General features: G+C 43.2%; 3 protein-coding genes across 3 annotated transcripts; 1 reads left to right on the forward strand and 2 right to left on the reverse strand.

The window, feature by feature from the left end:
• The first annotated feature begins 39,120 nt into the window (after nt 1-39,120).
• On the forward strand, nt 39,121-54,500 carry LOC129710916 (protein Largen-like). The gene is made up of 2 exons (XM_055658222.1): nt 39,121-39,264; nt 52,082-54,500. The coding sequence occupies exons 1-2, from the start codon at nt 39,121-39,123 to the stop codon at nt 52,754-52,756; spliced, it is 819 nt and encodes a 272-aa protein (XP_055514197.1). The 3' UTR covers nt 52,757-54,500.
• A 1,259-nt stretch (nt 54,501-55,759) lies between these two features.
• mydgf (myeloid-derived growth factor) lies at nt 55,760-65,781 on the reverse strand. The gene is made up of 6 exons (XM_055658306.1): nt 65,560-65,781; nt 64,649-64,699; nt 63,392-63,453; nt 62,269-62,350; nt 57,342-57,414; nt 55,760-56,677 (listed from the first exon to the last, which is right to left on the reverse strand). The coding sequence occupies exons 1-6, from the start codon at nt 65,749-65,751 to the stop codon at nt 56,598-56,600; spliced, it is 540 nt and encodes a 179-aa protein (XP_055514281.1). The 5' UTR covers nt 65,752-65,781; the 3' UTR covers nt 55,760-56,597.
• Nucleotides 65,782-83,588: 17,807 nt separating this feature from the next.
• LOC129710978 (protein-lysine 6-oxidase-like) lies at nt 83,589-108,267 on the reverse strand. Its single transcript, XM_055658310.1, has 7 exons — nt 107,388-108,267; nt 101,712-101,820; nt 95,349-95,486; nt 93,156-93,312; nt 91,416-91,511; nt 85,746-85,861; nt 83,589-84,870 (listed from the first exon to the last, which is right to left on the reverse strand). The coding sequence occupies exons 1-7, from the start codon at nt 107,950-107,952 to the stop codon at nt 84,864-84,866; spliced, it is 1,188 nt and encodes a 395-aa protein (XP_055514285.1). The 5' UTR covers nt 107,953-108,267; the 3' UTR covers nt 83,589-84,863.
• Nucleotides 108,268-108,506: the final 239 nt, after the last annotated feature.

Genomic DNA, 108,506 nt, shown 5'->3' on the forward strand with positions numbered 1-108,506 from the left:
CCGGAGCCGATAGTCAGACCCTCCGCATCGGGGCGATCAAGCTCCTGCATCGGGGGGTATGTCAGCGATCGGACCCCGGGTCGGGACAGGTCGAAACCTCCTGCGGCTTGGAGCTTCCCGACATCGGTCTCTACCGGAGACTGCGCGCTCCTCGATGGTGAAATCCGCAGGCCGCGGTTGGAGCGTCGATCCCAGGCAAGGGATTGGCTCCGATGGTCAGTCCACGGCCCCGCGGTGGGGCTCAAAGTCAGTCCCGTACAAGGCCGCCAGCTCCACGATGTTAGGCTGCAGAGCTACCGGAGATACGACCCGGAAAACAATCGCATCACCGGCAAGGTAAGAGATTGAAAAATGTTTCCCCGACCCCCCCATTAAACAAACCAGAGAACATTAACATAAACTTTCAAAATACGCTAAAAATGACCAAAAAAAAGACGAAAAGACAGACTGTTGGCGAGGCTGCCACCGTGTGGAGCTCCCTGGTGGTCACACAAGGCTCCTGCAATGTCATCTCCAGCTTCCCCAAGCATCCTCAGATATACCGGCTCCATCTCAGGAGAAATATCTACGTTTAGAACCTCCAGCACCACCTTGACCATTATACAGACTGTCCTCAATACATTAAAAAATAGGTGCAGGAGTAGGCCATTCGGCCCTTCGAGCCAGCACCGCCATTCAATGTGATCATGGCTGATCATCCACAATCAGTACCCCGTTCCTGCCTTCTCCCCGTATCCCCTGATTCCGTTAGCCCAGGGAGATAAATCTAACTCTCTCTTGAAAACATCTCCATTAACTGTTGCGAGTTCCCCAGTCCCTGTTATCTTTCTCCTTTCACCACCTGTTTTATTTACACACAGCTTGCTTGTTTTCGTGTACAACATGATTTGACTGCACAACATGCAAATGAAACTTCACACTGTATTATTATTGTACTGTGGCCAGAGGAACAATGAGAATCCCTGTGTTGTTGGCTGGCCATGCAAATCTTGCCATGGGTGGGGACAACTGGTGACACAAAAGCACCAGGAAACAGAGATCATAAGGGCATAAGTGATAGGAGCAGAACTAGGCCTTTTGGCCCATCTAGTCCACCACGCCATTAAGTCATGGCTGATCTATCTCTCCCCCCCTCAACCACATTCTGCTGCCTCCTCCACATAAACCCTGACACCCGTACTGATCCAGAATCTACCTGTCTCTGGCCAGGCTGCAGAATATAATCACCCAGCTCCCTCTCGCTGCTCCCCACAACCAGTCTGAAGTCCCAACCCGTAACACCACCTACCCGGGTTCGCCAGAGATGCCGTCTGACCCGTTGAATTACTCCAGCACTTTGTGTCCTTTTTTTGTAAGCCAGCGTCTGCACTTCCTTGTTTTGTGCAGAGTATAGTCTTCTTATCGAGTCCACAACACAAGATTAGGAATTGTTCAGCCAGAGCTGAACCCACGTCTTGGCATCTGCGTACAATGGTGTCTGTGTGCTTCTCGTGCTTCTTGTGTGTAAACCAACATCCTACACATTCTCATACACACTGGCTGATGTTAGGATGGAACCATGTCTCGGCCAGTATAGGTGCAGGAGCCAGCGCTGTGCCCGCTGCCTGATTCCATACACTCAGGCTGCACCCTGGATGCATCAACACATATATACTCCACCATTATACCCTCTGCTGCCCTTCACAAGTTCATGCATCCATAAGTTTATAGGTTCATAAGATCCTAACTCTGGCTTTAATCGCACTTCACTCGAACTTTATTTTGCACTAAATGTTATTCCCTTTATCAATAGATAATAGACAATAGGTGCAGGAGTAGGCCATCCAGCCCTTCGAGCCAGCACCGCCATTCAATATGATCATAGCTGATCATCCACAATCAGTACCCCGTTCCTGCCTTCTCCCAATATCCCCTGACTCCGCTATTTTCAAGCCCTATCAAGTTCTTTCTTGAAAGTATCCAGAGAAATGGCCTCCACCGCCCTCCGATGCAGAGAATTCCACAGACTCACAATTGTCTGTGTGAAAAAGTGTTTCCTCATCTCCGTTCTAAATGGCTTACCCCTTATAATGGAGATGAGGAAATCCTGTATCTGTACACTGTGGACGGCTCGATTGTAATCATGTATAGTCTTTCCGCTGACTGGTTAGCACGCAACACAAGGTCTTTTCACTGTACCTTGGCACACTAAACTAAACTAACTAACTAACCAAACTACACCAACATCAGCCATGATTCCAGTTACAATATGCCCTTGACTTTTGTGTCCTCCTCCTAATCTGTGATGGATCTCCTCCCTATCTCTGTCATTGGCTCCAACTCCACGACCCGTTTTCTGTTGATCCTGCTCTGGTCACTTGCAAATTCCCAATTTAACTCGGCCAATGTCCCACATGTTCAAGTACATCAATGCAGGAAATCTCCCCCTGAGTAGCCAGCTCATTGACGAAGCTCTTGGTTATCTGACTTCACTGTCCCTGTGTGACTTGGTGTGAAGGTGAACTCATTAACACTCCTGGAAAACCTCTGGCGATATTTTGCTGTAAATACAAGTTGTTCTTGAACCTGTTGCGTTGGCTGATTCTGCTCTGCCAACTTCCTGGAACGTTTGACCATATGAAATGTTTCCTCATAACAAGCATGTGATGAATGATGACATGGCCTAGAAACATGGACACATAGACGTGGAGACACATAGAAACAGAGAAAATAGGTGCAGGAGTAGGCCATTGGGCCCTTCGAGCCAGCACCGCCATTCAATATGATCATGGCTGATCATCCACAATCAGTTCCCCGTTCCTGCTTTCTCCCCATATCCCTTGATTCCATTAGCCCTAAGAGCTAAATCTAACTCTCTCTTGAACACATCCAGTGAATTGGCCTCCACTGCCTTCTGTGGCAGAGAATTCCACAGATTTACAACTCTCTGGGTGAAGAGGCTTTTCCTCATCTCAGTCCTAAATGGCCGACACCTTAAAGCCCTGTCCTCACGGTACGAGTTCATTACAAGAGCTCTCCTGAGTTTAAAAAAAATCAAACTCGGTGTAAGAACGGAGAATGAACGTAGCGGGTACGTCGGAGCTCGGGGACGTCTCTTAGCGCTAACGGCAGGTACTCGGGAAGACTCGCTAATGGCAGGTAAGCACGGGAAGACTCGTGAAGATTTTTCAACATGATGAAAAATGTCCACGAGAGCCCCGAGTACCGACGAGTGGCCATTACCGTAAATCTCCGAGTTCGAATCAGGGCAAACTCGGGAGAACTCTTGGAATGAACTCGTATAGTGGGACAGGGGTCTAATTCTCACTCGGTGACAGTTGGTAGCGTGATATTCTCCACAATGCTGTCATTGGTCCCAATGTATTTTCCAGCGGTTTTGATGGACGTTTCCTCCTGGTCTCGGGGTTTGAAGAAATGCCTTGTGTTGCCGACATCAAACAGGGCGGGAGGTGAGGAGAATAACGCATCTGGTGCTTTGGAGAATGGATGGTGGGCTCCAGAATTGAACCAGGGGCGTGCAAGATGTGATCACAGGGAAAGAGGTGACTCAGGACTCCAGTGACAACAATGTGTGATTTGTGAGGACCTGTGTCACGGGGGATAAGTAACACTCACAGTCACCCAAAAATATCCATCTTCCAACCCAAACTATGGGGTTAGTACCAAAGAAGGGTCTGAAGAAGGGTCAGTTGTACAGGGTCTTGGTGAGACCACACCTGGAGTAATGCGTACAGTTTTGGTCTCCAAATCTGAGGAAGGACATTATTGCCATAGAGGGAGTGCAGAGAAGGTTCACCAGGCTGATTCCTGGGATGTCAGGACTGTCTTATGAAGAAAGACTGGATAGACTTGGTTTATACTCTCTAGAATTTAGGAGATTGAGGGGGGATCTTATAGAAACTTACAAAATTCTTAAGGGGTTGGACAGGCTAGATGCAGGAAGATTGTTCCCGATGTTGGGGAAATTCAGGACAAGGGGTCACAGCTTAAGGATAAGGGGGAAATCCTTTAAAACTGAGATGAGAAGAACTTTTTTCACACAGAGAGTGGTGAATCTCTGGAACTCTCTGCCACAGAGGGTAGTTGAGGCCACAGTTCATTGGCTATATTTAAGAAGGAGTTAGATGTGGCCCTTGTGGCTAAGGGGATCAGGGGCTATGGAGAAGGCAGGTACGGGATACTGAGTTGGATGATCAGCCATGATCATATTGAATGGCGGTGCAGGCTCGAAGGGCCGAATGGCCTACTCCTGCACCTAATTTCTATGTTTCTATGTTTCTAAGAAGGGTCTCGACCCGAAACGTCACCCATTCCTTCTCTCCAGAGATGCTCCCTGTCCCGCTGAGTTACACCAGATTTTTGTGTCTATCTTCGGTTTAAACCAGCATCTGCAGTTCCTTCTTGCACAGTGGTGAGTAATCTGGCAGCCTGCTCCTGTCGGCAGTCCTGCAGGAAAGCAGAGCTACCAGCAGGGAGTGCTATAGTCACACATCAGCCTCACACACTGGGTACAACATTAAACATTCCACAACATCATATTTGTTCCATCTGGATTCATTGTATTAAATACGGTTATAGCAAATAAAATCAATTCGGTGCTAATGGCTTTTACATTCGGCCACATGTTCCTAAAATTTAATTTGCAGAATTTTCCATAAAAGGTAATTTAAAGGATTCCGATCAAACTTCATCTCCATTCCACTGATCACAGAGATTGAGTGTGATTGTGAAAGGCACGTGTATTGTGGGCACACAGCAACTAATGGGCAGAGCAAGGTGCTGGAGTAACTCAGCGGGACAAGCAGCATCTCTGGAGAGAAGGCCCTTCTTCAGGCCCAGGGAGCGCTGGCAGAACATGTGCACACCAGAGGTAGTCGGGTTGGAGGTTCGATGACCAGTGACGGGGATCCATGTGATGGTGGTGTGGAAATGGGGACAAATGTTGGAGCTATCTGTGTAAGCAGTATCACGACTGCAGACTGCACTGAAGCCGAGCACCCATGGGACCTTATAGCACCCATGGGACTGTATAGCACCCATAGACTGTATAGCACCCATGGACTCTATAGCACCCATAGACTGAACAGCACCCATGGGACCTTATAGCACCCATGGACAGAACTAGGGTCCGTATAGCACCCATGGGACTGGGGATGGCACCCACAAGACTAAGGGTGGACACCCATGTATCTGTAGACTGGTAGCCATGGATGTGTGATGCAGGACATACACGGTCTAGCTGACACATGCCTGTACATGGGGTGGGAGATTGCAACCTTCCCTGTTTCGACGAATGCAATCAACCTGTCGTGCACAATCGAATAAGATCAAATAGAACACGTTGGCCTACAACTTTAGGCTGTGCACGCCGTACGCAAGATGAAGAAGATGCCTGGACATTGGCAGCCAAGAGCCCGGTACCAAGGCATCGATGGACTGGGGTCCAACATGGGCGGGTGCCACCTACAGACGAGGAGTGTGGGGGAGGGGGTGACACTGCGGACAATGTTGGGGCTACTTCTCCTGGCCACTGTGTATCAGGCTCTGGTGCGACTGCAGACAGTGTTTGAAGAGACATCTCAGACCATCAGCCTAATGTCTTGGGCAGTTGGTGTGACACCACTCACCCTGGAGTAACGTATCCATTTCCCAATGAGGAATCTGTTATCCATATAACCATATAACAATTACCGCCGGACAAAGGCCATCTCGGCCCTTCTAGTCTGTGCCAAACACTTACTCTCACCTAGTCCCATCTACCTGCACTCAGACCATAACCCTCCATTCCTTTCCCGTCCATATACCTATCCTACTTATTTTTAAATGATAAAATCGAACCTGCCTCCACCACTTCCACTGGAAGCTCATTCCACACCGTTACCACTCTCTGAGTAAAGAAGTTCCCCCTCATGTTACCCCTAAACTTCTGTCCCTTAATTCTCAAGTCATGTCCCCTTGTTTGAATCTTCCCTACTCTCAGTGGGAAAAAGCTTGTCCACATAAAGACTCATTTCCATGCATTCTCGTTGTCTCTGTACTGTCAATGACAATCTCATTGAAAAAACCTGAATAGACCCCTTGAACGTTTATCTCCCTGTGTGGTTTGCTTCAGTGAAGTTAAACCATTGTTACAATCTCTTGTATATCCATTGACAGGGAGACGATTAGTTTAGTTTAGTTTAGAGATACATCGTGGAAACAGGCCCTTCGGGCCCATCAAGTCCGCACCGACCAGCGATCCCCGCACACTAACACAATCCAACACAAACTAGGGACAATTTACATTTACACCAAGCCAATTAGCCTACAACCTATCCAGGACAAGGGGTCACAGCTTAAGGATAAGGGGGAAATCCTTTAAAACCGAGATGAGAAGAACTTTTTTCACACAGAGAGTGGTGAATCTCTGGAACTCTCTGCCGCAGAGGGTAGTTGAGGCCAGTTCATTGGCTCTATTTAAGAGGGAGTTAGATGTGGCCCTTGTGGCTAAGGGGATCAGGGGGTGTGGAGAGAAGGCAGGTACGGGATACTGAGTTGGATGATCAGCCATGATCATATTGAATGGCGGTGCAGGCTCGAAGGGCCGAATGTCCTACTCCTGCACCTAGTTTCTATAAACCTGTACGTATTTGGAGTGTGGGAGGAAACCGGAGCACCCAGAGAAAACCCACGCAGGTCATGGGGAGAACGTGCAAACTCTGTACAGACAGCACCCGTAGTCGGGATCGAACCCGGGTCTCTGGCGTCGTGAGGCAGCAACTCCACCACTGTGCCACCGTGCCACACCAAATTCAAAAATCGAAAGTCTAGATTCTAAAACCAGCCACAAAACTATCATCGGGTGAGGCAGCATCTATGGAACGAAGGAAATAGGCAGGGTTTCGGGCCGAAACCCGAAAGGGTTTCGGCCCGAAACGTTGCCTATTTCCTTCGCTCCATAGATTGTATTGTATTGTATTGTATTCAAATTTATTGTCATTGTCTCAATTTGAGATAACGAAATGAATTTCCCTTACAGGCAGCATCATAAAAAAATAATAAAAAATAAAAATCATTAACCAATTTTTAATAATAATAAATAAATAATAAAACATATTAAAAATAAAATTGAGATTGAATTTTAAAAAAAGCACAAACACAGAAAGTCCACGACACAACATAACATAAATGGCACCAAGGTGAGGATGGCACCATAGTCCAGCCAGCCTCCCCTCCGTGTTCATCCGTGGTCGGGGCCTTCCGAGCACCTGCAGTCGCCGCCCCGGGTGGCCCGATGTTCAGGCCCTCACGCCGGGCTGCTGCACCCGCTGAGTTTCTCCAGCATTTTTGTCTACCTTCGATTTACCAGCATCTGCAGTTCCTTCTTAACCATTTATCATTTCGCTACTTTTCCTCTCATTCATCTGTGGCCTTGCTGACGTTTGTCTGCAGTTGGTCAGATTTACTGATGCACGGGACATAGACAGATGAAGCAGTGGTGTCTCCCGAGTCTACTCCATCCTCTCCAGATCTCATTGAATGTGCAGGAGCATCTTGCAAACCTTCAGCTGTTGCTCTGACAAAGCCCGCAGAAAGACAATTCATCAAGGTGTGTCAGCAGCACTACAGATGCAGAAGGTGCCTCTAAACCTTCAACAAACAGATGGCTTTTTAGTGAGAGTCAGACCTGGTGAATCAAAGGGTCCTTTGGTATCAAAAGAGACAACTGGTGGTGTCAGCTCTTTTCTGAAGTTAGTTCATTCAAAACTGACAAGATCTCTTTAAGGTAGACAAAAAATGCTGGAGAAACTCAGCGGGTGCAGCAGCATCTATGGAGTGAAGGAAATAGGCAACGTTTTGGGCCGAAACCCTTTCAGACGTTTGAAGAAGGGTTTCGGCCCGATCCATGTTCTCCACAGATGTTGCCTGACCCGCTGAGTTACTCCAGCACTCTGTGAAACGTCACCTATCCATGTTCTCCACAGATGCTGCCTGACCCGCTGAGTTACTCCAGCACTGTGTGAAACGTCACCTATCCATGTTCTCCACAGATGCTGCCTGACCTGCTGAGTTACTCCAGCACTCTGTGAAACGTCACCTATCCATGTTCTCCACAGATGCTGCCTGACCCGCTCCAGCACTCTGTGAAACGTCACCTATCCATGTTCTCCACAGATGCTGCCTGACCCGCTGAGTTACTCCAGCACTCTGTGAAACGTCACCTATCCATGTTCTCCACAGATGCTGCCTGACCTGCTGAGTTACTCCAGCACTGTGTGGTTGGTAATTATCTGAAACTATATTACATCTTGAAGGTGATGATTACAAGTTTGCTGTAGGTGCACAAAAAAAAGCTGGAGAAACTCAGCGGGTGCAGCAGCATCTATGGAGCGAAGGAAATAGGCAACATTTCGGGCCGAAACTCTTGAAGGAAATAGGTAACGTTTCGGGCCGAAACCCGGAAGGGTTTCGGGCCGAAACGTTGCCTATTTCCTTCGCCCCATAGATGCTGCTGCACCCGCCGAGTTTCTCCAGCATGTTTGTCTACCTTCAATTTTCCAGTATCTACAGTTCCTTCTTAAACACAAGATCTATTTATGTTCAGGAGCAAGACTGCCGGGTCAGGGAGGTCCCAGGCTGTGTACTTTATTTGTTTTCTTTCTCCTTTAGTTCACTTCATTATTATTGTCACGTGTTTACTATGGTGAAACACTTTTTTATTGCAGAGATGGCCACCAAATGCTGGAGTAACTCAGAGAGTCGGGCAGCATCTGTAGAGAAAAGGAATACGTGATGTTTTGGGTCGAGGCCCTTCTTCAGACTGAGTGTCAGGGGAAAGTCTGCAGAAGGGTCTCGATCCGAAACGTCACCTATTCCTTCTCTCCTGAGATGATGTCTGACATGCTGAGTTACTCCAGCATTTTGTGTCTATCTTCAGTTTAAACCAGCATCTGCAGTTCCTTTCTACACAGAGAGTTTTACTCAACCGTTTAACTGACTGGAACCTCTTGAGTAATGAGGCAGCTTTATTCTGCATCTCGGACGTGACTGTTTGCAACAAGTAGAAGCAATATAATTCTACACCTCGGATGTTCAACATTTGTTGTTTTGGCAGAGCCTCGGATCAAAGTGCCGTCTCCAGAATGAGGCCTCAGTGTCCTGCATGACCCACACTTCAGCTGTGTGTGCCATCAGCCACTACCATGCAGATCCAGCGACTCTCTCCCCATCCCTGTGTGTCACCCACCCTGACCAAGCCATGCATCTTCCTCACCTGTGATTTCATGCTGACTGCACTGTGCATCTGCTGGACAGTGACTGAGAGATACACAGCGTATTTGTCTGCTTATGATTTATGAGCAATCACTGTATAACACAGAGGTCATAAATAATTGAATACTTATTCTAGGCAATAAATAACGTTTAACCCTTGGGAGGATGAATTTGAATCACACTTAACTGAGCATCTTATTTTCTGAAGGTAGACAAAAAATGCTGGAGAAACTCAGCGGGTGAGGCAGTATCTATGGAGAGAAGGAATAGGTGATGTTTCGGGTCGAAACGTCGCCTATTCCTTCTCTCCATAGATGCTGCCTCGCCCGCTGAGTTTCTCCAGCATTTTTTGTCCACCTTCGATTTTCCCAGCATTGGCAGTTCTTTCTTAAACATCTTACCTGAGGTAGACACAAAATGTTGGAGCAACTCAGCGGGACAGGCAGCATCTCTGGATAGAAGGAATGGGTGACGTTTCGGGTGGAGACCCTTCTTCAGACCCTGAACACCGAAGAAGGGTCTCGACCCGAAACGTCACCCATTCCTTCTCTCCAGAGATAGAAACATAGAAACATAGAAATTAGGTGCAGGAGTAGGCCATTCGGCCCTTCGAGCCTGCACCGCCATTTAATATGATCATGGCTGATCATCCAACTCATTATCCCGTACCTGCCTTCTCTCCATACCCCCTGATCCCCTTAGCCACAAGGGCACACATCTATCTCCCTCTTAAATATAGCCAATGAACTGGCCTCAACTACCCTCTGTGGCAGAGAGTTCCAGAGATTCACCACTCTCTGTGTGAAAAAAAGTTCTTCTCATCTCGGTTTTAAAGGATTTCCCCTTTATCCTTAAGCTGTGACCCCTTGTCCTGGACTTCCCCAACATCGGGAACAATGCTGCCTGTCCCGCTGAGTTACTCCAGCATTTTGTGTCTGCCTTCAATTTAAACCAGTTTTGTTGTTTAGGTCCCTGGCGGATTTTGTTTTTTAAGTTCAAAACTAAAAAAATCATGTTCCAGAAACCCAACTTCTGAATGTAGTCAAAACATAACTCATTGATAAACGCTTGGCTGGTATCATCAATGGAAACAGTCTTGCTGGACCAAGGGCCATGGTCTGAATGAATGAATGAAAGAAAAAGTTTATAGGCCAATTACTTAACCAGTATCATTCACTTAACGCCAACTACTGCGGACTACACTCCACTACTATCCTCACTCTTTTCTCCTTTCTCTTTTTCTATTATAGGTTAAAGTAAAAAAAAAAGTTGTACAAGAGATGTAATATGTTGCATATTATGATTAAGATGTATGTGCATTGCTTCTAATAAAAAATTTTAAAAAAAGATTAAAAAAAAGTTTATTGGCCAAGTATTCACATACAAGGAATTTGCCTTGGTGCTCCGCCCACAAGTAACAGTTAGGAATGACACGTGAAACATTAAACATTAATAATATGGTCTGAGTTCCTTGGGTGGTGAGTTCATGAGCTGGAAGACCAGGCAGAGATTGAGTTGTTATTCGGGTCTCATGGACCAAGGAGTGTAACACATGGAGATATCCCATTCCTGTTCTCTCGTTAACTCCTGCTGCTTGAAATATATCTTGAAACTATGTTTTGGGAGAGTTTGTAGAAACAAAGAACTGCAGATGCTGGTTCATCCCAAAACAAGACACAAAGTGCTGGAGTCAAAGAGCGAGGCTGGTCCAGCAGCCACACTGGAGGACAAGGATGGGTGATGTTTCAGACTAGGACACTTCTTCAGGCTGAGCCGTTGGATGGTCAATTGGATTAGAAAGGCAGAGGGATATGGACTAAAGCAGGAAAATGAGGTACGTGTAGATAAATATCACACTATGCATGGATGAGGTGGGCCCAATGCCACATTCAGTGCTGTAATTCAATGATTCTATAAACTAAACTCATCCAGAGGTATAAAGTCCAACCCTCCAATCACAGCTACATTCACTCTGTGCCTCCCCTTTGATCTAATCATTGTATGGAGTTTGACCTGATTGTATCTGTGTGTGGTCCACCTGATCTATGTGGACAGCAAAGCAAAGTTTTTCACTGTACCTCGGTACATGCGACAACAAAAAACCTAAACCAATGTGTACATTTTTTTTAATGCAATCATATCTTTGAACAATCGGAGATGTGATATCTGCTCCAATCAGCAAACATCACATCCTGACATTCGAATGTGTATGGAATTCTAATAGAGTCATAGAGTGATACAGTGTGGAAACAGGCCCTTCGGCCCAACTTGCCCACACCGGCCAACATGCCCCAGCTACACTAGTCCCACCTGCCCACGTTTGGCCCATTTCCCACCAAAACTTGTCCTATCCATGTACCTGTCTAAATGTTTCTTAAACATTGCGATTGTACTCGCCTCAACTCCCTCATCTGGCAACTCGTTCCGTACACCTGCCACCCTTTGCGTGAAAAAGTTACCCCTCGGGTTTCTATTAAATCTTTCCCCCCCCTCACCTTAAGCCTATGTCCTCTGGTTCTCAAAAGGCTCTGCGCATCTACCCGATCTATTCCTCTCATGATTTTATACACCTCTGTAAGATCACCCCTCATCCTCCTGCGCTCCAAGGAATAGAGACCCAGCCTACTCAACCTCTCCCTGTAGCTCACACCCGCTGTCAAACACATTTATTCAGGAGTCTATTGTAAACACTCTCTAGGCTTTGAATGATTAGACTGTGTTTCAGTGACTGCACAAATCAAACTGGATGGGTAGTATTTAGATAACTGTAAAATGTAACTGATGTAGTGTTTGTGTAAACAGTGAATTTGGAGTGTTTGTACAAGGGATGGAATGGGTGCATTTGACTACACAATGTGAACAAACAATGTTTGTGAGTGTGTGTGTGTGTGATGGGATTTAAGAGAGTTAGATAGAGCTCTAGGGGCTAGTGGAATCAAGGGATATGAGGAGAAGGCAGGCACGGGTTATTGATTGGGGACGATGAGCCATGATTACAATGAATGGCGGTGCTGGCTCAAAGGGCCGAATGACCTCCTCCTCCACCTATTTTCTGTTTCTAGGTGAATGGGAAAATGCACGTGGAATTGTACAATAGCATTGCTCATGAGTTTCCACAGGAAAAAAATAAACAATGGTGGAAAATGGAAGAGGGTGAGTTTGGAGTTTGTGTCAAATTCCATTTCCATCAGAATCATCTTTAATCTCCAATTAGCATAATTGATTCATTCCCTAACTGAGCTGATTAGCATTGCTTGTCCACTGGATCAGTATTCTCCTGGTGCTACCAGTGTGCTTGTCGAATGGCCCAGCAATATTTAACAATGCCAAACAAGGGTGGGCAACCTTTCAATGACATTGTGCGAATGGATTGGTGCCTTCGTTCATTCACCCTGATTAAAGTAATTGCCGGATCGATCTGCCTGATATTACAATCTGATCATACTCTGTCACCCTGAACATAATTAGCAGAATGTCATCAAAGTCTGTCAGATCAATTGTTGGACACATTTAGTATCGAGCTGCAGCTTGGGTAACACTAATTACAGCTCTTCAAATGTTTTTACTGGAAAACCAACACAGCTCACAAATTGATGAGAGTCCGTCACTATGCAAAAACAAATAGGTTATTTAAAGGCCGTTCCTACTGGCAGCGCCTGCTTTAGTTCAGGCATTGAAGCCCTCTGTTTTACAGTACAATTGCACACTGTATAAGTTGCAAACCCGCAATAATATCTCAGCTTCCCACTTCATTTTGTAAATATCTTCAACCTGCTTTTAATGAAGTAAATTTGGCAAAATAGACAACACGACTCTTCAAAGCTGTTCCCATGAAGATTTGTTTCCACATTTGCCATAGCAATAAATGACGTTCTTATGGATCAGCAATTAACACTGGGCATTTTCTTCACAACGCTCTTACTCCAGCATTTTGTGTCTATTTTCAGTCTAAACCAGCATCTGCAGTTCCTCCCACACAGTCCAGCACCAGATGGCAATGATGGCACGAGCCCCAACAAGCAACAAGGATCTAAATGAATAGTCCTTCATCCCAGGAACCTTGTACCCAGTAAAGCACACATTGATTGGAGAGCTACTTGTGAGCTTGACTTCTATTATTAAAGAAGGGGAGAATATGTCTCATGTGATATTAATGACATTCTTCTGTGAGAAGTCTACCATTTGTCTACCTGCTCGCTGTAGAGGGAATATCGAGTTGTTAATATTGAACAGGTTGGATTACGTTTGCTTGAATGGGAATAGTTGCACAGGAAAATAAATGTGCGTCTTCTCTCTTGGAAATACTTCAATAAAGTTTAAATAAGTTTGTTTAAGTTTCTGGCTATTCCCCAGTGTAAGAGGTACATTTTCTGCACATCATTGCACTCAGGGATGTTGCTAGTGGCTCAGACAGAACACAGTAAACAGCCCCCCCCCCTGTACTGCCCTAATTTGACAAAAGCAAGCAGCTGACAATGTTGTCAAAATGTAGTTATTGCTTGTTTCAGGGTATTTGAGACATGCTCTACACAATGGTGAACAAAAATAAGTCTTCTCCGAGTACAATTTGAAAATATCTATACCAGAGAAGTAACAAATTCCATCACATAGAGCTGAGATAAACCCCCCACGCTTTCCTCATTTACAGGAAAACTCCTTTCTGTCCGTTGCATCCTCTTGTCAAAGTACAGCAGCGTACTAATCAAGAATCTGTCTATCTGTCCAAACTAGATAACAAGATGGATTTTTCAAAAGGTGAACAGAGAAGGCAATGGAAATGGTTCCTTTGAGATACATGTACGTCATCTCTGCAATAAACTAAACTAATAAACGGAATCATCCGGATTTTGCAGATCACTATCGCGATTTACCATGTGTGTCATTTCTTAGATTGTTTAACTGATGGGCAGGCATGTAAAGAGTAAACTGTTCTGGTAGATATATTCCACGCATTAATCCTTACATTCACCCCTAGATCTGACTGGCCCTTTCTGCATCTGATTGACCAGAACAAGTTCAAATGTAAGTTAAAAATCTTCTCGTTATTCTCCAAGCTAAAGTGCATTTGACATCCAGTGGATCTAACTCCCTGCCCAAGGGGCTGATGCTGAATTATAATGCAAAGTCAGTCACTGCAATGACGTATTCAGTTGCTGTCATTTAGTTGCTGTTCTATTGATCGTGAATCAGGCTAACCCACCAAGTGCACCGTGTGCTGTATAACAATGATAATAATTCTCCCTCGCTGAGAGTAAACAGCAAGAACATGTAGTTGTTTCAGTTGCTTCTTTGGAAAATTGTCTTTACAGATGGTTCTGTCCATTTCTGGCCAGAATTCTGGCCGCGGGACTCTGCGAGCGCACGCCGGGGGCTCCAACATCAAGAACCCGGTGTGCGACCTTGCACCACCCGGCGTGGCTTTAATGGCCGCGGGACAATCGCCATCGCCAGCCAGGGGCTTTGACTTTGACTCTGACATCGGGGGGGGAGAGTGCAATGGAGAGATGTTTTTTTGGCCTTCCATCACAGCGATGTGATGGATGTTTATGTAAATTATGTTGTGTCTTGGGTCTATTTGTTTGTAATGTACGGCTGCAGAAACGGCATTTCGTTTGGACCTCAAGGGGTCCAAATGACAAATAAATTGAATCTTGAATCTTGAATCTTGAATCTTCATCCATTGCCGCTCCATGGTCCACGGCGATCCTATGATGAATATATTTGCTGATGATAATGCGCAGTCCACTGGCAAGCAGACAAATCTGTGCAGAGAAAGATAAGACCTTAAGACGTTGGAGCAGAATTTGACCATTCGGCCCATTTAGTCTACGCCGCCATTCGATCTATTTTTCCCTCTCAACCCCATTCTCCAACTACAATGGGCACAACCTGGAAGATATGGAATGGGCGGGTCAAACACGCAGCGGGTAGAGCTGCTGCCTCACAGCGGCAGAGACCCGGGTTTGACCCTGACCTCCTGTGCTGTCTGTGTGGAGTTTGCATGTTATCTCCCCCTGAGACCACATGGGTTTCCTCCAGGTGCTCCGGTTTCCTCCCACATCCCAAAGATGTGCGGGTTTGTAGGTTAATTGGCCTCTGTAAATTGCCCCTAGTGCATAGGGAGTGGATGTGAAAGTGGGACAACATAGAATTAGTGTGGGCGGATGGTCAGCATGGACTCGATGGGCTGAAGACCATAGACAATAGGTGCAGGAGTAGGCCATTCGGCCCTTCGAGCCAGCACCTGTTTCTGCGTTGTATATTTCAAATTCTAATTCCAATCTTGGGTGTTGTACCCAGGTTTGGCAATAAGGACTTTTTGGTCAGGCCTTTGAATCTTTATGAAAGAGCATCCTTAATAATGAAGGTGGACACAAAATGCTGGAGTAACTCAGCGGGACAGGCAGCATCTCTGGAGAGAAGGAATGGGTGACCTTTCGGGTCTAGACTCTTCTTCAGACTGATGTCAGGGGAGAGAGAGATACATAAACAAGGAAATGTCAGGTGTGAAAACAGGACAAAGGGAATAGAGATCAAGGGAAATGTAGAATATTGTTAGCCCTTTTTTTGCCGTTTTGCTAAAAGGTTGTGTGATTTTCTCTCGTTGTACCGTGATTACAAAGATGTTCTCTATATTAACACATTAATATTAATGTTATTATCAACGTGTTAACATAGTATAAATTACAAGAACATTTCCACCACCGGGGCGACACCGGGGGCACCACGATCGGTCATTCATTCATTCGTGCCGCTGCCCGCTGGTTCAGCCTTCTCCAAAATCTTGAAGAAATAACAAAGATCTTGAAGAAATACAAAACATAGCCAAGGTTCTCAAATGTAGTTGTAATGCACAAGATACCGGCATGAATATAGAGTCTGTAGCTTGTTTCGGGTATGCACCAGTGACCTCAGCTGAGGTAGAAAGATGTTTTTCACAACTGAAGCATATTCTGTCTGACAGACAGCAAGGTTTAACACCAGATAACTTGAATAAAATGCTAGTAATTATGTCCAACCAGGCAATTTTGGTAATTTAATGTAGTATACATTTATATTATCATTTTTAACAATATTTTGGTGGTGGAAAGACGCCTTTTTATGCCTTTCTTTGTCAATAAATGCCTTTTCTGTGCGTTTTTTGTGAATTTACTATGCATTTTTGCCAGCCTGTGTCAGAGTTTTTAAGTGCCTAAACACTCTGGCTCTAGTAATGAGCTACTATCCACCTGCACAATCAGGACAGCATGTGTGAGCAAACCAGGACACCTCGGATAAAATCCCAACTCAGTCACAGGGAGAACATGCAAACTCCACAAAGTCAATACCAGAGGTTCAGGATCGAAGCAGCTCCGGCTAAACCACGGTGACCTGTCCTGAGGTCACCAATCTTTGTACTTGTAGATGTTTGACCAACTTGTGGAACTACCCGAGGCAAATGAAAGAAACATTCAGTTTAGAGATGAGTTTCGCAACCTACTTATGCAACCAAGGCAGATCTGGTTCCAAAGAAATCAATGGAGCTCAGTACTGAATGGGTTCCTGGAAGCGGGTTATTGTCCAATTCTTCCTGTGACATTGATTCTCAAGGTTCTCAACCTTTTTTTATCATTGTTCAACAGGTTCAGTTCTCTTTCATTTTCACCTGCAGGGGATTAACACTAGGCCAGTGACTGGAGAATTTCTTGGATCCATGTTACACAGTACTGACCTTGGACAGCAATGTCACATTGATAGAACAGCAAAGCTGCTCCGACATTTTCTGATGAACTGCAACATCCAATCTATTCGGATAATGGGCGCTGTCACTGCATTGATTACATGAGCTCTAATTCATCGGCTAATTGATTGATCCTTGGTTGTCATTAACAACATAAATGACAATATTCCTTGTGCATCATTGCATCTCACTAACAATATCCTTGAAAAATTAAGTCAACAAACACAACATTGTAGCTGAAGATATTTTAGTGTTGGCTGTCAGTGTCACTTAGGTCCTCACAAATCACAATGTTCTTCTCACTGGACTCCTTAAGGGCCTGTCCCACTTAGGTGATTTTTTAGGTGACTAGGCTGTTGCCACATGGTCGCCAGGGTGTGGTCTGTACGGTCGTGAGTCGTCTCCTCAGTCGCCCAAAGAGTCGTAGCATCTTTCTGGTCCCCGCTGGATTTACAACGTGTTCAAACATTTTCGGCGACAGTTGGCTTGACACCAATGAGCGGAATTTGCAAGTAAGACAATGTTGTAGCGGGTCCAGTCACCGGTTTGCTATGACTACGCCGGCAGTCGCCTAAAAAATTACCTAGGTGTGACAGGCCCTTTAGTCACCTCTTTCCCTGTGATCACATCTTGCACGGCATGGTTCAACTCTGGAGCCCACCATCCATTCTCCAAAGCACCAGATGCATCATTCTCCTCACCACACGGCTGGTGCAATTGTTCCTCTGCTTGATGCCGGCAACACAAGGCATTTCTACGCCCTGTATCTCCAAACTAAACTAAACTAAAGTGAGATGATGAGCAACCTGTTCCCAGGTACATCGACGATCCTGTGATCTAATCCACCAATCCTGGGTCTCGTTATTGCAACACCTCAGCAGGTAAACAGGTGATGGATTAGCTCACTGTCTCTTCCCGAAAGTTAACATGGTCTCCTGTCTCTGGATACCTTCTTGCCATAGAGGGAGTGCAGAGATGGTTCACCGGACTGATTCCTGGGATGTCAGGACTGTCTTATGAAGAAAGACTGGATACACTTGGTTTATACTCTCTAGAATTTAGGAGACTGAGAGGGGATCTTATAGAAACTTACAAAATTCTTAAGGGGTTGGACAGGCTAGATGCAGGAAGATTGCTCCCGATGTTGGGGAAGTCCAGGACAAGGGGTCACAGCTTAAGGATAAGGGGGAAATCCTTTAAAACCGAGATGAGAAGAACTTTTTTCACACAGAGAGTGGTGAATCTCTGGAACTCTCTGCCACAGAGGGTAGTTGAGGCCAGTTCATTGGCTATATTTAAGAGGGAGTTAGATGTGGCCCTTGTGGCTAAGGGGATCAGTGGGTATGGAGAGAAGGCAGGTACGGGATACTGAGTTGGATGATCAGCCATGATCATATTGAATGGCGGTGCAGGCTCGAAGGGCCGAATGGCCTACTCCTGCACCTAATTTCTATGTTTCTATGTTAACCACAGTGGTAGCACATCCTGCAGTAAGTGCTGTGGGACTTCCTGAAGAGCTGCCAGTGACGTGCTGTAGAGATGGGAGTTCAATCAATAGCTGATCTTCCTTCCTATTGAAAGCCAGTCACAAAATAATAACTCTCCACGCAGTGACCCCTGGATTTAATACACCCTTGCTCAACCTTCTACACATCCCCCATCCACCAAACAATCACTTCTCCTCAAAGGATAGACAGAAAAGGCTGGAGTAACTCAGCGGGTCAGGCAGCATCTGTGGAGAACATGGATAGGTGACGTTTCACAGAGTGTTGGAGTAACTCAGCGGGTCAGGCAGCATCTGTGGAGAACATGGATAGGTGACGTTTCACAGAGTGCTGGAGTAACTCAGCGGGTCAGGCAGCATCTGTGGTGAAATTGAATAGGTGACGTTTCACAGAGTGCTGGAGTAACTCAGCGGGTCAGGCAGCATCTGTGGAGAACATGGATAGTTGACGATTCGGGTCGGGACCCTTTTTCAGACAAACCCAAAACTTAACCTATCAGTTTGAAGGGTCCCAACACAAAACGTCATCTGTCCATTTTCTCCAGAGATGCTGTCTGACCTCCGGGTGTTTGTGTCTATCTTTGGTGTAAGAGTCAAGATTCAAGAAAGTCGATAGTGGTTTGTTGTCATGTGTCCTGAAATGGAGCAATAACATTCTCATGCAGCAGCAACAGATATGTGAACATAATCTTCTGTAAACACCAGAATACATCACAAATAATATTGTGTGTGTGTGTGTATGTGTGTTACTGTGTATATCTATATACATAGAAACATAGAAAATAGGTGCAGGAGTAGGCCATTCGGCCCTTCCAGCCAGCACCGCCATTCAATGTGATCATGGCCGATCATCCACAATCAGTACCCCGTTCCTGCTTTCTCCCCATATCTCTTGATTCCATTACCCCTAAGAGCTAAATCTAACTCTCTCTGATATATATATATATATATATGTGTGTGTATATATATATATATGTGTGTGTGTATATATATATATATATATATGTGTGTGTGTATATGTATGTGTATATATATATGTATATATATATATATATGTATATGTGTGTATATATATATATACACATATATATATATATACATACATACACACACACACACACACACACACATATATATACACATACATATACATATATATACATATATATATATACACTTATATATATATATACACATATATATATATATAGACAGAGACACATACACATAGATATATATACAACAAACAGACAAATATATTTACAATAATTGCACACAGCCTAACGTAATGCCCTCACTATATAGTTCAGAGCCTATTTGGAGGCATTTGCTGTTCCTTTTTATTACACTTCTCGACAAATATGGGTTAAAATATTCGCCATCAGATGAATCAGTACATGTCAGAAGGCCAGTGTTTCTCGTGATCTTGCCGCTGCCGGCCAGTCTCCCTCAATTTCCCTCCTGGGATAAATTAAGTTATATCGTATTGTACCACATCGTACCACATCGTATCGTATGGCATTGTATCCTATTAAGCATCAGCAGCAGCCTGTCTTTAGCTGCCTGGGGCAGTGGCAGCCCCTGACTACACGGTGACACCGTATCACACGGCAGTCTCATTGTCCTGTGAACAATCCTGAGCAGAACGCTCACAATTGTCCAAACTCTGCTCTTCAGAAAGAACATGAGTCTTTGTCAGTAAACAATGGCATGTCTAAGCAACTGCTAGCTGTGCCTGACACTGGCTAGATTTAGTTTAGTCTACTATTAAACTCTATGTCTCCACTATGAACATCTAGAATGGTGTACCTCTTATTAGTTTAGTTTAGTTCTGTTTACTGAGGTATCGAGATACGGTGAAAAGCTTTGTTTATCCACTTTCTCACCTGCCCAGTCACCTTAGACCAGGGGTTCCCAACTCACCCCATTTACCCCCCGGCAACTTTAATAGCACATAACAATGTTATTTCACTTATATATGAACAGCCAATGATGAATAGTATACCAGAACCAAGCACACTCAGTCAATGAGAACAAATATGTACAAATCCACAATCAACAAATGTACCCCCTGTTCAAGAAGGAACTGCAGATGCTGGAGAAACTCAGCGGTGAGGCAGCATCTATGGAGCAAAGGAAATGGGCAACGTTTCGGACCAAAACCCTTCTTCAGACTCTGGTCCATCTGGGTAGGGGAAACTTACCCCCAGGTTGGGAACCGTTGCCTTAGATAGACGCAAAATGCTGGAGTAACTCTGCAGGACGGGCAGCATCTCTGCAGAGAAGGAATGGGTTACATTTTGGATCGAGACACTTCTTCAGACTGATGTCAGGGGAGAGGGAGATACATAGATAAGGAAGTGTTAGGTGTGAAAACAGGATAAGATGCAGGAAGATTGCTCCCGATGTTGGGGAAGTCCAGGACAAGGGGTCACATCTTAAGGATAAGGGGGAAATCTTTTAGGACCGAGATGAGGATCGAACCTGGATCTCTGGCGCTGTGAGGCAGCAACTCTACCGCTACACCACTGTTTGTCACACAAGAGCCGGCCCCTCAGTACCCAGTTAATGCTGAATAAAGGCCTTGCAACTAAATATATGGCAAATACCCAGAGAATGAGTGCGGGCAATTCCATACCTACTTTCAAATAATTCTTGATAAAACCCAAACCTTGTCAACTCATTCCATTGTCGAGCTGCCTTGTGCTATTGATACCAGCGAGATAAATGCTCCATTATCTTGTAGCGCAAAAGGAATCTTTAAATAGTTGATTCGTCACGTAAACTGATGTGCTTTCTATTTCTCTAATACAAGCTCCAGGAAGTGTTTCTTCCCAGCTAACATGACTGTGGCTGAAGCTCGGTCACTAGTTGGTCCATGTGCTGATGGGAGAGAGTGTACGCTGCAGTCAAATGGCACGTGTGGCATCCTTCTGATTCATGGTCTACCATCCATTGTGGACGATAGGTTGAAGGTTTTATTTGCTCTGGGTGCCTGCCGTCTGCTGCCCTCGGGTAGACTGTGACAACCCCCTCGGTGAGGAAGAGCTGGGAGAAATATCCATCCATGTCCCATGAAATTGTGCTGTCATTTCCCAGCCAACAATCTTTCACATTTGAAAAATCCACATTTGAAAGCTTGTGGTTCTCCAGACAGACTTAAATTACGGATCATAAAGTTAACAGTCGTGTTATGTGGGACATTATATACGTGACACTGAGGGAGATTACGATGTATTAGTATTCTGGCTCTACTGCAAGTTGCCGGCTTTGCAACAGAATCGTCTAGAATCATCGCAGAGAGGAGCTTGTTTATGTGTCAGCCCAAGCTGGCTAACGGCTAATGGCTAACGGCTAACGGCTAACGGCTAACGGCTAATGGCTAATGGCTAACGGCCAGCCCGGGCTCCAATGAGGCATTAGTGTAAGGTGCTGACATTTAACCTCTGGTTGACCATGACTTGGTCTTCCTGGGGACAGGGCCGGCCTTAGGAGGTGCGGGGCCCAATTGGGAACAATTTTGGTGAGCCCCAGGTTCCCAGCCAAGGTCTGTAGAATCATAGAAATACAAATAAAGTCTATTATGGACTTTATATCTCTACGGTAGAATGGAAAGTAATCTTAAAAAGTGCCTGCGACTTAATGGACCAAACAGATCGAAGCTACATTTTAATGTAAACCTACAAGTAACAAACAAAAGGTGTAGATCACCTCTGAAAAGTACATGGTTACAGTAATACTTGTTTTAGTGACTGAAATGAAAAAAAAGTAATTTAATTAATTAGATCCTGGAAAACCAATAACTATTGGTGAAAAACCAGTCCAGGCATTAAATTTTGGGCTTCAGCCCCATCCTTCTTCAGACTGAGTGGGTTATATATATATATCTTTCCTTTTCTTCTGGTGCCATTGCCTATATATATATATATATATATATAGGCAATGGCACCAGAAGAAAAGGAAAGATATGTATATACTATCGATCTCAATCTGATTACTTGCTGGATCATTAGTGTAGAGAAGACTGAAGATTACGCTGTGGGATATTTAACAGCGAAGCAACACTTGGCTGATGAAGAAGTCCACATCCCTTCTCCAGGGACAGTCAGAAATTGAAAACCAAACCATTCTGGTCACTGTATTAAATGCCTGATGTCTCAAAAGCTATTGCCCCCAATGGCCACACAGATACAAATGTAGACATTGATTAGAGCTGTATGTGGCACATCACTCCAGGCTCCAACATAAGTGAGAATGATTATACTTCATTCAACAGTGTTCACTTATTGCCTTTGATAAAGAGGAGCCATTAGGCAGAGAGCAGTGCAATGATTGCGTCTTCAGAGTTGGGTAATTTTGTAAATTCATCAGCATTTCCTGAACGGTTATATACTGGTTAACAAAGAGTTGGAGGTGAAATAGTCAGGCAAGATATAACTTGACATTATTGTGGAACCATGACAAGTCTCCTCCAGTCCAAACACAGTATGGATGGATGTACCTTTCGGAAGGAGACGAGGAGGAATTTCTTCAGCCAGAGGGTGGTGAATCTGTGGAATTCTTTGTCACAGACGCTGTGGAGGCCGAGTCAATTGGGTTTCTTTTAAAGTGGAGAAGAACGAAGGGAATTAATGAGATGTGGAGATCCGCAATATGGAATAAGACATGTGGGAGTGCCCAACAAGGCTAAAGAGTGTTGTGAGTGGAGAGAAGTCACTTGATGCAACTCTGGACAAACCTCAGCTCTGTCGCACACAATTCACAGCAGAAAATGTCCGGATTTCAAAAGCGTCAAGAAACCCAGGGTGAAAACGTCTGAAAGAATTATATTTTCAATGAAGTTGCACTGAAATAAACAGTGTGACATGACTGAGTTTATCGGCGATGGTGTACATAAACAAGGACGGCTTGTTGCAACCCCTGTAAAGCTCTCGTGCATCCAGTATCGCGGTCAGTTCTGGCGTCTGCACTTGGGACAGAGTGTGTGGACCTTGGAGAGTTTACAGTTAAGACTTTCTGGAAAGTACCCAGTGATGAGTATCCACACTAGGCTGGAGAGGCTGGGATTATTCTCCTTCAGATGAGAAAGCATTTACTGAAAGTGTTCAAAATCATTCGTAGACTCAAAATGCTGGAGTAACTCAGTGGGACAGGCAGCATCTCTGGAGAGAAGGAATGGGCGACGTTTCGGGTCGAGACCCTTCACAGATATAGAGCACTACAACACAGGAACAGGCCCTCAACGCACAATATACATGCTGAACATGATGGCAAGTTAAACTAATGCCCCTGCCTACATATGATCCATATCCTTCCATTCCTTGCAGATCCATGAGCCTATCTACAAGCTTCTGAAATGCCACTATCATGCTTGCCTCCCTGGCAACTTGTTGCAGGCACCCAGCCCTCTCTGTATAAAAGTAATGTCCCACACATCTCCTTTAAACTTTGCCCTTCTCACCTTAAAGCTTTGCCCTCTAATCGTTGACATTTCCACCCTGGGACATTCCCAGCCCAAGTCCTGCCTGTCTATTACTTTCATCATTTTATAGACTATTACTACTAGCTGGCACAGTTTGTCCTGGCATCCTGAAACTTTGCCTGCTCGAGTAACACCGGAACTCTGAGGGGGGGGGGTCACACTGTGACCATATTTAACACCGGAACTCTGGCAATGTAACACGCGTTGTGTGATTCAGCACCACCTGCCACTGTTTTCTTGATAAAGTAACACTGTGTTCCTCATAGGTCACAGTTTCTCCAACTGGAAACTGTTTTCATTCAACAATCATGAGGTCAGAATTGACTGGAGCAGAGTTAGGCCACTCGGCCCATCAAGTCTACTCCGTCATTCATTCATGGCTGATCTATCTCTCCCTCCTAACCCCATTCTCCTGCCTTCTCCCCATAACCCCTGACACCTCCACCCACTGTCTCCCCGGCCACATCTAGGCCACTCGGTCACCATCACCGCTGACCCACACCGGCCACCCGCAGCCTGCTACCGTCGACATCGCCGATCCTCGCCCCTCCCCCGGCCAACAGCGGGCCTGAGACGTCAACTCTGGGCGGTCACGGTGGCGCAGCGGTAGAGTTGCTGCCTCACAGCGCCAGAGACCCGGGTTCGATCCCGACTACGGGCGCTGTCCCTGCGGAGTTTGCACGTAACCTCGTGACCTGCGTGGGTTTTCTCTGAGATCAGTTTCCTCCCACATTCCAAAGACGTACAGGTTTGTAGGTTAATTGGCTTGGTGTAAATGTAAATTGTCCCTAGTGTGTGTCGGACACTGTTATGGCGGGGATCGCTGGTCGGCACGGACACGATGGGCCGAAGGGCCTGTTGCTGCGCTGTATCTCTAAACTAAATTCGCCCGGATTCCAGGCCCAGAGTCTGAAGAAGTTTCACCCTTTTCCAGCTCCTTCTCCATCCCCGCCCCTCGTCACCCCCCACCCCCTGTGAGGCAGCAACTCTTTCGCTGCGCCACCGTGCCCTTGCCCCTGTTAATCAGCCTTTTTTGGGCTGAATAATGCGATAAACGTTGTTCTGGTTAAAAAAACCTCATCTCCTCAGACTGAACAAGTCCCTAAAGCTCTCACCATTTCTCATCTTCGGTTTCCCCAGACCTCATCTCCTGTCCCCAGCACACTATTGTAAAAGTAATTCCATTGCCACAGACTTCTCTCACTGATACAGAGGCCCATCACAGTGTATATATTTGATCCTGCAACACAGTTTGATGAGTTTACAACATTCTGTGTATTGGCTGCTACTCCAGCAATCTTCTCATTTTAAATGATATTTCTTTCTCTGCTGATCCAAAGAATTTGCAGTAATTGGAGAAAATATGATTTGCCCCTGCAGACAGACCAAAGCAGCATAATGCACAACAAGCCCGGTGGTTGTGGGGCCTCATGGTCGATGGAGCCTCTTGGTCCCCGTTACATTGCTAGCCTCCGAGGGGGGCACTGGACGACCACAATGAGGCCTAACATCTAGGACAGGGGCCGGCATCCTACGGCCCTTAACCCAAAATCATCCGGCACGCAGGGGTATTTTTTTTCAATTCGTTTTCGCGAACCGGAAATTGCAGCCAGTCCCGGGGCACGCTGGTGACCTGGGCGTTACAGCCAACCCTGGGGCAGGCGAGCCCATCCGGGCACTACAGCCAGTCCTGGGGCATGTATAGTTTTTCTTTGACTGCATAGCGCACAGCAACATGAAGATAGACATTAAATGCTGGAGTAACTCTGAAGAAGGGTCTCGACCCGAAACATCATCCATTCCTTCTCTCCAGAGATGCTGCCAATCCCACTGAGTTACTCCAGCATTTAGTGTCTATCTTCAATGCAACACTGGCATCAGACACGCATGGCACAGTCTTTGATGTCACATTCTGTCTCCTTTGGATACTTACAACATAGTCATCGCACAAGCGCCAACATGTTCACAACGCTAGTGGCTGGCAGGGTTTATGAGCTTAGTAAGAGTTCAGTGCAGAAACAGGCCCTTCGGCCCACCGAGTCCATGCTGACCAGCCAAGTCTGGTCAACCCTGCACATTAACCCTATCTTACACACTAGGGACAAGTTACATTTACACCATCCCAATAAACGTACAAACCAGCGCGTCTTTGGAATGTGGGAGGAAACCGGAGCACCCAGAGAAAACCCACGCAGGTCACAACACAAACTCCGTACAAACAGCACCCATGGCCAGGATCGAACCCGGGTCTCTGGCGCTGTGAGGCAGCAGTTCTACCCGCCATCGTGCCGATCAGACCTGAAGCAGAAGGTGGTTTAACTGGTTCCTCACGGTAGCTCAGTATTGCCGTTCCAACATGAAGCATGTCGTATTGTCCTGATGGCATGCAGGGTGAAATATCAATCCCCGTCTCCCCTTCTCTTTACCTTTGCCCTGATTTATTCCCAGACCCTGACAACCATTAAATGAATTTAAGAAAAGGCAGAATGACATCGGTGAATCCAGCCCGAACAGGGTAAAATCTCAAACAGAGACAGAAGTCATTGGAAACACTCAGCAAGTCAGGCAGCATCAGTGGTAAGAGAACTGGAGTTAATGTTTCAGGTTGAAAACCCTTCATCAGAACACAATAAAATACCTTTGCCTGGAACATCGGGCCTCCGTAGAGGCAACTGTGGAGGCCTCAATAGGCCTGACTATGGGTGAACTGGGGTTGGGGACTGGACACTGTGCCTTCCCTCATGGTGGGAACCATTGTGGGGGATGTTCTTTGTGTTTAAAACTCTTATTAATGTTATGTCTGTATTCCTTCTTAATGTGCAGCAAAATGGCAAGAAGCATTTCACTACACTACACCTAGGTGTGTGTTAATGTGACCAATAAAATACCTTTGATACTTTGAAGGTAGACAAAAATGCTGGAGAAACTCAGCGGGTGCAGCAGCATCTGTGGAACAAAGGAAATAGGCGACGTTTCGGGCCGAAACCCTTCCGGGTTTCGGCCCGAAACGTCGCCTATTTCCTTCAGGGTTTCGGCCCGAAACGTTGCCTATTTCCTTCAGGGTTTCGGCCTGAAACGTTGCCTATTTCCTTCGCTCCATAGATGCTGCCTCACTCGCTGAGTTTCTCCAGCATTTGGGCCGAAACCCTTCTTCAGACTTGATACTTTGATACCTTGTTTCTACAGTAAAATCAATACCTCGATAAGGGGAGGGAGAATGCAGCAAACACTATACAAACATTTCAAATTCATTAAATATTAAACAGCAATAATAAGCCAAGTACATAGAAATTGTATTGGTTAGCACTTCATGTCTAAATCATAGATGCAAACCATTTAATCCACATTAGATCACACCCACCATTAATTCTGGGCATAATAGCAGCCATCAGGTAATGAGAGCAGTGCACATTAACCAACATTAGCGTGCCTGTTGATTTACCAGGAACAAAAGAGTATCTAATGGGGGCAATATTCGTGCAAGATGCATCTTTTATTTTAGTTTAGTTTATTGTCACGTGCACCGAGGCGCAGTGAAGATCTCTGTCCAAGGCATTTCTTGTCTCACCCCACATTTGGGCCGCAGAGTGGCGCAGCGGTAGAGTTGCTGCCTTGCAGCCCTTGCAGCACCAGAGACCCGGGTTCAATCCCGACTACGGGCGCTGTCTGTACGGAGTTTGTACGTTCTCCCTGTGACTGCATGGGTTTTCTCCGGGTGCTCTGGTTTCCTCCCACACCCCTAAGACGTGCAAGTTTGTAGGTTAATTGGCTTCTGTCACAGATATTCCCTTTGTTTTAATGCATTTCGTTGTCTCTGTACTGTACACTGACAATGACAATTAAAATTGAATCTGAATTTGAGGGTGCATTCTACAACTCCTGCCGAACAGCTTCACCTCAATTAGGAGCACGTCACACACTCTTGGTCTTCAGAAAGGCAGGTCCGGTGGCCTGATCATTCCAGGGTCACCTTCAGTACGTACCCAACAGATACGGACACGTCACCATTCCGTGTAGGAAGGAACTGCAGATGTTGGTTTAAACCAAAGATGGACACAAAATGCTGGAGTTACTCAGCGGGACAGGCAGCATCTCTGGGCAGAAGGAATGGGTGACGTTTTGGGTCGAGACCCTTCTTCAGACGGCATTGTCCGAGGAAGGATCCCAACCTTCTTCTGAAAAAGGGTCTCGACCCAAAACATCACCTACTGCTTCTATCCAGAGATGCTGCCAAGTCATTGTTTCCTATATTGCTCACAAACTGTTTTTACATCCCAGTGAGATAACCAGTGTTACAAAACCCTGACCTGAATCTGTTAGAACTCACTGGCTGTGTGTTTTTTTTGTAGCTGCATTAAATCAATGAACTACACCTGGAAGATGCCACATTGTGGAGTTGGTCTGATGCTGTGCTTGAACAGTGACTACCTGGCCTGGAGGAAGAAAACCTATCAGCTCCGGTTCCCACTATGCACCCACTCACCTGTGACTACCCCTGAGGGCATGTCGCTGCCTTATGTCCATCGGGGTTGGGCAGATGCTCTGGATTTCTCCAGTCTGCACTGTCTAACTATACGTATGAAAAATGCAACCTATCAAAAGGACAGGTGGCTTAGGAACAGCAACATCACTGGAAAGGAGGAGAGGAAATGGAGCAGATGTAATCTTGAATGAAGCATCTTCTTGCTGAACGTAAATGCCTTCCTCCCCTCAAGGCGATGAACGCACGTTGAAGCAAGGCCCATAAAAGGGTCACTGGACAATTAAACGCTTCCATTGACACTGAAGGACTCGCAGAGATTGTGATTCCAGTGGATGGACTGCTATTACAAATCAATAGCATTGTCGGACCTAATAGGTTTTTACGGCCTCTCTTCCAAAGGAGATTGAGACTGACAAAGAATGTACCAAGTCTGCAGCGAGAAACATTAGATTGTGTGTGGCACCGACGTCTCTCCGGACTCATCATTAGTGGTGGATTATTGCAGCTTCAGACAGCATGGGCCGAGCTTCATTGAAGTGTACGCTCTTTTTGGAGGGGGTTCTGGGTCACATAAATTGCTCGCAGGGGCATGTTTAGTCTAGTCTAGTTTAGAGATACAGCACAGAAAGTGTCCCTATGGCCCACTGAGTCCACGCCGACCCAGCGATCCCTGTACACTAACACTATCCTACACACACGAGGGACAAATGACACTTTTACCAAAGCTGATTAACCTACAAACCTGCACGTCTTTGGAGTGTGAGAGGAAACCCGCACAGGTCAAGGGGAGAACATGCAAACTCCGTACAGACAGCACCCGCAGTCAGGATGGATCTTTGGTCTCTTGCGCTGTGAGGCAGCAACTCTACCGCTGCGCCACCGTGCCGCCCAGAGGCATGTGTGGAAATTTAAACTAGATTGCTTTTACAGGAATGTTAAATACATATAAGCATACATACAGCCCAATATCCATAATGCGTTCAAAGATTATTTGGGTGGCCACACACGTATACAGCACAGAAATATGGTTTGAAGATTCACAAAAATGCTGGAGAAACTCAGCGGGTGCAGCAGCATCTATGGAGCAAAGGAAATAGGCAACGTTTCGGGCCGAAACCCTTCTTCAGATTGATAGGGGGTGGCGGGGAGAAGGAAGGAAAAAGGAGGAGGAGGAGCCCGAGGGCTGAGGGATGGGAGGAGACAGCAAGGGCTAACAACATTGGGAGAATTCAATCTTCATGCCCACAGTATGGTTTGGAGATATTTGTTTTACACCAGCTATTCAGTCTGCCCATGCTTCCTCCCCACCTAACCTAGTCAGCTGGCCATCTTCATAGAGAGGGGTTTGATGGACTAAATCGCCCACTTGTCTACAGCCATATGTTTGAAACCTGGTGGGTAGTCTTTACCTGTAGTGAAGTCATGCAACTTTTGATTGATTGATTGATTGATTGATTGATTGATTGATTGATTGATTGATTGATTGATGGATGGATGGATGGATGGATGGATGGATGGATGGATGAAGATCAACTCGTGTTTGTGATTAAATGAGTCCTAAACAAACATTGCATTTATATAATGCCGGCCATGATACCAGGCATTCCCAATTCTTTTTTTACTACCAGTCAAGTAATGTTGAAGTGTAACAAAAAGGAACTGCATATGCTGGTTTATACCAAAGATAGACACAAAGTGCTGGAGTAACTCAACAGTTCAGGCAACACTGCTGGAGAAAATGGGTCGGTGACGTTTTGGGTCGGGACCCTTCATCAAACATGTGGAAGTAATGTTGAAGCGTTGATATTGAGTTCTAGTACACAACTCAGCACCTGCCAACACCCAACCCCCACCCCATCACTGTGCTGGTCTGACTTTCTCCCCGCCACTCCTGAAGGAGCAGGTCCCGCGCTGATATCTGATCAATCAGGAGCTTGTCTTTCCTTTGAAAGGTGCTCCTACACTTGTCATTGGGCAAGCACTCGGAGATGGGACTCATTTTCATCCTAGATTTTTACTGAAGTGTCCATATTCTTCCAACGAATAGCTGCAGAAGCTCGGGTCATTCTCTGAACTGAATGGCCAGGACTCAGAATACACCGCAAGTCAGAGGAGCTAATGGGAACAGAAGTCCAGCTTACATAACGTCACACAGGTCTGCACTGAGGTTACAAAAAGGTGACACTGTGGAGAATCCTCTCTGACTGAGATGAAATATCAGGCTTACAATACGATACGATGGAACGTTATTTATCCCAGGAGGGAAATTAATCTGCCAACAGTCATAAAACACAACAAGATACATGAAACGTGAAATTAAAGTGACAAGTGGAAAGGATTGGGGATGTGCAAAGATTGGGGGTGGGGGAAGTCAGTCTCAGTCTACCCCACTACAGAAGGAGGAGGAGGAGGAGTTGTACAGTTTGATAGCCACAGGGAAGAAGGATCTCCTGTGGCGTTCTGTGCTGCATCTTGGTGGAACCAGCCTGTTGCTGTAGGTGCTCCTCAGGTTGACCAGTGTGTCATGGAGGGGGTGAGCTGTATTGTCCACGATGCTCCGCAGTTGGAGGAGCATCTCTCCCCTCCAAGACCAGCACCCATGAATCCAACTCCAGCCCCCAGGACAGAGCCGGCCTTCCTGATGAGTTTGTTGATCCAGCACACGGCAGTGAAGAAGATAGCACTGGCTACCACCGATTGGCAGAACATCTGCAGCATCTTACTGCAGTCGTTGGAGGAGCTTTGAAGGTTCACTAATCAGTGTGCAAGCAGAACACTGCCATTTCTTTGCATCTGTGACATCTTTAAGGACTGATACATAAAAGATAGGAAAGCCTTGAATTTATTGAACTCTTTTCACATCCACATCAAAGTGTTTTACTTACTGTTGAAGTGTAGTCAGGCATGCTGTGCAGGGAAACATAGCAGCCTGTTTGTGCACAGTCAGGTCCCAGAGATAACAAGGTGAGGATTGATCATGTACCCAGCCCTTGGTGATGCTGAGAGAGTGATGAAGGTTGGTCAAGGGCCAAGACATGACCATGAGGATTCTAGACGTCAGTGAATTCCTCTTCACACAGCTAGTGATCAAACACGGGGATGGGCTGCTAATAAAAAAATGGAGATAAAGGCATTTTCACCAGCGGCATCTCTGCCGGTCCATGGATAGCAGTGGCAATAGAAAATAACAGTGGCTCATCTTCAGAGTAATCTTAGATAGATAAATTATGATAGGTCATAAGAAATAGGACTAGAATTAGGCCATTCGGCCCATCAAGTCTACTCTGCCATTCAATCATGGCTGATCTATCTCTCCCTCCTAACCCCATTCTCCTGCCTTCTCCCCATAACCTCTGACCAGGGGCGGATTAACCATTAAACAGACTAAGCACGTGCTTAGGGCACCAGGGCCAAAGGGGGCACCACAAAGTTGGGAAAAGGGTGAAAAGAAAAAAAAACGAATGAAGATTTGTAAAAAAAAAATTTGATAAAACTAGTGCAAATTGATCATAATGTTCTGTTTCTTGATCATGGTGCACCCTAGAGTTATCTTCCCAGGTGTACCACAAGGGGCACTCCGACCTCTGTCGGTCAGTAAGATCGTTAACACTGTCACATGTTTCCTGTTGTGGAATATTCTCGACTGACCTCTGTGCCTCAGACATGATGTGTGCGATATCCTTGGAAATCTAAGACCACTGCACTGGTAAGATGTCATACAGCTTCAATTATCCTTTATTTATATTTAGAATACTATTATATAAATATGATATTAAATTTTGTGAGTCAGCTTCAATATTCATTGTTTCTTCCAATAAGTCAGGAGTTACTTTTTGATATCCTTGTATATATTTTTTCACGAAATCGCAAATCTGAAGATATTTAAAATATTGGTTGTTTTTCAATTTAAATTTTAATTGTAGTTGTTGGAATGATAGTAGGTTTCACCATTTTGTACATATCCCCGATCCTTCTAATTCCGAGACTTTCCCATTGGTTATATGTCTTATCAATAAGAGATGGTTTAAATAAAGGGTTGAAGTACTTATGTGATGATTGTAAATTGGATTTTGCTAAATGCAGAGGGCAGTCATACGACAATGCTGCCAACATGTCTGGACGTTACAATGGCATGCAGCAAAAACTTTTGGATGCAAATCAGTTTGCCATTTATGTACCCTGTGCAGCTCATTCACTAAGTTTAGTTGGACGAAGTGCTGTGGATTGCTGTCAAGTTGCAGTAGATTTCTTTTCCACTGTACAACTGTTCTACACATTCTTTTCAGCCTCAACTGCTCGGTGGAGAATTCTCAAAGATTTCATTGGAAATGAAAAAGTGTTGAAATCACTTTCAGACACCAGATGGGAAGCACATGCTGTGGCAACTGCAGCAATTATCAACTCTTTCTTCAAGATTCTGGAAGCTTTATCAGATGACCAGTTGCAAAAAGGTGACACTAGAAGGGAGGCAAAGAATATTGCAAACAAGATGCAAGAACTGGAATTTGTGCTCATGCTGAATTTTTGGAATGAAACTTTAGAAAAGTTTCTCTCCTATGAAACTTTAGAAAAGTTTCATAGAACAAGTCAACTTCTTCAAAGTGAAAATGTGATCTTGCAAACATGTGCTGATTTGAATTCATCATTGGCAGACCAGTTGCACACATCAAGAGATGAGTTTGAGAAATTTGAATCACTTGCAAAGGACATGCTCCCTGATGTAGAATACAAAGCAACTCAAACGCGTAAGCGTATAAGAAAGAGAATGCCCAACGATGGAAATGCACCAGAGGTCATTCTCAGTGCCAGAGACAAATTCCGTATCTCCACTTTTTATGTAATTGTAGAAACGGAAATGAGGAGGAGACGAAAGGTGTACACTGAAATAGCAGACAGATTCTCTTGTCTGACAGTTGTTCCTAATGCCACCCAACAAGGTGCTAATTCCCAATTATCAGAAAGTGAAAGGTACTCAAAGACTTGTCAGACACTCATTGATGTTTTTAAGAGGGAACTGCAGATGCTGGAGAATCGAAGGTTACACAAAAAAGCTGGAGAAACTCAGCGGGTGCAGCAGCATCTATGGAGCGAAGGAAATAGGCAACGTTTCGGGCCGAAACCCTTCTTCAGATGTTTGATGTTTGATGTTCATTGATGTTTATCCAGATGACATGAACAACACTTTGTCTACAGAGCTTCAGCAGTTCCATTCATATGTTCTTCATAAGTTTAAAACAACCAAGAAAACATCTTTCACTCACATGGAACTTTACAACACAATTACAGGACAAACTAGAGAGTGCCTTTCCAAATGTTGAAATTGCCTTAAGAATATTTTTAACATTAATGGTCACCAACTGCACAACAGAGAGGTCTTTCTCACAACTGAAACGTGTGAAAAACCCAAATAGATCAGTTATGCTTCAAGAAAGACTCGACTCACTGTGTGTGTATTAACAATTCAAGCAGACATTCTGAGAAGTATTAATTTCGAGGATGTTATCAGTGATTTTGCAAAAATGAAATGTAGAAAAATGCCTTTCAGGTCATGAATATTGGAACTTTGATACATTTAACTTGTGAAATATTAAAATAGATGTTGTATTGCATTTTTGTAGAACTTTATGTAGCCCAAGCTTGGCTTAGTTTGTACAGTATATTGTGTTATCATATGAATACATTTTTGTACTGCTGCAACCTGCATTGTATATCTGGTCAGACAGGTCAACAACTAAAATGGACTGGGTCAGTGTGGAAAGGAGGGGGGCACCAAGATTGGTCAGTGCTTAGGGCACCAGTGAGCCACCTGCCTCTGACACCCGCACTAATCAAGAACTAATGTCTCTCCTAGTCCGTAATTATATCCAACAGCTGATAGAAATTAACTAGATCACTTGAGCCATGAACAATATTGATCAGATATCTCTTGGTTATTGTCTAACATTGGCTTATTTTACATTACAATCAATAACCTCCTAAATCTGTGTGTGTGATTTTAAGGCTTCTGTTTCTATCAGGGTATTATTATGTGTTGTGGAAGGAAATCAAACATTTGTCCAAACCCAGCAATTTTCAGTCACTCGACCATTTCTACTTTGACATCATTGATGCTGCCTCGATTATTTACAGTAATAGTGTATATCAGTCTGTAATATACACAACATTGCATAGAGTGTAATGGGCTAACATTTCTATGCAATAAGACGGAGAGCCGACTGCTCAATCATGTGGTCTGTTGTTTAGACAATACACTAGAACCTACGCGCAGTTTGCTGCAACATGAAACACGGCTTGCCTCGTTCATCAACTAAATAGCAGTGTCTGCACTAGGATTAACTCAAAGTTTCTGCGGCATGTGGGTTGGTGTGTGTGTAAGCATTATTTTTCTTTACTACACATCAATCTGGGTTTTTTCTTGGTTTTTTTATTCTTTGTAATTTTGTTATGTTAGACTGTGTGTTTCGAGCTGCTCTCGTGGGTAAAACCCAACTCCCTGCTTGAGAACCTCTTCACCAGTCAGTAGATACTCTAGTTAGTGTTTGATAATGTACAGAGGATAAAGAACAGGAGATCTTTCAATATGTCAATGTCAGCTTCTGAAATCCCCTCTGCCATGAAATCTGCTTCATACAACATGTCTGAAGAAGGGTCTCGACCCGAAACGTCACTTATTTCTTCGCTCCATAGATGCTGCCTGTCCCGCTGAGTTTCTCCGGCATTTTTATCTATCTTCACAACATCAAATCTCTTTATTGGGTTAAAATTACGATGAATTCTCAAAGGGCTGCCAATCCACCAACTAACAGTCATAATAGATTGAAGTATCCCTGGTTAACTCTTCCCTTCCCACTTGGTTGAACATTTGGTTGAACATTTAGCCCCACTCAAAGAAAGTGTGAGTGTCTACCGACTGCCGTACCACCCCATGGAACAACCACAAGGGGTTGAATGGTCCACTTGTGTTTCAATGTCTTGTGGCCAACCCTGCCCTTCCCTGAGCATCCAGTGGGAGCCAGAGCAACAACTCTTCATGCCAGATGCTGATTTTAAAAATAATATATTATTTCCACGTCCCTGCCAAGAAATACAGATGGCAAATGCATCATTGCCATAAGAAACTAGACCTGATTGAGTGTTGTATCTTCCCGAGCAATAAATAATCTGCTGTGGGTCGAGCAGCGTTAATGCAGGGACATGCACAGTCGAGGTTTTGGGTTGGGTCCCTACATTGGGACTGAAAGAGAAGAGGGGTGAGTGTTTATACAATGAGGTAGGATGGGGGAGCAAGATACTGGCAAGTTATAGTTGGGTCCATGTATTAGAGTCATAGTGTCATGTAGTCTTACAGTGTGGAGACAGGCCCTTCGACCCAACTTCCCACACCGGCCAACATGTCCCATCTACACTAGTCCCACCTGCCTGCGTTTGACCCATATCCCTGATCTATCAATGTACCTGTCTAAATATTTCGAAACGTTACCTGCCTCAACTACCTCCTCCGGCAGCTTATTCCATATTCCCACCACCCTTTGCATGAAAAATTTACCACTCAGATTCCTATTAAATCTATCCTGCCCCCGCTTTCCTTAACTCTATGTCCTCTGGTTCTCGATTCCCCTACTCTGGGCAAGAGACTGTGCATCTACCCTATCTATTCCTCTCATGATTTTATACACTTCTATAAGATCACCCCTCATCCTCCTGCGCTCCAAGGAATAAAATCCCAGCTTGTTCAACCCCTCCCTGTAGCTCAGGCCCCTCGAGTCCTGGCAACATCCTCGTAAACCTTCTCTGCACCCTTTCCCGATGTAGTCAGGCAGGCAGATGGACAGGTGGAAGCAGCAACAAGTGTTGGCAGGTGACAGGCGGGACAGGTGGGACAGGTGGAAGCAGCAACAAGTGCTGGCAGGTGACAGGCGGGACAGGTGGGACAACAAAGGGCTGTCGCTCATGGAATCCGTGCGGAAAGAAGGAGATACATGGAACCAAATAAGGGAGGTAGCGTCAGCAGATGGGAACAGTGTGGGGGAAGGGATCCAGTGGGATGAGTGGATGAGGAATGTGGAGGGAGAGCGAGTGGGGAGTAGGCACTGTGTGGGTGGTGGATCGTAACTGGGTGGAGGGGTGGGTAGTAATTGGGTGGGGGGTGGATGAAAAGAAGGGAGTTGTGTGAGAGGACCTGGTTAGATCAGAAGAGAGAAAGGGACAGAGGGGAGAGTTTCCTTATCGGCTCCATGCTTCACCTTTCATTTCTATCAGGTACCACCACCTGTGGCCATTAGTTGCCTCAACTCATCACCTACGTAGGAAGGAACTACAGATGCTGGTTTATAGGGGGGTTGCACGCAAGGTCACTGGGTCATAGGGCGTGACTCACGGAGCTGCTCAATCCATCTGGAGGACATCCGTCACTTCCGGTATATGTTATTAATGCATGAAGCGCGTACTTTCCTACCTGTTAAAAAACGCCAAAATGTTGATTTTTGCGCTATAAACAATTGTGGGAGTCGGGGTAAGTGTGAGAGACATGTACCCAACTTCAGAATTCTAAACGTGAAGCGAAATGAAGGTAAAGAGAAGCGAGAGCTGAAGGGACAACAGCAGCTAAAGTGCTTGGCGAACATTGACCGTGCAGATATCGAAATTGAAAATATTGGGAATTATCGCGTTTGCTCACTGCATTTCATCAACAGTAAGGCATAATTTGTGCTTTTTCGTGATTTCTTTGGTATCTAAAACGTCTCAGAAGTGATAAACCTGGCTGTAAATTTTGCTTCAGAGGCGTTTTCTTTTTGTATGTAAAAACCCACTTGAGAACCATGGGCGATTTAAAAATTTTACAGCCAGATTTATCACTTCTGAAACTTTTTAGATGCCAAAGGAATCAAGAAAAAACACAAATAATGTTCGCCAAGCACTCTGGCTGTTGTTGTCCCTTCAGCTCTCGCTTCTATCTACCGTCATTTCTCCTCACTTTTGGAATTCTGAAGGAGGCTAAATATCTCACACGCTTATCCCGATTTCCATAATTATTTATAGCGCAAAAATTGACAATTTCGGCGGGTTTTAACGAGCCCGCTACGCTGGAAACAATGGCCAGTGCCTACCTGCAGTACATCGCGTGTACTCCACTTGGCGTAGCGTAGCAACAGTACGGGTCATGAGTCGTGACCCGACTGCCGTGAAACCTCCCTATACCAAGGATGGACACTAAATAACTCAGTGGGTCAGGCTGTATCTCTGAAGAAAATGAATAGGTGACGTTTCGAGTCGGGACCCTAAGGGTCTCCAGAGATGCACCTTGACCCGCTGAGTTACCCCAGCATTTTGTGTCAACCTATCACCTCCCAGTTTCTGTTGCCATCTCCCCCATTTTAGTCCGTGAACCAATCAGCCCTCTGCACTTGGACCCCCACCCACCCTATTCTTGCCGCCCCCTCCCCACTACTCATTAGATAGATGAAGAGGCCTGACCTGCTGAGTTCCTCCAGCAGATAAAAACATAGAAACATAGAAAATAGGTGCAGGAGTAGGCCATTCGGCCCTTCGAGCCTGCACCGCCATTCAATATGAACATGGCTGATCATCCCACTCAGTATCCCGTACCTGCCTTCTCTCCATACCCCCTGATCCCCTTAGCCACAAGGGCCACATCTAACTCCCTCTTAAATATATCCAATGAACTGGCCTCAACTACCCTCTGTGGCAGAGAGTTCCAGAGATTCGCCACTCTCTGTGTGAAAAAAGTTCTTCTCATCTCGGTTTTAAAGGATTTCCCCCTTATCCTTAAGCTGTGACCCCCTGTCCTGGACTTCCCCAACATCGGGAACAATCTTCCTGCATCTAGATAATATGTTATGTGGTCCCTTATGCCTCCTATATATTCTGCTCCAGATGTGACTTCACATTTAAGTGTGGATGGCATCTGTGAGCTGAGTTATTAGCACAGCCATGAATAACTTCCCTTCACTATTTTTCAATTCACTGCGAAGCTACAATCTTGGTTTCACCCCCTCTCCACTGCAGCAGAGAAATTGATTTATAAGAAGAAAAACAAAAAAACGGTTAATTTTACCCCCAAGACCCTCCAGCTGCTCAGACCCTCCCTCATTGGGAACAAATGCTGGAAGATTATTCCTATATTCCACGATTCTGAATTGACAATAGACAATAGACAATAGGTGCAGGAGTAGGCCATTCGGTCCTTCGAGCCGGCACCGCCATTCAATGTGATGATGGCTGATCATCACCAATCGGTACCCCGTTCCTGCCTTCTCCCCATATCCCCTGACTCCGCTATCTTTAAGAGCCCTATCTAGCTCTCTCTTCAAAGTTGTCACTGGCAATGTGAGTTTACAAAGTTTACATTGTGCAGTGTTAAATATCTTTTGTCATTTTTACAATTATAGCGGTATTTTTAAGATCCCCGAGTAACGCGAAACGGTCCTATTTATTTCACACACACACAGAGAGAGAAAGCTCATCGACTGGGACTGAGTGTGTGTTTGGCAGTGGGTTGGCCTTACGAGAGTTCAGCTCTGATTGAATATTAAAATATGCAGGATATAACTCTGCCACTGACAGAGAGAGGTCTATGCTGCAGACAGCGAGGCGGTCGGTCCCATGCACCAACAAGCAATGGGAATGTGAAAGCTGAGAAAGGAGAGGGGAGGGAGATCATGTCTGGGGAGCGGTGCTGGGGTGGAGAGGATTTAAAGATGCACAATGTCCAGCCCAAAGTGAAAGAGCAGATTATGTGTATTGTGAAAGACCTGGAACTGGTTCTAGGGGAACTGAAGACTGTTTCCACTGAGATGAAAGAGGTGGGTACGTGTCCACTTTGGTCATGAAATGAAAGCTTTCAGTGTTGGCAGAGTCTGATTTCAGTAAATTCTTGGGATGAGTTTTTTTTGGGGGGGCTTTTTTGAATCTGGGTGAACTGTGGAATAAGCTCACTTGTAAATGTGATCTTGCTGTAGTCGAGTGTTTGGGGCGGTGCGAGGAGACGCGGGGGTGATTTATTTACAACAGAGAACGTCCTGTTTGAGGTAAGATTTCTCCTAAGACGTCCAGTGATTAATGCTAGTTGTAAGAGAGCTGAAATAAGCCAATGTATATATATACACAAAAAATACAAGATTCCATTGTTCTAAACAGCCGATATTGTTGTTGTGGGGACAGCAACTAAAATGTTGGAGGAAATCAACTCGAGCTTGAAGCATTCTTGTTTCCTAAAACATTCTCCAGATGCTGACAGATGCACTGAACATCTACAGTATTTGATCTTTCAGTTCCAGATACATCTGTGCAATAGATGGGATTGCTTTGAGGAATTTTGAGTCGCTCATTGTTGCTCGGGGTGCAACATTGAAAAATGTCACACCCGTCAGATTAAAAGTGGCCTGGCCCATTTAAACATTTGCGACCATTATTGAGACGCGCTGACATGTGCAAACTGCAAGCAGAAGTAGACTACGGCTGATGTGGAGTGGATTTAAGAAGCCCCAGTTTATCCACAATCTACCTTCTCTCGTTGTATCTTCCTGTGCTGTCGGCCTCCGCAAATGTGGGCTTTCTTCGTATTGGTGTCTTGAATGTAACGTTAGTAAGTTATTTGTCCAGTGTGTGGGGCGCAGCGATGAACCAGAGCCAGCCTTCATCTGTCTCAGGTAGACAAAAATGCTGGAGAAACTCAGCGGGTACAGCAGCATCTATGGAGCGAAGGGAATAGGTAACGTTTCGGGGCTATCTCGCCTTGACTGACCGCTAGATGCACACTTCCTACCTGCCGCCAATGTAGAGTTTGCCATCCTTGTTTCCCCTCTCTGCAACAACAATAATATTTGTTGCTATTGTATCCATGAAAGCAACCAGTAGCAGTTAAAATAATAGACACAAAATGCTGGAGTAACTCAGCGGGACAGGCAGCATATCTGGAGAGAAGGAGTGGGTGGCGTTTCGTCTCTCCGGAGACGCTGCCTGTCCCGCTGAGTTACCCCAGCATTTTGTGGTTTAAATCTTCGATTTAAACCAGCAGCTGCAGCCCTTTCCCACGCAATGAACATGATGCCAGTTTAATACTTTGACTAAAGTCCTGACAGCTCGTGTACCTCCATGACCCCACATTTACAAAGCCATGTCTCTGGGGAATTACTTACTTTAGGTGTTTGAGAAATCCGAGAGCATTTGTGGCCGACACAGGCCATTCATTCATTAACTGCAGCACTTTGCAATGCAACGTCACTGACATAACATGAAATCCACTCCGCTCGATAGAAACTTTGCATGGAATAAAACTGCTTTGGGAATAAATATAAGTGTATGACAGTGCTGAGATTTAAAGTGCAATTATCTTCAGTTTCAACTGTAAAAAATTCAAAGGAAATGAAATAACGTGGGAGAGATGTAGCTGAGGTAGACAAACGTGCTGGAGAAACTCAGCGGGTGCAGCAGCGTCTATGGAGCGAAGGAAATAGGCAACGTTTCGGGCCGAAACCCTTCCGGGTTTCGGCCCGAAACGTTGCCTATTTCCTTCAAGGGTTTCGGCCTGAAACGTTGCCTATTTCCCTCGCTCCAGAGATGCTGCTGCACCCGCTGAGTTTCTCCAGCACTTTTGTCTACCTTCCATTTTCCAGCATCTGCAGTTCCTTCTTAAACAGAGTTGTGGCTGAGCTGTTTAGATTTAGTTAGCGCGTGACAGAGCTTTAAATCTATAATTGACTGGCCATTAGTTTCACGATACGGCCTCTGGTGAGTGTTGAGAGATGCCCTTCCTTCCCTCAGTATAGAGCAGCATCTGCCTCGGTTATGTGTAGCGGCCTTTGTAGACTGACAGCCACCAACAGCAAGTGTAAGTGAATGCTCTGCCTATCTGGCAGCAACCAAATGGCCTTCCCAACCTGCCCATGGAAGGCAGCATTTCAGAGTATGGATTAACTGGCATGTGGGAACTTCTCCTCAATGCAGGAAAGGTGTGTGTTGTTGTCACAAACGCAATGGGACCAGCACACACACAGGGACATCCAGATTCAGATTCTTCCCGGCTGTTTATCAGGCAACTGAACCATCCTCTCACAAACTATAGAGCGGTCCTGTCCTCCCATCTACCTCATTAGAGAACCTTGGACTATCTTAACCGAACTTTATAAGTTCATAAGTTATAGGAGCAGAATTAGGCCATTTTGCCCATCGAGTCTACTCCGCCATTCAATCATGGCTGATCTATCTCTCCCTCCTATCCCCATTCTCCTGCCTTCTCCCTATAACCCCAAACACCTGTTCTAATCAAGGACTTTACTGGACTTTATCTTGCAATAAACGTTATTCCCTTTATCCTGTATCTGTACACTGTGGACATGATCATATTGAATGGCAGTGCTGGCTCAAGGGGCCGAATGGCCTACTCCTGCATCTATTTTCTCTGTTTCTATTTTTCTATCTGGATCAGGCAGATGAGATTTGCTTCAATCTCATCACTATTCCAATCATACAAGTCTAGGTAGAGAATATTACTCACTTATTTATTCCATATAAGGTATCACAGTGGATTGCTATTCTATCTTTTGCACAGATCTGGTCACCAGCATTCAGATGTAGGGGCTCTGCCTGATGTTTCTGCTCCCAAGTACAAATTGGAGCACCCCCAAACCCCCAGCATCTTTTCTAAGATCAGCTAAGTCAGAGATCCAACTGGCCATGTCTGTATTGCTGTTCCACATTGGGAAAGGGAGCCACTAACCAAAGTGCAATGAAAAGCCTCCGTATTTATTTTCTTTCCAACCATATACATATGTTGTTGCAACTCTCTCGATTGCACCAAGGTAGTATTTGGGCAGTACTTACAAACTTCTTTCATGCCCATCTTCCATGTTACAAATGTTGACCTCGTTGTCATCGTCCGTCCTGAAAAGGATGCAAGCTTCCGGCAACAATCAGTGGGAGCCATCACTTGTCGCAGTAGATGATGGTGGTAGCAGAATTAGCTCAGGGTACTTCCAGTTTCCAGCCCCGCCATGTAGACGCTTCTGCTATGGGGCCGTACTTACAATCAATTGATCTTTGTCTACCTTCATAATGTTGAAAATATCAGAGGATTGACTTTGAATGCAACATAGAAACATGCAGGAGTAGGCTATTCAGCCCTTTGAGCCAGCACCGCCATTCAATATGATCATGGCTGATCATCCAGAATCAGTACCCCGTTCCTGCTTTCTTCCCATATCCCTTGATTCCGTTAGCCCTAAGAGATAAATCAAACTCAATCTTTTGGGGTCCATCTGTGGAACTGAAGTGTTAGTTCAACAGTGAAATCTGGTGGTGTAAGGAACCCTACTGGTCCTGTTAATGATGATCAGGCTAGACCAAGGCTGTCGACATATTTACTGGCAATCGCTGGTTGAAGCTTGCTAAACTCAGACTGCTCCTCTTTGAACATGTCAAACAACGACGACTTTTCCTTGCATGCCCCATGAAGGTGCCACAACCCCACTGTCACAGTCTGCCCTCCCCTCATTCTCATCCACTTCACCTCCCAGTACTTTTCCACCGGTCCCTCCTTCTCCTCACCTGCCTGCCACTCCCCTCTCATCAGCCCAACTCTCCTCACCTGTTGCACTCAGTTGCCTCTGATCACCAATTAACCCGGTATATAGACTCTCCTCACCATTCACACAGTGCCAGATTGTTCTCAGCATTCATGCAAGACTCTCCAGCGATTTCCCGACTGCCTACACGGATTCGAACCTGCCTGCCCCTGACCATTCTGTCCTGTCGTCTTCCCGTCTATCACCTCAGCCTTCTGTCCCCGACCTCCTGGTTTCTGTCTGCCTCTCTCCTGGGCTGTTTGGTGTATCCCTGCAACGGCTCCTCGACTTCCTGCCTGGCTTCGACTCTCCTTTCGTCTGTCCCTTGCTGGTTTGTTTGCATCGTGTGCTGGATCTCCTGGTTACCGGACCTTCCGCTACCCCGACTACGTCTCCTGCCTGTCCCTCTTCGGAACCCTCGCTCAATCCTGAGCCTCTGTGTGAGTACGGTGTACCCATTCCTGTGTTACTACTCTGTGTTACAGTATCGCAATAAAGTTCATGACCAATTATACCTGCCTGATTCTGTGCTGCTATTGGGTCCAAACTATACCCGTTACACCCACTGAGGAAGTCAATACTATGTGAAGCTAGAGAATATTTTAGCATCACAGTTTTGTTTCAGTTTGCAGAAATAGTTATAGTAGTTAGAATACATAAACTATATCAATCATTAATTTTGCAGATATACCAAAGGATATGCAATTGACAGTTAAAGTGTTGTCTATTAAATATTTAGGGCACCTTGCTCCTCTAATGACCAACTACTGTGAACCGTGAGATGCCAGTCTCAATCTTCAAACATTCATATTGCATTCTGCCTATTAAGCCCGTGTCAACTCTTTGAATGAGTAACATGAAGAAAGCAATTTATCGGGATATCTCACAGCATGGTTTGGCAATATGTTCACGTTATAGGAGTAGAGTTGGGCCATTCGGCCCATCGAGTCTACTTCGCCATTCAATCATGGCTGATCTCTGCCTCCTAATCCTATTTTCCTGCCATAAAAATATCCACTGACTTGGTCTCCACAGCCCTCTGGTTGGAACAGCTCCATCTAAAACCACAAGAAATCACAGAGAATTGTGGATGCACCCCAAACCAACCGCCCTTCCATCTACACCTCACGCTGCCTTGGCAAGGCCAGCAGCATCATCAAGGACTAATCTCACTGCGGACAGTCCCCCTTCTCCCCTCTCCCATCAGACAAGAGGTACAGAAGTGTGAAAATGCACACCTCCAGATTCAGGGAGTTTGTTCCCAGCTGTTATCAGGCAACTGAACCATCCTATCACCAACTAGAGTGGTCCTGAACTACCATCTGTCCCTCAGACTATCTTTAATTGGACTCTACTGAACTTTATCTTGCATTAAACATGTTTTCCTTTATCCTGTATCTGTACATAGTGGACAGCTTGATTGTAATCATGTATAGTCTTTACGCTGACTGGAGAGCACGTAACAAAAAACATTTCACTGTACCTCGATACATGTGACAATAAACTAAACTATCGGCTCTTAGAGAGATATGTATTGGAATGCTGAGGGGGGGGGGGGGGCAGTGGAGACAAATTCTCTGGAGGCTTTCAAGAGAGAATTAGAGATCTCTTAAATATGAAGGGCTATGGGGAGAAGGCAGGAACGGGGTACTGATTGGGGATGATCAGCCAAGTTCACAGAGAATGGCGGTGCTGGCTCGAAGGGCCGAATGGCCTACGCCTGCACCTCTCGTCTCTTATCATCATTGCATATACGTTCTCCTATTCACTCAACAGATTTTCTCATTCTGACCTCTGCTAAATCTTCCTTCAACCTTCTCTGTGAGAAGAAGAAAATACCCTTTTCTCATGTATCTCTCTTTCTCAAGGGAAAGGTTTAGGGAGATTTACCAGAGGTCAGAATTACAGGATGAAGCAATCAAAATTAATGGAGGAAGTTACCAATAGAAATAGTTGATTTAGATGAACAAGGTGAGATCTCAGATACTTATATCGATTACTTCCATTATTTCATCAAACGCTAGATCCCGTTTGTCGATAGATTAACTAATTCATGCCCATTGTCTTTAATTTACCTACATTTTACAAATTACTTTGTCATGGTTTGTCAAGGGCGCAGCGGTAGAGTTGCTGCCTTACAATGCTGGCAGTGCCAGAGACCCTGGTTCTATCCTGACTACGGGTGCTGTCTGTACGGAGTTCTTCCTGTGATCTGCGTTGGTTCTCTCCGGGAGCTGCGCTTGCCTCCCACACTTCAAAGAGATACAGGTTTGTAGGTTAATTGGATTGGTATAAGTGTAAATTGTCCCTAGTGTGTGTAGGATAGTGTTAGTGTGTGAGGATCGCTGGTCGGCGCGGACTTGGTGGGCCGAAGGGCCTGTTTCCGTGCTGTATCTCAAAGTAAACTAAAATTAAAAGGCTGACTGGTGCCTCCATTATTTTTTAACTTTTCCCTTGTGCTTGCTTACATTAATTACATTGAGCAGTCGACAGCTTTTCATGATTGGCCTCAAAAGTCAGGTTCCATGGGTCAAGTCATACAAGCCTCTGAATAAGATGCATGCTGGCAACTGCTCAGATCTTACCATTAAGAAAAAGTGAAATGAAAGTCAGCTGTGGTAAGCAAAGAACCTGTGCAAATGACTATTTGGGAATGGTACATAATAGGTCAGACCCAGCCTGACAGAAAAATAGAAGAGATACATTTTAAACTCTATAGCCTGCCAGCTAGTAAAGAATGTGAAGTAGATTTATGGAGATTCTAATGATTTTTTGTCTGAAGAAGGGTCTCGACCCAAAACGTTGCCTATTTCCTTTGCTCCATAGATGCTGCCTCACCCGCTGAGTTCCTCCAGCATTTTTGTCTACCTTCGATTTTCCAGCTTCTGCAGTTCCTTCTTAAACTAATGATTTTTCTGGTCAATTTGAGATAATTAGTTTTATTTTCAGACCATGCACTATGGCACTGAAACAAACATTGATGGCAGATTAATAAATCTACTGAAATGGCAGAAATATATTTATTACTTAGAATATAGCTACCAAACTAGTGAACATTCATGTTGCTCATTATTCGTTTCTCTGTTTTTTTCAGTTAATGTAATATTAATTTAATTTTTCTGCTAACTTAATCTCCAATAACAGAGTAAATGGAATTCTAATTTAATTGTTTCTTATGTCAGGATATTACAAGGATTCTATCATTATATTTGCAGTTAATGTGCTCCATAAAGTTTCCTTCGTATATGCATTTCCTTCTACATTCTTTCCTGGAAATGCATTGTGGCGGCAAATATCTGATTTATTCCTCCTCTATTGTCTTATTTTAACATGTTTGAACGAATAATGGCGGCACGGTGGCGCAGCGGTAGAATTGCTGCCTTACAGCGCCAGAGACCCGGGTCTCTGGTTCGATCCTGACGACGGGTGCTGTCTGTACAGAGTTTGTATGTTCTCCCCGTGACCTGCATCGGTTTTCCCCGAGATCTTCGGTTTCCTCCCACAATCCAAAGACATACAGATCTGTAGGTTAATTGGCTTGGTATAAATGTAGATTGTCCCAAGTGTGTGCAGGATAGTTTTAGTGTGCGGGGATCGCTGGACGGCGCGGATTTGGTGGGCCGAAAGGCCTGTTTCCACACTGTATCTCGAGACTATACTAATTCCATCACTTCAACCCTCTGTACAGTCCTCCTATTTTGTGAAACAACCATTTATTTGGTTCCTTACCAAATGCCCATTGAAAAATAGTTTTCACCTCATCTGCACAACATTAAACCTTCCAAAAAAAAAGTTGCTTTATTACAAGGATGTTGCCAAGAATAGAGGGTCTGAGATAAAGGGAGAGGTTGAGCAGATTCCCTGGGGCGCAGGAGAATGTGGGGTGATCTTATAGAGGTGTATAACATTATAAGAGGAATAGATTGGATAGAGGCACAGTCTCTTGCCCAGAGTAGGATAATCAAAAACCAGAGGACATACATTTAAGGTGAAGGGGGAAAAGATTTATAGGAATCTGAGGGGCAACTTTGTCACACAAAGGGTGGTGGGTGTGTGGAACAAGCTGCCAGAGGAGGTTGGTGAGGCAGGAACTATTGCAACATTTAAAAAGCAATTAAGACTGGTACATGGATGGATCAGGTTTAGTGGGGTATGGGCCAAACGCAGGCAGGTGGGACTAGTGCAGATGAGGCCTAATGGTCGATGTGGGCAAGTTGCGTCTGTTTCCACGTTGTATGACTATTAACCACAGGCTTCCTTTCGTAAAAGTGATTCTGCCTAATCATGTTATTATTTTCTGAGCCTACTGGTAGCACTATCTTATAGACATTTCCCATACATTATGCTGGGTTAAGTGGTTTGTGGTACTTCTTGCCTCTCTTTAGCCAGTGAGTGAGGTTGTCAGGGTTGTCAGGAACACTTTCAGCCAAGTTGATCTCCAATGCACTTTATCCTGTTCAAGAAGATGCTTGTGGGAAACTGGTTCACCTCGCTGTTCCAACAGTTCGAGCAACACCATTAATGACTTTTGTTGGCAGCTGAAGCCTGACACACTTTATGTTGACTAAATATTATCCATTTATCTGCAACCATGCAGAGATTTACACATTTTCGGCCCGAAACGTTGCCTATTTCCTTCGCTCCATAGATGCTGCTGCACCCGCTGAGTTTCTCCAGCTTTTTTGTGTACCAGAGATTTACACATGCTGGCACTGGATGTACTGATTTATATTTACACTGTATTGGTCTGCCACCTAGCGACTAAATAGTGGCAGACTAGAGGCCAGATTTGTCTGTCCAAGGGAGGAGCAATTTCACTATTTATACCACATTTCAAATTCTCTTATCATTCTGGCAAGTGCAGAATAATCTTATTTTGCTATGAATCTTAGTACAAATGCTCAATTAATTTTCTTCTAGGTCCACATTTTATATAGTAATAATTCTGAGAATTTAATGAATAATATCAAAAACATTAAGGGTCTTGACCAGAGAATAGAAGGTTCTAATACAGCTTGGGGTTTCAGTATTATCTGCTGTAAACAAAGGTTTTGCCCTTGAGATTTACAAAACCATTGAGATTTTAAAAAATACATTAAAGTGATCATTCCAGATCCATTGTTAAAAATCCCAACGATTTAAAAGATTAAAATTCTCCGTCCAATGTGAGGCTCAACTGGTCAAAGTGAATTGCTATAGATGTCCTTTCTCTCAATTCAATTGACCCGAGTTAGGCTCGGGGTGGGAGATTGCAACCTTCACGTGGTCTACCCTGTTTCGACGAATGCAATCAACCTGGCGTGCACAACAAAGATCAAACAGAACGTTGTCTTACAACTTTAGGCTGTGCGCGCCATACACAAGAGCCAGGATCCAAATATGCTTTACGTTGAACTGAGAAAGGAAATCTATCTAATTTTTAAACTGTGTCATTTCTATTTCTTAAATTTTATCACAATTAGAGTAGCAAATCTGCTCAGAATGGAATTGAGACGTTTGCTATCATTGATACTGCGCTGGATCTTCTAACTTGACAACTGGCTATTTCTGCTCCCACTTCTTTTCTCATCAGAAGTTGAACGAACCGATGAAATCTTTCGCCCGCCATCCTTCCAAGAACACTATAAAATAGCAGGTGGAATTCCTTCGCCCTTCACGCTTGCCTACCATTCAATGCGTTCAATGCAAATCTGTCTTGGGCCTCATCTTCTTTCCTGTGCCAGCTCCGATAGCCCACCATTCACTCATCTTACAAAATATATGGCTACTTCCTCTGTAAGTAACCCCAATGAGCTATAGTAACAATAACCTTCAGCCTCCCCCCATCTCAACATGACCCTGGCAGTGAAGTATCCCCCAGTCTTTGAGTAACGGAATCACCTCCACTGTCAATGATCCAGGCTCCGCCAATATATTTTGGTACACATTAAAATTAGATGAGAGGCAGTAAAATAGAGACACATGAGACCGCATATGTTGGAACCTTGAGCACAAAACCTTCGAAGAAACCCAACCAGCCAGGCACCATAGATAGACGTATAGTGCTGGAGTAACTCAATGTGTCAGTGGCAGCATCTATGGAGAAAAAGATGGGTAACATTTTGGTTGGAGGGCCTTCTTCAGAACTGACCCAAAACGTCACCCATCCTTTTTCTCCAGAGATGCTGCCAGACCCGCTACGTTACAGCACTTTGTGTCTATCTTTCGTATAAACCAGCACGTGCAGTTCTTTGTTTCTACATTTTGGCCAGGCAGCACCTTTGGCAAGTAACAGTCAATGTTTCAGGTCTGTCTGAAGTGTCCCAACCCGAAACCTCATCTGTCTATTTCTTCCACAGATGTTGCATGCCCTGCTGAGGTTCTCCAGCAGATGTTTTGCTAAACAAGAGGTATCTGATTAAATGTGGTCCCAGAAAGACATTGAGTCTCTGATTCAGTGTGTAAGCTGGTGGGACTGTGATAGGGCTGAAGGTAGGGAATTGGTGAGAGCAAGCCGTAATAGTGACTTTTAATGTTCCACACTCGGCTTTAAAGACTTTTGCGATGAAAGGATATCAACCTGAAATGTCTCCATTCCACAGATTGTGTGAGCATTTTCCATTTTAATTTTAAATCAGAAAAGTTAATACTTCAGGCTTTTTTTCTTTGTGTAGGAAGGACCTGCAAATGCTGGTTTAAACCGAAGATGGACACAAAATGCTGGAGTAACTCAGCAGGACAGGCAGCATGTCTGGAGAGAAGGAACGGGTGACGTTTCAGGTCGAGACCCTTCTTCAGACCAGAATCTGAAGGGTCTCAACCTGAAACATCACCCATTCCTTCTCTCCAGAGATGTTGTCTGTCCTACTGAGCTACTCCAGGTGTTTTTCTTTATCTAGTGTAAGTTCTTTGTGACCTTGTCATCAGCCTTCATGAATTCCTGGAGACCTTTGCAACAGTCTGGTCAGCCTCTAATCAGCTGATGCAGCATCATGAATGGCTGGAGATTTATTGAACTGACATGACAGCATGTCCTCGTATTGTACTTGTTCATGATTGTTGGTGGAATTCATCATCAATAGAATTCCTTCTCCACAACCATGCCGGCTTTTAAGTGTCTTTGCCATGTCTCTTGTGATTTCCTTTATTATATAGACATAGACATTACAGAAATCCAGCTTGACTCATAGAGTTTGATCAGTAAAGGAATGTTTACATTAGGTTGAAATTTGCAGACAAAATGGCACCACGTTAGAAGTCAATATGTCAACAGATACAAAAATCCCTCACCAAACTGCAGCTCATTTTGAAAAATAAATGATTCTGAGATTGTTATGGAAGGAGTATGTTTAAGGATGATGAAGAATGGGCTAGAATTTCCCAGGTTTTCTTTATTATTTTAAGCTTTAACTCATTTGATACTGGTTACATCGACTCTAAGATGTAACAGATGCAATGTTTCCTTTTTATCTTTTATTTATGGATGATTATGGTATAAATATGGTCAAATATTAGGATAGCACTATTTACTGCTGCAGCGTATCTGGTTTTGCATTATTATGTAGACTACGATACAAGGTCCAGGTGTATTTTTTAAAAGCACATTCCCATATATGAGAGAGATCGGAAAATGATGGTTGAGTAAACTTCTATGGTGTTTATATCAAGATATTTAATCTTTCTTTTCATTTCCAACATGTATTGAGTGAAATCTGTTGGTTTTCAGGCAGATGAAAAACTTGTTTTAGGGTGGGACAGAGGCTGTAGGGAATGCCATTCAGACAAGTCGATCACACAACATCCTAAGTGAGCCAGCGAGCCCAGCGTGGTGCGAGGGTTTCATGGAAGGAGTTCAGCAAGTCTCTGAAGATAATGAGTTTTCAATGATGGGATCTGGCGTGGGGCCACCGAGAACATAGTGGGGGCGATGGGGGTACTGTGGACCAAGGGAGAACTGGTGGGGTAGGAGGGGGCTACTGCCACGTGCAGCGGCAGGTAGATTAGACTTTGTCGGCACCAACATGTAGCGGCACTTGTGTACTGCCTGGGTTGTATGCAAAACTAAGCTCTTCAATGTACTGAGGAACTCCATGTACACGTGACAATATAGTATCAATTAATCATTCATTCATTCACTGGGAACAGCTGTCTCTGACCAAGATTGTTCAGGTGAGCTAGTGCTATCTAAGAGAGGAAGCTGATCTCGTTAGAGGTGGTTTAGGGTGAAGGGGGAAGGATTTAATAGGAATCTGAGGGGTAATTTTTTTCACACAAAGGGTGGTGGTGTTCTGTGCTGCATCTTTGTGGAACCAGCCTGTTGCTAAAGGTGCTCCTCAGGTTGACCAGTGTGTCATGGAGGGGGTGAGCTGTATTGTCCAAGATTGTCCACAGTTTGTGCAGCATTCTCCCCTCCAATACCACCTCCAGGAGGAAATAGGAAGTAATTTGCTTGATAAGAACTGATTTACTTGTTAAGATATAAATGAGAAGCTAAATAATGAACGGCTATTGACATAGCTGATGTAGCCCTCAGAAGAGGGGTGGAAAGAGAAGAGACCTTAAAATTGCCCGTATGGGTAGGGGACAGGAGGAAGTCAATGGACAAGTGTGAGAGACAAAGGGTTACAGGGAAAATAAGTGGGATAATGATATTGATGGGAATGCTCTTGAGAACTGTCATGAACTCAACAGGCCTGGATAGAGTCGATGTGGAGAGGACATTTCCATTATTGGGAGAGTCTAGGACCAGAGGCCATAGCCTCAGAATAAAAGGGCGTTTTTAGAAGGATGAGGAGGAATTCCTTTAGCCAGAGGGTGGTGAATCTGTGGAATTCAAGGCCGTCAATGGATATTTTTAAGGTGCAGGTTGATAGGTTCATGATTAGTATTGGTGTCGGGGTTATGGGGGGGGGAAAAGGCAGGAGAATGAAGTTGAGAGGGAAAGATAGATCAGCCATAATTGAATGGTGGAGTAGACCTAATGGCCTAATTCGGCTCCTATAACTTATAATAGAATACATCTTCAATGCTGTAAGCCAATATGAACAACTTGACAATATGTTCCGTTTATTTCCAACAGGTGGTGGGACAAATAGACCAACTGACCTCAAACCTGAACCTGTGCGAGGATATAAATGAAAGTTACAAAAGTGATACCCTAGACAGCAGTTCCAGCGGAGTGACAGTATCGACTCTAGAGAAGTCCAAAGACAAGGCCAAACTGGTTATTAAACCTATACCAACATCAAGCGCTGTCCTAACAGTGCTTCGCAAATCCAAACCTCCACCCCCACCCCCACGGAGGACACCAGTCAGGGCGGCAAGCCCGGCAAAGTCAACTTGTACAAATAACAATCACAAAACTAATGGCACCAACATGCACAATGGAACACATTCAACTACTGACGGGCTGGAGAGAAACTGTGAAGGATGCAGTGCAAGGTCTGACACTTCAACACGGGTGCCACAAAGTCAACTGGAAGCTGATGATAAAACCAAATCATTATCAAACACTTTTATCAGCCAGCAATCCTCAAAGTGCGTCCGTTATCCCAGCTCCACAACCAAACTTGAAGTTCCCATACAGAGGAAAGCTTGCACATGTGGTTGCAGTGCCAGATCACAACACAATACTTGTCTACACCAAAGAGCACCATCAATCTGTAACAGCAGCACTTCCACAACAAACGTAGCCACAGCATCACATTCAAAGCATCAATCCGCAGTCCGGAAGCCTACCTCTACAACAGTCTGAAATATACGTTTGCAAACAATGCTTCTCAATCATCAGTCAAATGGAATTACATTAACTGACATCTCAAGAGCATTCCATACAGTAAGGCAGATAACTGAAGCAGGTAAGTGACTCAAAATGATCACACTCGAATTTTTACGTTTTGGCCCTTAGAATTCATTTCCCAATAGACAAAATGGGTATTCTGCAACCACCAAACTTAAATATGTCATTTTAATTAATTTTGTAAATACAAACGATATTAATCCATCCACTCTTCATGATGTATCTTTTGTGCAATTGGTGTGAATGAACACTGTACTCCACCATGGCGGCACAGCGGTATAGTTGTTGCCTCACAGCGGCAAAAGGTTAGGTTCAATCCCGACCACGGGTGCTGTCTATACCGCATTTGTACATTCTCCCTGTGACCGCGTGGGTTTTCTCCGGGAGCTCGTTTCCTCCCACTTTCCAAAGACGTGCAGGTTTGTAGGTTCATTTGTTTGGTAAAATTAAAATTGTCCCTAGTGTGTGCAAGAACATGCATTAGTGTGTGGGGATCACTGGTCAGTACAGACTCAATGGTCGAAAGGCCTGTTTCCGCACTGTATCTCTAAACTAAACTAATTCTATTACGTCAACCCTCTGTTCAATTCTATTTTGTGAAACAACCATTTATTTGGTTCCTTATCAAATGGCCAAAAATATAGCATTCACCTCATCTACACAAGTTAAACCTTCCAAATAAAAGTTGCTTAATTACAAGGATGTTGCCAGTATTAGAGGGTTTGAGATGAAGGGAGTGGTTGAGCAGGCTGGGATTTTCAAGAGAGTTCGATAGGGCTCTTAAATATAGCGGAGTCAGAGGATATGGGCAGAAGGCAGGAACGGGGTACTGATTGGGGATGATCAGCCATGATCACATTGAATGGTGGTGCTGGCTCGAAGGGCCGAATGGCCTACTCCTGCGTTTATTGTCAATTGACTATTCTCTGGAGCACAGGAGGATGTGGGGTGATCTTATAGAGGTGTATAAAACTATGAGAGGAATTGTTCGGGTAGGCGTACAGATTCTCTTCCCCAGAGTAAGCGAATCAAGAACCAGAGGGCATGGGTTCAAGGTGAAGGGGGAAAGATTTTATAGTAACCCGAGAGGTAACTTTTACACGCAAAAGGTGGTGGGTGTATGGAACGAGCTGCCGGAGGAGGTAGTTGAGGCCTCCATATATTTTCCTGTTTCAGTGCCCAAATCAAACTTGAGATCAGACTAAATGTATGTCAATCAATGCATCACTTCCACTTTATGAACATACAAAATTTAGGAACCTCGGCAAGACCAACTCGCGTATCAGATCAAAAGCACGTTTGACATGAAATATATTTGAGTCTTTACATATTATTGGCTGCCATCCCTTAGCACAAACAGGGCAAAGCATCAATAGTGTGCCATTAATGTTTTTATCTATGACCACATGCAAAGTAATATCAAAGGCATTAGATTCCAGGATTAACACAAACATCAGTTGCTCTGGATGCTAAATAATCATCTCTGTCGGCCACTTCGAAGATATATACATGGGCCCTAGTCATGGTCTCAACCTCTTGTCTGGGGATAATACACTATAGACAATTCAGGAAAGATTTAGTTGTGACTTTTCAGTTCTGGTTTCCTAGTAAATTTATTTTACACATTCACTTACACTTATATCCTTTCTAATGACAGAGATCAGAGGTGTTAACAGTACAGTAAAGATGGTGTACGAGATTGAGCCATGAATTCTGTTTTTCTATACAATCTCTCTAGAAACTCATTTATTTTACATTTGTAAACATCTATACTTGGTATGCTCTGCTTGTCTGTCCCAGTTAGTTATCGAGGACTCCTTATCCTTCCTGCCACAGACATTTGTATTTATGTTTAGTGATCAATTGGATCCCTATTTACAAAATTAATAAAGGAATAAAGTTCTGGGGTAACTCGGTGGGTCAGGCAGCATCGCTGGAGAACATAGGTGATGTTTTGTGTGGGGACCTTTCTGACAAGGCAGACTTGACCAGCTGAGTTAGTTCAGCATTTGGCCTTTTTTTGTAAAGCAGCATCTGCAATTCATTGTTTCTACAAAATCATCCACATCTTCTATATGGCGGCTCAGTCCTCCTGCATACGAATTACATCCAGCAATTTAATACCATTCATCTGAAATTGCACTTCTCCCCAACCTCTTATATGACTTATGTAATGAGCAAGCAAGTACTCCCAGCAATGACGCTTGTGAACTATTTTCAGCTACAATTGTTTTCTGTTCCCTCCCACATTCCAAAGGCATGCAGGGTTGTAGGTTAAATGGCATCTGTAAATAACCCCCAGTGTGTAGGTTAGGAAAGTGGGAGGTCGAAAGAAGGCTGTGGAGACCGTCAATGGATATTTTTAGATTTTTAGATTTTGACAAATTGTCAGGTGTCATGCGGAGAAGGCAGGAGAATGGGGTTGAAAGTGAAAGACAGATCAGCCATGATTGAATGGCGGAGTAAACTTGATGGGCCGAATGGCCTAAAACTGCTCCCATAACTTATGGACTTTTGTGTCATCTATTCTGCTATTTATCCTTGCCTATTTATTCAATGGCTTGTTTTCCCTCTACTAATAAATTTGACAAGAGCTACTTGAAGAATCCTCAGGCTCCATTCCAAATAATTTTTGCAAGTGATAATGCTTTTGTAATTTTATCCCTAAGTTTATTACGAGCAGCTGCACTTTATCATGGCCATGTTTTTGTCCTATATTTTACATTTATTGTATTTCCTATTTTACTCCCACCTCTACCCATCATAAACACCCATCCATCTTAGATATATTTCTTATTCAATTCTCCTTGATCACCACTTTAAATATTTTCTCTGCTGCTCTGAATTTTTGCAAGAACCTCATAATTTTCCATTTCAATACTCTATGTACTATGTTGTAAACACCTTTGCCAAGACGTGTGACATAAATAAAATTCAAGTCGGCACGCAAAATACAAATGAGCTGAAATTAGTAATTTATTTCCCCATGTGGCAGAGATGTAAAACAAAAGCAAATTCACTGTAAACGATACATGAAGCTTGTATCACACTATTTGTAGTTGATGGCAAAGTATAAAAGCATCATATGGTCCCAAATTAATCAGTGCGTATTATAAAATGATATGGAGGAAATCCAGAAAAGGGTAAAAATCAATTTGTACTTCAACTATAGCTCTGTAGAGAGAAGCTCTATAAATTAACACCAAAGTTTACTAAACAATTATTTGAACACAATTTTTTTTTAAAAAAGGATTCCAAAGTTCATTCTGATAGTTGCAGACACGTTTCATATTTTTGGTTGAAAAGAGCACCCAGTGTACATGAACTACTCAAATGTACCTCTGTTAACACATACAAGTCAGTGTTGTAAAGAGGCACTTTAATGCTCAGTTTATAATTCTGACATGTAATCAGATTTATGGGATATAACGATGGTTCCTTTTTACATGCAGTTGGGCCACAACTGATCTTCCACGTGTGCTGTGTTACCTCTTTCCAGTCTCGTTGTTAAATGAAGCATCTTGTTCCAACCAGTATCTTGACCTTAAAATGTGTAGGAGACTAACTAGAAGAATATATGTCTTTCGTAAAGGCTCACGTGTGATTGCAAAGGGGTTTTGTTTAAGATGGTTAATTGAGCAGCAATTAGCAGTAGACACAATCTGCTCTGTCATCAAAATGAAACCCAAACGAAGGAGGGGGATGAAAATATTCCCAATAATTGAATGAAGATAATGAATCTATAATTAAAAAAACCCTTTTGTTTCAAACAGATACCAAAAAAAAGGTCTTCCAATCACAGTTCATCATGTCTTGAGCGGGCAACTATAATAAGTTTGGACAGCTCTGATTTGAACAATCCATCCTTGTGCGTCACTGCAACAAGAAAAGTAAACTTTACTGGTGGAGCAAGAATTAATGCCAAACTAATCACCACCACCCAGTTCAGAGTATTAGCGATCATGTTATCTAAATGTTAAATGCAAATCATTTGCACAGAAATGAGTCATGCAATAAGGTAACGTACAAATTATTTAACGAGGAAAAACATGAAGTTGCAATGGAAATCTGCAGCAATTGAGTCTGGAATTGTACTTTTAACAATGTCAAAATCAATTGATGAGATTTTCAAGTCAAAACAAAACTCCAAGTTGAGGAAAGACCAGGAACTAGGGTCAAAATGTTATGAATCACATTATGGTTGTTGTTTGTAGGCTGCAAACTCCACACAGTTTGATAGCAAAGCAGTAACATAACCAATTTGAACTTTATAAATCATGCAAGTGAACATTTAGTCAGATTTGAAAATATGAGGAAAGTCATTCTTTAGATTAATCAAGGTTTATTACTGAAATATAATTGAGCATGTTTCCAAGTATATTTGTTAGCCTTTAAAATATATATTTCAGTTTTTTCTCCATTGACTTCCAACTTGTGACTATTTGCAATTCTCAAATATAATCAAGACAATGACATTGATGTATAATCAAGTATTAAAGTAAAAAGAAAAAGCTTATCGTGTTTAGTGCATTATACTAACCAGTATTCTCATGAATTACATATTCGTTTTCTTTCAGGGGAACGTCACTGCCGCCGCCAACTGCTCCTTGAGACTGGAAAAGAGAGAGAAAAGTGGAACATTAGCAAATCGAAGTAGTTGTTCCACCCAACAGAAAAAGGCACCGCTCAAATCAAATAATTCCTCCATTAAACATCAAATACATTGTACATTTATCAATGATAAAAAAACACTATTTCATACAAAAATCTATCAATACATATTCATTTATAACATTTAGCAAATAGCTATCAATAATTGCATGTGTACATCCATAAATATGTTTTAAAAAAAACATTAAACATGAAAATCGTCCCAAACTTTTATGACATTATCCTTGTAAGGAAATGCAAGTAAATTCTATGGCATCCTAGTTTCTAGTCTGAAATTCAATGGCAATTGTCAACTATGTCAATTGTCAACTTTATTTTAACCTGAGAAGAAAACTCAAAGGATAAAAATGGGAAAGAATGGTTTGCTTCTTCTTCAGAAGTATTCTCCTTCTTCTAATTAAAAAAAGTAAGGACACGTTCTAGAAATACCAGCCTCATGATTCCCTGCCTCTCCTGCTATTAAATTCATGACATGGCTCCAACACCTTTCATCAAGCAGCTCTAGGAGACCAGTGAGAATGTCATATTTCTCTTCCCCATACTTTTCTCCCCCTCTGTAGGCAGCCAGAATGTCAGGGAGATTCTTTGATCATTCACCACCTTCAGACATTCTGTAAACATCATGAAACCGTTTTGTAAATTGAAATTTCAGATCCATAAGAAATGTACAAATACCTGACAAACTATTTTTTAAATAAAATGTTTGAAAGTATTAGTCCCATTCCACCTTTAATTCTGGTGCCTGTCAATTTTCCTTTGATTCCTTTTGCAATTAACCCAAACTAAGGAGTAATTTACTTAAAGCCTCAGATTGGCAAGGCTAAGGGTCCACCCGAATCCTCCTGTCAAAAGTTGCCTCGCATTTCCAAGGCAAGGCCTCGTCAGTACAGCACCCAAGGCTTCAGATAACCTGGGTGCCTAATTTTGGAATCAGGAGACCCAGGTTATCCAACCAATGCATCAGAGAAAGGGCAGCTGGGACAGGGGAAGGACTTGGTGAAGAGGTCCAGGCAGCATGCTGAGCTGTCCAATTCAGTTTTAGATAAAGGGCATATACAAGGTCAGAGAATATGCAAGACAATTATTTTGCCACTTGCAAGCTGAGCACACTTGGAAACCATGAGATGACATTAAGGCAATGCGTTAAAAAGGCTGAGAAGGAATTATCCAACTGCTATGGAATGCTCGCTGTTCAGATGTTGCAAGATGCCTTTGTTTTTCTGTATTTGGCACTGCCTAATAAGCCATATTAATGACATCTGATTTATCACACAAAGTTGTAAAAACAATTTCACCTCCTATAACATATTCTAACAGAATTAGTTTAAAAATATATATTTTGATAATTCTATAAATATCCCACAAGAACTGGTATGGCTGTATGGCTATTTAAGTAACAGGCTGGTATTTCTGGGGAAATTCCACTTTCATACTTGAACACCAATATTGCTTTACCACCCGGCTCACAAGAAAGTTCAGCAGCAAAAAATATAATTGCAATTACCATAATTTAGCCGGTTAAAACTCTGGTTATGAAAATCAATTTTGAGATTTTACTTAAGATATCTAAAATGCATTAACAAAACATGAATGCACACAACAGTGCTGATTTAGCACATCAGTAGCAATATTGAAGTGCTTAATGTATCATTTCAATATCACATGATACGCCTGTGGTGCCTTTAATCGATTAGGCAAATTATTCTTGCCACGCAAGAAGACATTGACAATAAATTCAATTCATTTAGTGCACTTAATGCAGCAAAACATTCCAGGGTGCTTCACAAATGCTTCTGTCAAAGAATCTGACCCAGCCAGTTAAGGAGATTTTAGTGCAGACGACCAAAAGCTTGGTCAGAAGTCTTAAGATGCATCTTAAAGGAAGGAGATGCTGACAAAGATGATTCTGAATCCCCACTTTAAAACAATGTTGAATTAAGAAATTAAATGACAGGGAAGAGATAAAGATTCTACGTCTTGCATCCCGATAACTACATTTTTTTAACCTAGGGCTCTGGTCCATTACTTGCATATTTGATTGTTATATTTAAATTAAGCAACAAAAATTAAAATTGAGAAAAAGGATAGGACCAAAAGTAAGGAAAAACAAATATTTGTAAGTCTGCAATAATTATTTCCAAAGAGAACATCATACCTGTATAAATAAACCCAAGGATTAAAGCAGCTAACTCTGCCATTAAAAACAAAATCCTGCCTACACCACAACAAACATTTACAGTCAGTCTGAAGAAGTGTCTCCACCCAAAAAGTCACCTATTTGTTTTCTCGAGATGCCGAGTTACTCAATCTTTTTGTTTTATCCTGTATAAACCTGCATCTGCAGTTCCCTCCTAAACAATTTCAGCTGGCTATCGTGTAGAACCAATGGGTAAAATTCCAATCCATAAAGTATTCTCTAACAGCAGCTTGAGGAATCCACATTTAACTGAGCATGGACAGACATTTACTCTTTCGTAAAAATAAGCTGGCACCAGCAAAGAGGGCTCTGCTGCCACACCCTTTATATTCGCCTAGATCAATCATGAACTATCCAGAAACTTGGGACAAAATTCTAACGAACAATATTTTCAGGAAAATAAAGAGAATTGATGAAAAAATAGTTCCTTTTACATTTTAATGTCATTTTCTTAAATTGTACCTCTAAGTAAACACCAGATGACACACGAATCTTGACAAAATGGTGATGTACTCTGTACTCTATTATACAATTGAATGATGATAGATTTATATGGCATTAAATTGGTGAATTGCAAGAATATTAACATAGACACTGTCAAAATACTGTCAGTCATCAACATAATTCCTTGCTAGGTCAAACTGTATATGTCTATTGCTATGAATCAAGGTGAATTACCGAGCATAATTTTAAAAAATGGATGATGACCTTGGGACATCTGCAGTTCCTTCCTACATATGATTTATAGACAATAGGTGCAGGAGTAGGCGATTCGGCTCTTCGAGCCAGCACCGCCATTCAATGTGATCATGGCTGATCATCCCCAATCAGTACCCCGTTCCTGCCTTCTTCCCATATCCCCTGACCGCTATCTTTAAGAGCCCTATCTACCTCTCTCTAGAGAACCGGCCTCCACCACCGAGGCAGAGAATTCCACAGACTCACAACTCTGTGAGAAAAAGTGATTCCTCGTCTCCGTTCTAACCCCTTATTCTTAAACTGGGGCCCTGGTTCTGGACTCCCCCAACATCGGGAACATGTTTCCTGCCTCTAGCGTGTCCAAACCGATAATAATCTTATATGTTTCAATAAGATCCCCAATAATCTTATCTTCAATAAGATTTAAGTGTTGACTTCCTTTAAGCAGTGCCAACCTAAACTCAATTTAAAATCTGCCCATAGGCAATATTGCCCTGGAACAATATTAGCTGATTTCAGCATTACAACCAGCTCCCAAAATATGTCTATTTAATACTTGAGCTACGAGTTATATTACAGGTATGGATGGAATCTCAACTTCTGCACTCATTAGTAAGGGAGTGGAAATTCATTCCGATCGGGGGATAACAAAATAAACTGATGCCTACCAGCTAACAGGTTAACTATGAAACAAACTGGAGAATTTTATGTCATAGTCACACAGCACGGAAACAGGTACTTTGACCCAATGCATCTATACGACGAAGAGACCCCACATAAAGCTGGTCCCATTTACCTGTGCCAGAACCATATCCTCTAAGCCTTTCCAATTCACATACATATCCAAATGTTTTTTTTAATTTTTGTTATTATACCTGTCTCACCACTTCATCTGGCAACTCATTCCATATACCCACCACCCTCCAGGTTGACCCTCAGGTTCCTATTAAATCATTCCCCAATTACTTTGAACCCATGCCCTATAGTGTTTTATTCCCATATCGTGGGGGGGGGGGGGAGAAATCTATATATTCACCCTATCTATTCCCTCGCGTGATTTTATATACCCCAAGGATCATCCCTCAGCCTCCTACTCTCCAAGGAATAATGTCCTGCAGGCTCACCCTATAGCCTGAGCCCTCGGGTCCTGACAACATCCTCATAAATCTTCTCTGCACTCATTCCAGGTTAATGGAACCTTTCGCATAGCAGGGTGACCAAAACGGAATAAAACACTCCAAGTGAGCACTCACCAATATCATATGTATCATTCACCGAGATATAAAAATGTAAATAACTATAAACCGATGCTCTACACGGACTGAACGATCACTCTAACAGCTTTGATAAAACCCACACTGAATTTTGGAGCCGATATATTTTTATTGCAAAAAAAATGCAATCTAACAATTTGTGAAAATTAGCCAGTTGCAACAGATGTGTTCTGAGATTATCAAAAATAACTGTTCTTTGGTTAGATATGAATCTGAGATTTCTGAATATTTGAATGAAATTCAAATTCCATATTATTAGCAAACAAAAGCAATATTACAAGTAAAGCTTATGAGCATCAAAACCTTTTGAATTTTTATATTTTATATACAGAAGCTTAATTTTAAAATAGATGGTTTCAATTTGATCTGTTCACAAGAGGAGCAAGTTTTTAAATAAAGAGTACAATATGATAACCAACAGACTGCCTCCTGGAGGTAATCTGATCTGAAACTTATTCTGACAATTTAGTACCCTCATTACCCTATCCAGCACTAATGTAAAGGTTAACATTACAGCAATTAAAACTAGGAACTTTTTAAAATCTGCTGCATCTTGGCTGTTTATTCAGATTATTTGGTTTATATTCTATTTTGCAAAAGAACTAAAGAAAAAAATATATACTTACAAACCCGTTTGCAAATTCAATTTTGGCATTAGTGATTTCTGCTTTAAACTGAGTAAAAAACAGGTAGGATTTCCCCTGAGGTCTGGAAAGAAAAAAAATGAAGCAAACTTATTTTGGAAAATACCTTTTACTTTTCTTCTTAGAAATCATTTTCTCCTCGAAAATAGTTTTTCCCATCCTATCTATCCAATGAAGAATGCCCCTGCATTTTCCCTTACCTAATAGAAGAGGCATTTAACCAAATACAAGATTGTTATACCATTGAAATGTACAAACCTACGGTTGGGTACTATATGCAGTCATTAACATTTTAATGAAATTGTATTGTGTGAAATAACCACTCGCATTGGTAAATAAATAAACATTATGAATTTATAACATGCCAAATGCAGATTGAATCATGGGAATGTTATGCCACATAAAAGCAACTAGTCACCAGTGTTCCAAATAACTACACAAGCAATTCGAGAGGATGTCAATTCTTAATTCAGAAAAGACAGGAAAATTTACTGCTGGATCATTCCTCTCCAGTCATTCAGTTTCAATATATCATCAAAATATACAGACTTCATCGTTTCCCCACCCAACATCAAAGTTGTTCATACTTTTGTGCAGGCTTATATGATGCACATTAAAAATATTTGGTACACATCAATGCTCCAGATCAGTTATTAAAAACATACACAATGCTATTTACCGGTTTTGATAAATCCATACAAGCATTATTACGTTCACCAGTAACCTTCTAAACAAATATACGGTAAAAAGGCAAATTAAGTTTTTTCACCTTCTGGGAAAGCTAAGTGATATAAAGCTCCTTCCTTAATTCATTATTTGATGCGACCGAAAAGTGACAAAAACTTAAATTTGCTGTTAGTTCTATTCTTAGAGACATACAGCACGGAAACAGTACCTTTGTCCCATCTACGGCCGACCAAGTTGCCTCATCTGCGCTTGTCCTGCATTTGGCCCAGATCCTTCTATATGTCTAACCTAGATGCTATACTATGTTGCTACGGTATATTTCTTGAATTATTTGTGTAAGGGTATGAGAAGTGATTAAACTCTAAATGGTCTTGTATTCAAAGTGGTATCATAAAATCCTTATTTCTTATTTACTCACCGCCAGATGGAGCAAGAGAATAGCTTGTTGTCCTCGCTGATACCTACACTCATGTGCCATCTCTGTAATGAGAAAATCATGTATAGCTGAATCTTCATTATTTCAATGCCACTATTAGTTAAATTACCGGAATCACTGCAAGGACAAGGCTAGAAAACCTAAAGCTGTTGTCTAACAGTTGTTTAAAAACAAATGAAAAGGCAAAAAAAAAAAATCAAACTGTTACAGGAATATTAATCCACATAATTCTTAAATTTCCCCCATGTAAAGCAAATACGTGAAGCTTCCAAATAGTGCACGCTTTTAATTTATTTACAAAGTGAAAGCAGCAGTCATGACTGATAAGCTGATTATAACAAATAAGTGAACTAACTGATTTATGTGGAAAAACTGATATATAATATTGCACATATACCTAGGAATTCCAACGAGAATAGCGTACAGTTAAAATACCATGACTTAAATAGAGTGCAACAGTGGAAGGCAATCAGAACACCAATAAAGTTGGAACTTATTGACCAAATATAAGCCTGATATGCTATTTTTAAAGCATGCAATATGATCACATTTATTAGCATATCTGGGCTTTCATTCCTGATGACAATCAAGTGACTAGACCACTATCATAACCACTGCGGCCCCCTCCGCCACCAACCATGAGCATGGTCAAGTGTTTTTTTTAGGGTATAAGTGGGCAAAGACATTTTGACATCACAATGACAGCAAAACAATGGCGATCAAGTGGTCCAGCATAAATATGACCCCATTCGCTACTGAAGAATACCAACAATTGAAGGCCAGTTGGCAGAGGTTCAAAAATGTATAGTACAGGTACAAAAATTAACTTCAGGGACAGTTTCTACCCAGTTGTTATAAGGCAACTGAAATATCCGCACCAGCTAGAGTGCCATGGTGCGAGTGAACTCCCATCTACTTTTAGTTGGACTTTATCTTGCACTGAATATTGTAACTTTATCAATAAACAGTACACATGGTACAGCTTGATTGCAATCATGTCTTAATAGTCTTTTCTTTAACGGGACTGTACGCAACAAAAGCTTTTCACAGTTCACGTGACAATAATAAACTAAATTAAAACTAAACTTTAGCCAATTATAAAACAGAACAATAACAAAAATACTTTGGGTTCAATACTTGCACTGCTTAATGATCTCATTGTGACAATGATTTCTAAATCGTTCAAAGGAGCCTGCCCCCAACATAAATTTAACTGTAAAATAGGCATAATTAACTAACCTCATTGGTTCCACCTTGAGATGCATATGTAAACATGCATGAGTGATCACCCTAAATGGAAATAGAGAGTCAATGTTTTAAAACAAAGTACGATGTAATCTGTGATTACAGGTTTACAATTTTCATTCAATTTACACACAATCTAGTCTTGTGTAAATTGAATGGCTGGATCTTCAACAAATCTACAATCTTCAATCTACAGTCCCTTATATCTCCATGCTTCAGATAAGAGTTTGCAGAAGTGTCGCGACCCGAAACGCTGCCTCGAGAAGGAGAATCGAGAACCAGAGGGCAGAGGTTTAAGGCGATTAATAGGAACCCGAGGGGTAACGTTTAGCATACAGGTGGGTGTATGGAACGAGTTCCCAGAGGAGGTAGTTGAGGCAATGACTTTCGCAACGTTTAAGAAACATTTGACCAGGTACATATGATGAATAGGACAGGTTTGGAGGGATAGGGACCAAACGCGGGTAGGGGTGACTAGTGCAGCTGGGACAGGTTGCTTAGTGTGGGCAAGTTGGGTTGAAGGACATGTTTCCACACTGTGTGACTACATGGTGTAGCGGCACCAGCGGCACTGATGCCTGAGCCTCCCCTCTGTAGGTTTGCCCACGCCGTGAGGGAGACGCCGCTTCTTTACCGACCGACACCGGCTGCCCCGCGGGCCGGGGCCGCGTCCCCTTCACGGTCGCTACACGGACACCGAGGCCCGAGCAGGCTGACGTGGCGGTGGCGGCGTCTCTCCGCCCCGGCCCGCCGAACCCACCCCGCTGTCGGTGGGCTCACAACGACAGGCCGAGGCCTAGACCGCGGCCGGGCCCGCTCCAGGCTGTCGGTCCGTTTCCAGCGACTGACCGCCACCGCTAGGCCACCTCATCCACCCCGCCCGGCCATCAACCACCCCCGCTCACCAGAGTCTCGCTGTGCGAGTGCACCAGGCCGCCGGGCCGGACGTCGAACTGCCCGGTGCGGGAGGACTCGGCCGCGGTGCTCGCGCCCACACAGCACAGGAGAAGGAGAAGAAGGAGAACGGCCACGGCCGCCCGAGCCCGCGCGCTCCCGCTCCCGCTCCCGTGCCTCACTCCCCCCGCCTCAACCGCCATAACGGCCACCGCCGCCCGCGCGCGCCCAGACCCCGCCCCCGCCTCAACCGCCGCCCGCGCGCGCCCAGACCCCGCCCCCTCCTCAACCGCCGCCCGCGCGCGCCCAGACCCCGCCCCCTCCTCAACCGCCGCCCCCGCGCGCCCAGACCCCGCCCCCCCTCCCAACCGCCCCCCCCGCGCGCCCAGACCCCGCCCCCCGCCCCAGACCCCGCCCGCCCCGCGCCCGCCCGCGCGCGCCCAGACCCCGCCCCCGCCGCCTCACCGCCGCGCGCGCGCGCCGACCCCGCCCCCGCCTCAACCGCCGCCCGCGCGCGCCTCACTCCCCCCGCCGCCGCCATCACAGGCGGATCCGTTCATCCGCCCCGCCCCGCCCCGGCACGGCCCCGCCGGCCACTCATGGCTGAGAACGTGTCCCATGGTAGGTTCATCCCACCCCCTGGTCACCCCACGCCTTGGACCAAAGATCTTTGCCTTGGACATTCCCCCCTGGTCATCCCATACCTTGGTCACCCCACCCCCTGGTCATCTTACACCTTGGTCACACCCAAAGATCCTATAGCTATAGGATCTTTGGTCACACCACCCCTTGGACATCCCACCCCATGGTCATCTCGCCCCATGGTCACCCCACCCCCTGGTCATCCCACACCTTGGACATTCCACTCCCTGGTCAACCCACACCTTGGTCATCCCACACCTTGGTCATTCCCCCCTGGACATCCCACCCCCAAGAGAAGGTGAGCATGCTAGGACATCCTACACTAGGACATCCTACTCCCAGGACATCCCACACCTTGGTCATCTCGCATAAGGACATCCCAACCCCAGGAAGAGGTGTTCCATGCTAGGTCTAAAGAAGGGTTTCTGCCCGAAACGTTGCCTATTTCCTTCGCTCCATGGATGCTGCTGCACCCGCTGAGTTTCTCCAGCTTTTTTGTGTACCTTCCATGCTAGGACATCCTGGTCAATGCGCATGTCCCCATACAATGTTACTCTATTGGCACATGTACCTCGGTACAGTGAAATTCTTTGTTTTTGCATGCAAATAGTCACCACCGGCAGTACGGGTGTCAGGGGTTATGGGGCGAAGACAGGAGAATGGGGTTGAGAGGGGAAGATAGATCAGTCACGATTGAATGGCGGAGTAGACTTGATAGACCGAATGGCCTAATTCTTTATGAAAATAGGTGCAGGAGTAGGCCATTCGGCCCTTCGAGCCTGCACCGCCATTCAATATGATCATGGCTGATCATCCAACTCAGTATCCTGTACCTGCCTTCACTCCATACCCCCGATCCCTTTAGCCACAAGGGCCACATCTAACTCCCTCTTAAATATAGCCAATGAACTGGCCCCAACTACCTTCTGTGGCAGAGAATTCCAGAGATTCACCACTGTGTGAAAAAATGTTTTTCTCATCTCGGTTCTAAAAGATTTCCCCCTTATCCTTAAACTGTGACCCCTTGTTCTGGACTTCTCCAACATCGGGAACAGCCTTCCTGCATCTAGCCTGTCCAACCCCTTCTTCTCCTGTCACTTATGAACTTATGCATCTGGAGGCGACAAAGTTACAAAAGTACTCGTTAGATTCACGATGGTTCCTCTTTGTCCTTTTGTTCTCCGCAACCACCCCCCTCCCCCTCCCCTCTCCTAGGAATGTGGTTTCCCAACCAGCCTCTGCTCTTGAGTCTGAAGAAGGGTCCCAACACGAAATGTAACTTTTTTTTACAGAGATGCTGCCTGAATCGCTGTGTTATTCCAGCACTTTGTGCCTACCCCCAGTTCGTGAGCTAGGAAACCCCCCAGGCAGGCTGGAGCCCAGGAGCCGAAATATGTAGATGTTGAAGTTTCGAAATAAATGCAGACCAGGCTGCATGCACGCAGGTCAGGCAGCATTCATAGAGAGAGAACTTGAAAAGTAAGATAGCATGCATATTTTAAACTGTACAATGCAAGCAGGTGGAGAAAGCAAGGGAATGTCTGGAAACACAAGGAGCTGGAGATGATGCCATACCAAAACACACACACACACACACACACACACACACACTGTGCAGGACTAGATCAGGCAGCATCTCTGGAGAATATGGACAGGCAATGTGGTCTACAGAAGGATCTTGACCCGAAACCTTGCTTATTCATTCCCCTCCAGGGATGCTGCCTGACCTGTTGAGTTACTCCAGCACTTTGTGTTTATAAGGGCAAGTCTGTGATAGGGTGCAGACCAAAGATCCTATGGTGCAGACCACACTTGGCGAGATGGCCACTATTTTAAATATCAACAATTGGAGATGGAAGGGAAAATTAAACTATTTGAAACTGAAATATATAGCAATATTTGTGAAGGGGAGAAAAGCTAGTTACCTGAAGTTTTTTCAAAGAAATACAATTCTAGAATCTAAACCACTAGGAGGCAGTAATAATCCACATAGCAAAATATCGCTCACACTAACATTATTATTCTCATTGATAGGTAGAATTAACGCTATAAAAATGACTTTCTTACCACAATTAATATATTTGTTTCAAGCGATCCCAATATATATTCCAAAATATTTTTTCAAAAAATTAGATTCCACTATCACTAATTTTATATGGGACTACAGAACACATAGAATTCAACGAAAGCATTTGTGCAAATCTAAAGAAGTTGGGGGTTTATCATTACCTAACTTTATATATTACTACTGGGAGATCTGGGAGAGACGTTTGGATAAAATTTATTCAACCTCGTTTTTGAATAATATAGTCTATGTAATAATTTGAATTGAATTAAATTATGTCTTGCATTAATAGAACAGTTATGTGTATTCATCAAATACTTTTCCCATCTATCCTTCGAGAACTTTATCATTAGCTCATGTTCCCAATCTTCCCTTAATGCTTCTGTTGAGGGTGATTCTCTATTTAATATATTATTATAAAAGTATGATATTAATTTTTGTGAATCAGCCTTAATATTCATTGCTTCTTCTAAAGGATCTAAAGACATAGTTTGAAATCTATGTGTATATTTCTTCATAAAGTCACATACCTGTATATATTTAAAATATTGATTATCCTTCAATTTAAATTTTAATTTTAATTGTTGAAATGATAACAGTTTGGCCACTTCATACATATCCCCTACTTTCCTAATCCCCAGTCTATCCCATTGTTGATATGTGTTGTCGATGAGAGAAGGTTTGAATGCGGGGTTGTTCAATAGTGGGGTTAGTACTGATAAATTATTTAATTTCAAGGATACTTTTATTTGTTTCCAAATTCTTATTATATTGTGAATAATTGGGTTCTTCTTATATATTATACTATTCAATTTTATCGGTGAGAGCAGGATCGTTCCTATATCGTGCGGATAGCACTCCTCTTTCTCCATTCTTATCCACTCCAACTGCTGAGTGGAACTATCCAGCCAGTACATTATGTTCTTAATATGCACTGCCCAGTAGTAATATATAAAGTTAGGTAATGATAAACCCCCAACTTCTTTAGATTTGCACAAATGCTTTCGTTGAATTCTATTATTCTAAACTGACTTTCAATGTTAAACTTTCAATCATTTCCTTTTTCATTATTACATGCAATACTGAGTTACTAAAAATAAATTACATTTTTGGAAATTTTCTCTGGGGGTGCAACCTACATAATCAAGAAGAAGGGTCTCGAGCCGAAACGTCACCCATTCCTTCTCACAAGAGAAGCTGCCTGTCCCGCTAAATTACTCCAGCATTTTGTGTCTACCTTTCTACATAATCAAGAACCATTTAAGACCTAGACTGAGATGCATCAAGATCTATATAACATTCCGACATAGGGAGATAAGTAGCAAATAACATTCATGCCACCAAAATGCCAGAGTGTGTGATTATCTATAATGACTATTGAGTCCCCTACCAACAACACCTTGGGATTGATTAGAAACTCATCTGTGCTGGTCAAAAGTTACATATCCTGTGACAAGTGTCTGATACAAAAACAGAAAATGCAGGAAAATCTCAACAGGTCAGGCAGCATCTATGGAAAGAGGAACAGTCAACAATTCAGATCTGCAATCCTTCATCAGAATTTCCATCATCTATAAGGCAAAGTTAGGAGTGTGCTGAAATATTCTCCTCTTGTCTGAATGAGAACAACTCAAATAACTTGCAAGAAGCTTATCATCATCCCAGACATAGCGTTCTGTTGGATTGGCACCCCATCAACCATCCTAAACACTCATTCCTTCCACAATCAATGTACTTTGGCTGCAGGGTGTACTAGCTGCAGAATACACTGCCAAAATGTCTCTAGTGGCAGCATTATATTGAATCTGTGGAAATTACGAAAGATGAATCATTGAATATGGAGACTGATAGGGTGTAAATTTGGAATAATTCCATGCTCTGAGTGGAACAGAGCAGAGAAGTTGGCAAAATAACAGATACAGTTGATTAGTACGGGTGTCAGGGGTTATGGGGAGAAGGCAAGAGAATGGGGTTAAGAGGGAGAGATAGATAAGCCATGATTGAACGGCGGAGTAGACTTGATGGGCCGAATGGCCTAATTCTGCTCCTATCATTTATGACTGATAGAGTAGGAAGCCATGGTTAAGGAGAATGGAAGATGTATCAGAGGTAGTGGTGTGGAAAGTGTCATCAAAAACAAATATGACTGAGCTAGAGAAATTGGGATACTGGCTTGCAGTCCTTGTAGGACACTGAGTGTTCGAAGGTGTGGTCAAGATATCTTTATGAGATTATGGACTAGTAATGGATATTAGTTGTGAACCTGTTTTCTGAGATAAAGATATGATTTCAGTCTTGCTAATATTAAATGAAAGAAAATTACTGACAATTTAGAAAGAAAGTAGAGATGAAGATGCTGTGAGCCAAAGCTGGTGTCGTCATCTTTCATGTAGATCCTGTCATTGTGTCCTCAAATGCAATGCTTCTGAAGGACAACGTGGAGATAGGAAATAGGAGTGACCAAAGACAATCCTTAGGGGAGCACCAAATGTATGTGAGGAGGGAAAAGTTAAGGTTATTCTGTGACCTTAAATAGGTAGTTAAAAATAGAACCACACAAGTGCATTCCCACCATGGTTAAACACATCAAAGAACGCAGACAGTTTAAACTGAAATATCCAGAAGGTTTATAGGGCCATATGCTATTTATAAAAGCTAAGATTTTTTTAACTGTATCGCTGACAGTATTGCACAACGTTAAATGAAAGATCATACAAGATCATTTGTTTGTGCTTGTTGTTCATTTAATGTACCCATAGTCCATTTCCTAACAGTTACAAATGTTAGAGTGATTGGCTCGGAAAAAACCCACCAATTAAAACTGATTTTTTAATTTGCTAAAAAGATGACCAAAGTAAGTTTCTAAAAAAGAGAAGATAAATTGAGAAATAGCATTACATTTAAAGCAATGAAAATAGACACGGGTAGATGGGAAAATGGAATTAAAATGTTTAACAGTGTTTCATTTGAGCTAAAATAATGTGTTAGTGTTTATTTGCATCATATAGAGTTATATAAGTACTAAATAAAAATATAGGATCAGGATTCAAGAGAGTTAGATTTAGCTTTTGGGGCTAACGGAATCAAGGAATATGGGGAGAAAGCTGGAACGGGGGACTGATTTTGAATGATCATCCATGATCATACTGAATTGCAGTGCTGGCAGAAGGGACCAAATAGCCTTATCCTGTACCTATTTTCCATGATTCTTATTCCATGTATTTTGGCACTTCAGTTACAATCTGTCCTCTTGTCCTGTAAACTCTCTGTGTTATTTGGCTAACAATCTTATGAGTTTTGGCCACTCTTGTGTATTTTGTTCATTTTTCATTTGTGGCATTACTATTGACAGGTTATTGGAGCTCAGTGGGGGGAAGGGGGGCGTGACGACGACGACAAGGGAAGGGGAACTGACTCCCCAAATCATTTTTTACCATTTCCTCCCATGCCCACAAAAACATGTTTCCAAAGAAGCTGAGTTCTTTGGATGATGAAAATGAGTTGGAAAGTTACCCATATTTGTCCCCCTCCCTCTACCAGGAACATTAGGGTTGAGTAAGATGCCCATTAGCCCAGTTAAGACATGATGGTCCAGACAAAGGCCTGAACCTCACACCTCTCTGTGTCTCAGTATCAGGTACACCCAGGTGATCAGGGCCATTATCCCAAGATTGTCTATAAAACCTTGGCCTCTACATATGGAAACTGTAATGAATGAATCCATTTTGTTTCAGGAATTTTGCAGAACACATGAATCAAGTTTGTTTGTTAGATTTCCAAGAGATGATGTCGTGCTCTTTAGGATATGTCTAGCCTTTAATAGATTCATTTTTACACACACAGCTGTGGCAAATAAGAGCTCCTCATTCAGAGTGAATGTATGTTCAACCAGCTGTCAGACAAACACTGAATGTTGTTTTAGTCTGGATCACTGACCCTCCACATGAGTGGGATATCGAGACTGCGATGAGTGCATTGTGATGATAGCTCATGAACGACATGAAACAAGCAGAACATTCTCATTAGATCACACTTGGGTCATCTTCTAGTGATTATCACAGTTTGCTTGGACAGGGGAGAAGGAATGGGAACAATGTCAAATCCAAGGGTGTGTCAATTTGGGAGCAAGTCGGAGAAATTTGTGGCAATTTAAACCCAGGTAAAATGACATCACATCAGAAAGCTGATTCCACACCATGGATTTATGAGTTTCATGGATTTTCAGCCAAAGGGCAGAAACTCAACTTGTTCCTAAAAGACAAGTTAACTTTTTAACTGTGTTAATAATGGTGCTGGCAAGCGCTGAGTTGATGTAATTTGTCAAATTGGCTAGGCTACATGTTTTCTAACAGAAGATTAAATGTGCAGAGAATATAAGTTAAGTGAAGCCAGTCTATAAAGAGAATCTATTTTTGAGCACATTCTTAACTTTCCTTCCGGGTGCACAGTTCCACAGACAGTCTCCATCCTATTTTTCATGTGTGAAATATTTAACTGAAATTATGCACATCTGGAGTTAATTATAATCATAACCTAGCCCGTCCTGATTATCCCACAGTTAAACATAAAGAGATATAAGTGAAGGATGCATTGGTGTTTCCAGTTCGTGAAAGTAGTTTGGAATCAACATACAAAAAGTATGTTTCATCCCTTCTCCACTAGACAGCCCCTCATCATCGAGGATGACTTGCTTCCATTCAGGTTCTGTGATATCTGAGGTTGCTGAAGAATCCTAAATTAGAATTGCCAATGTACCTGCATTCTCTTTTTCACATGGCCTCCACATGTTCCCGTTGTTGAGACAGAAGTTCACAGTACCATTCACTTTGAGCAATAATGGGCCAGATTCCCGTGAGTCTATGACAATTATATATTTATTAAAGGAGATGTTGAACGATTTCTTGAAGCATTTTCTGTACAAATACCTTTGCCTCTAACCTCACCATGCTCGTTTACGCCACAACTACCCTGTCGCTCTGCACTATAAAGGAAGCATAAGAGATGACAGAGCATAAATTCTATCATCTGTACTAATGCAGAAATACACTGGAAAATAATCCACGTTTTTAAGATTAAGATCACATTTTATAGGGTGATAATGGAACATTTATATATGACATTGTAATTAGAAAATGCCAATGAATGTGCTTAAAGGAAGTGTGATTCAACTTTCAGTACTATTACTATAGCATGAAAATCTTCTGTTGATATATCCAAGCAAAATAGAGGTTTGATAGAAAATCATTCTGACAGGTGTCTAGATTAAAGTTTCTATTCGACTGATTCTGGATTTAAGCTCCATAACTTCTCTTACACATCATTAAATTACAATGAATACTTTACTTTAATTTAGTTTAGAGATACAGCGCAGAAACAGGCCCTTCCGCCCACCGAGTCCGCACCGACCAGCGATCAACACACATTAACACTATCCAACACTAGCGACAATTTTTAACATTTATACCAAGCCACTTAACCTACTAACCTGTACGTCTTTGGAGTGTGGGAGGAAACCGAAGTTCTTTGAGAAAACCCAGGCAGGTCATGGGGAGAACGTACAAACTCCATACAGACAGCACCCGTAACCTGGGTCTCTGGCGCTGTAAGCACTGTAAGACTGCAACTCTACTGTTGCGCCACCGTGCCGCTCTTACAAATGAATTTCCTAATGTTTTTACATAAATGTTGGTGCATTTACAGCACAAGTCAGAAAAAATAATAATCATTGCCATTCCATTTCAATTAATCTCTTTATGCCGAATTTTATGATATTTTTGTGAATCTTCCCAAAATACACCTCTTCATCCTAATATTACTGTATTTGTATAAATCAAAATATGAGCAACTGATGCTGCTGCTCCAAGTATCTAAGATGTATGCTCCTCTCCGAACTTGAATTTGGAGTGCAATCCAGAGTGAATCCTGAGCAGCTTTCCAGATCAACTTGCAGGCAGAACCAGGTTTCCATATCAATCTATGATTAAAACTCGTGCCTCCTGCAGTGGGTATCAGCAGATTAGATTGTTCAAACCTCCTTTTCTGTTTCCCTTCAACACCAGTGACAATACCTAACAATACCTAACAACTCACTTGGCTCCAACTAAATGTTCTAAAATGAACATTGCGTTAATTAGGTGAACCCTTTCCATAAATTGCAAAAGATCACAATGGTGCCCATTGTGGATTTGTAAAGGACAATTCATATGCAGTTTATTTCATGCTTTCAATGAACTCTGAAATGCGTGAATGTTCAGGAAATTCTTAATAATGATCACTATGAACCCCTTTCAAAATACAACCACAGCAGTTTCATTGGGAGTCCACAAAAAATAGCGTAGAAATTAGGTCCGCATCTTGATATATCAGATGTAACCTACAGCCAAAGAATCCAGATGTTCTCATTAGGAGGAGAGCCTCCAATGTCCTTAGATACGTTCATATGGAGACCGGGCATTCCTATCACAGCAGTGTGGATCTTGGGCTATCCCGGTTTATGCTGGCACCTCAACCACACAATATCTGGACTCACATTTTTAAATCCTGGATTAAACATGTTTCAATTCTAGCAGTCTGAAACTTTAGAAAGAATTGTATTTTTGATAGATAAATCAGATTTCAGCACACCAAAATCTATACATTTGAACATTTTGGAAATGTATTCAAATTACTAAAAATTTATTTCAGAACTCATTAAATTATTCTACCTAGAATATATAATGATGCCTTAAAGAGTACCTCTGAATTAGAGATATCCAATTAAGCATGAAATGATTCGAATGGCCTAATTCTGCTCCCAAAACTTATGAACATAGTGTGGCTGGGCTCTAGTTGTTACCATGATTGAGACCTGCTAACTCAGCATAAGAAGAGAATGATCCAGAGGCTGCCCTGCTGTACACAACCCACTGCTGTATTGTTCATCAAGGTCTCTGTTTAAGAGGCAAATATATACAAATCTCAAACTGCAGAATCTGAATGTAAAATGTTGTCGACTTATGTTATAACCCCTCTAAATATATACCAAATGCTTACATGAGCCTGAAATTGAAGGAAAACAGCTGTGCTAGTATTTTCCAAATTAACTGAACAAAATGTAATTGTAAGTCTCTAAAAGCAAAGCTTGTTCTTTTTATGTTTTCAATGACCTCATTCAGAATGGGCTGCCAACACTTACAAATAGTGACACCTTGCTACTTTACTAATTTAATAGGTATTTAAATAATGCTCTTCCTGTTTGATCAAGAGATGTGCAAAGGTATGTTTAAGTTGGATTTTACACCAGACTGGAACATTTATTTTGATATATTCATTTCTTCGCAATGTTCGACCATTTGCAGTATACTTGTACATTCCAATTTTCTTTTAACCCACAATTTTCTTTCCTCTGCTGAAGATGTTTACTAGGGATTCTCTCAGGCCTACCAACCCATTCCAAGTTGAATATCAAACTTTAGATAACTCAATCAATCAGTTTTTATTCATCACATACACAATAAAGTGAAATGAATTTGCCAGCAGCGGTACAATCAAAAAAGAACACACAATACACAATAAAATTTCACACAATTTCACAACATTTCACAGCATTCTTCACTGTGGTGGAAGGCACAAATTACAGTCACTCCTCCTCCATTGTTCCCCCGTGGTCGGGGCCGAAACCTCCGCAGTCGCTGCTGCGGGCGGCCAGATGTACAGGCCCTCTCATCGGGACGGTAAGTCCCGAATCGGCGCTTCCCCACCGGAGACCACGGCTTCAGGATGTTGTAGGCCGGTGGTCGGAGCTCTTCTACGGGGATCCCCAGCGAGGAATCCCACTCCGGATGTTAAGTCCACGCCGCGCCAGCAGCTAGAAGCTCCACAGACCGCGGCTTCAGGATGTTTTCGGCCACGGCCGGCGGGCGGAGCTCTTCTCCGGCGATCCGGCAAGGGGTCCCAGGTTCCGGATGCTGCGCCCGCGGCTAGAAGCACCGCAGACCACGGCTTCAGGCTGTAACAGTCCGCGGGCCAGCGATCAGAGCACTCCATTACTGGCGACCCCGGCAAGGGCTCGCCCGCTCCGCGATGAAAAGTCCACGCTGCGCCCGCTGCTGAAACTCTGGGCCCAACTGCGGGAAAGACCGCACTAATCAATGGTGTTAGGCCGCGAGGGAGGCGACATGGAAAAAGCTGCCTCTCCGTGCAGGAGGCGACTGGAAGCGGTTCCCCCCTTAACCCTCCCCCCACTCACCACCTCCCACACAAGACACACCAAGACACATTAAAACACACATTTGGACACACTAAAAAAATGACGAACACGCTGCTGGCGGGGCAGCCAACCCGCAGCGCCCCCACTGACTATCTTTCTTTCTGTCTGTATCCAAACTGGTGAGTCATACATCTATGTTTGGGCCTAAATGTCTGGGCATGTCTCGTCAGAAACTATTAGCAACGCAACAGGAACAAAGAAACCTAATGTACTTCTGATTGCCACATTAACCATGAGTGTCATCCTTTCTGAGATCTTACCTTTGCTAAATCTCTCCCTCTCTCACCTTCTCTAGACTGAAAACTAACCTATTTTCCCTTTTCCCTAGTTCTAGCAAAGAGTCTCAGACCTAAAACAATAATTTTATTTCTCTTTCCACCAATGCTGCCTTATCTTCTGGGTGTTTCCAGCATTTTCTGCATTTATTTCACATTTCCAGCATCTGTGATTCTTATAATTTTCATTCCAAGGGGCCGTTGTTTATATATTTTCCCACAGAGTATCAGACTGTTCCTTTGCTTAGTAACTGAAGAACATGGCACTGATTTAGTTACTCTTATTTTTCATGAAATGTTAATATTCCACACAATAGGTTGTGAAATTTAAGTTAATATACCACATGTGTGATGGAAAAAGAGATTATGAAAATTGTGATAGTGCCTTAGAAACCCAGAACATCCTTCAGTGAAGGTAACCTGTCAATTCTACACAGTTCAACCAACAAATCTCAGACCCACATCATAAAAACTATCATAAAAAACAAACTGTTTTAGTCCAGACATAAGATAAATAAAAGGAATAATTTCACTTTCAGTCATTTTGCTCTTCTGTAATTTGATATTCATTGTTTAGTTTAGCTTAATTTAATTTACAATACAATACAATACCATTTATTTGTCATTTGAACCTCACATAAAGTTCAAACAAAATTTGGTTTCTGCAGTCATACAAGAAAAGAACCAAGACACACACCAACACAATTTACACAAACATCCATCACAGTGAATCTCCTCCTCACTGTGATGGAAGGCAAAGTCTTGTCTCTCCCCTGCTCTCCATTCTTCTCCAGATGTCAAAGTCGAAGTCAAAGCCCCTGGCGGGCGCAAGCAAGTCCGCAGCCATTTAAAGCCGCACCGGGCGATGTAAGGCCCCGCTCCAGGTCACTTTCAACCCCGCAATTCGGGCAGGAGAAGTTGCCATTGCTGGTGCTCCGTAAAGCAGTCTTCCACCGGGGACTCGCGAGCTCCCGGTGTCACCATCCACCGGAGTCTCCACGCTCCGAAGCCGGCCAGCTCCATGATTGTAGGTCCGCAGCTCCGCCGGCTCTGTGACTTGAGTCCCCAGGTCGTTCCGGCTGGAGGCCATTCCACGGTGCTAGGCCCCAACGGCAACGGAGACCCTACAGGGAAAAGGTCGGGTCCCCGTACAGGGAAGAGATTTAAAAGTTTCCCCCACCCACCACCCCGCACCCCACACATACACATTTAAAAACCCACTACAAACTATAACCTCAACAGGACAAATTGAAAAAAAAAAAGACAGACGGACTGCAGAGGCCGCTGCGACGTCGGTCGCGCCGCCCACTGGAAAACCGCAACATTGTTTAGAGATACAGTGCAGAAACAGGCCCATTGAGTCCACACCGACCAACAAACCCCGCACACTAACATTATCCTACACACACTAGGGACAATTTACAATTTTACCAAATCCAATTAACCTACAAACTTGTACGTCTTTATAGTGTGGGAGAAACCAAAGTTCTCGGAGAAAACCCATGCAGGTCATGGGGAGAACGTACAAAGTCCGTACAGACAAGCAGCCGTAGCCAGGATCGAACCCGGGTCTCTAGTGCTGTAAGCGCTGTAAGGCAGCAACTCTACTGCTGCACCACCGTGTTGCCACATATGAAATCATGAGGAAAACATATTTTTTAAATGAGTATTTTGCTATTTCGGGCCGTATGATAGGCTTAAGATAAGGGAAAGCTGAAGAGTGAGAAGTGTCAGTTTTGGGGTCCTTGGCATTAGGAGATGAAGTGATGGGTCATTTCAACACTTCAAACATGCAAAGAGAAAGAGGAATGTGTAAACAACTTGGACATTGGAAAATAGGGTAAAGTTCGAAGGAGCAGTGATCATAATGAAATTCTCAGCAGCAGAAAATGTCTGAGGAGAACAGATTTTATTGTTGACCTTTTATCCAAAATGGACCGTTAAACTTGAACAGTAATTGAAAAGGAATTTAAGAAGGGGAATGTGGAAGACAGTAAAACAAACACACACAGACACAAATATACAAGAAAAGAAATAGAAAGCATTAAAAAATAAATCGTAGACATTTAAAAGACAGAATTTTTGAAAAAGCTAACTGAGTTAGGAAGTAAGGTATGAAGAATGACAGCAGGAAAGACTAGCAAAGTCAAATGTTCAAGACTAAGGAAAGAATAATGCAATATCAATATGAATGAATGAATGAATGAATGAATAAATAAATGAATACTTTATTGTCATTTACATCCATGATGTTTTAGGAAGGAACTGCAGATGCTGGTTTAAACCGAAGATAGACACAAAATGCTGGAGTAACTCAGCAGGACAGGCAGCATCTCTGGTCGGATAGAATGGGTGACGTTTCGGGTCGAAACGCCCAAAGAAGAATCTCGACCCGAAACGTCACCCATTCTCTTCTCTCCAGAGATGCTGCCTGCCCCGCTGAATTACTCCAGCATTTTGTATTTATCTTCTATCTTTCAAAAGGAGTCTGAAGCTCACTGTCTAAAAAGGCAGTTAAGATAAAAATCCAATCTCATTAACAAAATAGACACAGTGATGGAGTAACTCAGCGGGTCAGGCAGCATCTCTGGAGAACATGGATGCGTGACGTTTCACAGAGTGCTGAAGTAACTCAGCGAGTCAGGCAGCATCTATGGAGAACATGGGCGTTTCAAGTCGAGACTCTTCTTCAGAGAAGAACAAATCGCCAAAGCTTCTCAATCCAGACACGCAACCTCCGCCACTCAACAAATGTTGTAAACACATGGGATTCTCGCAACCTCCAGTAACTCACCAGGGTCCCCATGCTGATTTGAAAGCGTATCTGTCCAGATCCTGAAACTTCCTACTACTTTCACAGACTGCTGGAGTATCAACTTGCGGGACATGGCTAGCATGGATGGAGAACATGGAATGTTTCAAGTCGATTGACTCTTCTTCATAGAGCGAAGAACTGCAAATCGCCAAAGCTTCTCAATCCAGACCCGCAACCTCCGCCACTCAACAAATGTTGTAAACACATGGGATTCTCGCAACCTCCAAGTGACACACCAGGTAGTCCAACCATGCTGATTTGAAAGCGTATTACATGTCCAAATCCTGAAACTTCCTACTACTTTAACACACTTGGAGTATCATATTGAGGAAGGATGTGCTAGTGCTGGAGAGGAGGTTTACGAGAATGATCCCAGGATTGCGTGGGTTTAACATATGATGAGCGTTTGACTGCACTGGGCCACTATACACTGGAGTATAGAAGGATGAGGGAGATCTCATTGAAACTTGCCGAACAGTAAAAGGCCTGGATAGAGTGGATGTGGAGAGGATGTTTCCACTAGTGGAAGAGTCTAGGACCAGAGGTCATAGCCTCAGAATTAATACACGTTCCTTTAGAAAGGAGATGAGGAATCTCTGTAGTTAGAGGGTGGTAGAGGCCGTCAATTGACATTTTTAAGGCAGAGATAGATAGATTCTTGATTAGTAAGTGTCAGGGTTATAGGGAGTAGGCAGGAGAATGGGGTTAAAAGGGAAAGATAGATCAGCCATGATTGAATGGTGGAGTAGACTTGGTGGGCTGAATGGCCTAATCTTGCTCCAATCACATGAAGATCTTATGAAGATCATGAAGACAGTAACAATTCAAGAGAGTGATTCATCTCCACCTCTGTAATAGCATTCACTGATGGACTATAAAGTACTTCCTTTAAAATACTAGAAACTTTAAATCTGACTTAATCCCCATCTAAAATGCCCGCAACCTTGGCGTGATCATTGATTCCACCCTCTATCTCACATCCGCCATGTTTTAAAAAATTCTTTTTCTCCCAACATAATTCAGACCCTCTCTCACACACCTCCCGCTGCTGACATACTGCTCCATTTCACATTAATACCTACTGGACTAGAGCAACTCAGAAAATAGTTTCAGCTTGTACATCAACCGACTCAACTGGTCCATAAATCCTGTGGCCCACACCAAATCCTGGCATCACAGCTGGTCGAACAGCTTGCTGGCCTCCATCTCCCACCGGATCATCAAGGTTCTGATCCTGACCTCGGGCGCTGTTTGTATGGAGTTTATCTCACCTCCTCTCCCCTACCAACCCTCACAGTCCCTCAGATCCACATCAGCCGGTCTCCTTCCATCCAGGTTATCCAGTTTCCGCCCAAACTCCCTCCCCCAACTGATCAGCATTCCGTGTTCCTCACCATGTGGGGTTTGTAGCTTTAATTGGCCTCTGTAAATTGCCCCTAGTGTGTAGGAAGTAGATGAGAAGGTGGGATAACATGGAACTAGCATGAACGGGTGATCGATGGTTGGTGTGGGCTTGGTGTGCCACAGGGCCTGTTTCCATACTGTATCTCTCAGGGGAAAACACTATTAGATCCTGCACAGTATTCTACCTGCTAAATTTTTGTAAGGTGTCCTTGAGACTCTTGAAAGGCGCCCATAAATAAAATTTATTATTATTATTATTATTATTAATGTGCCTGCAGGAAAGTAGTCACATGTTAGGTGTTGGATTTCTTCGCAGTGCAGTGTGAAGTTGTACTTAAGACTATTAGAGATCACAGATATAAGCAAGTATTTCTTGTTGAAGAGTAGGCTCACTGACCTCAGTCTTACCTCGATTCAGTATCAACAAGTATAACAGCATGACATCTCTTCAGGAGAGAGGATGGGATTCTATTCATCTTAATCTAAGGACAATCTTCAGACTGAGAAGAACACAGATTGGAGCTGTCTTACCATCACTAACTATTATTAACAGTAAATAGACCAAACTAACCTGGGAAGCAAGAGAACCAAGATACATTTTATATTCTCAGGTTTTTCATGTTATTGCTGGGATCAAATAAAATGTGTTTCATAATAACAAGAGGATAAATGTGTAATAATGCTGAACTAATATGAATACATTAAAATCTTAGAGTTCACTGAATGGATGACCGTACAAAACTCCATAAAACTACAACGTCCATTTTTTTGGAGCTCCTAAAAATCTTGACGAGTGTCAGTAATACCATACAGGCAGGATTCTAATAGATTTTCACCACCAGCACTTTGATAGTTAAGGGAATGTCCATTTTTTCACTATAATTTATTGAACAAGTATTATCTATATTACTAAAAGTCTGATCTTGACCGCTTTTGGCTCACTGTGGTGTGATTTCCGAGAGAACGGCGCCACCTACGGTCGTCATTTTTGGCCACCTCGCTCAGATCCCCCCTCTGCCTTCCGGGACCGGGGGATTTTTCCCATCGATGAAAAATCAGAGAGATATTAATGTTTAAAAACACTTCCCCATTCTCTCTGCTGCCCCCGCTGGTGGAAGGGAGGCGGGACTATAAAACCCGGAAGTGTAGTCACTCACTCAGTCTCTGCCAGACCCAGGAAGCGAGAGGGTCACGGCTCTCTGAGCTGCTAATAACACTGAACGCACGTCTACTCCACGGTGAGTCCCCTCGATGCGGCTGTAAGGTGTCTGCTGCCCAATTGTTTGCCTCGCCTTTTTAACAAGTTTGTGTTCACAAAATGAATTTTGGTTGTCGGGTGGCTGCAGCCAAATTGTTTGCCTTGGCTTGGCTTTTAAAATTGTTGCAACAGTTGGCTGCCTGCCCAAGAATCCATTTGGCCCACAATGTCTATACTAGCCCTCTGGAAACCAGTACCTTCGGCCCGCAACACCCATACTAGCGCAACAGAAAGCCCCCCACCCCCACTGGCGAGCAATATTGGAATTGGTGGAGAGGTGGAATATTGCGTTGGTGACCAGCCCTCCTGTGTGATGCTGCCACTTAGTTTAGTCTAAATATATATTCCATCAGTGATTTTTGTTTTTGAACCCCTATGTAATATTAACCAAACTGATGTGACTGCTTTTCCAAAATGTGAAGATAAATGGACGTTTCAAAATCCAGTTTATTTCCCTCTACCTCGAACATTCTGCATCCTTGAACCGTGTGGAGTTCTGCCCTTAATGCTAATATGAATACTGCCTTCCAACATTTCTACTCTCAGCTTATCACTGAACTTGCAGAGCTGAAGGGGAAAATATTTAATAGGAATCTGAGGGGTAGCTTTTACACACAAAGGGTGGTGGGTGTATGGAACAAGCTGCCAGAGGAGGTAGTTGAGGCAGGCACTATCCAACGTTTAAGAAACAGACAGTTACATGGATAGGACAAGATTGGGAGGATATGGACCAAACCCAGTCACGTGGGACTAGTGTAGCTGGGACATGTTGGTCGGTGTGGGCAAGTTGGTCCGAAGGGCCTGTTTCCAAGCTGTATCACTCTATGTCTCTAGGACTATGTCAGCAACACACTTATTGCAAAAATAAATGAATGTCTGGAGACATGACTGTTCCAGTAGAGCATAAGCAAACAGCATTTGTTTGTCTATCTAATCATGTTTAATGCTAAAATGCAGTATCTCACCCTTCCTTGGCTATTTTAATAGACTTATTTGCTTTAAATGTCTTGCCAGTAGCAAATTCTATACTGGAGTTGATTTTACAATTTCCTATTAAAGAATAGATACGTCATGTTGAAACATGAAATAACATTCTTCATAAAACAATCAATGGCAAGTAGGTTTTAGATTTTTAAATGATTTCCCATAGTGTTCCCACAAATAACAGAGGTATAACAATTTATTTCAGAAAAGTGAGATATTGTTACTCTCACTTCAAACTTATCCCTGGGAAAACTACATTCTATGTTCTCTGTTCAATGTCCCAGTCATGGGGTCAATGGAATAACAACAATGAATGTGTTCTTTAATGAACAGTACATTTAAGACAAACTTTCTTTTAAAATACTTTATAAAGAAGGGATATTCTTAAAGAATTCAGGGAGCAGATTGTCAAATAAAAGGATAGGTTATATATAATCTTGTTTAATGTAAAGGATGAACATTACATTTGTGTGATGTGGTATATAAATAACCATGGTTATGGGGTACAGGAGAAGAAATAACTTTAGGAAGCACCAATCCTCATTTTAACACCAAGTAGATTGCAAACGGGTGGCAAAATTGGCATGTATACCTCAAAAGTATTAAATTAATAATTGCTAAAATCTAGGAACCACTTCAGACCACCAAAATATATGGTGCGCTTGCCAATATCTTTGGAGATGGCGACAAAATCTGTCCAAGATTTGATCATTTAATTGTAGACGTCTCAGCCTCTTTTTAGAAGAAAGATGACTTTAAACTCAGCTTGCAGAGGTGGATATAAGATATGGCATTCTCAATGTAAAGTTGAATTATTGCCATAAAGAAATTATGATCACATTAATGAAGGTATGATAATCCAAACATTAACAAAAAATATCTCAGTGTTCTGTGTAATGAAACACACAAAGTGAACATTAACTTCAAAAAATACTTGTATTCTTAACTACTACAATACTGAGTTTGGTTTTATGATAGCTACTATTTCCATGGCTCCTTCCTGCAGGGAAATATCCAAACACCTTTTAGTGGGTGCCCTATATATTGTAGTTAAACCCAAGAGCGCAATGGGTAGGGAACTGCAGCTGGCCAACAAGGTTCCTTTACCATAGTGCATTTGATATTCGCCACACATTGGGTTCCTGATTCCATGTGCCACTTTGAATAACTTGGGATGGAAACACAAAGGAGCAAGTCAAATACACTTGCAATCCTGAAAATGCATAGTTAGGCCTTTATGATAAACATTTAGTTACCGGGCAACTTTTCACAGAACTGCAGAAAAAACAGGCGTTGAAGAAAAATATATTTTGCTAAAATTTCTGTTCACTCAGAAAGACAAACTCCCTGTGACTATTAACATCACAGGGAGAATCGTGCCAGGAAGGAAAGAGAGGAGAAACAGAAAACAATATAGATCATGATTCTTGAAACCAAAAATTATATAAAAATTAGCACAAAACTCCCTCCCTGCAATTATTCTATGTTGACATCTATATGTCATATAAAATTGCCAAATTCCTCTATAAAACTTAAATACAAACACAAAACCAAAGAAGCAAAAAGCTGGAGACTGTAGTACACACTTCTGTTCAACTATGACTCCAGCCATTGGGTCTCATCCTTAGAATCTGTTGAGAGAAATGTCACAATATTATAACTGAATTAGAAATAAAAACAGAAGCAATTTCAGACTATTCACTAATAGTATCAATATCTTCACTACTTCTGTTGAGAGCCAAGATCTAAACTGCAACACCAACAGGTTTTTAGGACAACCAATCTGGGCCTGAAAATCAGTCATTTCAATCACTTCACTTTGTACAATTATCAAGTAAAAATAATCCACACAGGAAGATGAACCTGGTAATCTTCTTTCAAGTTGTCCTACAACTTTAGGCTGTGCACACCATACGCAAGAAGAAAATAGTCATCTTTTAGTTTTACTACATGAAGAATTGATACTCCTCCTACCAGCTTTGTATATACACTGCAAATCAAAAAGAAAGGGAAAAATGTTGGATCCCAGCTCAGCCAACATCGCGTAGCTTCAAAAGCACAGAAACAGCTCACAAATAACCCTGGAGTAAAGGTTGCTGAGATTGGCCTCGATCCTCACCTAAAGAATGATTTCCCCAGAAAATGCTATGAGGAAGATGATGGGCTCCATTTTGAATTTGGCATTTACGTACTAACACAAATGTATTTACAATGCAGCATTTACAACAGTAAGGCTGTGGACAACAAGACATGTAGGCTCACAGGTAAATGGATTGAAATATGAATTGTGAAGTAAAAAAATAAAGAGAACAAGAAAATGTCATTAAAAGTTCTTCTGGGAGAACTGATATTGGCACAAACATAATGGGACATTTAGTTACCTCTGCCCCAAATTTTCAAATGTTACACTAGATGCACAGAAATAACAGTCCCATTTGCAGCTGGTTTGGCCTTGAGATTCAGAGCACAAGAGGCTTACCATGCAATTTAACCAACCAACACATACCTTGTGATTCTGCAATTTCTGGCTGACACATAGCTCCCAGTATAAAGGATATCACATCTAACCACATTGTTTGTTACATCTGACTCTGGTACCAAGAATCCTGGATTCACTGAAACCTACAGTGAGAATAATATGAATTGTTTAAGAATTACTAGCATAAAATTCTAAAGCACAATGTTTAGAACATTCAGCGCCAAGGATCAGTTGGCGACAAGCCAAGCATAACACCAATTGGAAGAATTGCAAGAGTAAGAGGTTTTACAGTGTGGAGCCAGGCCCTTCAGCCTAACTTGCTCACACCAACCAACATGCACCATCTACACTAGTCCCACAGCCTGCATTTGGCCCATATCTCTCTAAACCTGTCCTATTCATGTACCTGTCTAAATGTTTCTTAAACGTTGCGATAGTCCATGCCTCAACTACCTTCTCTGGCAGCTTGCCCCATACACTTACCACCCTTTGCATGAAAAAGTTACCCCTCAGGTTCCTATTAAATTTTTCCCCCCCTCACCTATGTCCTCTGGTTCTCAAATGAACTAACCTGTTTCTGGAACGATGCTATACATAAGACAAGCATTCAAATGTGAATGATAGGCAAAGTTTCCACCCTTAACCAATGCTTGGTGATGTGATGGAAAGTCAGCATCACAAGGGTAAACCTTATCAGCAATGCTTCCACTCAGAGTGGACTCCGCCAGACCGCCTGGGCAAGTTGTTCATCAGTCATTCATGTAATACTCTGTCAAATCTATGGAGAGAACAATTGAATGAGTTTCACGATGGCAGAGTTGCTGCCTTGCAGCGCCAGAGACCGGGGTTGGATCCCGGCTACGGGTGCTGTTTGTACGGTGTTTTATGTTCTCTCCATGACCGCGTGGGTTTTCTCCAAGATCTTCGGATTTCTCCCGCACTCAAAGACGTACAGGTTTGTAGGTTAATTGGCTTGGATTTGTACACTTGGTATGTGTAAATTGTTTAAAGTGTAAATTGTCCCAAGTTTGTGTGGGATCGTGTTAATATGTGGGGATCACTGGTCAGCGTGGACTCAGTGGGCTGAAGGGCCTGTTTCCGTGCTGTATGTCTAAACTAATCTAAAAGACAGGTCTTACAATTAAAATTAACTCTCAGCGTGTGGTATCACACATGAAATATCTTATACAAACTGGGGCCAGCATTCTCGGAACGCAAGCTTCAGCAAAAGGCAGCCAACACGGAACTGCACTACCTAAACTCAAATACCTTTGCAGCCAAGCAAGTCCATGTTTATGAAAGTAGAGGTGCAACTTAGAGCAACAAGATGAGAAACTTTCCAAAGCAGAATAAGAAGAAATCCTTCCGAATACTGATGATTGAACCATTCAATTGTCATATATTTACAGACAGAAAAAACAGATAATGTGTTTTGGACATAAATTCACTGTCCCCAGAGGTAAGGAATGGCAGAATAAATTTATGAATTAGTTTGAAAAGAATCAATCATGGTTCACATCCTAGAAATTGTATTGAACACAAAGCGGGTTGAAATATTAGTACAGTACATGGTGTAGGAGCTGAGGGAACTTGTGGTAGTGTGCTATGGACACCACTATATGGACACCACATGCTCACTGTTGGTTGCAAGGACAGCAGCAGCAAAAGGTCAAGGAGTGAAGTTGTGTGAGGAACCCCCACTTAATGGCTGTACAATATATTAAGGAAAGGGGGTGAACAACCTTTAAGAACAACAGCTTGCCCTCATGAAGTAATTGACCACAGGTTTCACAGAGCATGCTACAGTCTGTCACAGATCATCTTGACAAAGAGCATTAGGACAGAAATTTCCATACACTGAGGCTTTCGTGGGAATCTCAGGCACACGTTAGAAAGATATATGAAATAGAAGAAGGTGTTGGCCATTCAGCCTCTTGCATCTGCTCTGCCATTTGATAAGATCAAGATTGATCTTCATCAGTTCATAAGTTGTAGGAGCAGAACTAAGCCATTCGGCCCATCAAGTCTACTTCACCATTCAATCATGCCTGATCTACCTTTCCCTCTCAACTCCATTCTCCTACCTTATCCCCATAACCCCTGACACCCGTACTAATCAAGAATCTATCAATCTCCATCTCCATTGACTTTGCCTCCATAGCCTTCTGTAGCAATGAATTCCACACATTCACCACCCTCTGACTAAAGAAATTCCTCCTCATCTCCTTTCTAAAGGCACGTCCTTTAATTTAGAGGCTATGGCTCTTCTATCTAGATGGATCTTCTAACTTATTACCACTTTCCTGTTTCCTGGAATCCCCATATCCTTTGATTCTCTAAACATCCAACAATCTGTTAATCTTTGAAATGATATCTGCATGTTTAATGGAGCACTGGTGACAAATATAGGGCAGTTTCCGCATATCCACAAAATAGAAATCTTAAAGGTTTGCTTTTGTATATAAATCAGGTAGGGATCATCAACTTTCTTGGCCAAGAATAGAGACCAGCTTATTCTATGCTGAGCTTCAAAGCGCAACTCGGTGAAGTCCTGGCATTCCTTTGTTGATTTTAGCTAAGAGCAGATGGTTAGGGCAGAAATGGAGAAATATTTATACAAAGATAAATATGAGCCAGGGCTCTGACTTCTGATCATCGTCTAGTGATTGCAGCTGCAATTACACATGGATGTGATATGAGGACAGAATGAGTCTAGAATGGGTTTCCAGCAGGGTTAATAACCTGCCAACAGTCACTAGCCAGGCTTAGCTTTGATGAGCCAACACTTGGGAGTCCAGACAACATCTGAGCTAGAATCCAACCCTTGAGGAGAGGAAAGGAAACTGAAACAATTTAATCACAGAGAGCTGGCAAGCTCCCACCCTCTTGTTAAATTAATTTTGACCAGGCAGAAATGTGAACGGATGATGTGACATTCCTCACACCACAAGTCCAGGAGACAACAGCAACTTGTGAATGCCAATCAAAAGTCTACAGTGACTTTTAGCAGAAACAGAACGTGCACTTTGAAATCACATTTCCCCAATACACACAGATCTCCAAACTTGCAACATTCAGACTGGAGCTAATGACAAGAGTGTAATTCATCCAGTTACCTGAATATGAAGTCAGTTAGAGCAGTTTATCTATAAAAAAAATTTCCCTAAACTCTCGACCTGCTTCATTATTAGATTGCTAGTTTGTTCATCGAAATTTCATTCAGCTTTTGCTGACTAATGTCATTTGCACCAGTTGATAAACTGAAACAGAACCATACTATATTAGTATACTCTAAAACATAGTTAGGTTATATATTATAAACAATTTCCTTTAACTATTAAAAACATAATTCTACAGTTTTTAATATTAAAATGACAGGAACAATAAGAAAAAGTTGTATTACTAACAACACTTGACCTTCCACCTTTCATCCCTCTCTTCATTTTGTCTAATGCACTTATTAATATTATGCTTGTCTGCAATAATTTTTCTAAACCAGAAATGTATGTCTTAATAGATTTTATTTGCGTTTGCATTTTGCATTTCAAACTTGAAGTCCCCAGAATCAGAATCCATTTTAACCGCAGTCTGACCATAAAATGACAAAGAAATGAATTGCCCGTTAAATTGCCTAGTTTAAACAATTGTTTTAAATTACTTTATTTTTGAAAAACCTGGATCGTAAAAATAACATTTAAAAATAGTAAATTATTATTTGATGAAGTTGATCGCGGATTTTGAAAAGTAAGAATTACAGGAAAGACAAAAGCTCGATTTAGGAACAGCGTCAGATTCCATAATCAGGAACAGCTTCTTCCCAATTACCAGATTTAGGAACAGCTATTTCCCACTGTTATCAAACTACTGAATGGTTCAGCCATAAACTAGGGTGCGGTCCCCATTTTCAAACTACCTCATTACTACAGGCCATGCTTTAAAAAATATATTTGCACTTTCTCTGCAACTGTAAAGCTATAATGATACAACATTATATTCTACACTCTCGAATGTTTCCCTTTGCACGAACTGTAATACTTGTGAGTGACTTTATTGTACTCATGTTAGCGTGGTTTGGCTGGATAGCAAGCAAACAAACTATTTTAATTGCATCTTGGTACACACATGACAATAATATACCTAGAACAGTATAGCACAGGAACCGGCCTTCGCTGACCCTCGCTGTGCGCTGGTTAGAAATCCTGGGACAATTTTCAGATTCAATTCAATTTTATCGATTGTCAGTGTACCCAGACAACGAAATGCATTTAGGACAAGAGCGACATTTAACGATGTGTGTTAAAAAAAATAAGTGTCCGGGGGGGGGGGGGGGTGGTGATTGGCGTGTGAGAAATGTTGTTGAGTAGTCCTGCAGCGGCCGCATTAGAAACTGATAAAACAAAGTTAGGCAACGGAGAGACCTGTAGCGCCTCCCGGATGGTAGGAGGGTAAACAGTCCATGGTTGGGGTGAGAGCAGTCCTTGGCGATGCTGAGCGCCCTCCGCAGACAGCGCTTGCTTTGGACAGACTCAATGGAGGGGAGCGTGGAACCGGTGATGCGTTGGGCAATTTTCATCACCCTCTGCAATGCCTGTAGACAAGCGTGCCATACCATACTGTGATCCTGTTTATGCTCTCGATACTAGAAGTTCACCAGTGGTAGAAGATGACCTTCTTCAGTCTCCTCAGGAAGTGATGCTGATGAGCCTTCATAGAACAGTATTGTGGGTCCAGAGGTCATCGGAGATGTTGACTCCCCGGAACCTGAAGCTGACCCGTTCACCTGTCCCGTTGGTCATGGGGTGTGCGTGCCGCCTCTGGACTTCCTGAGGAATTTTGGGCACCACATCTGAGGAAGGATGTGCTGGCTCTGGAGAGGGTCCAGAGGAGGTTTACAAGAATTATCCCAGGAATCAGTGGGTTAACCTATGATGAGCATTTGACAGAACTGGGCCTATATTCGCTGGAGTTTAGAGAAATGAGGGGGGACCTTATTGAAACGTACAGAATAATGAAAGGCTTGGATAGAGAGGATATGGAGAGGATGTTTCCACTAGTGGGAGAGTCTAGGACTAGAGGTCATGGCCTCAGAATTAAAGGACATTCTTTCAGGAAGGAGGTAAGGAGAAATGTATTTTGTCAGAGGGTGGTGAATCTGTGGAATTTTGCCACAGAAGGCTGTGGAGACAAAGTCAGTCGATATATTTAAGGCAAAGATAGATAGAATCTTGATTAGTGTGGGTGTCAGAGGTTATGGGGAGAAGGCAGGAGAATGGGGTTAGGCGGGAGAGATAGAGCAGCCATGGTTGAATGGCGGAGCAGACTTGATGGGCCGAATGGCCTAATTCTACTTCTATCACTTATGATCTGATGGACATGATGCCTAGATAAACTGATCTCATCTGCCTGCAAATAATCTATATCCCTTTACTCCCTGCAATTCCATGTGCCTATCCAAAAGTCTGTTAAACACCACTATCATATCTGCCTCCACCACCACCCCTGGCAGTGGATCACAGACGCCCACCACTCTCTGTAAAAAACCTGCTTCACACATCCGCTTTAAACTTTCACCCTCTAACCTTATATCTATGCCCTCAAGTGTTGGAGAAAAAGGTTCCAACTGTCTACACAACCTATGCCTATAATAATTTTACATACTTCTATCGTGTCTCCCCTCAACCTCCAACGTTCCAGTACCTTTAGTATGTAGTTTCCAGGAGCAACGTCTGTAATGTCAATCCACTGACAGTCGATGTCGGCGTTGTATGTATCGTAACAACCTGGCCCCAATCCCTGTTAGGAAATGTGAATATTTAATCGGTTAAAACACAAATAATTGGGCAAGTGTTCATGTTTAAAAAAAAAAAAAAAATGGCCGAAAACCTCTGGTCTCAATTAGGTGTGTAGCGATCAGAGGTAGGAGATGTGAGGAGCAAGGTGTTAATAAGGGAAGAAGGGATTGCCCACGTTCTTGATTACTCTGCAACCGTGCTCCTGCTTTGAGGTTGCATCTACATGTCAGCATATAGTGGGTGAGAGTTGAGTCAAATTGAACTCGGATTGCGTCCACAGTTCTAGTTCATACATGAACGAAGTTCAAATTGATGAAATGCCAGCCCCCTTTCAACAGCACCCCAGATCAAATAACAACCTCAAGCAATGTAAATTGAAGTTATTGGGCGAGTGGGAAAGAATTCAAAATACACTAAATAAGAACTCAAAAATTATTTACAGAATTACTGTCGAGTGAAAAGAGGCAGGTTGGAAAGGCATTGTTTGAAATCTGGCACCAATACGTGCATATCTGGAAAGTTAGTGAAGATTGCTACTCAGTCCCAACATAACCCCTCCGCAATATTCTCTCCCACCGAGTACAAATACCAGCAACTCAAAAACAGCCTGAATCTATAGCAGGTCTCACACAGAGACATCGGCTTATTGTCAATGAAGCTGGAGGTACAGTTGTCACATAAACTACAGGGATTCTCCCTCATAAGCACAGTGACACAGGAGGAGGTGCACCTTAGTGTTTGCTGAAGCATTTAGAAATTCAACCCCATTCCCCATCTCATTATCCTACCACCTAGATTTCCCTTTTCAATTATATATCCAATTTCATCTTGAAAATTCTTGTACATTCTTGTCCCATCAACAGTACATGCAGTGCACCTGGATCACTACAATGCCTCCTCACCTGCCCACTGGTTCTTTTGCCGTGACTTTATTCTTTAAGAAGACCTGAATGCCACTATGGATAGGTGTCAGTTTTCATGGCTACCCAAACCCAATTGGTAATTTTTTACATATCTAGTTGATATTGTAACATGGAGACATTGTTCTGAGTAAGAGGATGGGAACAAAAATCCTTATCGCCCCCTCTATAGACTACTTCCCATCCATGGTCCATAAAGATCAAAGTAAGCAAAGTGAGAGAATGAGGGAAATGTACTGTTTCTTTAAAAGAGTGCTATCTTGTAATAATTAGTTACTACCTCGTGTGGTATATGACACTCAACACACCAGACGAACATGATTGTTTGTTACCATCAAACATCAATAAGTATCCGATAATGATAACAAACGTTGGAGTAACTCAGTGGGACAGGCAGCATCTCTGGAGAGAAGGAATGGATAACGTTTCGGGTCGAGACCCTTCAGACTAGTCAGGGGAGAGGAAAACAAGAGATATAGTCTGAAGAAGGGTCTCAACCCGAAATGTTGCCCATTCCTTCTGTCCAGAGTAGTCTGAAGAAGGGTCTTGACCCAAGACATCACCCATTCCTTCTCTCCAGAGATGCTGCCTGTCCCGCTGAGTTGCTCCAGGATTTTGTGTCTATCTTCGGTTTAAACCAGCGTCTGCTGTTCCTTCCTACACCGTATCCAATAATTGATGTATTCCAAGTCAACACAATCAACAAGTTGTCTGCATCACTTTACCTGAGTATGTGCTGTGCAAGCGTATCTCCTTCGAACACCAGGGTCACACGTAGTGTCCTCCAGGCAGAAGCTAGCCTTGTGTCCTTCAGCCACCCTCCTCAGAGTGGTTGTCTCCAACAGATCATAATGGCTAAACTGATCCATGCTGTGATAATGCCTAAAGTGAAAGAAATTCAATAGCAAGAATTGCCTTTATATGGCACCTTTATTATCGAGGACCATCACAAGCTGTTTACAGGGGGGAGGGGGGTGGCAGTAAACAACATGCGGTAATGTTACAAAATATATTAAGGCAGCGTTTGTTCAAAGATGTAGATCTTAAATGAGCTAATCAGAGTGATAGAATTATTCTCAGAGTCAGCATGAACTCAATGGCTGATTGGCCTTATATGTCATAGTTGGAGTCAAACAACATGTAAAAATAAGGAAGGACTGGCAGAGAGGTCTAGGGAGCCAATACCAGAATTTGCCCGTGGAAGCTGTGAGCACGGTAGACTATGAGTAGTAGACCTCGAGTTTGTTGGATATCCATCTAGAGACAACAAAGACATGAGTAAGGGTATCATCAGAAGGTGAGCTGAGGCAGATGTGGATAGTATTACAGAGGTGGGACCAGGCAGGCTTTGTGATGGTCTGGTTTAGAGGTGCAACGTTCAGCTTGGGTTCTAAGATGACACCAAAGTCGTACACAATTGGTTTCAGCAATTGGTTTCAGCTTCAGTCATTTGCCAGTAAAAGGGACAAATTTGTTAGTGAGAACAAATACAATGACTTGGGCTTCCAAACATTTAGATGGAAGAAATTCTATAACATCCAGTACTGAATGTTAGGCAAGGAGTCTGATAATTTAACACCAGCGGAGGTGGATAAGAGATGGTGAGGTGGAGTTGGGTATTATCAGCACATGTGGAAACCCTTTGCATATCTTTCATTAATTGTTTTTTATCTTTCTACATCATCGCCTATATCTCTTGTTTCCCTTGTCCCTAACCAGTCTGAAGAAGGGTCTCGACCCGAAACGTCATCCATTCCTTCTCTCCGGAGATGCTGCCTGCACTGAGTTACTCCAGCTTTTTGTGTCTGTCTTCGAAGCCAACAATGTGTTGTCCAATGTCACAGAGATGCATTGTGCAGATGAGAAGCAGGATGGGGTCGAGGCTAGATCCTCGAGTTGTGCTGATGTTGACGTTGCAACTGCAGGAGCCATGGCAGCCTATCTGAGAGAGGAGCAACGAACATGATAGAAAACTGAACCACAGGAGTGAGGGCTACAGAAACATAATTAATAAAATAAAATGAATAAAAGAACATTGAAATAAAAACTGGCAAAGTAATTAATGAAGACAAAGTTCAGAGGATCCATGAATAAGAGACTGTGAGAGGGTTTTTTCATTGTACTCACTAATCTAATAATCATTGATGCCTCAGTTTTGCAAAATGTGTGATTTTAGTACAAAGAAAGTACAAAAGTATGAAACTGAATTCTACCCAGAGCTTGGCATGTTCTCTTCGTCTGTGGACAACCAGACTTGTTATCTCTCCAGCACTACCTTGGCTTTGCTGCTAAAATGAACACTGCTGCTTTTTATTAGTTCACTGTGTCTAAATGTTCACAACATTGAAATATCATTTCTCTTCATAAGTGTGTAAAGATGAGAATACCAAAGTTCTTGATTTAATGCACAATGGGCAGGACCTCACTGAAATGGCAGTATATTTGATCTCAAAGAATACATTTTGATTGACCCTGCATGAACTACTTAGCTGAAATCTCCTGCAGTCACATACTGTTCCATTATGGATCCAGGAAGAATAATAAAGAGAGTGATCCAAGTGAACATAAAGCACCCAATTCTTGGGTAACACGTGGCTCGACAAATACTGACTTCCAATTGATCTTCAACCCAAAAAGCCCTGCTCCCTGTCAGTGGAACTGTAATGTGTAAATAAGAAATGGAACAGGTTTAGTGATTTCCAAAGTTTAAGATAGCAAAATAGAAAAGTTGAAGTAAGCCACATTTTAATTAACACAAAGGTAGACACAAAATGCTGGAGTAACATGCAGCACCTCTGGAGAGAAGGAATGGGTGATGTTTCAGGTCGAGACCCTTCTTCAGACTTGTTCAGTTCCTTGTTTAAGCAACACGTAATCACTACCATACATAGCAGAGGGATCACATTCAGCATACTTACTGGTGACAGCTGTGCCATTCCCAGGTATGTTGTGGCCTGTTGGGGAGGAAGTCCGCAGTTCCTTGGTTCTTGACTCTTTGTGGAAACCTTAGGAGTACCCTAACGCTGAGGTCATTTACTCTGGGGCCATAGGCTGACCTGAGGCAAAGAGTCAGACATGCTTTAAGCACAGAATTATTTCCAACATGGAACTGTTATTTGAGTAGGATTAACTTTGAGCCAAGTATTTGAAAACCATCTCATTTCACTTAGCTGAAATGCCAGAAGTTGTACTGAAATTGTAGCCAGTTACAGAAACATCCAGATGTAGACATATAGAATTGGACAAGGAAAGATTTTTATGGTTAAGTTCTTAACCTTTTCTAATGAATGCGAATTCAAAACATGAAGAACTCAATTTCTCCATGCATGAGACACAGCATAAATGAAAGACAGGACATGTTGATTTTGGATTGAGAATCCCAGTGCCCCATTCAGAAATTATTGAACATACTTGGGCTAATGTTCCGATCAATTATCTGGTGAATCGAATCATTTAATTGGATGCCATTGGAATCAATTGATAGAAATTGATAATGACTCCCTACTGAATACAACTGAATTGTCTGATGTGGCAACCCCCTCTCCTCCCCTCTCTCATAAGGCAAAAGGTATAGATGTGTGAAAACGCACACCTCCAGATTCAGGGACAGTTTCTTCCCAGCTGTTATCAGGCAGCTGAATCATCCTACCACAACCAGAGTACTAACGTGTCTTACTAAAATGGGTATACAGAGAAAACCATTTTTTATAAAAGGTGTACTGCTTTATTTGAACAGGAACCCGATTCACCTCATTATTGGTGTCGATCTAAACAGAATTAATTTGGTAAAAGTATTTTTTTTCTTGACTCGTTCACATGTTACTCAGAAAGTAACATTCTCATAGTTGTTCATTTTAATAAAACTGTTGGTTATTTTTCAATCCATTACCACAATATCTTGTTATAATCATATTTACTTTCCCAATATTCAGACAAAGCCAGCAACTACAAAGATCATTTGCGGTTGAGACTGGGGTTTTGGCCAGAGGTTCGTGGCTTTAAGAAACAGCAAGCACTTGTGGTTTAGAAGATCACCGAGAAGGTAAATGCCCTTGTGACCAGTATACACACATATAGCAGTATTTTATACACATTATGTTGCAATCAAACCACAAATTCTGCAGAAAATCTTTCTACTGTAGACAAATGCACTGAACCACTGAATGGCCGAGTGCGGCTTTGTGTCTCAAATACTACAAATGAGAGAGCCACAGAAACAAGAGGCCCCAGAGTTTTCATTGGACTTCTTCACATGATGCTGGGAATAATAGCTTCCTCTAACATCTTTTCATTCTTTCACATTGGACTTCGGAGATGCACTTATTGAGTTTAGTTTCGTTTATTGTCACATGTACCGAGGTACAGTGAAAAGCTTTTGTTGTGTGCTAACCTGACAGCGGAAAGACAATATTTCAAATGAAATGTTAAATGGACGTCTTGTCTGGACTTCAGGTGAGTTTCCTTTTGCTACGTCAATAAATATCAGTAAATTAACACCAGCACAATAACAGTTATTATAAATCTCATTGTTGTTTGTAACATATGCATTTTAGTGACTATCTTTTCAAAATACACAGAGTTACATTGGCCTAGAATTATTTTGGGAGTATGATGGAATTATAAAGGGTGCATTGTACAAGAATTTAAAACAAAGCACCACTTTGACAAAGCAGTCTAATTGGCTCATTTCTTATCTTCCACTTTATTTTTCTTAGGTTACTGGTCTTCCACAGATGGGCTTTGGTCCATTATATAGAAAGACATTGCAAGACCAGGTGATGCATGAAGAATTGGTTATTGCATTTCTAATGAGCAAAGGTTTTAGGAATGTAGCCTATAAGGCACCATAATATGTGGCTACCAATTTAAAACGGCTTGCTGATCTCTACTTCAATAGATTTGGATCATTGTAGACCAAGTCTGACTCATAAAGGAAGTTGCCAAAGGCCAAAACAAACTTAAGTTTGCTTTTCCAAAATCACACTAAATGCAATTAAAGAGGTCAGACATAAAATCTGAACACACAATGAACAAACTGTGATGAGGTAATGCTTTTATTTTCAGAAAACATGTTTAATCTCCAGCATTAATACTGTGCCATGTAATATTCCTCCTTCTTTTGTTGTCTTACCTAAATGTTGTTGTGCTATAGGACTGTATGTTTAAAGCTCGACCATAGGGGGTCAAAGACGCATAGATAGTGAGCAGTGGTCAGTCATTCAACTAACTATGATCACCAGAGTTTAGAACTGGACATTCGCAATCCCCACCTCAGCTCTGACATGCTGATGCCAGCCACATTTCTTACCATCTGAAGAAGTGTCCTGACCCAAACCATCACCTATCCATATCCTCCACAGATGCCGCCTGACCCGCTGAGTTACTCCAGCACTTTGTGAAACGTCACCTATCCATGTTCTCCACAGATGCTGCCTGTCCTGCTGAGTTACTCCAGCACTCTGTGAAACATCACCTATCCATATTCTCCAGAAATGCTGCCTGACCCGCTGAGTTATGTCAGCACAGTTTTACTTACTTCCACCTTTATTAAAATCAATTGACTGCAAAGAACTAGGTTCATCTTGCATCATTATTACTCTTTGTGGCTATTTGTTGTGGGCAATCAAAACGGTTTAGCCAAAAGGAATATGCAATTTTAAAAAATAATTTTCTGCATTACATTCTTTGATAAAGGAATCAAAAGGATTTAGTGAAAAGGCAGGGTTGTGGAATCTGGTTGGTCTTTTGAATATCTATCTTAGTTTAGTTTTGAGATACAGCACAGAAACAGGCCCTTGGGCCATCCGAGTCCGCACTGACCAGCCATCCCCTCACATTAACACAACCCTGCACAAACCAGGGACAATTTTACATTCACACCAAGCCAATTAACCTACAAACCCATACATATTTGGAGTGTGGGAGGAAACCAAAGATCTTGTAAAACACCCACGCGGTCACGGGGAGAATGTACAAACTCTGTACAGACAGCACCCGTAGTCAGGATCAAACCCGGTCTCTGACGCTGCAAGGCAGCAACTCGACCGCTACGCAACCATGCCGCCTCATAAACTTTGGGCCAAATGGTCCTTTGTTTTGAGTTATATTTTTTACTCTTTTGTATTACAGTTTGATAAAATTACTACTAGAGTCCAACACAATTTTTAGCAGACTAGAGTCTAGAGAGATTAAGTATGGATTAGACAATCATCATCCACCTATCACTTGCCCGGCTTTGCCCTTCCCCCACCTCTTTTTTTCAGCTCTCTCCCCCAACTACAATTAGTCTGAAGAAGGATATGGACCCAAAATGTCACCCGTTTTATTCCCTCCACAGATGCTGCCTGACCCGCACTTTTCAAGTCGCTCAAGATTCCAGCATCTGCAGTTCCTTGTGTCTCGATTAGTAACATTGTTTTTGTCGTCTTGACTCTTTTAAGAACAAAAAAAGTTTTTTATCTACAACTGAAAAGTTGCAAGTTATAGACTGAAATAATTGACTGGAATGTACTGGACCTGGCATAACCATGGCATGGTGAAGAATATACAATTCCTGACATTTATTTCTTTCATTTGTGAGATTTGGCTCAGTTAATACAAATGCATCCAAATGTCCTGAAGTAGGAATTTACAAGCCTTCTTAAATAACCAGCCACTCAGTATGGATACCGATATATAACATTCCTAAAATCTTTGCTCAAAAGAAACATTAACTAATTACTTCTGTGTCACCTGTTTTTAGTTTTATTAGCTATTTAATGTTCCAAATCCCACAGAGTGAGAGATCAGTAACTTTAACGAGATTACGAAAAGAGGGATGAACCATTTTCATACTGCTGTTTTAAATCGCTGAAGAAAGCACCTTTTATAATTCCCCAGGCATTTCCGAAATAAATGAAACAGCTACTATTGTAATATGAGAAACACAATCACAAATCCACACACGGGTAACAAGTACCAATGATACCCGCAAATAACAATGAGATAACAATTAGATTTATGAATATTAAACTACTTTAGAAGTGTCAGTTGAATTACTGTTGTCGTGGGCACAGGGCTAATTTGCCTCATCTTTAAAATGGGATCTTTTAATCACCTGTCGGACTGAAAGGGCCTCTGTTTACCCTGTCTCTGGAGGACGGGGAAGGCGATCAAATTCACCTGTGATTCCTTAGACAGCTGAATAGTGATTGTACGGTGGGGTGGAAAAGAACAATAGACGAGAGGTTGGAGTGGGACAAAGCCTGGCAAGTAATAGGTGAACGAACGCATGTGAGGATGTTGATCAGCAGGTAGCTGGACAAAGGCCAGAGATCGGGAAAAATAAGTGCGAGAAAAGGTATTGACAGGTTGTGAATTGTGAAACCAGAAGAAGGAATATGGGGGAAAAGGTAAGAGACTGGGGTTGGAGAGAAAGATAGATCAGCCATGGTTGAATGGCGGAGTAGACTTGATGGGCCGAATGGCCTAATTCTGCTCCTATGGCTTATGAACTTATGAATAGCTGACAAATATTCACCATCCATATTTAAATCAGCCACACATCAAAATTCAGGAAAAACAGCAAGAGAAAGAAAATACATTGATTACACAACATTTAGAGATTAAGCATGCTTTCTTTTACATGCTATTACACTGCCCCATCACATGAAGCTTACTGGTGTGAGTTCAGTTTTACATGTGCTTGCCAACACAATTTCTTCTATTTGTTCTGTGCCTTTCTGGTCCTTGTTTCTTGTGTTTCAAAGCCTTCACCAAAGTTATGGAGTCCTACAACATGGAAACAGGCCCTTCATTGAATCTGTTCAGTACGTCATGCGTGTTCATCCAATCTCTCCTCTATCTGTGCACAGTGGGGAAGGGAGTGAAGACTAGCAGAGTGAGTGAAGAATTGATTTTCTGTTGCAAAACATCAGTTAGTGCAATAAAAATAAAAGAGAAGAAAATATTGTCATGGGGTGCACAAGTTGACATTTTTTTAAGTATGCATGTAATAGGTGTTAATGGTTATTTAAAAATGTTAATATTCCACTACTGATATTCATGGACAGATTTTGTGGTGACAGAAGGTGGTGAGCTACAATTGGCTGTAAATCCACTGAGGTCCATTTTACACCGTCATGTCAAAAATGAAGATCGACAGCAGGATGTTTTGGAATTGCACCATTCATATTCATTTCTATTTAATTAATTAATGGCTTAATATCACAGTGTATGGGTTAAAAACAAAGACTGGTTAATCCAAGCAAAATTTCCTGAAAGCTTTGGGCTGTCCCATATAGTTTTGGATAGTTGTGATATTTATTGTTTTATGTGTGTGTGTGTAGGAAGGAACTGCAGATGCTGGTTTTAACAGAAGATAGACACAAAATGCTGGAGTAATTCAGCAGGACAGGCAGCATCTCTGGAGAGAAGGAATGGGTGACGTTTTGGTCAAGACCCTCCTTCAGATATATGTGTATATATATATATATATAGCCACAGGGCCCAAAGAGACTTATGTACTTTTAATAACTATTGTTTGCCCTTTGACCAAAGAGATTTTCCTCAAGTAAATGCATGAAATATAACAATTAGTCAACTCCCTAACAATGCTCCATTGACTTTTCACTCACAATTCAATGTTCAGAATATTCTATAGCACAGTAAAATGAAAAATGAAATGCGAATAAGCACAAGGTTCAACTCAACTTAAAACTGTCTATCAAAGAAAAGACACAAAGAGCTGGAGTAATTCAGCGGGTCATCCCTGGATAGGTGACGTTTCGGGTTGGGACCCTTCTTCAGACTCCAGCACTTTGTGTCTTCCCACAGTAAACTAGCATCTGCTTTCCTTGTTTCTACATACTGTCTATGGAAGGACAGTAATGAATTTACATGAATCAAATCTAAAACCCAAGCCCACCTAACTTACTATAAGGTAGAATAACAAAGATATTTTTTTTAAACTGCGTCTCACGCACCACACTGATCTGTCACAACAGTGATGATCAACTAGAGGAAGAAAATGTTTAAACCCTGGCATGAGAACACTCGTAAAAGTTTCTGTTTTAAAGAGGAGGAACTACAATTAATTATTCAAAGTGCATGTATCTGTAATAGGTATCACAATATCATAAATCTGATCTATGGTTTTAACAATACATTCTGATAAAATATATGGAATCTGTAACTTGAGAAGCCACAAGCACTCCTCATGAGATCTGAAAAGGATTTATATCTGTAATGTCTGATCCTTCCTGTCATCATAATAGTTCACCACTAGAGTTGGTGCGTTATACCTTGAGAGGCAATTTTCTTCAGCTGCACACCTCAGTGCATACATGTGTACCCTCTGGATATATATGGAAGCTTGAATATAATATGGATCAGGAACCAAGTCTGGAAGACCTAGAAAGGAAGCAGAAACATTTTTGGAATTATCTTTTCTAAATCAATGGAATTTTGACATTACTGGCTACAAGATATATCATCCGTGTAGGAAGGAACTGCAGATGCTGGTTTAAACCAAAGATGCTGGAGCAACTCAGCAGGATAGGTAGAGAAGGAATCTCTGGAGAGAAGGAATGGATGACGTTTCGGGTTGAGACCCTTCTTCAGACTGATATGATCAGTATCAGTAGAGTCACTTTGAGGTTCCAAAAATCTTACACAATCAACCAAAGTGTCCATCAGTCACTGAAGATATTGCCTATAACTGATGCAAATTATTTTTCTTCAATGAAACCATGGATGAAATTACACACTTCTTCTGTCCCAATATGCAAATAGATATTTCAGGGATGTAATGACCCACCCTTGTGTATGTTCAACCTAACAGCGGACAATGTTAAATCGTTTTTGTTGATCATTAAATCCAGAATTATCTTACCAATTTATTCTATGAGGATTGTGGAGAAACGGAAAGCTGGCTCCAAATAATGTGAATGTGGTGCCTGGCTTTCAGTTGAGTACTTTTCTAGTGCATCACTGGAAAGTCACTTCTAACTTCAACTTGACAAATAACATGAATTGCCTGCATCTTCATTGTTTATGTGGACCAGGTTTTGTTCCAAGCTTCCCCCAGCACCGTTCCCCCACCCCATCTATGTTACATTGACTACTGCAATAACGCTTCCTGCGCTGATGTGGAACATCAATTTCATTACATTTTGCTACTAACTTTCACCCTGCCCTCAAATTCCGACACCTCTCTCCCCTTTTCTTAATCTTTCCTAGGAGACAAAATATCTGCTGATATCCACTACAAATCCACTCCCATAACTGCCTAGACTACAACTCCTCTCAGCCGGTCTCTTATACGGACACCATTCCTTTCAGTTTCTACATCTCCACCACATCTGTTCACAAGATGAGGCTTTCCTCTCCAGGTCATTTGAAATATTCTCTTGTTATTAGGAAATGAAGCTTCACCCCACTCTGGTTGACCAAACCCATACCCATATCTCCTCTACATTTACATCCCAGCCTGAGGAGAGTTGGGGTTGATTTTCAACACTACTCCCCCCAGACAGGACAGGGATAGAGTTCCTTAGCTCTTGCCTTTCACCTGACCAGCCTTCACATCCAGCACATCATTCTTCAACATTTCCGCCAGCTTCAACATGATCATATCAACCCTGATCTTCCCTCACTCACATCCTGTCTTCCCACCTTAACCTCAGCCTTCCATCACCCATTTTCCCTCCTCAGCAAACTTTGGATCCCCTCTTGCTGTTGTTCCCATCTGCCACCACCCCTCCTTATTTGCTTCCATCTTTCACCTTTCCTTCCTTTCCCATTCCAGCCTTTAGTTCTCCACTTATCACCACCCAGCCTCTGTCGCTATCTCCTCTCCCCTCCCCTCCCCTTCTCTCCTCACACTAACTGTTATTTGCCAACCAGCCCTTCCTTGTTGTATCCACCTATCATTTGCCCCCCCCCCCCCCCCTTGCACTTTACCCTTGCTACTTCTCTCTAGGCTTTCAGTCTAGGCGATGGGTCTTGACCTGAAACATTGATTGTCCATTTCCTACCATGGATGCTGCTTGATTCATTGAGTTCCTCCAACAACTCTCTTTCTTTTTGCTATAGATTCCAGCATCTGCAGTCTCTTGTCCTTCCAATAATATTTGTTGACATGCAATAATTGTTGTAAGGTTTATAATAAGTTTCCTATGTGTGTTTGAACACTTCTTCTAAACTGACTAACATTCCTCGGTTCACACAATAAACAGGATAACTGGTCATCCCTTTTGTGTCATTTCCGTGAGCAAAGTGTAATAACTGATCTGCTGGATATGGAATGCTTCATTCTGTGCTGTATGACTCATTTACACTGTAAACTACAGGCTGGGAATGTCAGTATTCAGCAACAACCTGGTTTCATGAATGAAAGAAAACGTGTTTGGCTTGAGTAATGAGAGCACGTGGTGACATCTGAACGTGCACGAGCAGGATAAGCAGGATGAAGAAACGTCTTGTCCCAAAACGCCACCAGGAATACTTTTCTCCAGAGATGCTGTCTGACCCGCTGAGTTACTCCAGCTTTTTGTGTTTAACATATTAATGAAACTGCAGTTGTTAATTTTTGAATTCAAGTTGATTAGATATATGGTAGACAAAAATGCTGGAGAAACTCAGCGGGTGCAGCAGCATCTATGGAGCGAAGGAAATAGGCAACGTTTCAGGCCAAAACCTTTCTTCAGACTGATTAGATATATCATCATTCAAGTCCATTTCAGTTTGAAATGATCCATTTATGCGTGATATAATCCATACTGTGTTTTGGTTTTGTTTAGGACATTGTAAACCAGCAATGTTATTCTGTTAATTACGTTCCTCATCCTTTGAGTAGATTGAAATGTCATTTTCATTCGCCATTGATATTGCTACAAAACGTCATAACCTTCTCCCTCTAAGCTTCTTGCCTCGTCTACATTTCTCTCTTCAAAGCTATTTCACGGGGAAGCTACAGTTTCACATGTGGCATTTCACATCAGATGTGAGACTGATTTGGTTGGCTCTTTATGTGGCAAACTCCAAAGCCAAGACACAAAAACAATGATGATGCAGCATGGCCCCAGTGGATGAAGTTGGGCAGTGAACAGAAATCCTCAATATGATTGATTTAGTGCCGGTTTTGGCCAGAACTTGGTGGGATCAGCCGTTGCCCTCTGACAGGCAACAGGATTGAAATGGAGACCATACCCCACTGTGTTATCTGCTCTCACATCAGAGATTAGTTCTCCTGCGGCATAATCAGGCAGTGATAACATATTTTTGGATTTATTGAAGGAAAGAATTCAAACAATGATGCCTGAGAAACAATCATATTTGCCAGAATTGTTTTAGTTCAGATTACCGGCACTAAAAAAAACATGTTTAAATGTTACTAGAACAGTCGGTTCCATATCATTTCACACCGTGCAGAACCAGGCAACTTTCCTGACATCAATAATCTGAGCCATGTCAGAGAGGAATTCATTCTCAACTTAGTATTGGCCAACTTCACCGCCCACTGCTCTTATTAATAGTCATTGTTCTGAACAATAATGGATCAGCTATCTCAGCCCACCCATTTTTCTCCCACCATCTCCCACCTCCCCATGATCACCCTACTCCTTTCCTCTCCATTCCACACACATTCCCCAATCCTGAGTCCCCCATTTCGCGTTCCGTAAGACTGTGAGACATAGGAACAGAATTAGGCAATTCAGCCAATCAAATCTGCTCCGCCATTCAATCATGGCTGATCTATTTTTCCCTCTCAACCCCATTCTCCTGCTTTCTCCCCATTACCCCAGACATCAAGAACCTATCAATCTCTGCTTTAAAAATACCCAATGTCTTGGCCTCCACATCCGTCTGTGGCAATGAATTCTTCTGATTCACCAGCCATTGGCTAAAGAAATTCCTCCTGGTCTCCTTTCTGTAAATATGACCATTTATTCTGAGGCTGTGCCGTGTGGTCCTAGACTCTCCCACTCACTCCACATCCCCTCTCTCCACGCCTTTCATCATTCCTCTCCCCGTCCCACACACCTCTCCCTCTGGCTTTACATTTCACCCCTCGTACACCCCCTTGTTAATATTCCACCCATCTGCCAATTAAACTTGCCAGGCTTTGCCCCACCCCAGCTTCTCTGTCAGTATGAAGGAGGTTCCCGACCAAAAACATCGTCTATCCGTTCCCGTCTACAGATGCTGGCTGAGCCACTGAGTTCCTCCCGTACTTTGTGTTTTGTTCACGATTCCCACATCTGCAGTTTCTTGTGTCTCTACCTTAACACAGCTTAACATCTTCATGAAACTTGCGGATGAGCAGACTATTCAGCCACACACACAGCACACGCCGGGTGAAAATGCGAGCCTGGGTGAATGATTGGGGGACAACAAGCGGCCAGTGTTTGACCTCAGGGGACTCGAGGAACCGCAGAAGCTGGAATCTTGACCCACTGAGGTACCCCAACACTTTGTGTTTTACCTCGAGGTACCTTCACGGGCTCAGGATAGGGTTACAAGACGCTGGGACAAGAATCTGCACATGCTGGTTTACACACAAGGACACAACGTGCTGGAGTAACTCAGGCACCATCACTGGAGAACATGGATAGCTGACCTCAGGTCAGGACCCTTCTTCAGACCTATCACCTTCACCTATCCATGTTCTCCAGAGATCTACCTGAGCCGCTGAGTTACTCCAGCACTGTGTCCGTTTGTGTTTTAACCAACGCATACAGTTCCTTGTTTCTCCATGGACATGGGACATTCCGGTTCGGGACCCATCTGACTGAAGCAATTTGTGTCCTTTTGGTTATAAAACGGCCCCGTGCCTGCGAACCCCTTGTTACTTAACTCCCTTCATGCTTGTTAGAAGAAAAATGAATTCACGCGATCTCCCCCCAGCCCAGCCCACCCTACCCCACCCCACCCCAGCCCACTGCCCCCACGGGGGTGGGTCTCACCTTGCTGGAAGTAGCGGGTGGCTGAGCCGCCTGTGCGTCGTCCCGCGGGCCAGGACGAGTAGAAGTTGTAGAAGACGCTGTTCCGGTTGGAGGGATGCCGCGGCTCGTCCGCCTGCGCTCCCCGGTACACGGGGCTGTAGCCGGCCCGGGGGCTCCCTCCGTCCGCGGCCACTCCCTGCGTCAAGTTGACAGCCCGGCGTCCGTAGAAGCCGCGGGCCGCCGCCGCCGCTGTCCTCCCGGGACGGGCCGGGTACCGGGGCTCGCTGGCCGGGGGCAGCGCGTTGAGCGGGGCGCGGTAGTATGGTTGGGGACGGCTCCTCTCCACAGCCGCGCTCAGGTACACGCTCTGCACTTGCGGATGAGCAGACTATTCAGCCACCCACACAGCACATGCCGGGTGAAAATGCGAGACTGGGTGAATGATTGGGGGACAACAAGCGGCCAGTGTTTGACCTCAGGGGACTCGAGGAACCGCAGAAGCTGGAATCTTGACGCACTGAGTTACCCCAACACTTTGTGTTTTACCTCGAGTCACGGGCTCAGGATAGGGTTACAAGACGCTGGGACAAGAATCTGCACATGCTGGTTTACACACAAGGACACAACGTGCTGGAGTAACTCAGGCACCATCACTGGAGAACATGGATAGCTGACCTCAGGTCAGGACCCTTCTTCAGACCTATCACCTTCACCTATCCATGTTCTCCAGAGATCTACCTGAGCCGCTGAGTTACTCCAGCACTGTGTCCGTTTGTGTTTTAACCAACGCCTACAGTTCCTTGTTTCTCCATGGACATGGGACATTCCGGTTCGGGACCCATCTGACTGAAGCAATTTGTGTCCTTTTGGTTATAAAACAGCCCCGTCCCTGCGAACCCCTTGTTACTTGACTCCCTTCATGCTTGTTAGAAGAAAAATGAATTCACGATATCTCCCCCCAGCCCACCCCAGCCCACCCTACCCCCAGCCCACCCTACCCCAGCCCACTGCCCCCACGGGGGTGGGTCTCACCTTGCTGGAAGTAGCGGGTGGCTGAGCCTCCTGTGCGTGGTCCCGGGGGCCAGGACGAGTAGAAGTTGTAGAAGACGCTGTTCCGGTTGGAGGGATGCCGCGGCTCGTCCGCCTGCGCTCCCCGGTACACGGGGCTGTAGCCGGCCCGGGGGCTCCCTCCGTCCGCGGCCACTCCCTGCGTCAAGTTGACAGCCCGGCGTCCGTAGAAGCCGCGGGCCGCCGCCGCCGCTGTCCTCCCGGGACGGGCCGGGTACCGGGGCTCGCTGGCCGGGGGCAGCGCGTTGAGCGGGGCGCGGTAGTATGGTTGGGGACGGCTCCTCTCCACAGCCGCGCTCAGGTACACGCTCTGCTGCTGCTGCTGCTGCTGCTGCTGCTGCTGCGGGGCCCGGCTGCGGTAAGTCGGCGGGCGGTAAGCAGCGCCGCTGTTGAGTAAACTGTACACTTGGCCGTTGTTCTGCCACTGAATCTTCTGCCTCCACAGTCCATTCCGTTCCACTTGCCCGGCCACACCACCCCATCTACCAAGCACCACCCAGCAGCAACACATCGCCACCAATGTCCTCATGGTCGCTTTTTACAAAATAATAACTGTGTTAATAATAATTCTAAATCAAAGTGGTCAATAGCCAGTGCGGGCAGGTACTGGCTGCACCTCACAGTGCAGGAGAGAGCACTCGGTTTTACCAAGTGTCTGGGCATCTTACTGTAAGTGTACTCAAGGCTGACGAGCTCAGATGGTTTAACCCCTTGTACGCGGGGCTGCAGCCTCCAAACTCTGCTCGCTGCATCCCCGTTCTCCCGTCAGCTTTGAACACAAGTCCACTCGCCGCTTCAAGGTGGAATAGACAAGCTACAGGACAGGCAGCATCTGGAGTGAAGGAATCACGTTTCGGGTCGAGACCCTTCTTCGGACTTTTTCGTCACCCATTCCTTCTCACCAGAGACGCTGCCCGACCCCGCTGAGTTACTCCTGCACTTTGTGTCTATCTTCAGTGTAAGCCAGCATCTGCAGTTCCTTCTTACACCTTGCAGTTGAATATCAAGCTTTGCAACGCTCTGATCTTGGCTGAATGTTGATTTCGGTGCAAGAACCTCGAACAAAAGGGACGCATTTATTTT

This window comes from Leucoraja erinacea, chromosome 29, assembly GCF_028641065.1.
Source record: "Leucoraja erinacea ecotype New England chromosome 29, Leri_hhj_1, whole genome shotgun sequence".
NCBI classification, from domain to species: Eukaryota; Metazoa; Chordata; class Chondrichthyes; order Rajiformes; family Rajidae; genus Leucoraja; species Leucoraja erinaceus.

Coding starts and splice junctions, on each gene's coding strand:
- LOC129710916 (XM_055658222.1), top strand. CDS start 39,121: ATGTCTGGGGAGCGGTGCTGGGGTGGAGAGGATTTAAAGATGCACAAT. Junction 39,265..52,081: donor TTTCCACTGAGATGAAAGAG/GTGGGTACGTGT, acceptor TATTTCCAACAG/GTGGTGGGACAAATAGACCA.
- mydgf (XM_055658306.1), bottom strand. CDS start 65,751: ATGGCGGTTGAGGCGGGGGGAGTGAGGCACGGGAGCGGGAGCGGGAGC. Junction 64,700..65,559: donor ACTCGCACAGCGAGACTCTG/GTGAGCGGGGGT, acceptor ATTTCCATTTAG/GGTGATCACTCATGCATGTT. Junction 56,678..57,341: donor TGTAATTCATGAGAATACTG/GTTAGTATAATG, acceptor TTCTTGTTGCAG/TGACGCACAAGGATGGATTG.
- LOC129710978 (XM_055658310.1), bottom strand. CDS start 107,952: ATGAGGACATTGGTGGCGATGTGTTGCTGCTGGGTGGTGCTTGGTAGA. Junction 93,313..95,348: donor GAATGGCACAGCTGTCACCA/GTAAGTATGCTG, acceptor CTTTCACTTTAG/GCATTATCACAGCATGGATC. Junction 91,512..93,155: donor CTTGCACAGCACATACTCAG/GTAAAGTGATGC, acceptor ATTTCCTAACAG/GGATTGGGGCCAGGTTGTTA.